The sequence below is a fragment of the Tursiops truncatus genome, chromosome 20, assembly GCF_011762595.2.
Source record: "Tursiops truncatus isolate mTurTru1 chromosome 20, mTurTru1.mat.Y, whole genome shotgun sequence".
NCBI classification, from domain to species: domain Eukaryota; kingdom Metazoa; phylum Chordata; class Mammalia; order Artiodactyla; family Delphinidae; genus Tursiops; species Tursiops truncatus.
This window is the reverse complement of record NC_047053.1, coordinates 1,883,607-2,027,785: the sequence shown is the minus strand read 5'-3', so window position 1 is coordinate 2,027,785 and position 144,179 is coordinate 1,883,607. Positions and strand designations below refer to the sequence as shown.

The window sequence follows — 144,179 nt, the reverse complement described above, 5'->3', positions numbered from 1 at the left end:
TTACCAACAAGTGCTTCCTTTTTACGCGTTCTTTTTTTTTTCTTTCATGGTGCTGTCACTGGAATGGATAAAATTAAACTGACATCTCACACACAGTGTTGGTAGAAAAGCAATCTAGCAACATATACAAAGCACTGTTAAAAATTCATGCGCTTTGGGCTTCCCTGGTGGCGCAGTGGTTAAGAATCCGCCTGCCAATGCAGGGGACATGGGTTCAAGCCCTGGTCTGGGAAGATCCCACATGCCGCAGAGCAACTAAGCCTGTGGGCCACAACTACTGAGCCTGTGCTCTAGAGTCCACGAGACACAACTACTGAGCCCGCACGCTACAACTACTGAAGCCCAGGCGCCTAGAGCCCGTGCTCCACAACCAGAGAAGCCACCGCGTGAAAAGACCGCACACCACAACGAAGACTAGCCCCCAATCGCCGCAACTAGAGAAAGCCCACACGCAGCAACGAAGACCCAACGCAGCCAAAAGTTAATTAATTAATTTTTAAAAATTCACGCGCTTTTGACCCAGTAATCCCACCTCTGAGAATCCATTTTACAGATAATCCAAAAACTTGGGAAAGATTATACGGACAAGACAGTCACTGAAGTGCCCTTTATCACAGCGAACAAACAAACAAAAATCAATCCCCTTTTCAAGAACAGGGAATAGTAAATTAATTTATAGAACAAACCCTTACTAGAACATTATACGCCATTAAAAATAATTGTGAACTAATAATATAAAGAAGTATGCTATAATATTTTATTGTACAGGTCCAGAGAAATATAGAAATTTGAAGTCGTTTTAGTGCATGGGATTGAGTCACTCTTTTCCTCTGATTTCTAAACTTACTCCGGGTTTCGAAAGACCTACGTTCCAATCCCAGACCACCCCCACCCACCAGTCAGTCTGCCCTTGGCCAAGTTACAAGACCTTTCTGTGCCTCAGTTTCCCCACCTCAAAAGTGAAGACCGCACATGTGGGCGCCTCAGGGGACGACAGTGAGACTCAGAGAAGATGATCCTCGGGGAGAGCTCAACTGCTGTGTCTGCCACGCAGTAAGCAGACAAAAGTGGTATGTTTATCATTTTTAAAAATATTAACATGCTTGAAAAATAAAATTGAAGCGCGAGAAAAAGATGCTTCCCACGCAGTGGCTTTTCCCAAATGAAGGTGTGGTCTTGTCTGTTTTGCACTCCCTCGACTTTCGCGGGTGTCTTCTGCTGAGACGACACTGCAACTTCCACGTAAACTCACTTGGCAAAGGAGAGATGAAGGGAAGTGAAACGGCCACTCTAGCCAGAGCCACATAAAAATGTATAGTCTGTGGGGCGCAGCTGCAGAGAATGGACCCAAGGTCCAAGGAGCACATGTGTGTCTCCACCTTTGCATCCTAATGGGAGGGGGCAAAGCACATTTCTCGAGTCAACTTAAAAAATGGACTTTCTACATAACTGAGCTAAAGGTTTGATTCTACCAAGAGATTAGACCCAATGGAAAAAAAAGGGGAAAATAAAACCCAAACTTAATTTCCAGCAGCGTGGTGGAGACCTTTCAAAGTAGCTGGAGCCCTTTGCCACGGCGGGTGGGGCAAAAGACCGTCTAAACAGAAACCATATAATGAGTAACTTCCTAGAAAAGCCTCTATCTTTGTCATATCTTTGAAACTCTGCCATCTAGGCCTTGCAAGCACAATGTTTGGCCCAGATACTGAGCACGGGCACGTTATCGGGCCCTCTGCAAGGAGGGGTGGGCGTGCTCCCCAGAGCTGGTCTTCCAGGGGAGAAGGCCCTAGAACCTCCTGGGGGTGAAGAACCAGGCAAGTGGGCGGCTCCCCCCGTGGGAGTTCAGACTTCCACCCTTGGCGAGAAGAACGCACAGAAGCAGTCCTCTTCACCGCGGTTGTGAAACACAGATCTCCACGCTGCTAGGAATTAGTACCCACCGGGAGGATTTCTCTTCCAAAGACCTTTAGACGTTTAACCTAAAGTTAGCATTAATTACCCTTACTTGGCAAGACGAGAAAAGTGACAGGCAGTGAGAAAAGACAGTGTTTTCAAGCCGTCAGAAAATGTCTGAAATCCATTTTTAGGCCCCCAAACATGCACGTAGCATGAACTTGCCCAGTCCACAAACCACAGGACGATATATTAATAACGCTGTAGTCACAGCAGGAGTCACCGGGACTTGAGACGTTACAGCCACAAAAGAAGAACCTCTTCCCACAGATACAGCTGTTCTAAGAGTTTCCACCTCCATCTTAAAGAATAACCAACTGGGTACTTACTGCAAAACCTTTGGCTTCTCGTGCTTCTCAGAGCGGCTGGCCTCAATCAGCAAGCCAGCCGCACTATTTTGGGGTTTGGTGCCGGCCGGGAGGAAAACCACACTCGAGGGGCCAGGCACTGAGCACTGGAACGACGCTTCGCTCAGGAAACAGGCGGGCTCTGCTCTCCAGGGCTTCCGACGGCCTCTCCCTCTGCCTCTCCCTCCCCTCCACCCCCCACCCACTCCCCCCAAAAACCTGCAAAATCACTTCTATCCTACTGGTTCCTGAATACTTCCTTTGAACCTCTCTGAACCATAAGGATTTAAAGATGTAGGCTGACTAGTTTCTCGCTGATTGCTCCCTGAGATATCAAACAGAAAAAAAAAAAAAGTCAGTCTGCTCTTCAGAGGTGAGTCTGCCCTGAAGCCTCAGGGTCCCTTCCTTTCGAGCCTGTGACTCGTAGAATGTTCTAGGTAGGATGGGAAATTCAGATTACAGCCAGGAACATTTCAAAGCAGGGGGTTCTGATCAGCAGACTCTAGGGACCTCGGAGGTAAGGCGTCTGGATCTCCAAGGCTCCGTGATCGGTTGAGATTTCACTTTTCACTCAAGATAAATACTTTCATACTTAATTTTGAATTCAGAGAGCTCCAAGATCATAAGAGCACCCTCACGACAGGTGGCCTACAAGCCCCATGACGGTAAGATCTCCTGTCACAGGGGGCGAACACGCTGCATGGAAAATACACATGGAAGAAACTTTGTGAAGGTAAACAAGCTACTGTGCTGTATCCACACTCACCAAGAACCGAAGGGATCAGGGCCAGGCAGAGCTTAGTCACAGCCATAAACTGGATTTTAATTGCTATTTTACTGAAAAATAGGTGTGAAAAGCAGCCGAGTAGCCCTTACATGGCGGCGTGGGTCGGCAGAGCCTCGGTGATGCTGAGTTCCCTGTGTTCACCGCGGTTCCATCCCCATCCCAGACCACAGAAAGGTGCTCTGCTCACGCAGCTTAGAACCGCTCCCCACTACCTCCACCGCCAGGGGTGTTGCTATAACTGTGGCCCCATGCCCCCCTGGCAAACGCTGCTGCCTCGGGGGGCCCCCCCTCTTTCCCTTAAAGAAAGCGAGAGGCACAATGCACGGGACACGCCCTCGCGGAGGAAGGTCCATCCTCCGGGGTGCCGGGGACGCACGGGGACCTAACTCACCCCGGGGTTCCTCCAGCGCATGGCCCCGTGGCACAGTCACAGGAGGTGGCCATGGTCCGGACTCTGCAAGTGACAGAACTCCGTTTAAGCAAAATAGCAAACTTACTGGCTAACTGGCTAGTCTGGGGATGACTTCAAGCTGGCTTTAAGCCAGTTATACCTGGAGGTTCAAACGCCACTGGGAAGCTGCTTCTCATCACCTCTCAGCTCTGCTTCCCTGAGTTCGCGTCACTCCAACACAGGAGCTCTTGGGATGGGAAAGCCTTTCCCAGCAGCATTCCAGGACTAGGGGGCTTTAAGCATTCAAGATCTCAGGAGAAGAGACCTCAGAAAAGAACCCCAGAGTGATACACTGTCCAACCCAGTGGAGGGGAGAGGGACCTGGGTGATTGGTGACCCCACTAGTTGTAAGAGCAGTTCCCAAAAGCAAAAAAAAAAAAAAAGCTGGACAGACAAAAAAGTACAAGCTAGTCACCCACTAGCGCCTTGGAGTTAAGCCTTTTCATGTGATCATGTCTTACTTCCCCAATCGGACTGTACATCTATTAATAGGAAGATATACACAAAATGTTAACAGTGGTTATCTCTGGAATTGCAGGTCATTTATTTTTTTTAATTCACCTTGTATCTTCTAAATTTTCTAAAACAAGTAGGTATTAAAATTGTGTAATAAAATAATTAATTAAATACGTTACTGCATGCTGAAGAAATCCTACTTACAAAGTAAAAAATATATATATAAAGTATCTATGAATAAACCTGGTAAGAAAATTGCTGTTGCCCCCCCAAAATCTACAATATTTTACAGAATGACAAAAAGAGGGCTGGAGGGAAAAATATACCATGATTTTCCAATTAGATATTCATCATTCACAAAATAATTTTATAAATGTATTGTAATTCCAATAAAAATTCTAATAGGATTAGAAGTGTGAAGAAAATTCTTTATAAAGTTATCCTAAAATTCATCTGGTGAAATAATTCATTCTTCTCTATAAAAGAAAATTCTAAAAAAAAAAGAAAGTGTATTTATACTCCCAGATATTAAAGCAGACCAGAAAAGTAAAATAATTATAATAGTACGGCTCAGGAATAGAAGGATCATCAGTGAACCATAACAAAGCGCAAGCATGAGAATTTGGATTACAATAAATAAATAAAGATGGCGTCACTAATCTGAGGACAAGATGGCGTCACTAATCTGAGGACAAGGAATGGATTGTTTTTTAAAATGGCATTGGGAAAACTGGCTGGTCATAGGCAGAAAAAGAGAGTGACAGGGAAAGAAGGAAAGAGATTCCTACCTCACACCAAATGAATTTTGAAGGAATAAAGATTTAAGTGGGTAGAAAAAGAAGCATTAGGGCTTCCCTGGTGGCGCAGTGGTTGAGAGTCCGCCTGCCGATGCAGGGGACACGGGTTCGTGCCCCGGTCCGGGAGGATCCCACATGCCTCGGAGCGGCTGGGCCCGTGAGCCATGGCCGCTGAGCCTGCGCGTCTGGAGCCTGTGCTCCGCAACGGGAGAGGCCGCAACAGTGAGAGGCTCGCGTACCGCAAAAAAATAAATAAATAAAAATGAAGCATTACAAGAACTAGAAGAAAATAGAGGATATTCTATATCTAAACAAGATGAAAAAGGCCCCTCGGAGCCCACCTGCAAAAGCAGAATACATAAAGAAAAACAGATTTGACTACTTTAAAAAACAAAAACTCTGCGAAACAAAAACTATGAACAAAATGTAAATGCCAATGACAAGATGAGCTGAGCATCTATGCATAACCTTTGGTTCAGTTATTCCATTTGTAGAAATGAATCCTATGAAAATAATTATGAAGGAATTTACAGCTGTGTGTACAAGAGTTATAAGCTTATCCTTGATTATAACAACGATGACAACAAAGGAAATGATTAAAATCGAATTGGTTAGATGATGGTATATTCACATGATTAAACATTATGCAGCTGTTAAAAGTGACATATATCAACCAATATTCCCTATGATACTAACGCAAAAATCCTCAACAAAATACTAGCAAACCAAATTTAACAATATATATAAAAGATTATACACCATGACCAAGTGGGATTTACCCAGGAATTCAAGGTTTTCCAACATATGACAATCAATCAAATACACCATATTAATAGAATAAAGGGCACGACCACATAATCATCTCAATAGATGCAGAAAAGCATTTGACAAAATCCAATGCACGTTCACGATTAAAAAAAAAAAAAAAACACTCAACAGGCTAGAAATAAAAGAGAAACTCCTTGGCCTGATAAAAGAGCAACTACAAAACACCCAACAACTAACATCGTACTTAACGGTGAAAATCTGAAACTTTTCCTGTAAGAGTAGTAACAAGGTAAGGATGTCTGCTCTCACCGCTTCTCGTCAACAATATAATGGAGTCTTTAGCCAGGGAAATTAGGAGGAAGGAAGGAAGGAAGGGCGGGAGGGAGGGAAGGAGGAAGAAAGACAAGGTATCCAGACTGGTAAGAAAGTAAAGCTATATTTACTAGCAGATGACATGATCTCATATGTAGAAAATCCTAAGGAATCTACAACAACAAAACAGAGCTAATAAACTTGTTCAGCAAGGTTGTAGGCTACAAGATCAATGTACAAAAATCAATTTTATTTTTATACACTTGTAATAAACAATCCAAATATATTTTTTAAATTCCATTTACAATAGCCTCAAAAATATTTAGAAATATATTTAACAAAATACATGCAAGACTTGCAGTACACTAAAAACTATAAAACATTTAAAAAATTGAAGAAGTCTTAAGTAAATGGACAGACATCCCAGGTTCAAGTACTGAAAAACTTGAGACGGCAACGCTCCTCAAATTGATCTACAGAATCAACACAACCCATATCAAAATTCTAGCTGCTCTTTTCACAGAAGTTGACAAGTTAATTCTACAACTCATATGGAAATGCAAGGGACCCAGAATAGTCAAAACAATTTTGAAAAAGAGGAACAAAGCAGGACTCACACTTCCCAATTTCAAAACTTACTACAAAGCTACAGCAGCCTAGACCATGTGGTACTGGCATAAGGATAGACATATGTAGATAAACAGAAAAGAACTCAGAGTCCAAAAACGAACCCATACATTTATAGGCAGTTGATTTTGGACAAGGGTGCCAAAACGATTCAATGGGGAAAGAACAGTCTTTTCAACAAGTGGTGTTGGGACAACTGGACATCCACATGCAAAAGAATGAAGTTAGACTCCTACCACATACCACATGCAAGAATCACCTCAGAATGTAAGAGCTAAAAACAGAAAACTCTTAGAAGAAAATATAAGTATAAAACTTCATGACCTTGGATTAGGCAATGTTTTCTTAGATATTACACCTAAGACACAAGCAACCAAAGAAACACTAGATAAGCTAGACTTCATAAAAATTAAAAACTTTTGTGCTTCAAAGGACACTATCAAGAAAGTAAAAAGATAGCCCACATAATGGGAGAAAATATTTGCAAATCATATATCTGATAAGGGTCTATTATCCAGAGTATAAAGGACAAGTAACCCAACCAAAAAATGGGCAAAGGAGCCAAACACACATTTCTCCAAGGAGAATATAAAATATACAAATGGCCAAAAAGCACATGAAAAGATATTCACCATCATTAGGCATTAGTGGTATGCAAATCAAAGCTACAATTGGATACCACCTCACATCTACTAGGATGACTATAGGCAAAAAGACAGACAGTAATAAGTGTTGGCAAGGATATGAAGAAATTGAACCTTCATACATTGTGTGACCCAGTAATTCCACTCCTTGGTATATACCCCAAAGAACCAAAAACAGGAGTTTAAACAAAAATTTGTACACAAATGTTCACAACCACACTATTCACAATAGCCAAAAAGTAGAAAAAAAATGTTCATTAAGGGATGAATGGATACACATAATGTGTAGGTCCATATGATGGAATAGTATTCATCAGTAAAAAGGAAAGAAGTAAAAAAAAAAAAAAAAAGAGTGAAGTAGTGGCACATGCTACAACATAGATGAACCTTGAAAACATTATGCTGAGTGAAAGAAGCCATGTCAAAAAGGCCACATATTGTATGATTACATTCATATGCAATTTCCAGAATAGGCAAATCCGTAAATACAGAAAGTAGATTAGTGGTTGCCCAGGGATGAAGGGATAGGTTAGAATGGGGAGTGACTGCTAATGGCTCCGGGATTCCTTTTTGGGGTGATGTAAATATTCTGGAATATGACAGAGGTGAGTGTTGCACAACTTTGTCAATACACAAGAAAAACTACTGTATTGTACACTTTAAAATTGTGAATTTATGGCATGTGATTTATAGCAACTTCACAAAGGATACTGTAACATATTTGATCATGTAGAACAATGGTGACAATAAATTAGTGGAAAATATGATTGTAAAAGGTGTATACAGTAGGAAACCATATTTATAATAGGCATAGAAAAAAGACTTAGAGAAAAGTCTATATATTAAAAATGTTATTATTGACTCCCTTGCTGAAGAATGAGTTGACCATATAGGTGTAGATTTATTTCTAGAATCTTTATTCTGTTCCATTGGTCTATATGTGTGTTTTTTTATGCCATACTGTTTTGATTACTATAGATTTGTAGTGTATTTTTTAATTAGAAAGTGTGGTGCCTCCAGCTTTGTTCCTCTTTCTCAAAATGATTTGTGGGTTTTTTTGCAGTTCCACATGAATTTTAGAATTGTTTTCAGTATTTCTGTTAAAAAATGCCATTGGGCTGTTTTTTTTTTTTTTTTTTTTTTTGTGGTACGCGGGCCTCTCACTGTTGTGGCCTCTCCCGCCACGGAGCTCAGGCTCCGGATGCACAGGCTCAGCGGCCGTGGCTCACGGGCCTACCGCTCCGCGGCATGTGGGATCTTCCCCAACCAGGGCACGAACCCGTGTCCCCTGCATCGGCAGGCAGACTCTCAACCACTGCACCAGGGAAACCCGCCATTGGGCTTTTGACAAGGACTGCACTGAATCTCTAATGGGGAAAAGATAGTTTCTTCAACAAATGGTGCAGGGGAAATTAGATATCCACATGCAAAAGAATGAAACTGTACCCTTATACCATACACAAAACCAACTCAAAATTGATTAAAGACTTAAACATAAGATCTGAAACCATAAGACTCTTAGAAAAAAAAAAAGGTGAAAAACTTCATGACATTGGTCTTGGTAATGATATCATGGATATGACACCAAAAGCACAAGCAGCAAAAACAAAAATAAACTGTCAGGACTACATCAAACCCCAAAAGCTTCTGCACAGCAAAGGAAACAACCAACAAAGTGGAAAGGCAACATACAGAATGGGAGTAAATATTTGCAAACTATATATCTGATAAGGGGTTAATCTCCAAAATATATAAGGAACTCCTACAACTCAATAGTATAAAACTAATATCCAATTAAAAGATAGGCCAATGACTTAAGTAGATGTTTCTCCAAAGAAGACATACAAATGGCCTACAGGTATATGAAAAATGGTTAACATCAGTAATCATCAGGGAAATGCAAATAAAAACCACAATGAGATATCATCTCACACCAGTCAGGATGGTTATTATAAAAAAAAAAAGAAGACAAGTGTTGGTGAGGATGTGGAGATGCTGGAACCCTGTGCATTGCTGGTGAGCACGCAAAACAGTGCAGCCACTATGGAAAACAGTATGGAGGTTCCTCAAAAAATTAAAAACACAGTTGTCCCTCTGCATTTTCAGGGGTTGGTTCCAGGACCCACCACGGACACCGAAATCAACAGATGCTCAAGTCCTGCAGTCCACCCTCCGTATCCATGGGTACCACATCCAAAGAGTCAACCACCCATGGCTCATGTATTAAGTTTGCATCAGCACTGAATTGAAGATGCAGAACCTGTGGCTACAGAGGGCCAACCATATATTTATTTTTACAAATCTGTGTGTAAGTGGACCCATGCAGTTCAAACCCATGTTGTTCAAGGGTCAACTGTGGAACTATCATATGATCAGGTCATCACACTTCTGGGCATTCACCTAAAAGAACTGAAATCAGGATCTCTAAGAGATATTAACACTCCTGCGTTCATGGCAGCGTTATTCACAATATCCAAGACGTGGAATCAACCTAAGTGTCCACTGACAGATGAAGGGATAAAGAAGATGTGGTGTATACATACAATGGAATATGATTCGGCCTCAAAAAAGAAGGAAATTCTGCAACATGTGACAACATGGATGAACCTGAGGACATTATGCTAAGTGAAACAAACCAGTCACAAAAGAACAAATACCGCATGATTCCACTTAACGTGAGGAAATCTAAAAGAGTCAAATTCACAGAATCACAGAGGAGAATGGTGGTTGCCAGGGGCTGGGGGAGGGGAATGGGTCATAAAGTTTAATTATTTAATTGACGGGCATAAAGTCTCAGTCAAGCAAGATGAGCAAAAGCTCCAGAGACCTGCTGTATAACGTTGTACCTACAATCACCCATCAGGTATTGTACGTATAAACATTCAAGAGAGTAGATCTCACGTCAAGTGTTCTTACCACGTTAAAACAAAACTTTCAAAAATAAATTACAAAAAAGAGGATGTTATCTCTGGGTGCTGGGACGATGGGAGGTTCTCATTTTCTTTACGTTTTTAAGATTGTTCTACACTCGTTACAATGAACGTGTAACGTTGTACAATTTTAATAACAGTATTTAAGCATAACAACAATTATGCATCTGAGAGCATCAGACTCTATTTGTGACTTGATAGCTTATACTGCAGAGAGTAAGTTCAATGTGACCCAAGGAAGGCTTTCTTAATTGTAGAAATAAGTAAACCCTGGACAAGACTCCCTCTGCAGGGACTGAGAATCTCAGAACAGAGGGAGGTGACAGACCACAATGGCATGTCCAGGTGTCCACTGGCACGGAGGCTGCACAGTACAAGGGTGGACCAGCTCCTGGGCTGGGTCCATGACTCCAGACCAGCGCTAAAGGAAACCTCTGTGCCAGCCAAGTTCATAAGCGCCTCAATGGGAAACCTGCCAGCTCTCCATGGAACAGAATTTACTAAACCTTAGCCAAATATCAAAGCCTTAAAATGTTCTGTTTTGCTCTTGGAAAAATAAATGTATCAACCCTAAAAATAACTAGGACAAAGCCAAAAGATGAAAGTGGCTCTGAATGGGCTTCAAACAGACGTTTGATGAATTTTTGCAAAGACTGTGAGAGTCCCCAGGACCCCTCTGCATTCTAGCAGAGAGGTGCCCACGAGGATCTGTGATGATGCACCTTGAAAGGGCGCCCTCCCAGGGGCAAAAACAGCTGGTAAATCTTCACGGGTTTCTACATGTCACCTGCCAGCAACAGATCCAGCGTTTCTTACTGGAAAATGAGTATAAATAGAGATTGCTGGCACTTCCCTGGTGGCGCAGTGGTTAAGAATCCGCCTGCCAATGCAGGGGACACAGGTTCAAGCCCTGGTCCAGGAAGATCCCACATGCTGCAGAGCAACTAAGCCCATGCACCACAACCACTGAGCCTGTGCTCTAGAGCCCACAAGCCACAGCTACGGAGCCCAGGCGCCACGGGCCACAACTACTGAAGCCCGCATGCTCTGGAGCCTGTGTGCCACAACTACTGGGCCCGACTGCTGCAACTGCTGAAGCCCACATGCCTAGAGCCCGTGCTCCACAACAAGAGAAGCCACCGCAATGAGAAGCCCGCACATCGCAACGAAGAGTAGCCCCCACGCGCCGCAACTAGAGAAAGCCCATGCGCAGCAACGAAGACCCAACGCAGCCAAAAATTAAAAACAAAAAAAGAAAGAAAGAATAATTGTTTACCTGATGGGTTAGCAGGTCATAATGAATATGCTGATCTACTATAGAAACTCTGCAACCTGACGTCAGCGTGTAGGATATACATTGCTCTTCCTCGTAAATATCTACAAGGCCTGACTGTAAACACTCATTCCTCCTAAGAGCAACTTGACTTTTATGTTAACCCAACCGTCTCTTTAGACGACTTTTTAATTTAGTTCTAAAGCATAAAATTTCACTGTAGGAAATTACATAGAGAGGAGTAATTACAGAGGGAGACACACTGAACCAGGAAAGGGGTGGTTAGTGAAGTTGGCCTTCATAAGAGCTCTGGGCAGGGGTCACCGCACCCTCCCTAAGAAAACACAAAGGCCAGGCTCTTTCTGTAAATGCACCGCTAGGAACAAGAGTTCTGTCAGCCTATGAGTTACAATGCGTTGATATAGTGTCCTAAAAAGCGCTCCTGGAGGGCCAGATGAATTCATGTGCCCAAAGGAGCCTGGACAGGTCACGTCGCCATGAGGCATATGTGGCTCCAGGGCTGGACCCGCTCTGCTGACTTCCCACCGCAGCCCAGACCACCCTCGGCTGCTGGTGCCACGCACCTGCCACCCACACTGCGCTCCCCTCCTAGCCGTGTGAGGGTGCTGAGTGACGCAACGCGTATGTTTGAATTTGTTTAATTAGCCAGGAATAGGAAAGCAGTGACTCTTTTGGCTTCAAAGCAGATGTTAAGCTAAATTTGGGAAAGAACAAGAGCCCCAGAGCGTCTGAAGAATGACTCAGCCTTGGTCCCCCACAAGTCCCATCATTTCTGGAGACGTGCCCGTCTACCTGACTCTCCTGCCATCAGCATTCCGAACCTGAAAGACCCGTCTCTGACATCCAGCGGCCCCTCTTCCAGCTGTCCCACCACCTCCTCCCTCCCAGCCTGGTTTGCCCCTGCACCCTTCCCAGACTCGTGTTCCTTCCCTCCCCTGCGGGTCCCACAGGCCTCCCGGCCCAGTCTGAACCCCAAGACCACCTGCTTCCGCCAGGCTCCCCACCAGCTCCCTGGATGCCCTTACTCTGGCCCTGCTCAGTCAGCCACCAACTGGGGACCCACCAAATCACCCATTTTTCTTTGTTTCCAATCTGGGTCTCCGGATGGAACTCTGGAGACTGAACTCCCCTGCGGGCATGTAGCTCTCATAGCCCCTGAGCAGTTGATTTGTTCAGCTCTAACTGGCTTCATGTCGAACCTTCCAAAAAGCATTTGCTCTAAGAATGTCTTGGTTAAGTTAACCCAGAGGGAAAGGGTCGTTAGCCTGACTAATCGCAGGTCAGGCATTATTCTTCAAGCCAGCCTTATTATTAACAAAGCTGACACGATCTCCACCTGATGCCTGACTTGTTTCTTCCTGATTCTGAACCGTCTGTATTGGTGATGGGGGGGGAGGGGGGCACGCGGGGCGAGGATGACGCCAACAGTTACTCTCCCAACCCCCAACAACCATTGAGCCTTTGCTCCCACCTTCCTATGTGCGCACAGAAAGCAGAAGGAAGAAATGAAAGTAGTGCATCCACCGGAGGTAGAAGGAAGTAATGAATAAAGAAAAAGCAGCAATTAACGAAACAGAAAACATTTTTTAATGCTCCAGAAGATTAATCAAATTAAAAGCTGGTGTTTTAAAAGGACTAACAAGAGAAAAAAACCGCTGGCAAATTTAATCAAGGAAGAAGAAAAGGCATCCAAATTAGAAACAAGAAAGAGGACATAATTATATATACGGATTTGTAAACTAGGCAAAATGGATAATTTTGTGGGAAAACACAGATTACCAAAGTTAAGTCAAGGAGAAACCAACAGTCCCAGAGGGAAAAGAAGGGAAAGGTAGGAAAAGGCAATTCACAAAAATACTAAAGACTAATAAACATATGAAAAGATGCTTAATCTACCTTTTTTTTTTCTTCTTCGGTACGCGGGCCTCTCACTGTTGTGGCCTCTCCCGTTGCAGAGCACAGGCTTCGGACGCGGAGGCTCAGCGGCCATGGCTCACAGGTCCAGCTGCTCCGTGACATGTGGAATCCTCCCGGACCAGGGCACGAACCCGCGTCCCCTGCATCGGCAGGCGGACTCTCAACCACTGCGCCACCAGGGAAGCCCCAACAATGAGATACTTTTAAACCCATCATATGGACTAATATTTTTTAAAAGGGATAACAATGTGAGCAAGAATGTAGGAAACAGGCAATTTCACACACTTGTATGTATGGCTTTGGGAAGCAGCTGGACTGGAGACTGTAAAAGGGGACTTTTCATATTTTACTCTCTGTACTGCTATATTTGAATTTTTACAAGAATGTGTTTTATGTATTACACCTGAATTTTAAAAATGGCATTTCTGAGCTTGTATACACAAGGATTAATGCCACAATTGTTATCGTATGTTTAGATTGGAGAAAAAAGTAACCTGAAATGAGGACACAGACTTAAAATAGTTTATGGATCTGAAACATAATAGGTAAGAAAAAGGGGAAATAGAAAAATAAGCCGCAAAGTACAGACTGGATATGATACAGAAGGAAACCGCACACGCAAAAGCCATTAGCTCCGTGAGGGCAGAAGCTCTGTCTTATTCTCCCTGCCCCCTGCCGAGTGCGGAACACAGGGCACTTAGTAAATGTTTGCTGAATACTGAAAGAAAAACTGGAGGAACACATCAAAAGGTACTCTGGGAATTTCAATTTCAAAAGAAACAAATGCAACAATTTTGCTCACATGTATTTTACAAACTTGAAATGTTAAGATTATTCTTTTCACTGAACTCCTGTTGCACTCTTCATATAACCGTTAAGTTTGAAATTTATACTTGCACTCGTCATTTTTCTGCATCTAACCTTTAGTTAAAAGGATGTGGTTCATCTTGGTTGGTCTGTTACTCTATTTTCACTGTATATTTCCAAAATATTGGTGCACTGGTGTTCGTATTTGTTAAAACTCAGTTTTTATATCTTTTTATATTTTGTAGCATTATATCAGTTCAGAAAAACTGATATAGCAGAGAGGTTCAAGGAAACATAAAGGTCAGGTTGAGAGTATAAATATGACTCAGCAATCAGAAGGGTCACTGTTTTTTTTCTATTTTGAATCAACGTTTTTTTCATTGAAGTACAGTTGTTTGGAAGGGTCACTATTGAACAGGACTAAAATGTAAGCTGGAGAGATGCATGTCCCATACGTTGTGACGTGCCACCCAGCCAGTTAAAATAGGGATGTTGAGGCAGAAAGCAGAGCAGCGAACACTGAAGAATTGGAATTTATTGGCCCATTGATGCATTTGTTCCTAAAGGCTAGAGCACTTTACTGCTTTTATGAAGCTTCTGAAATAGTGGCAGAAAACCACGCATGCCCTCCACGTGACTTCCAAACAAAGCACCGTGGCCTCTTTGGTAAACCAACCAAGCTCTTCCTCAAGGGCAGAATAATGTTTCTCAGGGCAAAACCGATGCATTTCAAAGGAAAACTAGAGAGGCCTCATTTAATGTTGTACCCCTCAGAGATAAAACTGGTACAGAACACACACTAACGGAACGTTTTTTAGAACTGCCCCAAAGTTAATGATACATGTTTTGGTCAGAGAGAAAACAGAACAAGATGTTAGCAAAATTCCTCTATCAAATAATGCTCTGAATGTCAAGGAATACCTATGGCACGCCACGTGGAAGAGGAATCGCAGATAACTTCAACCCACCGTTGATTGAAACCTCAGGGAGCTAGACAGGTGGAGGGCCTGTCACTGGTGCAGCCAGGGAGAAAAGGAGCCGCAAAGTAGACTCAAAGACATGGCACTCAAGGCCCATCCACACCACTGCTGTTTTTCTCGGACAAGAGCAGATGATCTGAATAAACCATCTGATCTTCACTCAGGGCTGAGAAAGGGATAAACACTCGGACTCAAACTACGGTCATGGACGATCTCTCTCTTCAGTGTGCAGTACGGAATGTGACACCAGGGTTTGCTTTTCACACCGGACAGGCACTCACACGGGTACTTAAAATGAGGAATCACAGAAAACTATTTCTTCAAGACATTGATGATGCCGATTAAGACCGTTTCTATGATCTCAAGTGACTCGCTGACACGGTATATCTCAGTAATCAATATTTGGAGCGGCCTGAATCTTAACCAAAACATCCAGGCTTTTAATGCTAAGATGTTAGGATACCTTTTTAAAAAATTTTATTGAAATACAGTTGATTTACAATGTTGTGTTAATGTCTGCTGTACAGCAAGTGACTCAGTTATACATGTATATGTTCTTTTTCATATTCTTTTCCATTATGATTTATACAAGATATTGAATACAGTTCCCTGTGCTATACGGTAGGACCTTGTTGTTTATCCATTCTATATATAATAGTTTGCATCTGCTTATCCCACACTCCCACTCCATCCCTCCTCACCCCCACTTGGCAACCACAAGTCTGTTCTCTATGTCTATGAGTCTGTTTGTTTTTTTGTTTTTTCTTTTGTTTTGTTTTATAGATAAGTTCATTTGTGTCATATTTTAGATTCCACATATAAGTGATATCATATATTTGTCTTTGTCTGACTTACTTCACCTAGTATGATAATTTCTAGGTCCATCCATGTTGCTGCAAATGGCATTATGTCATTCTTTTTTTGTGGCTAATGTTCCATTGTATATATGTACCACATCTTCTTTATAAGATGTTAGGATGCCTTGATGTGACCAAACTACAATGGGCAACTAAGTCTCCATGAGCCTGACTTCCCCAGTAGTTGACAGTTTTCTTTACAAATTAAATACATTTTTCACATATTATTGGCATATTTAAAAACTATACTGAAATGCTGCAAAGCAAGATAAACAAGTATTCTTGTGATGGCTGAGCTCTCTCCTGCATGAGATTCAGGAGATGAAGCTGCAATGCAAGAAGGGCTCAAACTTCAACTATCTTTACCTGTGTTGCTAAGGTGTTTGGACTTGATAAGCCCTAGTCAGTGAGGAGGATTTAAGCAAAGAAGCAAGGCGATCAAATTCACATTTTAGGACAACTGCTCTGATGGCGGCGTGGAGGATAGACTATAAGGGAGTAAAGCTGGAAGCAAGAAACCAGTTAGGAGGCAATTTAAACAGTCTAGATGAGATATAATATACTAAGAGAGGGACGGAGAAATTCACAAGAGGTTGAACCTACAGATACCAAAATGGAAATAACAGGACTTGATCACCAGTCGGATCTGGGGGAGGAAGGAGGTGTTTCCGGTTTGGAAACAATTTGCTGAGATGGACAAAAGAGAAGGTTTGCCATGCATATTTGTTATCTACTGCTGTGTTAACAAATTAGCCACAAAATTTCCCAGCTTGAAACAACCAGCATTTATCATCTCACAGTTTCTGTGGGTCAGGAATCTAGGAGAGGCTTTGCTGGACTGTCCCTGAGCTGGGGCTGCAGCATCCAAAGGCTTGACCACAGCTGGAGTTCCAAGGGCTTCGCTCACGTGCCTGGCAACTAAGCGCCGGGTGTTAGCAGACCTCAGTTTCTTGCCAAGTGAACCTCTACAGGGTTGCTTGAATAGCCTTCAATGACGGCACATGGCTTCCCCCGGACCAGGTGACCCAAGAAAGAGCAAGGAGGAGGCCACAATCTTTTTAATGACCCTCAAGTCTCACACATCCTTTCTGCCTTATTCCATTCATTAGGAGGGAGTCATTAAGTCCAGCCCACATTCAAGAACAGGGAATTAACTCCACCTCTTGAAAGGAAAAGTATCAAAGAATTTGTGGATATGTTTTCAAATCACCACACCACTCAAGCGGAGGACGAGTTCAGTTCATGCGGAATGTGAAATGCTGGAGACATTCAGCTGGAAGAGTCCAGAGGGCAGACGGACATACCCCTAGGTGGTCGCTGCTGAACTCAGCGAGGACAAAGTCTACAGAAGACCGAGTTAGAAGCAAGGTTACAGAGTTAAGGAGGAAATGAGAGACAAGGGGAGTCAGGTTATTCCTGAAAACTTAGGCATAAAAGGAAGTCAACAGTTAGAGGTCAGAGTAGGGGATCTGGGTGGACTTCTTTTTAATAAGTTTTTTTTTTAATTAATTTTTTAATTTATTTTTTTAGTTTTGTCTGTGTTGGGTCTTTGTTGCTGCGCGCAGGCTTTCTCTAGTTGCTGCGAGCAGGGGCTACTCTTTGTTGAGGTGCGCGGGCTTCTCATTGCGGTGGCTTCTCTTGATGCGGAGCACAGGCTCTAAGCGCGCGGGCTTCAGTAGTTGTGGCAGGCGGGCTCAGTAGTTGTGGCTCACGGGCTTAGTTGCTCCAAGGCATGTGGGATCTTCCCAGGCCAGGGCTCAAACCCGTGTCCCCTGCATTGGCAGGCAGATTCTTAACCGCTGCGCCACCAGGGAAGTCCAGGACTTTTTTTTTTTTTAAGACAGGAAAGCTTTGAGCATGTTTACAGGTAGAGGGAGAAGAAATCAGTGGAGAGGGAGAAGTCAGAGTACAAATGAGTAGGGGGTAGTTGACAAAGGTCCCACTGACTCAGCACAGAGGAGAGACCCCTTTACTTGAGAGAGAAGGAAAAGAAGAAAGAAGTGGTGCTATATAGGGTGGTCCTGTCTCCAGGACAAGTAGGTACACGACCAAGTGTGTCGTTCGGAACGTGGATGCAGCCCCATGCTGGGAAACACACTGGAGTCAGCTTAGCTGTTCCCTGAGCCTTCCCACCTTCTCTTGTTGCTGTATGCAGACCCTTGCGACAAGCCCCTGGCCTGCTGTAGGTTTCACCGTTCTGACTTACCTGCTTTCCTGTTCCCTAAGCTCTTATAAGGCCTTTGATTGGCTGCCTATCTAAGAAGATGACCAGCTTGGCCTCAGAATCTCCTCTGTGGAAAGTTCCCATCAGCAGCCCTGACAGACTTGGTATCTTGGGGGCTCTGCCTGCTCCCGCTCTGTAGCCTAATAGGATCCCAGCCTGGACCCCTAGTTGTACGGATGAGGTAGTAAAATTCCTCTGAACCGCAGCATGTCGCATTCCTCGCGGCGGAACAGAAGAAACTGGTGGTGCTGACGTTTCTGCACTAGAACCCTGTTCTGGTGTCTAGATTTATTACCTTTCAGTTCTACTAAAATTTTGCAGTGTTACATACAAATGTAGCTCCCTTTCTGTTATTTTGGACCTCAGCAAAATCTGACCAAGAGTAGATGAACATTAAACTATGATGATTCATGGAAATGAATAAGCCGATACCAGCAAGTCCCCGTGTTAGCAGTTACCATGGTGACCATGGGCATGAATGGCTATTTAAAGGTGCTTTCTTTGAAACATCTCATTAGGCACAAGATAGTAAACCTAATGAAATCATGGGGAAGCTTCTTGTTTTTTAAATTTTAATGAAGAAGGCAATTAAGCAAGAAATATTTTAGCTACTATTTATAAAGCAACTATTACAGATCCAACACTTTCCTAGGGTTTTTTGCTTAAATTGGCACATTTAATCCTTAAAAAGCCCCTATGAGCTACGTATTACTTTTTACCCTCAGCACAGTTGAGGAAACTGGGGATCAGAGAGGTTATGCAATTTGCTGAAGTTCACACAACATGTGTTAAAAAAAACCTGAGATTTGCATAGAAAAAGCCCATGCTTTTTCCATTTTCCCACATTGTCTCTCTAATGAACGGTAACTAACTTAAAGTATAACTATAGTGACCTTCCACCAGATAGTCACTCTCACACCACCCTGCTTAACTTTCTCCGTAGAACTGATCATGACCTGAAGTTTCCTTATTGCTTGCCTATCTTCCCACTGAGATGATAAACTCAACGAGAGCAGGGTCCTTGTCTGCTTCACCCCCCACCCAACCTCAGTACCTAGAACATCATCTAGCATGGAGCAGGGAATCAAGAAGTATTTGTTGAATTAATAAATGAATGAAAAACTTCCAAAGGAAAGCGAAATTGAGCAGGACCCTGCAGGGCCTTCCTGGGGACAGACAACTCGCCACCTTCCGTGTCCCCTGCCTGTTGTTTGTAGAACAGCTTTGATCTCCTAGGCCTTCCTCAAGTTCCAAAGGGCAAAGTTCATCAGAAAAGTCAGAAAATGCAGAAACAAAGGAAAAAAGTCTAGCAAGACGAAATAATAATAGTTTAGCCATCAAACAAGTCAAGGACCTTTCGTTCCTCCTCAAGGGCTGTAGATAACATCCTGAGCCGTATCCTTAGCTGTTTTGCAGATACTGAAACCCCCCCACCAGGTGGAAGAAGTTAGCTGCATGCTGACCACCAGCACGCAGACCCCAGACCCACTGGAACCAGAAGGTCGATGATGTTGACTCCTGATTACCTCACCACCAACCAATCAGAGAATTGTGCACTAGCTGATCACACACCCTACAGCCCTCACCCCTAACAGTGTCTTTAAAAACCCTTCCCTGAGAGCCCTTGGGGGGTTCGGGTCTTTTGAGCATGAGCTGTCGGTTCTCCTTGCTTGGCCCTGCAATAAACGCTGTACTTTCCTTCACCACAGCCTGAAGTCAGTAGATTGGCTTGGTGGGCCCAAGTTTGGGCCCCAAGAGTGGGCCCAAGTTTGGTTTGGTAACAAAAGCACTGAAACAAATGCTTATATAAATAGGCGTTTTTAAAAGAAAGCATTTGACAAGTCCAAGACAGAATTTAAATTATAAATTTTAAAAAGAAATACCCAAGGGCTTATTTGGGACATACTGTGCTGTATTTTTCCATGTACTATTTTCAGTAAAGCATTTAGCAAACTTGCAAGATCATGATAACAAAGATGTGCTTCTATAACTCTGAAACTGTGCCTAAAGGAAGTTCTTCTTTACCAGCTCACGCACACATTTGCCCAAAAAAATTGTAGCATTTTTTTTTTTCCTGGAGAATATCCATGGCCAGTTTAATCAAAGGAGGATGCTTACTGAGGTGAAGCTATCAAGTATGAGCCTAAGTTAGTGCCGATATATTCCGGAACAACAAGAAAAAATCCTAATTTCCTCTACCAACCCTGAAAATGCATTTCCTATATCACTGGGGAGCCAGGGTAAGAGACTGTAGAAAAGTCCTGATTTCTATCAGCAGAATCAATTCAAAGCAAGTAAGTAAACGGATGCCCTAACAATGAAGAGCGGGTTATGTCCAGAAGAACCATCTAAAATATCTTACTGTGAGGATGCTACTAAAATCTTTCAACGTGATTTCTCTCCGAAATAATATTATTGAATTAGTATTTTTATAAAAAATATTATAAGACTAAATTTTTAAATGTTTGACACTGGTATACATCAATAAATAAACAGAGCAACAGAATCGATAAATCGAGAACTCGGTCCATACTGCATAGCACATGGATATATACTCAATATTTTGTAATAACCTATAAGGGAAAAGAATCTAAATATATATATATGTACATATATATATATAAATACATATATGTATAACTGAATCACTTTGCTGTACACCTGAAACTAACACAACATTGTACATCAACTATACCTCAATAAAAATTAATTAATTAATTTTTAAAAAAGAATTAGGTCCAAACAGACACAGGAATTTAATACATGATAAAGCTGATATTTCAAAGGAAAAGATTGGGTTCAATAAATGGTCAGCTGGACAGGCACCTGAGGGGAAAAGTGCAGTTAGATACCCTACTTTCTCCTTACCCCCAAATGACTCCAGCAATACCAAATATTTCAAAGAAAAATAAAGCTAAAATAAGTAGCAGAAGAAAGTGCAGGAGAATATTTACAGTCAGAATGGGGAAGGTCTTTCTATTTATAATATGAAAACTCAGAACCTAGGAAAGAAAAAAATCAACTACATACAAACAAATCTTTCTGTATATTTAATTAAACACAGCACAAACACAGTTAAATAAACATCACTGAATGAACAGAGAAAAAACACTATTTACTCATATCCAGGCAAAGAGTTAATTTTCTATACATGAAAGGTGCCTACAAACCCAAGGAAAAACCACCATTAATCCAAAATAAAAATGTGCAAATGTAACTGTTCACAGAAAATACAAATGGCTCTTCAACATATAAGATGCTCAACCTCAGTTTTAAAAAAGGAAATGTTAATTAAAACTATAGATCTATTTTACCTATCAGCATGGCAAAAATTTGACAACTCTGGTACATCACAGTGTTGGTAAGAGTGTGAGGAAATCAGCACTCTTATTTTTTGCTAGAAGGATACATATTGATATCTTCTATGGAGGGCAATTTGGAACATCTATTCAATTTACAAATGCATATCTTCTTTGACAAAAGCAATTTCACTCTACGAATGTATTCCATAGATTTATTCTTTCCAGACTCGGGAACTGGGGACTAGGGAACAGTGGTGAAAGAGGAACTTCTTTTTCCCCATATCTCCTTTTGAACATGTTGAATTTTGTATACTGTCATTTGTTACTTTCTCACAAAACACAATTTTTAAGCTATATGTCTGTGAACTCTTATAAAAGAAGACATATTTATTTACTCTTCCCTTCAGTTAAAGTCAAAACAGAGAGGGAAATTTGGCAAGTAACAGATTTCTCTATATTAAGAGGTAGAAGCAAGGAACATCCCACCGAGGGCTCTGGTCCCCACTGAAGGAAGATACAGGAGAAACAGGTCATCACAGCAGAGCTAATAAGACGACAGTAGGAGATGAAAACGACACAAATGGAAGAAAAAGGCAGCACCATCCCATGGTAAACGTTACACAAGGAAGAGCAAGAAGTGAAACTGAAATGCTGAAAAAGCCAGGGAAATAGAAGATTCATTTGAGAAGATGGAACAGAGGAAAACAGGGGTGAAAGTGACTAGAAAGATGTTTGTTGTGGAAGATAAAAATGTGATGCACACGTAATTGCTATATTGAAGAAGAGAGCAATGGGACAGGAAAGGGAACAAAAGATGTACTATAAGAAAACTCTTCCTGAAATTGAAAAAGTTCACCGTATATCAAGGAAATTGGGAGATGGCAATCAAGACAGGCTCTATCCTGGCAAAGCTGACTGGTGCTCAAAGACACAGAGATAACCTAAGAAAATGAAGCAGAAGCATCAGATCACCTATAACAGGGAAACAGTCTTCTCCAGCCACCTCCATGACATCAGCAGTCAGAGATGAAAGAGCCATGTCTGTGGAGTGTTGAGGAGGAGAAGAGACCCAGGAATCCTTCACCATGTTAGAATGTGACTCATTGAAAGGGAAAAAAGGCAATTTAAGATATGAAAGAACTCAAGAATCTTTTAGAGGGAGAGATAAATTAGGAGTTTGCAGTTAACATAGGCACATTACTGTATATAAAATAGATAAACAACAAGGACCTACTGTATAGAGACAGGGAACTATATTCAATATATTGTAATAACCTATAATAGAAAGGAATATGAAAAAGAATATAATATATATGTGTATAACTGAATCACTTTGCTGTGCACTTGAAAGTAACAACATTTTAAATTAACTACACTTCAATTTTAAAAAAAAAAAGAACTTTTAGAAAAATGTAGTCATAATGCAGCCAGTTATAAGTTAGATGTAAATAATGTGCTCGTTTGCGGAAATTTAATGCCTCTGGCGTGAAGTACAGAGGCATAAAAAAGAGATTTATAATGTTACTATGTAAAAATTCAAAACTTTTATAGGGCGCCAAACCCCATAAACAAAATCAAAAGACAAGAAACAAACCAGATTAAAAATATGTGCAACACTGCTAATATCACATAAAAATAGAAAGAGTTCTTCAAATCAATTATAAGGTAAACAGTCCAGTTGAAAAAAAGAGAAAAGAACACAGATGAAATACAAATGGTTTAAAAATACATGGGAAAGGTTGCTCACACCGATTAATCATTTTAAAATACACAGTAAAACAATGATCTGTGATACTTGCTAGACTGGCAAACATTGACAATACCAAGGCGAGAGGGCGGGGGAATATTTATTATTTGCTGAGGACACATTATGTGTAAGGAATTATTCTGGGTGCTGGAGATACAAATATGAATAAAATAGAAACAATGTTCCTGTCCACACTGAACTTATATTTTTAGGGGGTAAATAGGGGAGGGGGAATTTACATAATTATTTAAATGCAATTCTGACACGTGGTACAGAAGAGAAATACAGGGTGCTTTGAGAGTGTAGGAGAGGGAAGATCTGCTTTAGTTTGGGGGGGGGTGCCTTCTTCGCCACTGTAAATTGATCAGCTCTTTAGGAGAACAATTGGCAAAATCCTAAATAGTCACAACTTTTTATTTTTTAAGTCTAGTTGATTTACAATATTGTGTTAATTTCTGCTGTACAGCGAAATGACTCAGTTATACACATATATACATTCTTTTTTATATTCTCTTCTATTATGGTTTATCCCAGGATATTGAATATAGTTCCCTGTGGTCTACAATAGGACCTTGTTGTTTATCTATTTTATGTATAGTAGTGTGTATTTGTTAATCCCAACCTCCTAATTTAGCCCTCCCACCCCCACCTTTGGTAACTATAAGTTTGTTTTCTATGTCTGTGAGTCTATTTCTGTTTTGTAAGTAAGTTCATCTGTATCATTTTTCTAGATCCCACATATGAGTGATAGCATATGATATTTGTCTTTCTCTTTCTGATTTAATTCACTTCGTATAATCACCTCTACTCCTAGATATCATTTCTACCAAAATACATAACTGGGCAAAGACACACACACAATAATGTTACTGAAGCATTGTTTATAAGAGGAAAAAGATGAGAAATAATCCAAATGTCCATCATCAGGATATTGCCTATACGAGAGCACAAAAGAAGCATAAAGATGTCCACATATTGACATACGGAGACGTGTGTTATGTGAAAACAAAACCAACGAGCAGTACAGTGTGATTATGATAATATGAGCAGATTCCTGAAAACAAATATAGACTATGTGTTCCAATGCACGCACAGGAAATGTCTGGAAGAATAGAAACAAAACAGCTGGGGGAACATAAGGAATTTTCACTAAGTCGTATATCTGTGTTGTTCGCAATTTTTACACCAAGCAAGAATTACTTTTTGAAAAAAAAGAGATTAAATTCAGGAAACAAAACATTTCTTTAAACCCACTGGTCTTAAGCATCGACAACTTTTCTCGTATTTTGATATCTAAGACACACAGAGACACACATGGAATGCCTCTAACTCTGTCAGTGATGATGGAAGTAAAAGGATTCTTCCTGATCATAAAAAAGTAACACACACACCCTTTGCTTGATAAATACTGTGTTTAATATTTTAGTCTTTCCTTTTAGGTTCTGTCCCTTCAGTCAACATGCAGGTTATAAATAATGTCACTTTACATGTGCCTCTGCCAAAGCCCACTTAAAGTCAACCAAAAAAACTACAAGCTTGCAGTCCCTTATCATTACAATCTCAAAGCTAGACTCGGTCTGCAACCACCCTGTCATTTGGAACACTTTTTAAAATGCCACACTACAGCTCCTTTAAAGAAAAAAAACCAGGGGCTTCCCTGATGGCGCAGTGGTTGGGAGTCCGCCTGCCGATGCAGGGGACACGGGTTCATGCCCCGGTCCGCCGGTCCGGGAAGATCCCACGTGCCGCGGAGCGGCTGGGCCCGAGAGCCATGGCCGCTGAGCCTGCGCGTCAGGAGCCTGTGCTCCGCAGCGGGAGAGGCCACAACAGTGAGAGGCCCGCATACCGCAAAAAAAAAAAAGAAAAAAACAAACCCTACCATATGGTGTTAGGCATCCTTTGTTGCTACTTATAAGGACTAAGTCCTGCACTTTTAATACAGCTTTCACTTAATTACTACACATCAAAGGGTTTTATAGGTTTTTCTCATTACACCTTAATTAAATTTGTTTAGGATACCGTCACACTCTTTTCCAGACGAAAATGAGGAAAAGAAATTGAGCAACTTACAAAATAATATTGAGGGAGATTAGGTGGAAGTATAGATAAAACAAGTTTGGTCACGATTTAATCATTGTTGAAGCCAGGTCATGGGTACATGAATATTTATCATATGAGGCTGTATATTTTTGTGAATGCTTGAAATTTTCTACAATAAAAGTTAAAAGAAAAAAAAAAAGGAAATTGAGCAACTGACTTAAAAGTCACAAAGCAATACAGAAGGAGCACCTGGCAGCAAGAGAAAAACCCTAGTTCACTTACCCAGAAGCTGGACACCAGCGGTGCCCTGTTACCTGTAGGGTGAGCTATGAAGCTCTGAAAGTCACCTTCAGCAATGAATGATGCATTCCAAGTGAGGCATGTCCCACTGCCTTACCTGTAAGACCAGCCTCAGATCTTATTATAGCCATGGTAGCATGCGGAAACCAATAAAATGTCTGCCAGCCTGCAGAGAACGTGTTGCCTGCTTTAGAAGAAATACTAGAGGAAGTTCTTCAAGGTAAAAGCAAGTAGCCCCAGGAGGAAATTCAAATTCACCCGCAAAAAAATCACAGAGCACCAGTGAAGGTAATTAGGTAATTATAAGTGATAGTAAAAACACAGGTTTTACTCTCCTCTGAATTGATTTTTTTAATTATGTAAAATATTATGTATATAATATATTGTTGGACCTGTAACATATAGAAATATATGTGTAATATATTTGCCAACAGCTACACAAAGGAGATGGGTTGGAACAAATCTATATTGGGCTAAAGAAATCACTGTAGATGGTTCAGATGATAATTATAACAATGTACGGTCAGGTTTGCAATATTCATTGACATAACATGTAATACCACAAAAGGGGAGCAAAGGGAGTAGAGCCATACAGCAATAACGTTGCTATAACTCATTAGAACTAAACTAATATAAGTCTGTAGTCGATTCTGATAAGATATACACGGTATGCCCTGCGGCAACAACAGAGAACATAACTCAGGTGTGGTGGGGGGAAAAAATCACTGAAGAAAATAAAAGGTTTGCATTCGTTTCCTAGGTCTACAGGAATGAATGACCACAAATTGAGTGGCTTAAAACAACAGAAATGTCTTCTCTCCCAGTGCTGGAGTCTAAAAGTCTGAAATCAGGGTGTCTCCTCCCTCTGAAGACTCTAGGAAAGAAACTTTCCTTGTCTCTTCCAGGTGCTGGTGGGTCAAGGCGATCCTAGGTGTTCCCTGGCGTGTAGCTGCACCTCTGCTGACTTTGGGTGGACTGCTTTCTGGGTGCCTCTGTGTGTCCTCTTCTCTTCTCATAAGGACACCAGTCATTGGATTTAGGGCCCACCCTAAATACAGGATGATATCTCAGGATCCCCAGCTAGTTACATCTACAAAGACCCTCTTTCCAAATAAGGTCATATTCTGAGGTTCTAAGTGAACGTGAAGTCGGGGGGAGACTATTCAGCCCACTGAAATGTTATATTAGAGAGCACTCAATGCAAAAGAAAGCAATGAAGGGATAACAGAAACAACTATACTGGTGATAGTGAAGAGGCTGAATTAGTCATTTAAAAAACTACCCTCTCGGCTCCGTGCTTTGTGATGACCTAGAGAGGTGGGACAGGGAGGGTGGGAGGGAGGCTCAAGAGGGAGGGGATATGGGGACGTATGTATGCATATGGCTGATTCACACCGTTTGTACAACAGAAACTAGCACAGTATTGCGAAGCAATTATCAATAAAGATCTACTAAAAAAAAAAAAAAAAACTACCCACAAAGAAAAGCCCAGGCCCAAAAGACTTCAATGCTGAACACTACTAAACATTTAAATAATAATTAACATCAATTCTTCACAAACTGTTCCAAAAACAGAGAGGAAGGAACACTTTCCAACTTATTTCATGACAACAATATTTTCCTGATACCAAAACCAGATAAAGACATCACAAGAAAACTACAGACCAGTATCTCCTCTGAATATGGATATAAAAATCCTCAACAAAATACTAGTAAACCAAATCCGGCAGCATATTAAAAAAATTACACACCATGACCAAACGGAATTTATCTGAGAAATGCAAGGTTGGTTTAACATCCAAAAATCAATTAATAGAACAAGTAAAAATCACACAATCATCTCAATAGACATAGAAAAAGCATGTGACAAAATCCAAGACCCTTTCCTGATAAAAAACACTGAACAAGCTAGGAACAGAAGGGAACTTCCTCCACCTGAAGAAAGGCATCTACTAAAAACCCACAGGCAACATCATTCTTAACAGTGAAACACTGGATGCTTTCCTCCTAAGATCAGGAATACAAGGATGTCTTCTCTGCCACTTCTAGTGAAATTGTACTGGAGCTCCTGGTCAGGGCATTTAGACAAGAAAAAGAATAGGCAGCTAACAAAGTGTGCTTCATCAAGCAAATTACCACTGTGAGTACCTGAAGCTTAATCCCACCGGGGAACTCTGGGCGCCAGCATATACAGTACACTCCTTAGCGTTGTCCCATGGTAGGGGGAGGTGCAGGGAGCTGGGGTGGTTATACACCAACTCCATCACCTTTGGCGGAGGGTTTCTGGGGAGTTGGGAGGGTGTTCATTCCCTGGCACTTCCACTCTGCTGTTCTGGGCAGCAAAGTGGGCACCTGTGGGCCCCAGGAAGCCCGGGGCAAAGACATGCAAGTGCTAATCACTGCGAGTCGGGCCAACGTCCACCGAAGCGGTGAAAAGAAGGGGATACGGACAGGGTGCCCATGCTTCTGCTACCCATCCTAACCTGGGCATCCAAGTTCCTCTTGGATTCCCCATGATGGCTGGTATCCAAGCCAAAACAAAGGCGTCAAAACGAGCTCTTCCAGCCCCACACCCAGGACCCTGAGGGTTCCAGGCCCTCTCGTCATCCCCACTGCAAAAGCCTTGGCTCACACACCATCGAGGTTCCCAACTGGCTCCCCTACACTCAGCAGACTCTTTCTCTTCTTGACAATCCTCTAAAAAGTGGCCCGTGTGAATGTTCTAAAATGCACATCTATTTACCCACCGTGTTACCACCAAACTTCAGTGGTTCTTATAAGGTACCTAGAGTAGTCAAATTCACAGGGACAGAAAGTAGAAGAGTGGTTACCAGGGCCTGAGGAAAGGAAAATGAAGAGTTGGTGTTTCATGGGGACAGAATTTTGCTTTAGGAAGATGAAAAAGTTTGGAGATGGAGGGTGGTGACGGTTGCACAGCAATGTGCACGTACTTCACGCCGCGGAGCTGTACGCTGAAAATGGTTAAGAAGGTAAATTCTATGTCATGTATATGTTACCACAATAAAAATTTTTAATGCTTCAATGGTTCCCACTGCCTAAGGAATAAGGTCCAAGCATCTTACTTTACACATCAGCCCCATCCCCCAGCCCTTGCCCGTCCCTCAGCCTCACCTCCAACCATCTCAGCTCTGAGCCTCCCCTCCCAGAGCTTCCCTACATGCAGTTTCCAGAGCACGTCTTGCTCCTCCAGGCCCATTTGCCTTTGCACTTTCTCGTTTCTCTTCCCGGAGCGCCTTTCCCACCCCTGTCTACAAGCAATTTCTCTTCCTTCCTCAAAACGCATTCATTCATTTGTTCGACAAGTATCTACCGGGTCCTTGATTCCTGACTTAGGAAACAGCAGTGAGAAAGACAGTGGGGGCCAGTAGTTTGAAGCACGAGTGTACACGGGGTCCTTGGGAAGCACCCCAGAGGAGGGTCTGGCCTCACCTGGGAAACTCAACAGTCAAAGCTTGACCACCTCCTCCTTAGGGAACCCTCAGACACCGCGAGTCTCTCTCTTCTTGATGCTGCTTCTGAGCCTTGATATTCTTTGAACTCCTGCACACGCCACATTGCTTATACTCATTTTATAAGCTACTGGATTAGTCATGATTCTCTAGGTTGCAAGTGACATGAAACTAATCTGAACTAGCTTCACAAAGAAAGAGGGAGGGATGACCTGCTTCCGTACATAAACCATGGAAAGCGCAGGGGTGGATGCGGCCCAAGGAACAACTGGGTCCGGGGACACCCACTCCCCACGTCTTTCTGCGAGTTGTCTTCACTCTCTCAGTAAGGGATGGGTTCAGGCAGCACCAGGTTCCTTCACTTAACTAACTGTGCAAATACCACAGTCTGTCGATTCTAAGACACACACTTTAACATCCCTGAAGTCAGCATGCCGCCTACGGTAGCCACTGGCCGGGCGTGCTGCTCGGCCGGTTACAAGATAAGCTCCCTGGGCTTCCCCGGTGGCGCAGTGGTTGGGAATCTGCCTGCTAATGCAGGGGACACGGGTTCGAGCCCTGGTCTGGGAAAGATCCCACAGGCCGCGGAGCAACTGGGCCCATGAGCCACAACTACTGAGCCTGCGCGTCTGGAGCCTGTGCTCCTCAACAAGAGAGGCCGCGACAGTGAGTGGCCCGTGCACTGCGATGAAGAGTGGCCCCCGCTCACCGCAACTGGAGAAAGCCCTCGCACAGAAACGAAGACCCAACACAGCCAAAAATAAATAAATAAATAATAATTTTTTTTTTAATAAAAAAAGATAAGCTTCCTGAAAAAGCGCAGTGACTCGGCTTCCGTTCCAGGTGGCCTCACAGACGACCGCAATCCTACAGTATTTCAGCCTACACACCAAGACGGGCAATCGAAGGAGCGGTGTGAGTCCTGGTTGCTTTATCAACACCTTCTGCTGGTCCCTTCGGTGAGATAAGGAAGGGCCAGGATCAAATTTGAAGGATGGGTGTCAAAGCTCAAAAGAAAATCCTGGAGACAAGTGAGGAACAGTTTTACTACCACACGTTACCAGGGTTCCTGATGGCAGAGGGGACATCATCTGCAAAAAGTCACAGACAGATGACCTGGAGTCAAAGTGACTCAGAAGAGGAGGTTTTAGAAATGCCCTAAGCAGTTCCCTTCATTTACACTTTCCATTCTGTATACGAACCAGAACGCCGTATGACATGAATTGATGTCTTAAATACGTGTAAATGACCTTTTAATAAGTCTAAAATAAAAAGTGCACATAATCAAAAACATTACATCACAGTTTAATTGACAGTATTTTTTTTTCTTTTTTAGTGGAACACAAAATAATTGTTTGAAAATGGATGGCATCTTAGATTTTATGAAATGATGTTGACTGGGCACTCACTACGCACTGGAGACACACTGAACCAAACAAAGACCAAGTTCATAAATTTAAAATAATCAAAAAACCCCCAAAGACCAACCTCCCGCAGAGCTCACGCATCCTATGACCCCCGAGAGCAAAGGGGGCTCTGGCCCCACCAGCTCCATCTCCAGCAGCTCAAAAGAAAGGGATTAACCTGGTTTGGAGACATGATTATCCTTGGAAAAGTCTCTGTGAACAAGGAGTGTGAAGTCCTACAATGGTCTCAGTCTGGGTCACGGCCAGTGCTTGTGCCTGAGGTGAGGTCTACTTGGACAAAAATCAGAGTCGTTTTAATGTCTGTTTGTCCTATAAGATTGTGGGCACCCAGAAGCAGGGCTCTTGTCTACACTGGGCAGGGTCCAATCAAGAAAACAGAATTCAAGAGCAGTAGTTCAGTAGAGGGAACCTAATACGGGAACTGGCCACAAGGTCTGGGAAGAGCTAAAACGCCAAGTCGGGGGGCGAGCCGACCCAGAGATTCCCAACAGCGGGACCCCTCCAGCATGTTTAATAAGGCTGGAGGGACAAGGGAAGGAGGTGGGACAAAGGCCAGAGGCCACTGTCACTCAGTTGGAGCTGGAACCACCCCTGAGACAGGGTCCAAGGCAGCAAACGGGGGAGAAATCCCCTGGCTTCCACCCTCCTCTCACCTCCCCGCCTCCTACTCACACCCATAGCCGGCGGCAGAGGCCAGGGGAGCACCGGGGACCAGCCTGAGGGCGAAAAGGCAAGTGACCGGCATCATGTAACTTAGCTCCTTATCTGCAGTGCCCACCACAGGACCAGGCTCCAACAGAAGGAAATCAACTAAGTATTGAGAGAGGCTAAGAATTACAACTGAAATGCACCATGAGAGGTCTGAATAGTGTTCCCTGGACCAGGGAGAAGAGAATAACCTAATTCCACACCGAGGACACAGGAAAGGGTCACAAAGGACATGAAGAAGGAAAACGTAAAGAAATGAAGAGCAGAGGTGTGCCAGGGAAAGAAAAAGGTGAGGAAGTTAGGCAGGGAGACTGCACACCTGAAGGCAGGGCAGTGGAAGCTTCTCAGGAAAGCACACTGTTCAGCGTCAAATTCCATGAAGTGCGTTTTCAGTTTCTCTCAAGGTGATTACACAGCTTTCCCCTTTTATTACTTGCATAATAAATTAAACTAACTTATGTCCTAATATCAAAGCATTCTTCAATTCCCAGAATAAAACTTACTTGGGAAAATGTATTCCTCTTTAACTTCTGCTGAATTCATTTTGCTATTTTATCTAGGATATTTGCATACATCCATATGTTAGCTTGGTCTACACTTTACTTTTGTGGGCTTGCACTGTACTCCATCAGGGTTATTTTAACTTTGTGAAATTAACGTTCTGTGTTTTCTTATTTTCTGACACACCATCAACCTTTTTTTTTTTTTTTTTTTTTTTTTTTTGCGGTACGCGGGCCTCTCACTGTTGTGGCCTCTCCCGCTGTGGAGCACAGGCTCCGGACGCGCAGGCTCAGCGGCCATGGCTCACAGGCCCACCCGCTCCGTGGCATGTGGGATCCTCCCGGACCGGGCCACGAACCCGCGTCCCCTGCATTGGCAGGCGCACTCCGAACCACTGCACCACCAGGGAAGCCCCCACCATCCTTTGATAATTCAAGCACACGTAACTGTGTGTGTGGAATTTTTACCCAGTCTCTGTCTTGTCATTCCTGCTTCCCACTTTTTGGCTGGTTACCACCCCTACTACATCCACCCTGAGCCCCATTCCTTGCCACTACAAAACCCAGATCTATGCTTTCCAGCTATATTGAGCAAAACTCTCGCCTTTTGGATTTGTAGAGGAAGTACATAAAGGCCCTGCCCCTGTCTTGCCTAATTCCTCTACCCGCTCATTTCTGACACCTCCTTCTTACAGAAAGTCTTCCCTGATATGCCCTACCCTAAACCCTGATGCCCGATCTGGGCCCACCCAGTCCTGGCCTGTTATCCTCCCTTGTCTGTCTCCCCACCCAGACCTCGAGCCTAAAGTCTGAACTTGTGTCTCATCCATCGCTATAATCTCAGCACTGGCACACAGTAGGTACCTGCTACGCAGTGATTAGATGAATGTTATAACCATGCACCTTAGAAACAACAGAAGGAAGAAAACATTAAGTGAGCAAACGATAGTCTGTGGGTCAAGTCTGGACCAAATGAACGAACCACATTTATTCACATACTGTCTACGGCTGCGTCTGAGCTATCAGGGCAGGAGCAGAGTGGTTGTGAGCGCGTGTATGACCCCGAAAAGCCTAAAATATTTTCTATCAGGCTCTTTACAGTACAAGGTTTTAGACCCCTGGTTTGGAGCCTCCACTTGTATGCGGACTCCACTAAGCCATGGCCTTTTTTTTTTTATGCATCAAAACAAGAAACAGCCCAGGAAAGGTTGAAAAGAATGAGTTACTACTGCTGAAAGATGGTGGGCAGTGCAATAGGTTCTTTTCCTACATTGACACTCGTTGGACGTCGTGAGAACGGCAACCACACTGTGCTCCCAGCTCCACGCCCACTTCACCCCATAATCGAGTTCACTTAACACCCTCATGCACACTTACTACCACCATGCTTGTTTATTTCAAGGTGTTGCTCCACACACAGCAGGGGCTGGTCATAAGCTCAAAAGACCACACAACCAAGAGGTCACAAGAACGAGTGAGGCGAGACAGCCCACCACTCGGTTACCCTAGCCAACATCAAAGCACGACTGATTCAACAGAGGCTAGAAATCTGGATTTTTATGTGGAATGTCTTGATTATTAAAATGTTGTCAATCAACAAACATAGGCATTTATCTTGGGATCTGGGGGCAAATTTTTTCTTTTGAACTACAGTTGAATGTTGTGTTAATTCTGTACTGCAAAGTGACTCAGTTATACATATATATATATTCTTTTTCATATTCTTTTCCATTATGGTTTATCACAGGATATTGAACATAGTTCCCTGTGCTCTACAGTAGGACCTCGCAGTTTATCCATCCTATATATAACAATTTGCCTGTGCTAATCCCAAACTCCCACTCCTTCCCTCCTCTACTCTCCAAATTGGTTATTTTGATTACAGAATTAAGGATTTCTACTCAACAAAGATACCAACAACAAAGTGAATGGACACATTACATATCAGGAGAAACCATTTGCATCATCTAAAAATCAACAAGCGGCTAATGTCTAAAATATTCTAGTCAGAAATTCCAGTTGAAAACTGGGGGGCATGGGACTTCCCTGGTGGCGCAGTGGTTGAGAGTCTGCCTGTCAATGCAGGGGACACGGGTTCGAGCCCTGGCCGGGGAAGATCCCACATGCCTCGGAGAAACTTAGCCCATGCACCACAACTACTGAGCTTACGCTCTAGAGCCCACAAACCACAACTACTGAGCCCACGGGCCACAACTACTGAAGCCCGGGCACCTAGAGCCCATGCTCCACAACAAGAAGAAGCCACCACAAGGAGAAGCCCGTGTACCACAACGAAGAGTAGGCCCCGCTCGCCGCAACTAGAGAAAGCCCACACGCAGCAACGAAGACCCAATGCAGCCAACATAAATAAATAAATTTAAAAGAAAAAAAAGAAAAATGGGGGGCGGGAGGGAATTCCCTGGTGATCCAGTGGTTCAGACTTGGACTTTCACTGCTGTGGGCACAGGATTGATCCCTGGTCAGGGAACTAAGATCCCACAAGCCGAGTGGTGCAGCCCAAAAAAAAAAAAAGAACGAAGGAAAAATGGGGAAAGAGCGGGAACAGGCAATTCATGTTACAGGAAATTCAACAAGGCAGCAAACATATATAAAGATATTCTCAAACTCAGTAGTAACCAGAGAAATGTAAATAAAAAGAGTAAGGCTGCTAAAAATTAGAAAGCTGGACAATGCCAAGTGTTTGCAGAGATAAAGATCTTTGGAATCCTGTGCACTGCTGGGGGGAGGGAGGAATGTAGGATGGTGCAGCCTCTTTCAAGAGCAATCGGTGGTACTCGGTTCTATTAAGTATAGGCACACGCTATGAACAGGCAGTCCTCTCCTGGCCTGAATCCCAGAGAGATGCTCCCAGAAGTCCATATGGGACAAATACAAGAGGTTCATGTCTGGGCGTAGGAATCAATGTGGGCGTCCATCACCAGGAGAGAGATAGGCAGAATGCGGTGGATACACAAACCAGATGGTCACCATAGCAACAGGGATGAGTCAAAGAAACATGGCGGTGAGTGATAACACTAGGAAGAGCCATAACGTGACACCATTTATGTAAATTAAAAATACTTGCACACAAGGGCTTCCCTGGTGGTGCAGTGGTTGAGAGTCCGCCTGCCGATGCAGGGGACACGGGTTCGTGCCCCGGTCCGGGAGGATCCCACATGCCGCAGAGTGGCTGGTCCCGTGAGCCATGGCCACTGAGCCCGTGCGTCCGGAGCCTGTGCTCCGCAACAGGAGAGGCCACAACAGTGAGAGGCCCGCGTACCGCAAAAAAAAAAAAAAAAAAAACTTGCACACGTAGCCTGGATGGGAGGGGAGTTTGGGGGAGAATGGATACATGCACATGTGTGGCTGAGTCCCTTTGCTGTGCACCTGGAACTATCACAACGTCGTTAATCAACTACACCCCAATATAAAATAAAAAGTTAAAAATAAAGAAAGAAAAAAAGAAAAAAATACATGCACACAAATTTTAAAAAATATGAAAAAACATGCACACAAAACAGTACACATTCTTAGGAATACATACAACAAGACATGGAAATATTTGGTAGGGAAGAGACTTTCATTCAAATGCAAATATTTTGGGAAGATGTAAGCACATTATCTAATGAAGTCAAGGTAGAGAATAAATTGAGTTACATTTGGGCCATACAACTACAAATAAAACCACAACTGACGCTAAAAAAAAAAGAATACACACAACAAAAGCATATGTATTAAACACATTAGAATAGTCAGCTGTGGGGGGAAGAGAATGAGAGAGTGGGGTACACAGAAGAAGAAGGAAGGAATTATAAATGAACCAACAAAAGCATGAACAAGCACACAAAACAAGAGAGGATCTTGGACGGACGAACGATGATAAAGTGCTAAGAAGGAGCATGTGATTAATTCAATTCCCCATACCTGAGGTCTAAAACCATGGGGAGACGGAGGAATGAGGTCTACAACTGGACACTGCCCGTAGAGTCAGAAAAGATTTGACAATCTAAGTCCACACGCAGGTTCAATGACCTCAAAAAGCCTTTCCAACGGAGACGTTTCGTTATACCATCTGCTGCTTGGGAAGACAGAACTCAGACAACCCAGGCTGTTAATGTCAGCTTGGAGCTTTCCCTCACCATCCTCAGCACAGAACAAGTCAGCAACGTGGGGAGCAGGGAATAGGATGAAAAAGAGACAGCTTCCTGTGTCCTTAGGATAGCTGAGACAGGCTGGGACCTGGGACTCTCTGCTGCAGTGCTGCAATGCTTGCCCCTGGACACACCTCTCCGGGAGCAACAAAATACAAAGAAACAATATGGGACTAAAAATAACCGCACGAATGCTCAGCTGGGGCAAATTCTGGACCCCAAAGATACAAAGACACCAAAAAACCCAACTGCCACTTCCAAAGAGCCTGGAGCAAAAACAGGGAGCCGGGAGCAAAAGTAGGGTACTGCGCATGCCCCCTGCGCAGAACACCACCTAAGGGGTGGGCAAAACAGCTAAGTCACCCCTCTGACCCGTCACCTGGACACACCCCTACCCTCACCGCATATAAGGAACAAGGCCCCCCCCCCCCGGTCAATTTCTATTAATTAAGGAGGCCAAGAACCTGGTCTGCAACACAGCTGTTCCTCAAGCAGGGCTAACAGGGACCAGTGTCAGCAGTCACCCTGGCAGGGAGGCTCTGGGTCCATAGCTACGTGTGATTTGCTGTTTGATCCTCAGGGAATCCTCAATCTTGTGGGAGATTAAACTTAGACACAAAGTGAAGCAACAAAAGCCACTGAACACAGCCACGGAAGAGGAGTAAGAGATGAAAGGCCCCATGAGCAGAGCCAGGGCCAGAGTTTGGGCAGCAGAGCCTGCCACGGACGGGGTGACCAGAATGGACCATGGAAAAGGTATGCATGACACCGGGGACTGCCATGTTCACGATGAGCCACCAGTTGCCCTGAAGTGACCAAAGACCAACAAGAAAACCAATGATTTAACAGCCACCCCATGCTCTGCCCCCTCAGGGCTGCTTGGCACGCGCCATACTTTGGCTTCTTTCAAAGTCAGGAAACAGTTCTTTACCCATCACTGCATCTTAATACTCAAAAAAAGCTGCTCTCTCCAGAGAGAGGGCAAAAAGCACTTGGTGAGCTGGATGGGAGAAGTCAATTCCAGGTATGGTATCCATCTTTTTCTGTGGAAAACAGGAGGCACACTTTACAAAAAAGGGTTAACAGAGCAGGCCTGAGATGGCTCTTCTGAAAAAAGACCTGCTTGCCAGGTTGGCCCTTGGCTGGGAACTCGGGTTTTACTTCCTGACATGTGTAGGACTGTGAAGAGAGGCTCTTATTGCTCCTAAATTGTTTGCGCAAACACGGTGGTTTATGCTGAACACCTGCTTTCCTTCCGGGAGTCAGGAGTTCGGATAGGTGCCAGGCAGAGGACGCCCGTGTGGCCAGCCCCCGGAAAAAAACCCTGGTGCCGAGTCTCCAGAGAGCTTCCTGGTGTTCTCACGGCGCGTCACCGTGTGACTCAGCCAGGAGAGGACTTTTGGAAGCCTGTGCCTGGTCCCCTGGACCTGACCCCATGGGGCTTCTCCCTTTGCTGACCTTGCGTTGTATTCTTCCACTGTGACAAATCGCAGGCATATAGATGGCGATGTGTTGAGTCCCCTGACACCTCCTGGGGAATCACTAAATCTGGGGGTGGTCCCGTGGACCCCTGACACAGAAATAAATTCAAGATAAAAGAAATATTGGAGATCAGACCAAGAAAATGAACTAAACACATACTTCTGCCTTCCAGGTACCCTAAAATGCTTTGGAATGACAGAAGTAGTTTGAAACCACTAAATCAGTAAGAGACCTGGGAAACAAGAAACAGGGCCACTGGCCGACTAAAGCATCTGAGACACTTCTGAAAGGTGGAGAGTTCTCAGGATCAGACGCCCTGAGTGAACCCCAGCCCAGTACAAGCTTGGGAGGAGGCCGTCATGCAGGGGCAAATGGTAACGGGTTTCAGGCTCCAAATCTGCAGACAGAAAGAGGGGCAGGGATGGGCTCTGACAAAATGAACTGGGGCGCGGCGGCTGGGATGGCCAGGGCCCTGGGATGCTTTCCCCGCACGCTGAGCGGCCACAACATGAGCCCCTCCCCTGGGCTACACGCTCCGCCAGGCAGCACGTCACAGCTCCCCAGCAATCACCAGAGGCAGCAAAGAGATAGGCAGGGAAACAGGAATCCTCACACTCAAAATGAGCACACACATGGGCTTCCCTGCTGGCGCAGTGGTTGAGAAACTGCCTGCCAATGCAGGGGACGCGGGTTCAAGCCCTGGTCTGGGAGGATCCCACATGCCGCGGAGCAACGAAGCCCGTGCCCCACAACTACTGAGCCTGCACATCTGGAGCTTGTGCTCCGCAACAAGAGAGGCCGCGACAGTGAGGCCCGCTCACCGCGATGAAGAGTGGCTCCCGCTCGCCGCAACTAGGGAAAGCCCTCGCACAGAAATGAAGACCCAACACAGCCAAAAATTAATTAATTACAGATGAGCACACAAAGAAAGGCAGCCCAGGTTTTACTCGGCGTCATGAACATGGGGACACGAAGCCAACAGGAATACATATACCAGAAAAAGGAGTTCATAAAGCCCATAGAAGAAATTATTAAATGTCCTTGGAAAGACTGAGGGGAGACTCTATCGGCAAAAGCAAGAGCCAGCTGATGGGTGAAGAGCTCTACTGCACGTTGTGAGATTAAAAAGGAGGGTCAAGAGAATCCCCCGGCGGTCCAGTGGTTAGGGCTCGGTGCTTTCACTGCTGGGGCCCAGGTTTGATACCCGGTCGGGGAACTAAGATCCCGCAAGCCATGGGGCGCGGCCGAAAAACAAAAAAGCAGGTTCAAGGGTAGTACTGTTTGTGCAAAAGGAAAAGGAGGGATCAAGAATCTAATTCATATTTGCTTATATTTACATAAAGAGACTCTGGAGGGATACGTAAGAAACTAGTAACAATGGTTACCCACTTGTGGGGTGAGGGAGAACTGGGTAGCGGGGGATAGGGTGGTGGGGAGACCTTTGAATACAGTATAATTTTTGAACACTGAATATCTTACCTATTCCAAAAATTAAATTTCAAAAAGTAGAAACCTTGAAAATTAAATATATGATAAACAATACTTAAAACACTCAACAGATCGGCTAAAGAGTTGACTGGACAAAGCTAAACAATAGATTAGGGAAATCTCCCAGAATACCGTCCACAGAGATAAAGAGACAGAACATTTGAGAGAAAAGTCAAGAAACTTGAAAGATAAATTAAGATATTCTAATACCCCATTTAACAGTAATTCCAGAAGCAGAAAATAAAGAGAATGGAGGAGATGAGGAAATCCTCAAACTTCCCCAGGGCCAAATAAATGTATTAATCTATAGAATGAAAGGGACCACAGAGAACCCAGCAGGAAGAACAAAAGAAATCCAGCCCTAGACAAACAGTGCTGAAATTTTAGAACACTGGAGAAAAAGAAAAAACTGTAGAGCTTCAGAGAAATAAACAGTTTAACTACAAAGAAATAGGAATCAGGCAGCATAGACTTATCAACCACATTAGATGCCATGCCAGCAGGTAATGGAGAATTATCTTCAAAATTCAGAATTTTTTTAACCTAGAATCCTATACCTAGTCAAGAGTATTCATGTGGAACAGCAAAATTTAAAAATATTTTTAAACATGTGAAGGCTCAGAAAGTTTACCACCCACAGAATCTCTGGGGGAAAAAATTTACTTAAAGACTCATTCAATCAAAATAAATAATGAATCCAAAAAGGAGGAAAACAAGAGATAAAACAATCAATGATGAGCAAATAATCAGTAAAACTTATGACTGTTGATGCATAAAGTACAAAACCCCCAAATCTCATATATGCAGATTATCTTTAAACATCAAGAGAAAAAAATGTTTAGATATGTGTGAAAACTTAAGGATACCAAAAGAGCTCAATTTCACCTGTCATCAGAGAAATCCAAGCTAAAACCACAATGTGATACCCACCAGAATGACTAAAATAAAAAAGAAATTAACCAGGAGTTGGCAAGGATGTGTGGCGACCACGTATGCTTCTTGGGTACATAAGTTGATGCAACCACTGTTGAAAACTGTTTGGCAGTATCTACAAAAACTGAGCCTATGCATACCCTATGACCAAGCAATTCCACTTCTAGACATACGCTCAACGGAAGTGCACACAGCCCGTTTGCTTAGGGCTGGCCTGTAAATGTATATAATATTGCAAAAACTAATAGAACTAGGAATCATAGTGGAAGTCTTTAACACAACTCTCGGAATCAATAGGTCAAACAGAAAAAATAAGTGTACAGACAATATAAGTTATAATTAATAAATTTGAGATGAACATATAACTTTGTACAGGGAAAAGTCACTAAAACTGACAGTTTGTTAGACTACAAATTAATTTGTTTTTCATCTTTCAGCAATATAGCAGAATTGAAGTCCCCAGACCTTCCAGCTACAAAGTATCTTTTAAAAATACTAGAAAAAATAATATATATATATAACTTTGGAAACAATAGGTTAGAGAAACCTGGTGAAGTCAAAATTCAAAAATGTGGACAAAATTAAAGGAATTTTCAGATATTATAAAAACAGAAAAATATGTTATCACTGATGGAACTTCTACAGAATGTACTTCAGGGAGAAGGAAAGTGATCCAAAGAAGAGTATCTGTGATCAAGAAGGAATGAAGAGTGAAGACAATGGTAAACAGGTAGATAAGTTTAATATTAACCTAGAAAATAATAATAACAGCAATAATGTCTGATTTGAAGGGTTAAATTAAAAATAGAGCAAAGGCCAGATGGGAGGCCACAGGAATTAGAGGCTCTTGCCTCCATCAGAAGGAGATTGATTACATAAATGACCTAATCTTTCGATTCAAAGGCTAGAATTTGAGTAAAATAAACTCAAATTGAGTAGAAAGAAAAAGAACAGAAATTAATGACATAGAAAAAGAAAAATGAATAGGATTAGTCAATAAACCCAAAATCTGGTTCTTTGGAAAGACTAATAAAGTAAGCAAGCATTAAGCAAGTCTGACCAATTAAAAAAGAGAAAAGGCAGACATGCACACACACATGCACACACACGCACACACACGTATGAACAAGAAAAAGTGCACCACAGATATGAAAGACTTTTTTGCTTGCAACAGACAACTATACACATTATGCTAACGTATATTAAATATCAACAATGTTAATGATTTTCCAGGAAGATATAAAGTATTAGGTTGACTTTGGAGATAGAAAACCTAAGAAAAGTCAATGATCATGGAAAAATGAAAAGGTAGTTAAATACTGATACCAACTTCCTTAAAAACAAAAACAAAAAAAACACCAGCAGCCCAGGCGGTCTGCAGTCAGATTGTGCCACACTTCAAGGTGCAGACCGTTCTTCTGCTTCAAAGCATAGAAAATAATGGAAAGTTTCCCCACTTAATCAGTGAGGACAGCATAACCTTGATTATGAACTCAGACAAAAATGGGAGGAGGGTGAAAAAATATATACCAATCTCTTACAAATATAGATACCAGAACCCTAAATAAAATGTTAGCTAATTGAATCTATCAAACAACCCAGACGTGTATTTTAAATTATCCCAGGATTTTATTGACAGAAAAGCTAGCAGAATAATCACCTATGTTTAATAATGTTAAGAAGAAAACTACATGGTCATCTCAATACATGCTATACAAAAGCATCTGGGGGGAAAAATCAACAAAACAGAAACTTACTTAATCTGATAAAGAAGATACTTAGTGAAGATACACTGGGAACATCCCCCGAAAACCAAGCCCAAGACAAAAATGTCCTATTTTACCCTTAATAGTCCACACTGTGGAGAAGGTGGTCCATAGAAAACAAGGAATGAGCACAAACGCTAGAAAGAGACATCTGTTGCTTCTTAACAGAAGAAAAGATTACGCACCACAAGCAGACACATCAACTTGAAAAACTATTAAAACAGAGTTCAACGTGGAGGCTTCAGATCTAGTTTGGGGCACCAAATTAAACCCGCTTGCTTTGCGAGTTCATCGTACAAAGCCATTTGCTGTAGAGTTAAGGCATCAGGGTTGACAGGTTTTGCTGCCCTCACCCCGTCTTAAATGAAACAACATCTTGTTTGAAACTAGATGACAAAAGTCTTCTGAAACCAAAATTTGCTTTGAAGGGTTGACTTGTGCCGACTCCACGGGACTTTATCTGCTGCCTGCAGCGCCCGCAGCTGCTAATGGATAAGCGTGTCGACCAGTCCGCGAAATTCTCCCGATAGAGGGCAAGGGAGAGCAGCTTCCCCGGAACGCGTTATTTCTAACCGTACACCGCTTATTATATAAACTTACCTGCTGGTAAATACAGCGCCCACAAAAGAAAAATGAGGTATTCAGGGTCCCACTTCCTTTAAAAAAAAAAAAAGAAAAGAAAGCATCTAAAACTAACTGTGCTTCCAGGATGCGCAGGGAGGAGGCGTCCCCGCTGCGCTCCTGACAGGCTGCGCGCATCCCGGGCCACCGGGCATCCAAACGGCGCCCGGGTTCCAGGTGCGCCGCGCGGGCCCCGCCAGCGCAACGGTGCCCACGGCTCCGCGGAGCCGGGATTCCACGGGCCGGCCGGCCCCCGCCACGCAGCACTCAGGACAGCTCCCGCGGGGCCGCCGCGCGCCGGGCCGCTGGCGCCTCTGTGGCCCAGTGTCCGCGGCACCGGCCTCCGTCCTGCGCTCCTGGACACCCCCGGCCCGGAGGGGAGGCCGGCCACCTGCCGCGCCACCCGCTACACGGGTCCCGGCACCCGACTGGGCGGACAGGACGCCGCCTCAGTGACGGGCAGCCCCGCGCCGGACCCCGCATCCCGGACCCCGCACGCCGGACCCGGACACGCAGCCCGCGTAAACGACGCCGCTCAGGCGTGAGGAATGGGCGGTCGGCGTGGCCCCTACTCACCGGCCAGCGCTGCTCTGCAGCCCGCAACCGCCGCGGCTTGCGCGCTCGCTCCCGGACTCCCCGAGGGGGCCCCCGCCACCAAGCGGTGCCCCGGAGGCGCCGGCAGGAGTCGCGAGCGAGCAGCGCGGGGCAGCCTGGGAGATGTGGTCCCGCGGCCCTGCGCCGTCTCTCGCCCGCGCAGTGCCCGGGCCGCCCGGCGTGGTACCTGTATCCCCAAGCTCTGTGCCCGGGCCGCCCAGCGCGGTACTTGGACCGCCAAGCTCGGTACCCGGACCGCTCAGCGTGGTACCCGGGCCGCCCAGCTCGGTGCCCGGACCGCCAAGCATGGTACCCGACCAGCAGCTTCAGCATCGCCTGGGGACCTGGCGGAAACGCAAACTCTCCCTCCCCCTGAGGCTACGCAGGGTTTGCTGCATTGAAAACTCTATGGGGGCGGGGGGGGGGGGGAGCCAGCAATCTGCCTTTTGCAAGCCCTTCAAGTGATTCTGAAGTTTCCTCAGGTTTGAGAACAACTGCTCTACATCCCCCCGACCCCCCGACCCCCACCCCCGCCAAGGGACCTCATCTCACCTATGGCATCAGTTACACACATAGCACACGCACACCCATACGTCCCCAGGTGCACCGCCGGCCCAGACCGCCCCTCTCCCTCCCTCCGGCAAGTCTCAGTGTCCACCCAACATGTCCTCGAGGATGCCTCTGAGACACTCAGACTCATCAGGGTCAACACCAGACTCGGGATCCCCGCTACCCCCTTCTGGTTCTGCTCCAGTGCGCCTCGTGTCCACTGCATTCATCGACGCGGAAGTCACCTAAGACCTTAGCGGAAGCCGAAGGGGCAGAATGGCAGGACACTTAGTCATACTTGAGGGAGGATCAGAAGAGGAGAAAGGAAGGGAGCAAGGAAAATACCAACCCGTCAAGACGTGAGGGGAGGGGAAGGACAGGTGCCGGTGTAAGGTGTAAGAGTTCCCTGGAAGTGTTACTGAGGGAGGGTTGTTTAAAGATGTTGAAGTATTTATGACAAGAATTCAGTTAAGAGGGGCTGTGTGCTACACAGGAAAGAACAAGATAGCTCACACTGTATGATTCCTAAGAAGTTGTACATATGTGAGCGGGCAGGCAGAGTCTGAGGGCAAGTAGAGGAATGAGCCAGGGCTAGAGGTTCTCAGGGGCCATATGTCCCCACACCTTCCCCCCACTCGCACCCAGGAAAACTTGCTGCGTCTGGATACACTGTGGTTGTCACACTGGGGATGCCACCGCCATCTAGTGGGTAGAGGCCGGGGACGCTGCAGCGTATAATGTTGGCACAGGACGGCCCCGCAACAAAGAAAGATCTGGCCCAAATGCCGAAAAGTGCTGAAGCTGAGAAGCCCTGAGAAAAGAAGAGAGGAAGTTGTCTGTGAGGACAGACAGGTGTGCGTGTGTGTGTGTGTGTGTGTGTGTGTGTGTGCGCGTGTGTGTGTGATGCTGAATCTAAGCTGAGCAAGAAAAGAAGTAGGAGGGAGAAAGCTGAATGGCTGAAGGAAGTAGTGGGTCAGACAGACTGGGAGTTCTGATGGAAGTCAGTGATTTATTTATCTTACTGGAGTCATTGAAAAACCAAGCTAGAGAGGAGCTTCTGGTAAGGGAATAGGATGGTCACGGAGGCCCAGGTCAAGATGTGAGGATGGATGTCTAAGGTGGGGGAGAGGCAGGGTCCCTGAGTACCATTATGTCAATTGCACAGCCTGGGGTTGGGGCGGAGGAGTGGAGTAAATGAGAGACCAAGGTCACGTACGTGGATGCGGAAACCACTGACACACACGGCAAGAAAGTAGAGAGATATCAGGAAGGGGAGGGGAGAGGGTGGTAAAGGCAAACGGTTGAAGGCTTGGACAAGAGTGCCGGGGGAGGTGTGGGCTGGCCCTGTAGAGAAGAGCAGGCTCAGGTGTCCTTAGGTGTTCTCAGGACGGTCAGTGTTTCCATCAAGGCAGAGGTGGAAAAGTGGAGCCACCCGGAGTGCTTGAGGTTAAAGAGGGATTTGCAGGTTGTGGGGCAGATATTCCAGGGGATTCTGGGTTGGGATGGGAAGGGTTCGGGAGGTGGGTTTAGGGGAGCAGGGGAGAGCTAGATCAGGAGCAAGAAATACAGAGCATGGGGGGACGTAGGGGTGGGGTCATGTCTTATGTCTTGGAAGTTGATTGAGCCTTAAGACCAGAGAATTTGCAGGTGGCAGGGGGGAGGGGGGAGGGGGAGACATTCATCCTGGCAGTGTCTGTAATCTCAGCAAGTCCTGTGACAGCAGAGTTCCTCACCCTGAAATGGTGAGTCTTAGTTACAATAAATTCCTAATAAAAAACCTATTTCATTCCTGGAATAATCTTACTATCATATATTTTTTTTAATTGGGGCTTGATTCGGTTTGCTAATACTTTAGGATTTTTACACTGATATTCAAAAGTGAGAGTGGGCTATAATTTTCTTTTTGAATGTCCAGTACTGTCTGGTTTTCAGAATCAAGGTTACGATCAACATTTGGAAGCTTTTGTTCTTTGCTTTTACTCTGGAACATTGAAGTAGCATGAAATTTTTCTGTTCTCTGCGGTCTGATCACTATCTGGGTGAAACTGTGTGGGCCTGATGCTTTCCTCGGGATGAATAACTCTTTAACAAGCTTCTTTATTTCTTCTGTGGTAATTTCACAATTTAGATTTTTCAAACTCTTATAGAGTTAGTTTTGATAAATTATAGTTTCCTCAAAACAAATTGTCCAGTTCATTCCAGATTTCCAAGTGTATTTCCATAAAGCGGAGCAAAGCATTCTCTTGGGAACTTTTTTTTTAAATAAATTTATTTATTTATTTATTTTTTGGCTGCGTTGTGTCTCTGTTGCTGCACGCAGGCTTTCTCTAGTTGCGGCGCGCAGGGGCTACTGTTCGTTGTGGTGCATGGGCTTCTCATTGCGGTGGCTTCTCTTGTTGCGGAGCACGGGCTCTAGGGCACGGGGGCTTCAGCAGTTGTTACACACAGGCTCAGTAGTTGTGGCTCGCAGGCTCTAGAGTGCAAGCTCGGTAGTTGTTTCCCAGACCACAGCTCGAACCTGTGTCCCCTCCATTGGCAGGCCGATTCTTAACCATTGTGCCACCAGGGAAGTCCCTCTCTTGGGAACTTTTTAACTTCCCCCTAATTTCTTATTTTGTATATTTTCGCTTTCTTATTTTACAGTTTAAAATTGTATTTTTCTTTTCAAAGAATCAGCTCTTAGATTTATTTTTTAGTTCTATCATTTTTTGTTACTATTGTTTCCTAATTCATTAATTTCTGCTTTTATCTTTACTAGTTTTTTTTTTTTAATTTCTTCAGGGGTATTTTTGTTGCTCTTTTTCTAACCTCTTGAATTGGACGCTTAATTTTTCAATTCTTTTTGTAAATGTGTTTAAGGTTAAGACCCAGCCTTTAGATACAGATATGTACTATCTTAGATATAGCCCATAATTTCTGATGTAACTCCATGATTGCTATTTTGTAAATATTTTAAAATTTTGATTTTGACTTATGGTTGATGTGGAATGTTTTTTTAATTGAAGTAAAGCTGACTTACAATATTATATTAGTTTCATGTGTAAAACATAGTGATTCAGTATTTTTATATATTACAAAATGACCACCACTGATGTCAAGTTTTTTAACCTGAAGCAAGAGTATGAGAGTTTTTAAAATTCCAGGCGTTAGGGTCTTTTGTTTCTGATTTTGTGATTAATGTTTAGTTTTATTTCATGGTGATCAGAGATCAGAAATCAATGTTGCCTGTACTACTTTATTTTTTTTTAATATTTCAGTTTTCATTTGCAGCCTAAATAGTGTCAATTTTTGTGAAGGTTTTAAGGGCACTCAAGGAAAATTCATAGTCTCTGGTTTTGGCCTAAGAATTTTGATATGTATCAATGAGATATAACTTATTAACCGTATTATGTAGGTCTTCCATATCCTTAGATGTATTTTGACCTGATGTAATCTGAGAGAAGTAAATTCAAATCTTTGACTGCTACTGTGTTCCTTATTTCTCTGGAGTCCTACTTTATAAATGACGATGCTATGGTATTTCTGCACAAAGAGCCCTCTTATATTATATATCCCTCTTTTCGTTATAAAGTGACCTTCCTTGTCTCATTTAACCTTTTGACCTTTGCCCTGAGTTTAACCTTGTCTGCTATGATGACAAGCCTGAGGAATTTTGCTTGCTTTAGCCCAATATCCCTTGGCCCTTTTATTTTCATCATTTCTGAAGCCTTTATCTTAAGTAAATCCCTTGAATAGGGCACCAAGTTTTGCTTTGTGATTCAATCTGAAAGTCTCTTTTCTTGGAATAGATGAGTTTAGCCCTAACATGAATGTGAATTATTTTATGCCACGTTTTCAGCCTTTTTAGTCCTTCTTTATTTTTATATTGCGTGCTTTGTGTTTGCTTTGCCTTTGTTCTAGGTGTGTTTCTCCTGATCATTTGGAAGGTTTGCATGTTTATTCAAGCAGCTGCCTTTACAACGATAACTTGACAGGATACTCTGTTTCTCCAGACTGTTTCCGTTGACCCCATTCTGAACAATGTAACACAGCACTTTTCCTCTTTTTTCTTTACCCCTTCTCCTTCTCTGCACTCAATGTCAAATGATTTCATTTTTCTTTAGTGTTTGTTTTTTTTTCATTAAATATGTTTATACATACCTCTGTTACTTGATTTTTTAATCAGTCTTAAATGAGATATTTCAATCCCTGTGTATAACAGATGAGGAAACCAGTGAGTTTAAATGCCCCCTCTTTTCTTTCCCTTTGCATCCCTATTTTTGTTAATTCTACCATTCCCACATTACTGGGTTTGTAAAATCATCCGTTCTGCTGTGACCATAATTCCCACATTCGTTTCGTCCCAGTCCTACAGTTAAACAGGTTCAGAATCCCTTTCACCAAAGCGTTTCCCCTGGATCATTTCATTTTAGATTTCACCTTGTGATCTCATCTTGTGAAGATCCTGCTTCAGTAGTTTCTTCAAGAAGAATTTATGGAAATGATAGTCTCTGATGAGCTTTTCATGTTCAAAACTGTTTGTTGCCTTTATCCTGAAAAACAGTTTGACAGACTATAAAATTCTTGGGTGACATATTTTTTCTTGAGGATGTAGATATTGCTTCCTTATCTCCTAGCACTGAATGTTGCCATAAACATCTGAAACCAGCCTGACTTCTTTTTCCTTATACGTGATTTAATTGCCTTGCTGTCCCTATGAAATCTATAAACCTCATTGTTGTACATTTTGGAGTTATCATTCTGTGCCTGTGTTTCCTGGGACAGAGTGGATTGACTGTACGGATTCAGCTCTTCTTTTTATCTGATCATTTTTCTTAAATCTTTAAATATTTGTCTTAATACTTTATTTCAGTCTAATTCCTGGGTGCACAAGCACCCTTTTCCCGTTGTTCCTGGAAAGTGCCAAGGTCTGCCCTCACCTTGGTAGTAAACTTGGCTGGCTCTTCCCAAGAGATCCAGGTTCCTCCTGTTTCACTTCTGTCAGCCCTCACCTGTTCTGGAATTAACACCTGTCTCCTAGCTTTATTAAAAATGGTGTTTCTGCTTCTGTCTCATATTCCTCCTTACTCTTGCATAATTTCTGAAAGAGGACTGGGAAATTCCAACTTTATTTCACCATGTCTAAGCCAGATCCAGTTTCGACCCTTTCTCAGCCCCTTCTATTACTTTAATTTCACCTGTGTCAGGGGACCATATCGTTGACTGTCCAAACCTGGATACTATGAGCGTGAAAGAGGGTGATATTAATGTGATGCTGGGACTCGCATTGTAACCTGGGATTATCTCTGGGAAAGCGAGAGGTGTGGCCACGCGTCCTATGGGGTGCTTGTCTTTGGATTGTCGAGTTTGGAGTTTCCATGTGCAGACCTATTTCAGCTGAACAGCCTTGCTCCCTCCCTGCCTGGCACAGTTACAGGTCCCGGCACTGGCCCTGTGGGACCTGCAGTCCAGACCCCCAGTCCAGTTGTTAGCTGGGGTATTAAAGGTACTGCAGATCCCCTCACCAAACCAGAGGCTGGCTTAGCTCAGTCCCCTGTCCTCCCCGGTCCCTGAATGGCTGCTTCACAAACTGTAACCCTGGACAGGTATCGGCTGCAGCTTTTCTTAACACCATTTCAGGAGCCAGGAATCCCCCCTCAGGTCCTACAGCCCCATCTCTCATGAGGCCGTTTCAGTTCTTGTTGCCCATGAGTCGAGCCCCCAGCCTCCACTGCCTGATTTCAGACGGGGGCCCAGCAGTCCAGCGGCTTCAAGCCCGCAGCCCACTTTGCATCTCTGCCCCCCTCTAGTCCATGGAGATGCGGCAATGTCTTTGAGCCTGGATACATACTTAAATTTTGTTATTTTTATATTTCTTTGCTATATTTGAGGAATGAGTTTACAGTGCTATATTAAATAGAAATATCTATGTGATTTCTACTTTGGGAAATATTCCATTCATAAATATTAGGCCACAAAGAAAAAAATCTCAAAAAGTTCCAAAATCAACAATCACACTGACCCTAAGGCAATAAAATTAGAAATTAACCACAACATGATGTTACAAAAATGATTCAGGTCAGGGAGGAAAAAGGAAATGAACATTAAAATTATCCACTCTCTACAGAAATAACCGGCAACATGAGAGTTACCTGTCAAAGCCTGGGGGAGGTTGACAAAGGAGGACTCAGGAAAATTGATCACCGTATGTGAATTTATTTGAAAACAAGAAAAACAAGCCCTAAAAATAAAGGAATCAAGTTTTCAACTCTAGAAGCTAGAAGACTGTAAGTGGAAGAAAAGGATTAATAAGAGTAAAGGCAGAAAATGTTTGACCTGGTAATAAAACAAAATACTGGTCCTGTACCCTCTACACTCCTACACCCAATGCCCAATTTTCAGTTCTTTCCTTTTTTTTTTTTAGGTCCTAGTCATTAAAAGAAAATTTTATTGAAGTACAGTTGATTTACAATGTTGTGTTAATTTCCGCTGTACAGCAAAGTGATTGTTATACATATATATATACATTCTTTTTCATATTCTTTTCCATAAAAACACCAAACATTGGCGAGCTCAAATTTACACCCATTCAGCCGGGTGCAGAGAAAGATGTCCAGCCCTGCTGACCGGTTTTGCTTCAAAATTCAAGGTCCCTCAGCCCTCAGCATTCCCCAGAAACCCAACTGTGTTTCTCTCCCTCTTCCTCTCCATCCTCAGACCTCCAGCACTTCCTTCCCCTTCCTCAGCCTCAGCTGCTGACCTTGCTGAGAACCGGACGCATCCAGGGGGGAACTTCCACGTCCCGCACATCTCTGTACACCTGCGTCCAGACGGGCATCCCCACCGGTGGGGATGAATGAACAGTCCTGGGGTCCCACCTCGGTCTTCCCCTCCCCAATCCCCGCTCCGGCGCACCTCCCACCTGGCACTTCCTCCTCATTCTGCTGCTTCATCAGCTCCCTGCTGTCCCAACAGCACATCTTTCTCCTGTCTGATAAATATTCTTTTTCTTTCTTTCTTTTTTTTTTGGTTAAATATTCTTTTAACCTCACCTCTCCCTCCAGCTACTATCCCACAAGTTTCTTTCCATTCCCAGAAAACTTTTTCCGATGATCTGTCTGATGTGCTGACTGTGTCTCTGATGTGCTGACTGTGTCTCTCTTCCCCTTCTCCTGCGAGCCCCCTCCCACCAGACTTTTGTCCCAGGCCCTCCAAGAAATACTCTGGTGGAGGTCATCAAAGACCTCTACAGTCCTACACCCAATGCCCAATTTTCAGTTCTTTTTTTTTTTTTTTTAGGTCCTAGTCATTCAAAAAAAATTTATTGAAGTACAGTTGATTTACAATGTTGTATTAATTTCTGCTGTACAGCAAAGTGATTCAGTTATACATATATATATGCATTATTTTTCGTATTCTTTTCCATTATGGTTTATCACAGGATATTGAATATAGTTCCCTGTGCTATACAGTAGGACCTTGTTGTTTATCCATCCTGTATATAATAGTTTGCATCTACTAATCCCGAACTCCCAATCCATTCCTCCCCCACCCCCTTCCCCCTTGGCAACCACAAGTCTGTTCTTTACGTCTGTGAGTCTGTTTCTGTTTTGCAGATAACTTCACTGTGTCATATTTTAGATTCCACATATAAGTGGTATCATACGGTATTTGTCTTTCTCCTTCTGACTTACTTCACTTAGTGTGATAATCTCTAGTTGCATCTGTGTTGCTCCAAATGGCATTATTTCATTCTTTTTTATGGCTGAGTAGTATACCATTGTATATATGTACCACATCTTCTTTATCCATTCATCCGTTGATGGACATTTAGATTGTTTCCATGTCTTGGCTATTGTGAATAGTGCTGCTATGAACATACGGGTGCATGTGTCTTTCTGAATTAGCGTTTTCTCCAGATATATCCCCAGGAGTGGAATTGCTGGATCATATGGCATCTCTATTTTTAGTTTTTTGAGGAACCTCCATACTGTTCTCCATAGTGGCTGCAGCAATTTACATTCCCACCAACAGTGTGGGAGGGTTCCCTTTTCTCCACACCCTCTCCAGCATTCGTTATTTGTAGACTTTTTAATGGTAGCCATTCTGACCAGTGTGAGGTGGTACCTCACTGTACATTTGATTTTCATTTCCCTAATAATTAGTGATACTGAGCATCTTTCCATGTGCCTCTTGGCCATCTCTTGTTAAGTCTGCTTTGGAGAAATGTCTATTTAGGTCTTCTGACCATTCTCCACTTGGGTTGTTTGGTTTTTTCTTGTCCAGTTTTCAGTTCTTAATTCTACCTGATCTTTCAGCAGCATCTGACCCAGCCCATCGCTTCCTCCTCTCAGTAATACTTTTCTCAGCCACACTCTTCGGGTTGTCCTTCTCCTTCTGGATGGACCTTCTCAGTCTCCTTTGCTGGTGCGTGCTCATCTTCCCACTCTCTTGACCTTGGAGTGCCCCTGAGTGCAGTCCTTAGACCACCACTACACTCACTCCCTTTGTGAGCTCACCCTGTCTCAGGGCTTTAAATGCCATCTATATACCAGGGACTCCCACATTTTTATCTCCTGCTGGGAGTTCTCTGAGCTCCATCCTCACATATCCAACTGCAATCCTCAGCATCTCAAATGCAATTTGCTCAAACGTTAACACCTACTTTTCTCTTCAAACTTGCTTTTCCTGAAGCCTTTCATATCTTAGTTAATGTCAAATCTAGCCTTCAGACGAAAAATGTTGAAGTCATTCTTACTCTTCTCTCTTACACACCATATCCAATCTTTCTGTCAATCCGGTTGGCCCAATTTTTAAATCTATTCCTAAATCAATGAATTCTCATCATCTGCCCTGTGACCACCTGGTCCAAGCCACCGTCCCCTCTCACCAGGTGGTCACAGGGCACTGTAATATATTTAGCTCATGGTGAGATGGACCACTGAAAGAGCTGAAAGAAGCTCCAGGTTTGGGTTCCGTACTTGGCATAAAAAAAACAATGTGCTAAGAAAATTCAGAAACCAGAAGTGCATTTGAGGGTTTTGCTGCCACCTAGAGGACTGATGTAGTACTGAACTAGGCACCCTGAAATGCAGAGCCCCAAAGAGTAGGCTGCTTTTAACAGAATACCCCAGAATTATTTGGAACTTTGAATAAGAACTTTTAGATGTTTTATGCAGGGATTCATAACACTTTGGATCATGGGCTCATGTTAAGATGTGATGAAACAATGAACACTCCAGATAAATGCACAAACCAATCCCACCCATTTCCAGGGATCCTGGGACCCCCCCAAGACCATAGCCAGGTTCAGTTTCCAGTTAAGAACCTCTATGTTACATGGGAATTAACTACAACTTCAGAATTCAAATTCAATTTCAAATATAAATACACTTTTTTCATATGGAGGCATGTTCCTGCATGTGACATTGGCTGCATACACACAGGGAGCCATTGCAGGAATGAAGACATTTCTGCGTTCACAGATGGGATTAAATGAATGGCCAAGGCTGAGAGCACTGGTTTTGGGGTCAGACAGCTGCATTCTGAATCTGGGCTCTGCCACTGAGGCAGAATCTGTTAGTTGCCCCTAATACCCATCCTTACCCTCTGACATGGAACGAGAACCCCCAACTATATGAAACGTGTTGTTTCAGAAGAAACAAGGCTCTAGGTCCAGACCCAGTGTTGACCCTCAACACAACAGGATGTTGACCCTGCTTTGTTCTGAGCACATCAAAACACGGCTCTGTCTAGATGTCACCAACACGCCACCCTTCCCGCAAATCCCAGAATAACTATGCTGTCCCTTGTTTGCTGAGTCCTCCCCGTGGGTGCTCAAGTGTGCAGTTCCTCCTTGCAGGAGGTAATGGCCTGATTTTGTCGGATGGCAGGTTCGTCCCTGGGGGCTTGGGCTGCCTGGGCCATAACCGTGTGCCTGACACATCTCTGCTTCTGGGCTTTGTCCCCAGTAGACTCTGCAATATTTATATTGTGTGATGCTGGGAGCATGTGGGTTTGTGCTCCCTTCTCACGACCGTCTTCTGAAACCTGCCCAGGGATTTCCTCCTCGGCTTCCTCAAGTCCCGCTGCTCTGCAGGTGTTTCTCCCCTCACACCCCTCAGCCACAGGCTCCACTCTCAGAACACTTAGAACAGAGACTCCCTCTGCAACCCCAAGAGCAGCCGTATCCTTCTCTCCCACCCCCTCCAGACTGGGTGATCATAGCACCTGGCAGCCTATGTCAATGAGCCACTGGAGCAGGTGGACTCCTCCCTCTGGCGCTGTGCCATGGCAGCACTGCTGGCACCTGCACAGGAGGGGTGACATTCCAGGAGCCGGAGCGCGAATCTCAGGGGGACGGGACGGGATGGTAATCAAGCAGGCAGCCAAAGGTTGGTAGAGTGAAGCCACCAGACCTTCCTGACCTTCCTCCAAAACAGGGCACCTGTACTGATGGTCCCTTCCTGGGGGCCACGGTCTCTGCCCCAAGTTGTCCTGAATTCCTGTGAGTGTCCTGATGAGGTCCTTTTCATACCCCAGGGCCTAGAACAGCGCCTAGACCTTCAACATAAATAAATAACAAAAGCTGGCTTCCCTGGTGGCGCAGTGGTTGAGAATCCGCCTGCCAATGCAGGGGACGTGGGTTTGAGCCCTGGCCCTGGAAGATCCCACATGCCGCAGAGCAACTAAGCCCGTGCGCCACAACTACTGAGCCCGCGAGCCACAACTACTGAAGCCCATGCGCCTAGAGCCCGTGCTCCAAAGCAAGACAAGCCACTGCAATGAGAAGCCCACGCACCACAACGAAGAGTAGCCCCCACTCGGCGCAACTAGAGACAGCCCACACGCAGCAACGAAGACCCAACCCAGCCAAGAATAAATAAAATAAATAGATTTATAAAAATAAATAAATAACGAAAGCAATAGAACCATTGCAACAGTAACAGCTGTAGCAGCGACTACCTGTTGAGTGACTTCTATAGGCTCAACTCTGTTCTAGGCACTTCCAATACATTATCTTTATTTTTTAAATTCATTTTTATTGGAGTATGGTTACTTTACAATGTTTTGTTAGTTTCTACTGTACAGCAAAGTGAATCAGCTATACAGATACATATATTCCCTCTTTTTTGGATTTTCCCATTTAGGTCACCACAGAGCATTGAGTTCCCTGAGCTATACAGTAGGTTCTCATTAGTTATCTATTCCAATATATTATCCTTAAATGCACAACCACCCCCAAGAGGTAGGTGATATTTCCATTTTACAGATGCCACTCATCAGCGGTAAGTACTTTACTCAAGAACAAATATAGCGTTGGGGTAGATATCCAAATCACTGTTCCCAGACCTACATTCTTTCTGGTAAGACATAACACTCATAAATGGAACATTTAGGAACCGGTGGAGTCGGTCTTCCTGGATAACCCGGTGGAGACAACGGTTAAGAGATGGACTCACCTAGTCCTGCAGCTGCAGTGAGTTAACACCAGACAGGAAATCCCCATTGGCCCCGTATACACAGACCATCCCCAGAACAGGGCCTCCCTCTTTCTGGGATATGGCCTCACCATCCCTCTTCTCCTCTCACATGGGGAGGGGGACAACTCCGGTCTTGCCAGCTCCCTGGCGGCACAATTAGCCAGACGGGTTCCAGAAGCCTGTGCAAAGAGGGTTTGTACAAGACCCAGCTGCTAGCTGTTTTCTCTGCTTGGCTACAGGGTCGACTTGTCTGACAACACTGAGGGCAAAGCTCAGTTTCTCTACACGTTCATCTGTTATAAAAAATTCTTACGAACATCTGTGCCCGGAAGCACGTGCAGGCTTGAGTAGTCTTTGGATGGAAAGTTCATCCTTCAGCACCTCGGTCTGAGGAATCCCAGTTCGGGCAGGTTCTGGCCTCTGCTTGTGGCTCTGCTCGGCTTACAGACAAAAGCTGTCTGGGGACGTCTGCGTTTCTGCTGCAGACCCGGGTATCACACTTGCTTTCTGAGTCCCCTAAGTCAGGGCAAAGAGAATCAGGAACTGAAAATCATTCAGCCACTTCACAGTCTCAAAAAGACACCTGTGCAAAACCTGGTTATTATTTTCAAATGAAATGAGTCATCAGATTTGACAAACCAACCCTTTACGCAGCATGGCACAAAGAAAGAGGGCTTTAGAGGCAGAGGAAACCGTGTTGCAATCCTGGGCTCTGCCTTTTTAGCTGAAACGTTTTAGGCAATTCATTTGCCCTCTCTGAAGACTCATTCGCTCATTTGCAAAATGAGGCAAATAATAACACCTAAGATCTCAAGCTGCTGTGAGAATTAAATGCACCATTACTTTAATCAAATAAAAAGTCCCTTGGACAATATCTGGCATTCAGTACGCACTCAGCAAATGTTAGTCTCTCATCTCTAGCTTTTCGTCTAGATACTAAGCATCTCAGGATGGATCCCCATAGTAACAGAATATGGGAGATATGCCACCCAAATTCATTTTAAATGAATGAGTTTGATGGTATTGTACACAGGCAATTAAAGGAGGGGACAAGAGCACCGACGATAAAGTTTCGGGCTCGCTAGTCTCCTTTTGGGGGAAGGGAGACAAAACAATTTGCGGTTAAATGTCTAGCCTACACCCTAGTCACTAGAATCAGGCAGACTGGTTAAAACAGAGCCCACCTGAGACCCTTTTTCATCTGCAAAATGAGACCTCTTATGGGAATTAAGTTTTCTAAAAGTATGTCTGGTAGGTGCTCAAAAATGATAGCTGAAAGATGGATAGACCTAGAGATTATCATATGAAGCAAAGTATGTCAGAGAAAGACAAATATCATATGATATCATTTATATGTGGAATCTAAAGAAAATGATACAAATGAGCTTATTTCCAAAACAGAAATAGACTCACAGACAAAGAAAACAAACTTATGGTTACCAAAGGTGATAGCAGGGGAGGGGGGGAGATCAATTAGGAATTTGGAATTAATATATACACACTACTATATATAAAATAGGTAAGCAACAAGGACCTACTCTGTAGCACAGGGAACTATACTCAATATCTTGTAAAAACCTATAAGGGAAAAAAGACCCTGAAAAAGAATATATATAACTGAATCACTTTGCTGTATGTTTGACACCAACACAACATTGCCAATTAACTGTACTGCAATTAAAAAATGATAGCTGAAATTCTCACCTTAAATTAGCACGTTAAAGAAACGGGCAGTCAAACCTCCAGGCTCCACAGATGCCCTGGAATCCGTGCACCTTTGCGACCCTACAAACCCATTCCCTCGGCTGCACTCCTGGCCGCTCTGAACTTGCCGGTCTGGGGTGGGGTGGTGGGCCGGGGTGTGAAGCGCGTGGTGTTTGCCCACTGCTTCCTCTGATCCCTGACTTGGGCCATTCCGGACCCTCTCGGTCTCAGCTGGCTCTACTGCCAGCTCTGCACGGGCTCCGGACGGCTTCGCCCAGGGGTAACCGGACAGCACCTCACCTCCCGCCCCTCGCTGTGCCTCCCGCCCCGGCTCCGGGGCTCCCATACTGACCGCGCCCTGAGGTCTGTACCCCAGCGCTGAAGCGCAGGAGACTCGACGCCCTGTGGGGTGACTCCCCGAAGAGTGCGGGCTGGGAGCCGGTGGGCGCAGTTTGTACACTTCCCCGGACGCAGTCCCACGGACCCGGCGGTCCTGCCCACTCACGGGCAGCCCACTCGGTAACACCGGCTCCCACTGGCTCCGCCCCCTTCCCCGCTTCCCTCCCCCCGTGAAGGCACCCTTAATGCAGCCCTGCTGGGAGCCCTCTGCTGCAGGCTTTGCTTTCTGTGGTTGAAATTTGGGAGTTAGGATATTCACCAGTATAACAGCAATAAGAGGACTGTTACAAACAACAAGGTCCTACTGTATAGCACAGGGAACTATATTCAATATCCTGAGATAAAACCATCATGGAAAAGAATATTTTTAAAATGTATATATATGTACAACTGAATCACTTTGCTGTACAGCAGAAATTAACACAACATTGTAAATCAACTAGACTTCAATTAAAAAAAAAAAAAGGCACTGTTGCTGGTGGGGAGTGGAGGAGCCAGTCGCCGCCAGTGAGTAGGGAGCCCCATGCAGCAAGATTACTCAGGCTCTCACCTGTGGCCACAGGTGTAGCTGAGGCACTTAGCGTCCCTGTAATGACCATGCGGTGGCCTGGCTGCCAGTTGAAAAACGGAAGGGGTGGGGGGCTCAGGGTGGCTAATTGCCAACTCGGGTCACACCGTGAAAGCCACCGACCCCTTGTAAGGAACAATTGCAGGACGGACTCTGCTGCAGAGCAGGCCCACGGTCTAACTGCAGGAGTGGCAGAGCTGAAAAAGAGTGCGTGGTCCCAATGGGACCCCACCTGATGGGCAGGCGTGGAATCCGACCTGTGAAATGGGGGCATTTGAGAGGATACCCCTGAGCAGCTGAACCTGCAGACCCCTCGAGCCCCCTCTCCCCTCCAGAGGAGGTGGGACCACGACCTCAGGGGAGGCAGGTGCTCTGCAAGGTGCCTCTGGTTCTGCTGGAGATCTGCCCTCCACTCCTGATGGCCTCAAAGCAAACAGCCAAGGCCAGGTCTCCGCACAGCCATCCCCGCTTTGATGAGAGGAAACAGCACACGTGCCAAAGGACTCGTGGGGGCCACTGCACCTGGGCAGAGACCGGGGTCACACGGGAGGGTTTTGAAGCTCTCGGACTGGGGAACAGGTGGAATATAAGCCTGGATAAGGGGAGTGTTTTCCCACTTGGGGGCCTTTGTCTGAAAGTCAAGATCCAGTGGTACAGCAAGAACGCCCAGGGCTGTTCCAAATAGACTGTTGGGATGGAACTTGGCCTAGAGAAATGGGGACTGACATAGTCTTGAGGAAAGGTGAGAAGGGCTAAGGAGGTGGAAATGTTGGAATTGATTTACTGTGTAAGAAGGACACAGCCTCTATTAAGGCCACTGGCCTGAGATGCTTAACGGTGGCAGTGCTCTGTCGGCTAGTGTGGCCAGTGAGAGGTGGCCACAAACGGGAAGAGGAGGCCAGGTGACTGCACTGAAATATCAAAGGAAGGCGAGTGTAATTATTGTGCCAGAAAACTAGGCTGGACCAGCTCTCAGGGCTCCTTAACCCACAGGGATCTGGGGCAGTGGCTATTGGGTCACTAGTGGGTCACTGTGTTCCTAGTGGGGAGAAAGATGGACAACCAACTAGGACACGCTGACTTATATAATTTAAAAATAATCAAGAGCTCATGAGCAGAAGGCTGATGTCAGCTGTCCTAATGGAAAATCACGTTCCCTCCCAAGTTTCCAGGTATAAGTCAGTTCACAGGCCCAGCACTCATTGTTTGATAGGGAAGTCAGCTCTCCTTAAGGAAGGTCCTGCAACACCACCACACCTATATATAGCAAATATTTCCCCAATCATCCCCCCAGAGAGACTTGAGGTCATTTTCCAGGGTATCTATGCACCAGGGAAGGGAGAACACCAGAATTTCCAAGGACTTTGTGATATGGGATCTGTAATAAGACTGACTGAAACCCAAAAACTCAAAACATCACATGCTCCTGTGTTTAGAATGAAGGCCTATGGAGGTCAGATGATAACTAGTCCTAGCTCCAGTTTAGCTGACAGTGGGCCTAGGGAGTCTTCAGACCCACCCTGTGGTTATTTCCTCAGCCCCCAAGTGGGAACTAGAGTAACATAGCAGACACTCTCTGTCCCCGGCCCACATACCCTGGGCACTGAAACCTGACAGCTTTACTGCAAACACCTGTGACTCTTTGTGTGTGGTCTTCCTTTAGCAGCTGGCCTGTGCCTGGAGCAGGTTGGACATGCCAGAGGACTGACAATCCTAGGTGAGAGAGGTGGGGAGTCCGAATGTCCTGTGTCCTGCCAGAGGCTCCATCAGCTGACTGTGTTTCCTGGGAAGTCCCAGAGGTCACTCCCTTCTCTGAAACAAGAAGGAATGAATTAGTGAGAAGGCCACTGGGTCATGAGAACCTGAGTGGTGGCCCAGGACTTAGGGGAGGAGATGCTGCTATGGAACTGTGCTCCCTACTGTCAAGGGTCATAACAGGACTCCAGGATAGCAGAGCCCACATGACAGCCCTAAACTGTCAGAGACGTGGTGAATATAATTGCCACACCCAAGGTGGGAAAGGTGCCAGAGGGTGACTTGACCCTCAGGATATGTGGAATGGCTGATCTAATGATGATTATGTCCCTGGAGGGAGATTGATGGGCAGTGTCATGGACTGAATGTTTGTGTCCACCCAAGTTCACATGTTGAAATCCTAACCCCCAGTGTGATGCTATCAGGAGATAGGGACTTTGGGGGTGACTGGGATCAGTGCCTCTGTAAAGAAGACCCCAGAGAGATCTCTTGTGCCATCTGCCTTGTAAGGGCACAGAGAGAAGACAGCCATTTATGAATCAGGAATTGGGCTCTCACAAGACACCAAATCTGCAAGGAAAAAATGAAAGTTCACTGGAGGAAACCAAAAGTCCCAATGATGACAGCTTCTCATTGGCTGAGCTGTGGTGTTTTCCATTGGCTGGGCTTGTTGCTGGGTGAGAAGAAAGCCTTCCTTCCACCCTCTGCAGTAGTAGAGCAGTGGCACTTCCTGTTCAGGGGTGTAAGGTACCTCTCTCCATCTCCCCGTCAGTAACTGATGTCTTTCTGTTGGGGTAATTAATGGTGAGGGGTAGGGTGGGAGACCTCCCTCTACAGGCCTTCTCAACTCCAATTTTAGTTGAGGTTTCCTTTTATTAATTATTAATTTTCACAGTAACCACACTAAAAAAAGTTCAAAAAGCAACAAGTGAAATTAATAATACCTGTATTTACTTAGCCCAACATATCTAAAATATTATCTTTTCAATATGAAATCAATATAAAATATTAGTGAGCTGTGTTAAATTATTTTTTCATACCAAGTCTTTGGTATCTGGTGTATATTTTACACATACAGCACATCTTAATTCAATTACCCACATTTCAAGTGCTGAATAGCTACATGTATCTAGTGGCTACCATGTTGGACAGTGCAGGTCTGAAGAATCCTTCATCATCTGGACGTTCTGCAGAACATGACACTAGGGCACTATATTGATGACATCATGCTACCTAGACCCAGTGAGCAAAAACCAGCAGGTATTCTAGATGCCCTGGTAAGACACATACATGCCAGAAGGTGGGATATAAGCCCTACAGAGATTCAGGGGCCTGCCACATTGGTGAAAATTTTAAACCTGTTAGATGTTTGTGTAGAAAACAATTTAACTTGCCCAAAGGGGAGTCTGGCCTTAGCCATGGGCTGCAGGAAAGTTATCTCTTGCCCTTGGAATGTCATGTCTGATAGGAGTGTTTTGTTTTGTTTGGCCTTGGGCCAGCCATATAATAACAATGTGATTTGGGATGGGGGCTTTGGGTCATGCGATCTATCGGGTGTGACCTCTTGAGGGCCAGGAGACTGAGATCAGCCACGAGGGCAGTTAACCACGCTTATTTGATGGTGCCCTGCCCCGCCCCAAAATATCTTTACACACGGAGGCTTGGGTAAGCTCCCCTGGTTGGCAATCCTCCATGAATACCGTTACAGATCAATGCCTGGAAGTAATGCTGTCCAGACTCCACGGGGAGAGGACAACTGGGAAGTCTGGGTTTGGCAGCTCCCTGGATTCTGCCCTTGGTATTTCTTCCCTAGGCTGATTCTAATCTGTATTCTTTAGCGGTAACAAGCTATAACTGTGAGTATATAACAGCTCTCAGTGAGTTCTGCAAGTCCTTCTGGCAAATTATCAAACCTAAGGGTGGTCTTGGGGCCCCCCAAACTTGTATTTGGTGTCATAAATTAGGGTGATCTTATGTGGACTGTGCCCCCTCACTTCACAGTTGGTTACTTTCACAATGTTATTAAATGTTTATTTACAATTATCTATATATTTACCACTTTCTTTGCTCTTTATAATGTCTTGCATATCAGACTTTCCATCTGATATCACTTCCTTTTGGCCTGTAGCAAATTCTTTAGAGTATCCTTTAGTAAGTTCTGCTGGTGACAATTTTTTCCTGTTTGTGTCTGAAAATGTCTTATTTTGTGTCATCTTTGAAATATATTTTTGATGAGGTTTGTAGTTACTTTTACCAGCACATTGAAGATTTAATTCCACAGTCTTCTGGCTTCCACTGTAGCTGTTGAAAAAACTCAGCAGCCAAAGTGTCATTCCTTTGAAGGTAATCTATTTCCCCCACCTCAGCAATGTTCGATAAGTTTTCCTTGTTTCCTCAAGTTTCATTATTAATAATCTAGGTGTGTATTTCTTTTTCTTTATTTTTGTGTGGAGTTCATAGTCCTTCCTGAACTGGTAGGTTGGTTTTTGTCATCACTTCAGGACAATTATCATCAGCCTTTAATTTTTCAAATATTTCCTCTGCTACATTCTCTCTCTTCTCCTCTTCTGGGACTTTGATCAAACATATGGTAAACTTTCTCACTGTATTCTCTATTTCTCTAAACTTCACTACATGCTTCGTTCTGGATATTTTCTTCTGACTCATCTTTTCACAAATTCTCTCTTTAGCTGTAACTCAGTTTATAGATCTATCTAGTTATTTTGTGTTTCAGTTCTAGAATTTCTAGTTGCTTCCTTTTCGTATATACTCTGTCAGTTCTTATAGTTTCCAGTTCTCTACCCAAATTTCCAGTTCTCTGCCCAAATTTCCAGTTGTTTTTTATATCCTTGACCATAGTAAGCAGCATTATGTTAAAATCTATCTCCAATAATTCCACTACCTGGCGCTCTGGTGTGACTATTCTATTACCTGCCACTTCTCTTGGCTCTTGTTCCTGACATATTATCTCTTCATGTGTCTGATATCTGTGATTGTGTGTTAGGCATTGTTTTTGAAAAATTGTTTGTGGAAATAATTTGAGAATTTGAATGTTAGTATCTTATTCCAAGAGGATTTGCATTTGCTTCTATCAGGCACCTGGATCACTAGCAATCAGGATTTTCTTAATTTACTGTTAGGGATTAAGGTTTCCTGAGTCACACAGATGACTTGAAGCTGGGTTGCATCCTGGCAAGGGCTGGTGTAGATTTTTCAGAATCCCAACCCAAAGCAGGCCCTGGGCTCCAACTTCTGTCCTTTCAGTCTGTGCTACTGTCAAAAGCATCACTCAGCTTCTCAGTCTCTTTTCCATGAACAGTGGATGCTCCCAGAACAGGAGGCCCCAAACGCAGGACGTGATTCACTGGATTTTGTTTTTCTTCTCTATCTTCAACTGATAATTCTTTATTACCTTCTTATTTCGTCAATGTCTTTTAATATTTTGTTCACCCTTTTCAGCTTTCCTCAGCAGGTGGCTGGCTGGTCCCAATTACCTGTTTCACTGTTATTAGAAGTGAAAGTCTCTGTTATGCAAATGTAAGAGATTATTATTGTTATAATTTCCTGACTACTGGTTTTGGGTTCCTTTGATGGGAAAAGTGTGCGCTAAACTCCCATTTACTTGGCATGATATAGAGATTACAGAAGAAATAAATTTTGTTAAGCCCAAATTGCTTTGATTCACCTTTGATTAAAACTGAAATCAGAGGCCACAATTTTTTTAGAGATAAATTTTACAGAGCTATTGATACAAATGCTTTTGATAATGTAAAACACTGGGTTATGAATTAGCCTTTGTTAGACAGTTGAGGAGAATTTTAAGTTATATGAATATATATTCTGAATTTTGTTAAAAATCTGAGTTTTTATCTGCTTATTAAAAAGGTACAAGGAGGGCTTCCCTGGTGGTGCAGCGGTTAAGAAACCGCCTGCCAATGCACGGGGCATGGGTTCGAGACCTGGCCCAGCAAGATCCCATATGCTGCGGAGCAACTAAGTCCATGCACCACAACTACTGAAGCCAGGGCACCTAGAGCCCATGCTCTGCAACAAAAGAAGCCACAACAATGAGAAGCCCGCACACTGCAATGAAGAGTAGCCCCCGCTCACTGCAACTAGAGAAAGCCCGCGCACAGCAACAGACACAATACTGTCAAAAATAAAAACAAATAAATAAATTTTTTAAAAAAGTACAAGGAGCTTTCTTTTCCTATAATACCAAACAATTTGTTTGAATAGTTTCCTTGATGTTATGAATGTTTGATATAGAAAACTAACGTGTTCGAATATTTGTTGTGGAACACCATTCATTTGATTTGTAAATCGTATTTGTCGTAGGAGATTAATTTTATTCACTGGCTTTGTGATAATTAACTTGCTGATTTTACCTCACTGATTTGTTGTAATCAATACAACTGGTAGAAAAAGCCTGTGAGGATTTTCTTAAAATTAGGAACATAATGAAAGAAATTCCTTCTGGTAAAAACTAATTTTGTTTCACAAAAATTATATTTGTTTTACGTGTAAATTAAAGTGGCTCTAACAAATTAACTTAGAAATGCAATGCAAAGTGTCAATTTGTCACAACTGGGTATTCAGGCTAATGGAATCTTCTTGCTTATTTTGATATTGTTGTTTTATTTTACCTCTATTCATATGTGGATCATCACATTCCAAAAGATTAAATGATAATTCTCTTAAAGCTTCCCTAAGCATATAAACACTTTAACAGGTGGTGATTCAGAAGGCGTCTGCACTGCTAAATTATCTCTCATCCCCTCATTCTTGCCCAATAAATAGACATCTCATGGTGGAACATGGGATAAATGGGAATTAGCAGCAGGTGGAGGGAAAGACAGGAGCAAGTGGTACAAGCAAATGGCCTTGAAGTCAGACTGATGGTGATTGAAACCCCTTACTAAGCTTTGTGATCCTGGGTAAGTTACCCTGAGCCTCGGAGTCATCAACTGTAAATTGGGGGTAATGATGGTAGCCACCTCACAAGGGCTTTTGTGGGGGAGAAGGTGAAGGATTACCTAAGATTGTGATTATAAATCACTCAGTCCCTTGAGAGCATGTGATAAGTACTGTATAAATAATGACGGCTATTATTAGCTGACTGGGATGCATTTAGCTGTCTCGGGAATAAAGGCAGCTGCAGAATTTCTGCTAGGAGGGTCTCCGGAACAGAGCTCACACTGGAAGGCGCGATAGGACCCTGCTTTTAAGTTGATTCTTTGCGTAGTTGAAGAAAAGAGGAAGGAGATTTAGAGGGACTGGAGTGCTTCCCCCACCCCGCACCCCTTGTGCGCTGCTCCCGTCCCGGAGATGTTCGGGGCTTGTCTTGCACTCCTCCGTCCCGTCCCATTCGTTCCAACCAATCAACCAGTCAACAAACACGAAACAGCCCTGCCAAGGGGTTGTGGACTCTGGAGAGAGGGCGCCGCACTTCTAGCTTGAAGGGTAGCCGCCCTGCGCTCAGGTCCCCGCCAGATGCCCCTTACCCCTTACACCGACCCAGTGGGAACCCACCGAGACCCACCCCAGCCCCGCTCGCCCTGGACGTCAGCCTCATCTCCCTTTCCAAGGAGCAGGGGCAGCATCCGGGGTTTCACCGGCCACAGACCGCAGAGAGTGGTCCCCCTGAGCCAGGCTGGTGTCAGCGCACTGCTGACCCGGGGAAGCCGCTCGGACCCGCTGCAGCCTCCACCGTCAGACAGGGATCCATTCCCAGCACCTGCTCAGGTCGGGGTCACACTCGGGCATCCACAGCCGCGGCCAGTCTCCTGTTCCCGCACGGCCACTCTCCCCACCCAGGGCGAGGCTTGATCTTGGCACTGGAGCCGACTTTGAGGTCCAGGCTTCGCCTCCAGTTAGGACGTGACCTTGGGCAGGTTATGTTTGTGTGTCCGGTTTCCACCATACCATGATCACCCCCAAGGACCATCATCAATCTGGAGGGTTTGGCACCTGCGCTCAGAGAACTTTCAATACGCGTCAGCTGTGATTACCTTACTTGCCCCGAACCCAGACAAATCTATCAACCTGCTCTGATTGTATGGTGAAAAGACCCCGGGTTCTGGTTACAGTCCCAACTGCAGTCTCAACACAGACACGCTGAATAATCTGGGACCAGTTGCCCCTTCTCTCTGGACCTCTGCTGCTCCGTCCGTCACCTGATCGACGTCAGATTTGAAAAACCCATTTATTGATCTTACAGGCTCCTCCCCCGCAGGAGCGCCCAGCTACAGGGATTACGCAGTCCTGTGGGAGGGGCCCCACGGGTGGGAGGCTAGTCACTCTGCTTTAGGGGCGAGGGAGGTCAGAGGTTCATAGGAAAATGGCATTTGAACGAGGCTAGAAGGATGACCCACTGGACTCCGTCCGGTAAATAATGGCGAGGCTTTTATGTCGCTGCCCTTTCAGAGCTGAGCGTTCGCAGGGATCGCGTCCTGTAGTAGGCCCACTTTCCTCCTCCACGGCTGAGGTCGCGGGGACCGCGGAGGAGCACAGAGCAGGTGGTGCCCGGAGTCCGCATCCCAGGACCTGGCCCGCATCTCGAGGCCCGCTCCAGGGTCCGCTCGCTGGGACCGCGGGGGTGCGGCCGTTCTGGCCGCCAGTGCCCTGGCCACACTTGGCCGTGGCAGAGGCCCCGCTTCAGGGAGGATTGGCTCGGCTCGGGCAGCGCCCGCGCAGTTCCAGCCCGCGAGAGCCACGGGGTCCCGGACCGAGCGCCGGCTGCGCGCGCGCGTCACGTGGGCGGCGCGGGCGCGCCCCGCCGCGGGCGGGGCGCGGGGGCGGCGCGCGGCCTCCCGTGAAGCCCCGCGCGGGGAAGGACCGGAACTCCGGGCGGGCGGCTTGTTGTTAACATGGCGGCGGGAGCTACCGGCACGTCTCCAAGAGACGGCGGGGCCCACACCCGGAAGACGGGTCTCTTTTCGGCCTAGCGCGGCGGCCGCTGTGGACCCGGAAGTCCGGGCCGGTTGCTGAATGAGGGGAGCCGGGCCCTCTCCGCGCCAGTCCCCCCGCGCCCTCCGCCCCGACCCGGGCCCCGCCATGTCCTTCTTCCGGCGGAAAGGTAACGAGGGGCGCGGACGGGCGCGGGGCCGGGCCTGGGGCGGCGGGTGGTGGCGAGGCCGAGGCCTCGGCGCGGAAGGACGCTCTGTGCGCCGCGCCCGCGGTCTTGCGAGAGGGAGCGGGGCCTCCGCGCGGGCGGGCGGGCGCCCAGCCGGTTCCGAAGTGTGTGCCGGGACCCGCGCGGGGTGGTGCCTTTTGCGGACACACAGCTTTTCGGGGGCGGGGTGGTGCGTGTGTGTGCGTTTGTACCAGAAGAAGGGAATTCCTTCCGTACTTTCTTTACGGAAGTCTCGGACTTGTCAGAATATTGAGGGGTTTATGTCAAGCAACACGTGAAAAAATTGTTTTCTTCAACTAGTGCTCTTTTCCAGTTTCCCCTTTTTTCGGGGGGTGGGGTGGGGGAGCGGGATTCTGCTGTTCCTGAAGTGACAGTGCTTAACTTATGGCTAAAAGTCTCCTGACGAAAACGACTCCTTCATTTGATGGGTTAGCAAGTTTACTGAGTCCTGGCACCCAAACTCCAGAAGCAAACTGCTTATATTTCTGATTTTCAGGAGTAGCTCCCCAATTTTTGAGTAGAGGCAGCTTGATTTTGAGCCTGGGTAAGGTTGTTGGCGTTTCGTTACCTGTACGTATCCAGAGTGGACAAGTGTGGGCCTTCTGGGTTGATTAGTGGTTCTTGTATCGATTTTCGTTGCTTCCGGGAAAATTTACCAGACAAAAACGGGTTTTGGGGAAAGCACTAAACTAAATCAGGGACTTAGGTTCACGTGACAGCTCTGCTACTAACTCTGTCACCTGGGACAGAAAAATGTTAACCCTCTTTCCTCTCTCACCTGAGAATTCAATGATTCCTAAAGGCCCCATTCAACTCTATAAATTAAAGATTTCCTTTTAAGTACGCACAGAGTTTTAATAACTGATGCCGTGTGATGAGTGAATGAAACCATGATGAGTGAATGAAAAGCACTCTGAATGAATGAAAGTGGTAAAATGGTACAAGGAAGCTTTATTGGTAAGGTACCTTGGTATAGTTAATAGCTCTCTAATTTGTTTGAGTGTTGGAATGGTTAGTTGTAGTGTTTTTTTCGGGGGGGAGCATTCTGTGTATAATGAGGCAGATTGCATGTTGCACAATAGACTGTTGTCTCTATTCAACAAATACTTTTGAACGTCCACTGTTTGCCAGGCACTGTGCTAGGCGCTCAGTATTAAGCACTGAACAAGACAAAATCCTTATATCCATGGAGCTTGTTGTCTGCTGGGGTAGACGGACGATAAATCAATCTCTCTCTCTGTCTCTCTCTGTCTCCCTCTCTCTGTCTCCCTCTCTCTGTCTCCCTCTCTCTGTTTACAAATTGAATACAGTGTTATGAAAGAACTTGAGAGAAGAAACATATTTCGGTTTGATGTTAGTCAAAGGCCTCAGCAGGTGACCTTGAAACTTAGAGCTGAAGGAACAGCAGGAGGTAACATACAGAGGCCAGGGAAGAGCATTCTAGGCACAGGGAATAACGTGTTCAGAGGCTGGGAGGTAAGAGTTTGGTGCCCTTCAAGAAAGAAAAGCCCACTGTGACTTGGGCTTAGAGAGGTAGACAAGGATCAAATGATTCAGAGCTTTGTAGGTCACGGTTAGGTGTTATTCCAAGTGCAGAAACAATATTACTTTTAAAATTTTAAAGAGGGGTGATTTGATCTCTTTTTATGTTTTAAAAAGATCATTCTAGATGCCTTTTGGAAACTGGATGTGGCAAGAATAGAAACTGGAGATGGTCTTATTTAGGGATCCCATCCAGTCTCTGAATACCATTTTTAAATACCACCTATCTGCTGATGACTCCCAAATTTACATCTCCAGCTTGGATTCTCTGCCCTGAATTCAGACTGTGTATCCAGCCCTTGGTCCACTTTATACCTCTACCTAATAGATGTCTAATAGATAAATCTTTAGCCTACTGTATCTAAAATTTCCCCTTAGATTTAGTCCTCCTAAACTTGTACATCACTTTTTCTCATCTTAACAAATTACATTTCTGGCCTTTTAATTGCTCAGGCTAAAACTTTAATACCTTCCTGAACCTCTTTCTCTCCTACTGTATATCTGATCTGTTAGGTCTACCCCAGAATATACCCAAATCCAACTATTTCTCACCATCCCTGACCATTAGCACCCTGGTCTAGGGAGTCATCTCTATTTAGGTTGGGTGGTTAAGGAAGTCCTCTGAGGGATGTCATTCGGATCTCAGCTTAAATGTCAAGAGGAAGCCGGTTTTGTGAAGATCAAGGAAGCAGGATTATTTTACTATAGGCTTCAATTTGGTTTGCCTTCTTCCATTCTTGACGCCTCTGGTGTATTTTCGAAATGCATTCTGCCACACCTCTGTTCAGATTCCCTCAGTGGCTTTCTGTACATGGCCCTCCATAATCTAGGTCCCATTTCTTCTCTGTGTTCATCTCCTGCTTTCTTTCTCCATCATTCTTCCATTTATATTAGCCTCTTTGTTGTTAAGTACATTCCCACCTCAGGGCCTTTGCACTTATTCTCTCTGCCTGGAAACCTCTTCCCACAGATATGTGCCTATTTTGTCCCCCATCTTCTTCAGGTTTTTGATTAATTGACATCTTAGTGAAGCTTTCTCTGACTAACTTGCTTAAGATTGTAGTCCCCAGGCCCTGCACTCCCATCCCGTCACCCTACTTTATTTTTTCTGTAGCATTTGTCACCATCTGCTGTACTATGTGTTTTATTAGGATGGAAGATGATTTCTGTTCATGGCTGTATCCCCATGTCTAGATTAGTGCCTGGGATATAGTTAGGAAGTTAGTAAATATTTGTTGAATAATTAAAGTAGGAAGTAATAAGCGCTGTGCAGGGAATTTAAACAGTGATGTGGGAGCAGATCGCCAGATGACAATTTGTGTGTGGATAGTGAGGGAAGGCTTGTCTGAGCAGATGGTATTTAAATTGAGGTCTCAATGAGGAAGGAGAGCCAGCCTTGCAAAGGTAAAAGGAACTGCATTCTGGCTGGAAAGAACTGGTAATACCAACATCCTGAGGCAGGAAAGAGCAGGGTTTGTTCAAGGACAGAAAGAAAGCTGAAATGTGCTGGGAGTGGAGGGCAATGGGGCATGTTTTAGAGATAGAGATAGCATGACTTGAGTAGATGATTGGAGTGAAGGAAAACTGGGAAAGCTTTGGAAAGCTTAGAGCTTGAGGTAGGAGGAGTCCAGAGCTCTCTTCTGGCAGTTGTGCGTTTGCAGAAACTCTTGGACGTCCGTGTGGATATGTCAAGGAGGCAGTTGGATGTACAGGTCTGTAGTTCTGGGAGGGGATCAGAATTTGAGTGCTGAATCTGGACTTAGAAGTATTTTGCATAAATGATGGTTAAAGACACAGGCCTAAATGAGCTCATCTGTGGAGTACATATGGGATATGAATTAGTTGTGTTGAAAGGCTAAGGTACCGTGACAAAGAGACACTAAGTACAATGGCTCAAACAAGGTAGGCCTTTATCTCTATCTTGTGTAACTATCCAAGTCCCTGGTCATCAGGTGGCTTTGCTTCACGATCATTCAGGCATCGTTTTCCTCCCATTGTGTTATTCCTCTTTCTCTTAGGGTATAGTCTGTGTGATCAAAGCCAGATCTTAGTCCCTTCTGTCAGCTTTCTGACTCCTGATAAGGGGAAAGAGAAGCATTGGCCAGAAATGGCACACACCTCTTCTGTTCACACTTCATTGCTGAGGACCGAGTCATATGGTCACAGTTAATTAACTCAGGGGCTTCTGGGAAATGGAGAGAAGCTAGCCAGTTGTGTGCCAGGATACAACCCTCTTACTAGGAAGGCCAGGTAGAACCCTCTACAACCCTCTACAGCGGCCAGGTGGAATCTCCTGCCATGCTGTAGACAAGGAGAGCGCTCCGGGGTTAATCCAGCTTTTAGAAGTTGAGGAACATGAGTCATTGGCAAAGGAGAATCACAAGAAAACGCCAGTGATATAGGAGTACGATATCATGGAAGCTAAGAGAAGATAATATTTCAAAAAGGAGGGGTAAACGGGGAAGGGGCTGGAAGGGGCCATTGGGGTAAGGGTGGGGGGGTTGTTTTTTTAAGATAAAAGTTGCTAAGCGCGTTTGTTCTAGGAAAGATCCGGTAGAGAGGGAGAAAATGATACCAAAGAGGTTACTTGCAAGAGTGAAGTTCTTGAGAAGACCTTAGGAGTTGGGATTAAAGCCTGGCTGTATCAAGATTTGATTAGGATACACTGCAGCTGGAGATGGCAATCGGCACAACCACTTGTTTAAAAACCTTCAAACAATGCTATAACCTGTTTATGAATACATAAATATATTAAAGGGTAAAAATGATGGAAACCATAAACATTCCATTTCTGAAATTTTTTTCTCTAGGAAGAGGGGGAATGAGTTGAGGGAGGGACTTTAGTTGTAACTGCAGTGTTTTATGTCTTTTAAAAATTCTTCTGAAGCAAATATGGCATAATGTTAAGATTTGCTAAACCTGAGTGTTCCTCATATTAAGGTCTAGTCTTGCCTTTGTTTTAAATGTTTCATAATAATAAGAAATTATTATTTCTTATAGAAGAAGTAGTGCAAAATAAGATGACAGAAATAAACCACTTTAAATATAAATAGAATAAAATCTCTATGGCTAAAAAATCTAACAAAAGTCTGTATAAAGATGGACTAAAAGATGAAGGCTCAAGTTGGGTAATAAGCCAAAATGCACCTATTTACCAGAGACACAACCAAAACATAAGGACGTAGAGAAATTGAAAATAAATGGATGCAAAGATATATCAGGCAAATGTTAACTAGAAGAAAGTTTGTGTGGTAGATGAAATACTTTAAAGCATAAAATACCATTAGGGCTAAGAAGGCCTGTAAATCATGATGAAGCGAAAAGGGTACTAGGAAGATAAAACTGTGAACTTGTTTGTACCTAAATCAGTTTCAAAAGGTATAAAACAAAATGTACAGAATTACCAGGAGAAGTCAACAAATTCGTCGTCATAGTTAGAGTTTTAAGAATGTTCTTTTTAGAAATAAAGAGCAGTAATCACAATAAAAAGAAATGCGTTAACCCAGACGATAAAAAGATGGTGATCTTCAGATTGGTTTCCTGTACTGTTTAAATGTTAAAAAGGTCATGGGAAAGTTAAAAGTAAAAGGATGGAGAAACATATCAGGGATATACAAACAGAAGGAAAGCTAGCATAGTCTTCACAACAGCACACACATGAAAAAAAGATGGAAAAGTTAAGTTTTGTGAGGGAAAGGGAACAAGAGTCATTATTCACAGATAATATGATTGCATACATAGAATATTCAAGAAATTCTAGGCTTCCTTGGTGGCACAGTGGTCATGAACCCACCTGCCAGTGCAGGGGACACGGGTTCGAGCCCTGGTTCAGGAAGATCCCACATGCCGTGGAGCAACTAAGCCCATGCACCACAACTACTGAGCCTGCGCTCTAGAGCCTGTGAGCCACAACTACTGAGCCCACGTGCCACAACTACTGAAGCCTGCGCGCCTAGAGCCCGTTCTCTGCAACAAGAGAAGCCGCTGTAATGAGAAGCCCAGGCGCCACAACAAAGAGTAGCCCCCACTTGCCGCAACTAGAGAAAGCCTGTGCACGGCAACAAAGACCCAACGCAGCCAAAAATTAATTAATTAATTAATTATTTTATAAAAAAGAAAAAACATAAGAAAAGTAAAGTGGGCTGTGTCAGATCTCGTAAGTTTCTCACTTGGCTTGAGCTACCATGCCCTTTCCTTCCTGCATGTGATCTTGCTAGTGTGTCTGCATTAGAATTTCCAGTGTTTTGTGTAATAGAGGAGAAATGGTATAATTTTTTTTAAATTTATTTTATTTATTTTTGGCTGCGTTGGGTCTTCCTTGCTGCATGCGTGCTTTCTCTAGTTGCTGAGAGTGGGGGCTACTCTTCGTTGTGGTGTGTGGACTTCTCATCGTGTTGGCTTCTCTTGTTGCGGAGCACGGGCTCTAGGCATGCGGGCATCCGTAGTTGTGGCTCGCGGGCTCTAGAGCACAGGCTCAGTAGTTGTGGCGCACGGGCTTCGTTGCTCTGTGGCCTGTGGGAACTTCCCAGACCAGGGCTTGAACCCTTGTCCCCTGCATTGACAAGCAGATTCTTAACCACTGCGCCACCAGGGAAGCCCGAAATGGTATAATTTTTTAAGAGACAGTTGTTAAGGCTTGAGTAGTAGAAGTTTTAGAATGTTTGTAAGTTTAGAATATTTGTATTTGATGCTGTGGCAGGGATACACAGGAAGTCAGAGATGTTACACAACCAGAGAACTCTGTCTTTTTCTTCAGGTTGCATCTAGTAGTGAGTGGCACATGGTAATAATGTTAACTAGCGTCTTAAGTTTACTGTGTCCTAGCTCCTCTTGTAAGCCCTTTACAAGTACTTATGTTTTCATCCACAACCCTATTAGGTAGTCTCCACTGTGGCTGATGGAGAACCACACTGGGCAAGTACATGTTCGGTTTTGGTATGCTGGCTGGGAGGTGCTTTTGAGATGTCCATTTACACACGTTATCTTAACCACGCAGTAATTCTACAGTCCGAGTTTTTAACCAGAGGTAAAAGAGTGATTTTTTTAGGGTCTAGCAGACCAGGGTTGAAATCCTGCCTGTTGAAATGACTCTTTACTAACTCATAACAGTGACCTAGTTTTGTAAATGAAGGAAGTTGAGACCCAGAGAATTAAAGTAACTTGTCCAGCATCACATGGCTATTGAATGGCAGAGCCCAGATTTGAACCCAGGTGTTCTGACCTTGTCTGTCCTTAAGCTCTGAGCGTACTTGACCAAATGCTGTTCAAAGATCACTTCCTGAGAGAAGCTTCCCCTGACAACTGCCCTGCCCCGCTCCAGGGCAGCTCGCCCGATGTTGCGGAACTTTGAACACACTCACCTGTGTCAGAATAGAGCTGGTGTGATTTTTACAAGGTCTGGAAGGGGGTTTCTGGCTGTAGAAGTTGGTCATGGTGATCTCTTCTCTTCCAGTGAAAGGCAAAGAACAAGAGAAGACCTCAGATGTCAAGTCAGGTAAAGGTGAGTCAGCATGTTGCAGGGATGAACTCTTTCATCCTGTTACATTCTCCCTTATTTTGCCATTAATCGTCTCTGCCTTCTTTTATAATTACTTATGACTGTGACACATTTCCCTGTTAACTTATATACTCTTCAACACCCACCATATAATAGACTTTTACTAAGCATTTATTGGTTGTCCTAGTGATTTCAGTGAACCAGTGTCGTCCTTACTAATCACACATTTGATTATTCCCCAAAAGCAATTAGTTGACTGTATTTAAAAAAAAAAAGCAAAAAATACTCTTTACTGAGTAGTCTGACCACTGACTTATGAAGCCTGGTTTTCTGTGGTTTATCTGGGAGTATGGATGCTGACAGTTTTCACTTCCTTATTACTTTGGATGAATGGCCTTAACCTAAAGTTTATTTGGAGTCCTTTATTGGAGTCAATATATTGTCCTTATTTATAGGCAAGAGCATGTTTCTTTAAGATTGTAATCTCTGCGTAGTTTTGACTGATTTCATTATGTCAGTGTACAAAAATTGAAAAGGGAAAATTATAGTGAAAATTACTTTCATGACCATTACGTACAAATTTCATAGGTGTAATTTATTTACGTGAATTCTAAAGATTGCCACTTATTTAGATTTTTCTTTTAAATGTTTGTATGTTGTGTGGCTAGCATTGAGTAGTAACTCCATATGCTCCAGAGGGACACTAATCAATAACTTAGAGGTTTGTAAGATTAGGGAAGAAGCAGGGTAGCTTACAGCCTTATTTTCTGCTTATTTCTGATAATTTAAACCCAGTTGGTTCATATTGCCTTTTTTAAGGAGAATTTGATTGATATTGGTAAAGACTTCAAGCCCTCAGCAAGCAGAGGCTTGTGAAGTCTAACCTTGATTGCAGTAGCAGGAGGGACTTTGATGTCCGAGGCACACCAGCCTCCGACAGTGTGACCTGGGGGAACTTTCCTCATTTGTACAACAAGGGGATTGGCCTACCTAACTCCTCAATCTGTCCCAGGCTAAAACACTCCATGCTTGTACTCTATTTATGACAGTACATTGTCTGTGCTCACATTCACTGCCTTAACTTTATTATTATTTTTATTTATTTATTATTTTTTTTGCGGTACGCGGGCCTCTCACTGCTGTGGCCTCTCCTGTTGCGGAGCACAGGCTCCGGACGCGCAGACTCAGTGGCCGTGGCTCACGGGCCCAGCCACTCCGCGGCATGTGGGATCTTCCCGGACCGGGGCACGAACCCGCGTCCCCTGCATCGGAAGGCGGACTCTCGACCACTGCGCCACCAGGGAAGGCCCACTGCCTTAACTTTAGAATAACACAGACGCAGCAGGGAAACAGGCCCTCAAGAAGTTTGCAGTCTGATTAGAAGGACAGACTCAGACCCAGAACAGTAGCAAATAAACCAAAATCATAATAACTATGGTTTATTGAGCACCTGTTCTGTTCTAGGTGTTAGACAAAAATTGTGGCTGTAACAGTGAACAAAAAAGACTTGGATCCAGATCCTGCCCTCGGTGAACTTACAAATTGGTGGTAGGAAGAGGAGCATGAATCAGATGATGCACAGATGGCTGGGCTCAGTCAGCAGTGGTGGAGATAAAGAGACCTGGACAGAGCCGTGTGGGAGGTGGAATAGGTAGAGCTTTGTTCTCGATTAGGTATGAGGGCGAGGAAGCTAAGCCTGGCACCCAGCTTTCTGGCAGGCCTAACACTGTGGCTGGTGGAGAACCACACTGGGCCAGTACCTGTTCCTTTTTGCTATGGTGGCTGGGAGGTGCCCTTGAGACGTCCATTTACACACGTTATCTTAAGCACAATAATTCTACAGTCCAAGTAACCAGATAAAAGAGTGATTTTCTATAGTCTAGCAGACCGAGGTTGAAATCTTGCCTGTTGAAATGCCTCTTTACTACCTTATTGACTTAGGGCAAAGCACTTAACTTTGTTCTGTTTGTGTATTCGTCTCCAAAATGAAGAAAATACTGGTCTTGTAGCATTATTGTGAGAGATAAATGAAATAATGTACCCCCAAAAAAGTACATCAAGAAACCAGTACAGGGCTTCCCTGGTGGCGCAGTGGTTAAGAACCCACCTGCCAATGCAGAGGACATGGGTTCGAGCCCTGGTCCGGGAAGATCCCACGTGCCGCGGAGCATCTAAGCCCGTGCGCCACAACTACTGAGCCTGCACTCTAGAGCCCGCGAGCTACAACTGCCGAGCCCATGTGCTGCAACTACTGAAGCCCGCACGCCTAGAGCCTGTGCTCCGCAACAAGGGAAGCCACCACAATGAGAAGCCTGCCTACTGCAACAAGAGTAGCCCCCTCTCTCCGCAACTAGAGGAAGCCCACGTGCAGCAACAAAGACCCAACGCAGCCAAAAATAAATAAATTTATTAAAAAAAGAAAGAAAGAAAAGAAACCAGTACAGTGCCTTGTACATAGTAGGTTTTATATTGGTAGCTATTACCATCTAGTTTTAACAGAGTAGGCCCTTGATATGTTGGATTAGTTGTTAGTTATTAGTATTACAGGGAGTTCAAAGGAATTTGAGATCAGCAGATGGTTTCTGGAGCATAGGAAAGCCTTTATAGAAATGAGACTTAATGTGTATGAAATTTGAATGATAAGAAGGATTTGAATGAAAGAGTCAATTCTTCCTCTTTCCCTTACCAGCCCAGCTTCTTATTTCTTTGAGTATATACTGGGCAGAAGGACCTTCAGACTACTAAAAGGAAATTTTTAAGATAGATTGAGGTCAGATTGTAGAGGGTCTTAAAGACCAGAAAAGAGTTGAGACAGAGAAAACAGGGAACCACTATGGGCTTTTGAGCAGGATGTTGATGCTTTACATATGGCATTTATAGAGGTTAGTCTGAAAGAGTCATGTAGGATGGAGACCCTAGAAGTGCTTTGCTGTGATACAAGAAGGCCTGTACTAAGGGTGTGGTGTTGAAAATAAACAGGTCAGTATCTTGAAGGAAAAGTCAACAGATCTTGACAAGCAAACAGGTATAGTGAGAAGAGTGGGTCCAAGCTCTTGAGCTTTAGGGACTGGTGGATTGACAGAGAGAGGGAAATGAGAGGAGAATTAGTCTGGAAGAAGATGTTTTAAGTTTGACGTTTGGAAAAATTGGTCTTGAGGTGGTAAAGATGACAAATGAGAGGTTGGTTAGAAGCAAATAATTAGAGCCACAGGCAGGAAGCTGAGCTCAGAGGTCAGCCTGAGATCGGGTCAGGGTCCCCTCTGCCTCCAGCTCTGCAGGGGTGAGCCCTTGGAGCTGGCGCTGGGAGGGCCCGAATCAAGCGCACGTGTGAGACTTTCCCCTTGAATCAGCCAGAGTTACAGTTAACTCTGTTTTGTCTATTTTAGATAATACTTTAGATTTTAGATATCTGTTTTAGCTAAAGTTTTATCTATTTTACAGACATATCAAGGTCCCACTTAAGTTTATTTGGGTGGGGGGAGCTTACAGCTAAAAAAAAGCTTGGAAAAGATTGCTCTAGTAATAACTGAAGGTTTGAGAATAAATGTGCCTTCCAGCAGAAGGAGTAAAAGAAGAACAGAGAACCTTGGGAAGCAGAGGAGTGGTGGATGCCTTGTCTGGCCCCTTGGGCGCTGATATGCGCATTAAAGAGAAGGAGAGGGAGGAGCTCTTGGGAGAGGAGAAGGGGGAAGAGTAAGGGACCACGAGGCCTGGGGGTGGGATGCTAAGAGGGTGAGTGTGAGAGAGGTGGTTCTAACAGAGAATTAAGAAAGAGAGAAGAAGGCTTGCACAGATGAGTTAGTATTATTTCACATCATCATACACGTCTAATTAGGAAACAATCAGAAAGTCTCACTGTTCTTGATGCAGGGTATTTGTAGCTTGTCTGTACAAAAAAACTAGATATTATTGTTTATAAACCTACCAAAATGATTCTGCTCCCTTCAATTTATCATCAAAATAAAAACAAAAAACAACTTCCTTCTAAAATTGAAAAAATCATTTGAAGACAACTCCATTGCATAATTCTCCCAGCTCTTATTGAATGACTGATAAATACATATGCCTAAGATAAACATTCTCATCTGCTTTATCCTGTAAACACATCTCACAGTAATAGATTGAATTACAGTACTATGTATTCTTCATAGGAGGTATTACGTGGTATCACTCAGATTCTGTGTCCGGGAACCGTTTGCTAAGATTGAGAGCACTTATCTGTTGACCAATTTATCATAAATTGACCGCTCAATAAAATAAGTGGTGCTAGTAGACAGAAGTTTAGTCATCTGAGAGTATTTATATTGAGGGTGTGGAATGCTCAGTGACCTGTATGTTTCTAGCCTTCTTGCTATATAGCAATGCACAAAACCAAAACTTCTTAAAAACCTTTCATGAGAGTCTTTGATATTTGTGTAGAATAAATGGGATAGGTGGAATGTTAATTCAGCTGTAGCAACAAGTTCATAGGGTTACTTTGACCATATTATAATATGGAGTTGATGATTTCCTACTAACACATTGGTGACTAACCTCTTTATTCTGAAGTCAAAAGGATGATACTAATATTTCTTCAGGCTACTAAAGAAAATATATTATGTGAATTTTTAAGTATGCTTCATCTTTAGGCAGCTTGAACTTTGATCAGTTTTTATTAGACGGTGGAATTTTGTTACTCATTTAAAAAGTAAAATAAGTTTCCTGAAGAGTATTTTTCTAATTTTTTTCCCATAAGCTTTTATTTTGGAATTTTAATTTTGTTCCTTCAGCAAGCAAGTATTAAGGAATTGAAAAGGGTCCATGTTTCAGAATGTTTGCTGCCTTTGGTACTTTCTGTCTTCAGTAGAGTTCTCAAAGAGAACTCAAAGAAAGATCTCTTTTTTTTTTTTTTTTTTTGCGGTACTCAGACCTCTCACTTTTGCGGCCTCTCCCGTTGCGGAGCAGGCTCAGCGGCCATGGCTCACAGGCCCAGCCGCTCCGCGGCATGTGGGATCTTCCCGGACCGGGGCACCGGGGCACAAACCCGCGTCCCCTGCATCGGCAGGCGGACTCTCAACCACTGCGCCACCAGGGAAGCCCGATCTCTCTTTTAAGTTACATTTTTGGCACAGTATTTTGAGAATTACAAATAATAGTAGGACATTTCTTTCCAATTTTCTGCTGCTTGGTTAATTTACCATTTCCCCAAGTATTTTTGTTGAGTGTATGTACTTAAGAGAGGTGTTACAAAATCTAATTTTTCAAGTTCCCTTAAAGCCCTCTTAGGAGACAGTTTTAGACTATCAAATTGTGTTTAATTTTTAACAATTTTTTGAAAAATTATAGCTTCAATATCCGTACATTCCCCACAAAAAAGCACTAAAAATCATGCCTTGCTGGAGGCTGCAGGACCAAGTCACGTTGCAATCAATGCCATTTCTGCCAACATGGACTCCTTTTCAAGTAGTAGGACGGCAACACTTAAGAAGCAGCCCAGCCACATGGAGGCCGCTCATTTTGGTGACCTGGGTAAGTGACTTTGAGTTTTTGTTAACTTCCTAGGAGGAGGAACTGAGTATAATATGTGAAATTCCTGCCAAAGGATACCGAACTGTGTAATTGGATGGGACTTTGAAAAAAATGTTTTAACTGAAGTAACAGCTATAAGTGTAATTAATGGATGACTCCATGTTGTGTTTCTATAAATATAAAAAGCAGGCCCAGTAGAAAAATGGGCCATTTCCAGAAAAAGAAATACATTTGGCCACTAAATATATGAAAAGGTTGCGTCACTGCAGTAATACTAGTGAAATGCAAATTAAAATAATGAGTTAATGTTCCCCCTAACACACTGGCAAATATTTAAAGTTTGATAATTGGGATGTTAATGTAGATGCAGAGAAATAGCCACTTCTGTATAGAGGAAGTATAAATTGGTAAAGATTTTTTGGAAGGCAGTTTGCAAGTATTTATCGAAAGGTAAAGTATAAGATGTAGCCCTCAGATATGCTCCCATATGTGCACAAAAATATATGTACAAGTATGTATGAGGCTATTCATTGCAGTAATGTTTACGATAGCAAAAAATTAGGAACAACATACAAATATCCATTAATAGAGAAGTAATCCAACTGTGATATGCCCATGCTCTGGAATACTGTGTAGCTATATGAAAGCCTTCAGAAGACATTGAGAAATGTCTAAGATATGTTAAAGTGAAAAAAGGTGGTCACATAGTGGTATGTATAGTAGGATCTCTGTTATGTTAAAATAATTCCTCCCTCTCCCCGCAAAAAAAGAAAAGACATGCAGGAGATCCTTGTTTTCTGAATATTTGTTGCCCAAATTTCTGTACTTACAAAAATTGTATGTCAGTTTATCATAAATTGAAAAAAATCTATGAATGGATCGCCTTTACTAAAATTAGTCCCTCTTCTGATACCTCTCTCTGCTTAACATTTGTGTGTATTCAGAGCTGAGGTGTCAGAGTCTTTGTGGGTCACCCTCAGCAGTGCACTGCAAATGACATTTGTGTTGGTCACAAAGTAAAATTGTAAGTCACTGGATTACTCGTATGTCTGGTGGGAATGTAACATGGTAGAGCTGCTCTGGAAAACAGTTTGGCGGCTTCTTACAAAGCTAATCATGCAGTTACCATACGACCCAGCCATTGCAGTTTTAGGCATTTATCCCAGAGAAATGGAAACTTATGTCCACAAAAAACCTGTACACCAGTGTTCATAGCAGCTTAAAAGCCAAAAACTGGATGTCCTTCAACAGGTGAATGGTAAACAAACCGGTACATTCATACCACAGAACACTACTCAGCAGTAAAAAAAAGAACAAGCTCTTGATACGCATAACAGCTTGGGCGAATCTCAAGGGGATTATGCTGAGAGAGAAATGTTTCTCCGTTCTGGGGATGGCGGAGAGGTAGAATGGGAGACAGAAGAGCGCTTGCCGTTGCCTGGGGTGGAGGAGGCAGCTGTGAGAGGCCGCATGAGGCACCTTTGTGTCACGGGGCTGTTCCGTGTCTTGGTGGTGTTTACACGAATCTACACATGGGACAAAATTGCATAGGACTAAATACACAAGTGAGTGCTGGTAAAATGGGGGAAATCTGAGTACGGTTGATGGATTGTGTCAGCGTCAGTATCTTGGTGTGATATTGAACTGCAGTTTGAAAGGTGCTACCATAGGGGAAACTGGGTAGAGGGTGCACAGGTTCTCTCTGTGTTACTTCTTCTACCTGCACATGAATCTGCCAGTATCTCAAAATTAGAAGTTTGATTTAAAAAAGTGCTTAAAGTCTTACAATGGATCGGGATTTCCTGAAGTGCATGAAAAGAGATGTTGGCAGAGATGGACTCGTTAACATTGGCAGTAGGATAGTTAGCAAGGATGATGATACACGAAGTGCTTCAGAAGAAACATCAAAGGATTAAGAAGAGCCCTTTTGAAAAACTGATGAAGCCCTCAGTGAATTTTATGAAAATGAGCCTCTTTATGTCATGCTGTGAAAGTTAAAATCTTTTTATTTTTTTCTTTATTCTGATAATTAGCTTGTGGTTATAATCATAACCTAAATTTAGTTAACTATAAAATAAACTTCTATTAAGTTTTATTAAGTTTGGTTTTACTTTTCAAGATAAAATCGCAGAGCTAGCTCTTTATTTTGTTATAAATAATGCTAAGAGTTCATAACATCTTTCTAGCTATATCCACACATCCACAATTTTTCCTCAGGATAAGTTCCTAGAAATGGAGTTACTGGATTGAAAATCCAAAGAGGTCTTGCCATTTTACATTCTCATCATCCGTTTTGCTATGCCCTGGTTAGTGCTTGTTATTTTTTTAAAAAAACATTTTTCAGTTTGACAGGCAAAAATGTTATCTTCTATTAATTTGCTTTTCTGAGATTTTTAATGAGGTTGAGTTGTTTAAATATTTTTATTGTACGTTTTGGCGGTTGTTGTCTGTTACTGAACTGCTAACTCTTCTGCTTCTTTTAGGCAGATCTTGTCTGGACTACCAGACTCAAGAGACCAAATCAAGTCTTTCAAAGACCCTTGAACAAGTCTTGCATGACACTGTTGTCCTCCCTTATTTCATTCAATTCATGGAACTTCGGAGAATGGAGCATTTGGTTAAGTTTTGGTTAGAGGCTGAAAGTTTTCACTCTACAACTTGGTCCCGAATAAGAGCACACAGTCTGAACACGGTGAAGCAGAGCTCACTGGCTGAACCTGTCTCTCCTTCTAAAAAGCACGAAACTACAGCAGCTTTTGTAACCGACTCTCTTGACAAGAGAGTGGAGGATTCTAGCTTAGCCCAGTTGGAAGGAATTGACCTGAATAATAGAACTAGCAACACTCAGAATCACTTGCTGCTTTCCCAGGAATGTGACAGTGCCCATTCTCTCCACCTGGAAATGGCCAGAACAGGAGCTCATCGAGGTTCCGTGGAAACCCAGGAATCCTCCAGACTTATAGTAGCCAGTAGAAATAGTCCCTCTTCTCCACTAAAGGAATTATCAGGAAAATTAATGAAAAGTAAGTGTGTGATTTTTGTCTCTCTTTATCCTGTTTTGTTGTGTATTTTTAAAAAAATTTTTGAATCTGTTTACAAAGTGAAACTTGAGATGGGAAATAAAAGGGTTGGAATAGTTTTCTCCCACACTCACTTGCAGATTTGGGAGTATTTGGGTAGTGCCCTGGAGTAGGGTCGGTGTATGAAAAAGGAACAGAAGGGCTGTCTACAGTGATTGGATCCTCTAAGAAAGACGTTGGCAGAATTAACAAATGAAGAAGGGTCAGGGGTCATGCTGCTTTTTCCCTTCCACAGATTTTGAAATCAGATCCTTACCCAGATAGGCTGATTTCAGCCCTGCCACAGTCTTAGTTTTGTTACTATTTTACTGTAGTTTGCAGATAAAATTATTTTTTAATTGCCAGCAGGTGACATTAATTGAGTTCTGTGCTAGGGGGGTACTTGGATTTCATGGAATAATCACAGCATCCCTGTGAGGTAGGCAGTTACCCCGTTTTACATGTGAGAAAGCCATGGTTTAGGCAGGTGGAGGAGACTTCCGGGGTTACACAGCAGGTGGGAGCTGGGATTAAAGCCCTGGCATCTCAACAACAGCACCTCTTTCTCTTTTCTGTTCGTTTGGAAATTACAGGCTCTTCACTTTTCAATTATCACCTCCTGGAATTCTGATTAGACAGCTTCCAATCCATGCTTGTCGTCTTCTCTTTTATCTTTTCTCAGGGGTCTAGATGATTTCTTTTCTGGATTTTCCTTGTGTGTTTTTTTCTTTTCTCTTTTCTACGAAGACTTTATGAGGGCAGTTTTAAGGTCCACAGCGTAATTGAGGGGAAGGTACAGAAATTTCCTGTATGCCCTTCTGCCCCCGCACTTGCGTCGCCTCCCCCGCTGTGAATATCCCCCACCAGAGTGGAGCACTTGTTGGCATCAGTGAACCTGCCTGGGCACGTCGTAATTATCCAAAGTCCGTAGTTTACTTTAGCGTTCACTCCTGGTATTGTATGTTCTCTGGGTTTGGGCAAATGTATAACGACATGTAACTGTCATTATGGTGTCATACAGAACATTTTCACTGCCCTAAAAATCCTCTGTGCTCTACCTGTTCATCTCTGTATACCTGCTGATTTGACCCTGGCAACCACTGATCTTTCTCCTGTCTCCACAGTTTTGGCGTTTTCCAGAATGTCATGTAGTTAGAATCATACATAGTATAGCCTTTTCAGATTGGTGGTGACTTCTTCAGATCTTTTAGTTCATTGATTCTCTCTTAAAATGGGTCTAACCTGCTATTGAGTCAGTCTTTAACATGTTATTTTAATCTAAAAGTTAGTGAATTTTTCATTTCTAGAAGTTGTTTCTTCAGGTTTGCCTGGTCGTTTTTTAGTTTCTTAGTCCTTTAGCCCTCCATCCCACTTTTGAGCCTATTTTTTATTTATTTAAATTTATTAAACATATATTCATTATCTGAGAAGCCCAATATCCCAGTTTTTGTGTATTTGAATCAGCATTTATTTGTTTCTTCAGATTCACACTCTTGGTAGCCTGTGATTTTAACGGGTTTTGGCTGTGAATATATGTCTTTGGATTTTTATCTTTGGTAATTCTTTGAGGACTCTGATTAAATTGCGTTATTGCAGAGTGTATTTACATTTGCTTTTTTAAAAAAATTTAATTCATTTATTTTTGGCTGCATTGGGTCTTCGTTGCTGCACGCAGGCTTTCTCTAGTTGCGGTGAGCGGGGGCTCCTCTTGCTTGAGGTGCACGGGCTTCTCATTTGCGGTGGCTTCTCTTGTTGCAGAGCATGGGCTCTAAGCATGCGGGCGTCAGTAGTTGTGGCTCGCAGGCTCTAGAGCACAGGCTCAGTAGTTGTGGCATGTGGTCTTAGTTGCTCCACGGCATGTGGGATCTTCCTGGACCAGGGCTCGAACCCGTGTCCCTGCACTGGCAGGTGGATTCTTAACCACTGCGCCACCAGGGAAGCCCCTGCATCTGCTTTTGCCATACTTCTGGGGCCAGCTTCATTACTATCCCATTATCGCTTAAAACTGAATTTTTGTCTTGGGTTTTCCAGGCCCTAAACTCTTAAGGCCTTCTGCCTGGTTTTGGTCTAATCTACCCTGTTTGGGCCCTGGGCAGCTGCCCTTGAAAGTGCAAGCCTCAAGTCTCTTGGACTTGGTGGTTTTTCTCAGGTGAATGCCCTCTCTCTTGTACTTTTGCCCATCTTGATTTGTACTGACTCCTACAGGTCCACAATTCCTTGTCTGCAGTCCAGAAATCCAGAAAGCTTTGCCTATCACAAGTTGTTTTTTAAATGAACAAAACTTGACCTGAAGGGACATGAGCTTATTGCAGAGTCATGAATGCGATCGTCTCACATGCTGCTGGGGTATTAAAATGGTATATATAGGGACTTCCCTGGGAGTCCAGTGGTTACAACTTCGGAAGCAGTATTGTAACAAATTCAATAAAGACTTAAAAAATTTTTTTAATGGTATATATAAACACAGTGCGTTACCTCTGTAAAAACCTCAAATTCCGAATGCTAAAATATTAGTGGTCCCAAAGCTTTCATATAAGGAGCCTGCTTGTACTTGTTTCTGTTTCTCACTATTTCCCACAACCTCTGATGTAGTTTTCAAAAGCATTTTGGGAGAATTCAGTATTAGGAAGTGTTTCTTTGAACATCTAGTGAGGCCTGTTTCTGGAAATGAAAGTCCAAAGTCTGTTTCTTTGATTGTAATACACTTTATTGTTTTTGGAAAATGTCTTTGTTTTGGTGTTAATTTATTTCAATAGCAGTGGAGTAATTAAAAGAGTACTAGTTTTTCATTTTTTGTTATTTAAAAATTTTGCATGCAGTGAATTTGACACCTTTTGATGTGTACGTGAGGTTTAACACATGCATAGATTCCTGTAACTGTCATCTGTTAACTTTAATAATATAATAGCCAGTCATTTTACCAGCAGAAGCAAGTTTACTTGGAAATAGCCAGAAGAATTGCAGTTTGAGATATGCGAATTGTGGTGGACCATAGGCAAATCTAGAGAAGGGGAGCTTGCTTTTTTTATATGGAAAAGCTGGGGCGCCGGTAGTAACCGGAGGCCATCAGAGGAAGCTGGGGGGTCCAAAGTGTGGAGCCTTCTCATTGGTTGGGCTGCTACAGTGTCTGATTGGCTAGGCTGCCCTGGGGCAGAGAAAAGTTTTCTTCTTCCTGCTGGATGATAGAATAGACAACACCTTCGTGTTGAGACATAGGTGCTGGTCTCTTCCTGTTTGGGGTAATGAGGATGCCTCGCGGGGTGTGAGAGCTCACCCTATAGGCCTGTCCCCGCTCCAACTTTAGCTGAGGTTTCTTTAACTCCACACATCACAATCAAGATGAAGAACAGTTCTGTCGCCTTTGTAGTTAAACCCTCTATCTCAGCAATTAACAACCACTGATCTATTTGTCTCTTTTTTTTTTGCCTTTTCTGGAGTGCCATATAAGTGAATTTATATAGTATGTAGCCTTTGAGACTGGCTTCTTTCACTTAGCATAATGGCTTTGAAGTTTACCCATGTTGTTTCTGTCATTGCTTTCTATAGCTAAGTTCCGCTGTATGGATGTTCTATCCATCCACCTGTTGAACCACGTTTGGATTGTTTCCAGCTTTTGATTATGAATAAAGCTGCTTTAAACATTTGTGTACAGGTTTTTGTGTGGACAAAAGTTTTTATTTCTCTGGAGAAATACCTAGTAGTGGATTTATGTGTTAAATGTGTGTCTAATTATATGAGAAACTGCCAGACTGTTTTGTAGAGTGGCTGCACCATTTTGCATTCCCAGCAGCAATATATGAGAGTTCTAGTTGCTTTATTTCCTTGCCAGCGCTTGGTGTAATCAGCTTTTTGTTTATTTGCGGGGTTTCTTAGCCATTCTGATAGATGTGTGGTGGTATCTCATTGTGGTTTTACTTTGCATTTCCCTAATGTCTGAGGATGTTGAATGTTTTTTCATGTGCATATTTGCCATCTGTATCTTCGGTAACTTGTTCCAGTCTTTCCCAATATTTTATTGTTGAATTTTGAGGTTCTTTATATGTTCTGGTTATAAGACCTTTATTGGCTATGTGACTTGCAAATGTTTTCTCCCAGTTTATAGCTTGACTTTTCATTCTCTTAAGAGTATCTTTCAAAGACCAAAAGGACTTTTTTGATTAAGTCCAATTTATCAACTTTTTTCCTTTATGGATTGTGCTTTTGGAGTCATGCATAAGAGCTCTTTGCCTAATCAAAGGTCATGAAGATTTTCTCCTGTGAGATATAAGCTGTGGTGGTTAGGTCAAGTTTTTTTTTTTTTTTTTTTTTGCGGCACACAGGCTTCTCACTGTTGCGGCCTCTCCCGTTGCGGAGTACAGGCTCCGGACGCGCAGGCTTAGCGGCCATGGCTCACGGGCCCAGCCACTCCGCGGCATGTGGGATCTTCCCAGGCCGAGGCACGAACCTGTGTCCTCTGCATCGGCAGGCGGACTCTCAACCACTGTGCCACCAGGGAAGCCCTTAGGTCAATTTTTTTTTTTTTTTTTCTTTTCACATATGGATCATTCCATACTTTATTAGTTAAAGACTACTCTTATGCCATTGAATTGCCTTTGTACCGTGGCCATATTTGTGTAGGTCTATTTCTGGACTCTCTGTTCTGTTCCATTGGTGTATATGTCTGTTCCTTTACCTGTACCACGCTGTCTTGATTACTATAGCTTTGTAGTGAGTCTTAAGATTGGATAGTTTGAGTCCTCCAAGTTTGTTCTTTTTCAAAATTGTTTTTTCTATTCTAAGTCCCCCCCCCCCCGCCCCTGATATAAATTTTAGAATAATCTTGTCAATATCTACAAGAAACCGTGCTGGGATTTTTATTGGAGTTGTGTTCAGCCTATAAGTCAGTTTGGGGAGAATTTATGTCTTAACTGTATTGAGCCTTAAAATCCACAGATATGATGTGTGTCTTCATTTACTTGGGTCTTTGATTTCTTTCCTCCACATTGTATAGTTTTCAGCATACAGATCCTTAATGTGTTTTGTTATTTGGTGCTATTGTGAATAGTATGATTAAAAATTTTTTGTTTCTAGTGTTTTTCATTGCTAGTACATAGAAATATCAATATGATTGACTTTTATATGTTGACCTTCTATTCTGTGGCCTTATTACTCACTTGTTATTTCTAGGAGCTTTTGTGTAGATTGCTTGAGTTTCTTGTCTTGTTCGTGATCTTAGAAAGTATTCAGTCTTTCACCATAAAGTGTGAGGTTAGCTGTGGGTTTTTGTAAATACCCTTTATCAGGTTGATGAAGTTCCCTTCTCTTAATAGTTTACTGAGAGTTGTTGCTGTTTGAATCATGAATGGTGTTGAATTTTGTCAAATGTTTTTTCTGCGTCATTTGATATGACCATGTGGTTTTCCTTCTCTGGTCTGTTAATATGATGGATTACATTGATTTTTTTTTTTTAATATTGAATAAGCTTGCATTCCCAGGGTAAGCCTCATTTGGTTGTGGTGTATTAGTCTTTTTATATGTTGCTGGACTTGATTTTCTAATATTTTGTTGAGCATTTTTGCATCTGTTTAGATGGATATTGGTCTGTAGTCTTCTTATACTGCTTTTGACTAGTTTTGGCATCAGTGTAATTCTGGCCCCATAAAATGCGGTGTCATTTCGTGGAAAACAGCTGACAGTATTTGTTGCCCAGTGGTAAAATTTAAGTTTACAAGTGAAACTTAGAATTTGGAAAACTTCTATTCACCACCGTGTGCTCTAACAGCTTTATAGAGTGTTCTGATAAGATCATTGTGATATTAATGATGTGATTTTTTTTATACCGTATGATGCAATGCATCAACATTTGTAAGATCTTCATAAGTCAGCAAACCAGTATTTTCTACAATATTTGAAAATATATGATGCTATAAAATCAATCATGAGTAAAAGACTCTTTAAACATGGGAGATAGACCAATAGATATTAATGTAACAGAATACAACAAGTTCATTATATGGTTTCAGATTCCACCTTCTAATTAACCTTTAAGAAACTACCACTTTTCAAGTTTTGGTATAGTATCAAAGAAGAATATATCCACAGTTATCTCAGAAAGCTATTAAAATACTCCTTTTCCCAATTACACATCTCTGAGGCCAGCTATTCTTGATATAAATAAAAGAAAACCATTTCTCTATTCATAACACTTCTGACACCAAATATGTGGGTTTCCCACATTAAGCAATTCTCTAATTCTCTGTGGACAGTAACTGGGTACCCTATAGTTTAATTCATTCTGACACTACCCGGAGTTATTGCAGACCCCCCCAGGTTAAGGGCTCAGTCCAGAAGACTGTCCCCCCACTTCAGATGCCAGTCACAGGTCCCAAGTTGTCACCTGTACTTCTGGCCAACCAGCTATAAATCAGGGGTTCCCACTACCCCTTCCTCTTTCAATAATTTGCGACAACAGCTCAGAGAACTCAGGGAAACACTTTATGTTTATTTGTCTATTATAAAGGATATCGTAAAGGATAGAAATGAACCGCCACGTGAAGGGGTACATAAGTCAAGGTCCAGAAGGGTCCCAAGTGCAGGAGCTTCTGTCCGTGGGGTTGGGGTGCATCACCCTTCCGGGACATGGATACATTTGCCAACCCAGAAGCTCTCTGAACCACTTCATTTAGGGGTTTTATGGTTCTGTCACGTGGGCCCAGTTGAGTAAATCATAGGCTATTGGTGATTAGCTTGATGGTCCCTAACCCCTCCACCTTCCCCAGAGGTTGGGGAGTGGGGCTGAAGTTCCGTGGTTGCTTCTTTGGCAACCAGCCCCACTCTGCAAGAGTCACCTCATTACCATAAACTTTTCCCCTGGTTGAAATCAGAGGCTTATTATAAATAACAAAAGATGCTGCTCTGGCCCCTGCCACTCAGGAAATTGCAAGGGTTTTAGGAGCTCTGTGCCAGGAACCAGGACAAAGACTATACATACATATACACACATGTACACACACACACATACTATATATATATATATATATATATATATATACACACACACATACATACTATATACACACATACATACTATATATATACACATACATACTATATACACACATACACTATATATACACACACATACTATATATACACACATATACTATACATATACACACATACACACATACATACTATATATATACACACATACATACTATATATACACACACACATACACATACTATATATATGCACATACATACTATATATACACACATACTGTATATATATATACACACACGTACATACTATATATATACGCACACACATACATACTATATATACACACACACACACTATGTATATACACACATATACTATATGTACACACATACTATATATATACACACACATACTATATATACACACACACATGCTATGTATATACACACATATACTATATGTACACACACATACTATATATATACACACACATACTATATATACACACACATACAATATATATACACACATACATACTATATATATATACACACATACATACTATATATATACACACATACTATATATATATACACATACATACTATATATATACACACACTATATATATATATATATATACACACACACACACACACACATACATACATTTCTTCTCATATCATGAGAGCACAGTATATTTCAACCAAAACAAAAAAGCAGAACAGATTGAATGCCAAAGCAGATTTGAGATTCTAACAGTTTGTTATCAAGACGAATAGAGATGCAAAAATGTAAATTGATGCCCTCTTCTCATTAATTTTTTTCAGTTTGGGAAACAGTTATTTTCTGTAAAAAATAGTATTTATGTTAACTTCTAACAGATTTAATATTGTTAATTTAAACAATAATTTTTTCTCATTTTAATTTTTAATACCTTACTATCTATAGATAAAACTCACATAAACAAAAGCTCTTTAGGGTCCTCAGTAATTTTTAAGATTTCAAAGTCCCAAGACTAGGAAGTTTGAGATTCACTGTTTTAACGTTCCAGGGTTGTTGAAGGTCAAATGAATGTATTCATGAATATGAAATTTGGTAGAATATGTAAAATGTAGATTTAAAAATGATTTTTGAGCTCCCGCTATGTAAGTCCTTCAGGTTAGGACTTTGGAGAGGAGAGATGGAAAGAGGATGGGTACAGCGATTGCTGTTACTCATCAGCTTGTGAGCTGAGGCGAGGAGGGCCACGGGGTCACATGTATCTCCTCTGCTCCAAGAACCAAGCAGTGCAGAAGCAACGTTACCATGGAGGCTGTTTTGTCCTAAGTATATTTACAGAGATATTTATTTGTAATAAAAGATATGTTTGTGTGTGTGTGCCTGGGCACACGGCAAACAAACCTTGCTGTTCATGAATATGGTCCGTTACTGGTCCAAGTTGCTTTTTGATTTTTGAAGTTGTACCCTTCTTACCTTGCAGGTATAGAACAAGATGCAGTAAATACTTTTACCAAATATATATCTCCAGATGCTGCTAAACCAATACCAATTACAGAAGCAATGAGAAATGACATCGTAGGTAAGCGGTGCTTGAAGCTATGGCATCAAAAAAAAAAATTTGGTTATTATTAAGAGAATTTTTCATGAACATGTAATTCAACATATACCTTCCTTGTCTGTTTTCAGGGTACTTTATTATATCTGATTGTAGCTCACTTCAAAAGTTTCCCTCTTACTTGTTGGACCCAAATTATGAGATTTTTGACTTGAATAATAGTAGCACATGTTTACTGAGTACTTGCTGTGTTCCAGACAATATTCTAAGCATTTCCCATTGACAAACTCATTCAATCTTCTAAAGAACTGTGCAGCATAAATACAATTGTTATTTTATAAGTGAGGAAGCACAGAGAAGGTAAGTAATTTGCCCAAGGTGACAGCTCGGACACGGCAGTTAGGACTTGAAACCAGACCCCTACGTGGTAACTAGTATGCTATTCGGCAGTGTTTTTCAAACTCTGGATTAGGACCAGTCTCCTCATAGGTCCTCACCCCCTGCCAAAAAAGACCAGACTGGAAAAATCAAAGTGCTTCACAGTAGTAAGGGCAAATACACACCACTTCAGAACATTGTTTCCATCATATGTACATATATATACTGAGTCACATAAATATATTTTTCTGTAGGTCATAATAAAAATGTTTGAAAGCTTTGACTATGTTGTATCAGAAAGACTTCAGGTACACCTGTAATCACAGATACAAGTGGTTGATTTATTCATTGAACAGATATTTATTATACTCTCATCAAGTCCTAGCACTAAGTTTTGAGTTTTTAATACAAAAATTAAGTGTTTTTGATTTCTGAATGAAAGCCTATTATTCTGCTCCTAGCAGAGTCGACCCAGCCTGGGGCTCTTTCGGTCTCTCCTCGTCATTGGGGACAGCAGAGCCCCTCCCGGTCTCAGCTGAGCCTCTTGAACTGGCCACGTACTTCCAGGGCACACCTGCTGTCTGCCTCAGGCTGCCGGGTGCTGCCCCCATTGTTTCCTTTTTCTTCTCCCTGGCAGAGCCTGTGACACATGGGTCTTGTGGCTGTTGGTGGCTGTCCCCGTCTGCTTGTATTTTGGAGTTTTCACCCAGTTTTGTTGCAGATGTTGTCATGGGATTTTGGATTTTCTATGTAGTTCCTCTATTTCTATCTGAAAATTTGTTGCTGCCATCTTTTAGACTTTCCTAGACCAACTGTGCCTAATAATAACTGTTAGGTGTACGAACAGATTAGCATTTGGCTATTTGAGGAATTGGTTGGCTAGTAATTCCACTGGGTGTTTGTACCAATTGATAACTAAACTGTTTGGGGTAGGTGAGAAAAGGAGAGAGTTTTGAGTCAGACATTTTAAAATGAAGTGTCACTGCAGTTCTAATTTTCCTTTCCTTAAACTTTATCAAATTAACGATGTAATCCCATGAGGGGAAAAATCTGAAGGATCAAGTTGATAACATTTAATGATCAAGAAGTTTCCATTCCAGTGTGTATTACTATGCGTTTTAAAATGTTAATTACCTCTGTGTCTTTAGACCACTCACTTTTCCTCTTTGGGCCTCATTCTTTTGAATCCTGCCCTAATTACTTGTCTCCTCTTCAAGCTGGAATATTTTAATATAGCTGTACGTCAAGTAAGTTATAGTTTGAAGAAGCCTCCACTTAAGCTTTTATTGTGTATCCCACCTGCCTGGTTTTGTTGTAGATGTTATCTCTGGGTTTTGGGTGTTGCTATTTAATTTGTTTGTTTTTATGTGGGGAATTAGATTGACCTCAAAACTGTGCTTCCACTGCTTGTTCCATCTTCCACAAATCCTTGAAGTGGTGGAATTTTTAAAATATTGTGGAGGTACAGTTGACAGAAGGTGCTGATGGTTTGGAAGTGAGTGGTGTGAGAGGAAAAAAGGAATCAAGCATGACTTCATTTTTTTTTTTAACAATATATTTTTTAGAAGTTTTATAGTTTTATTTTTATTGATTGGTTGATTGCTGCGTTGGGTCTTCGTTGCTGCGCGCCAGCTCTCTAGTTGCGTCTAGCAGGGGCTACTCTTGGTTGTGGTGCGTGGACTTCTCACTGTGGTGGCTTCTCTTGTTGTAGAGCATGGGCTCTAGAGCGCAGGCTCAGTAGTTGTGGCACACGGGCTTAGTTGCTCCGTGGCATTTGGGATCTTCCCGGACCAGGGCTCTAACCTGTGTCCCCGGCATTGGCAGGCGGATTCTCAACCACTGCCGCACCAGGGAAGCCCCGACTTCATTTTTTTAAAACCTGCATACCTGGGGGAGTATTTGTAAGGTGAAGAAGATGCAGGAGTAATGGCTGAAGGGGAACATTAGGAGTTTGGGTTTCAGACATCCAAATGCTGAGCACCAAGTAGGCAGTTGGATGTTAACGTTAGGAGCTCGTGAGAGAGGTCCGGGTTGGAGATGTATGTTTGGAAGTGATCAGCCTATGGTTGGGTTTGGAGCCATGAAACTGAGTAACATCCCTTGGAGGAGTGTGGTGAGTGAGGACGCGAGGTATGAGGACTAGGTGCTGTGGCAGGTCTAACATTTGGAAGAAACAGCCAGTAGTGGAGGCCTTCCTGCATCAGCTGTGTATCAAGAGAGCAGTTTTTTCTGGAAGCCAAGTGAAAAACTCATTCTGGGAGGAAGGGAGTGATCAAAGATGGCAATTCGCGCTGATAGGTTAAGTAAGGTGAATACCAGGAGTGGGATGGACTTGGCAGTATGAGGACTAGGTGCTGTGGCAGGTCTAACATTTGGAAGAAACAGCCAGTAGTGGAGGCCTTCCTGCATCAGCTGTGTATCAAGAGAGCAGTTTTTTCTGGAAGCCAAGTGAAAAACTCATTCTGGGAGGAAGGGAGTGATCAAAGATGGCAATTCGCGCTGATAGGTTAAGTAAGGTGAATACCAGGAGTGGGATGGACTTGGCAGTGGTGGGCATCTTAATTACAGTGGACCATTAGGGACAAAACTTAACTGGAGGCGTCTTAAAAGCAAATAGGAGGAGCGGAGACAGCAAGTATGGCAACTGTTAGAGGCATTTTACTCAAAGGTGAGCTGGCAGGGGGTGTTAGTCAAGGGACAGTGGTTTGGGGTTTTGTTTTTAAGGTGACGTGTCACAGCATGTAAGGTGTATGACAGTATACAAACACATATATATGTATAACATACAAACAGTTCATAGCTGGTGACAATGAGGCAGTAGGAGGAAGTTGATACAGTAGGGAGAGGGGGCAGTTGCTGTAGAAGAGGTGCCTTGAGGAGGTAAGAGAGGATGGGACCCGGTACTCCTAGAGTTTTCCAGATAGGAGCGAGGACAGTTCATCTGTAGTAGCAGGAGAGATTGCAGAGTCAGTGATGCGGGCAAGTTGGTAGAGGTGGTGGGAGTGGATGGAATTTGTTTTCTGATTGCTTGTTTTCCAAGTCATCAGCAAAGAGGGTAGAGAAAGAGGTGCTAAGACGTCTACAGAGAGAGGAGGTGTGCTGTAATGGACCAGGTAACTGTAGCACGATCCTTGGGTTTCATGAAGGTCCCACTAAGGTCCTGAACTTGAAGTGAAACCAGCCATCATGGTGGGGTTTTTCCAGCCATGTTTAAGAGCTAGCTAGTAAACAGCTTATTGATTTGTTGCAGTTTATTTAGACAGTTCCTAATTTTAGCCCATTTCATGTTTTAAAATTTCTACCAAATAACATTTTGATAAACAGATAATTCTTTCACAAATCTGTAGTTCCTTAGGTTACAACCCTAGAGATAGAATTGCTGATTGCAAGGGTATGTTCATTTCTAAAGCTTATGCTAGAAACTGCCAGATTGCCCCCCATAAAAAGATATACCTGTTTATATGCGCACTAACACACATGTCAGTTTTCCCATGCCCTTGCCCAAGCATATGTATCGTTAAACAATTAAGCTTATGGATTGTTAAAACAATTTTGTGCCACGCTACTAGACAGAAGGTGGTGTGCCTCCTCCTTCTAATCTAGAATTATATTTACTTGGTTACTAGTGAGCACGCATATCTTTTTATATTGGCCATTTTGTATTTGTTCTTTAGTGAATTTTTCTTCGTGTCCATTTTTCTTTCTAGACTTTCTTGTTAGTTTGTAAGAGCTCTTGATACATGAATGAAAATAATCTGTCATTCATAAACTGTCATATATGCTGCCAATTTTTTCCCCCAGTTTACCCTTTTATTTTGTTTTGGGGGTGTTTTAAGGTATAGAAGTTAATTTTATATTGTTGACTCTTGATTTGTGCTTTTGCATTTATGCTTAGAAAGACCTTCCCTACCTCAAAATCAGCTGTACACCTGTATTTTCTCTTAATTCCATTTAAAACCTGCTCATCTTTATGCCTTTGCAGGTACTTCCTACTTTGATTTACAAATGTGTATAGTTTGGATTTAGAGAAAAATTATTTACCATTTCTTTTACAGCAAAGATTTGTGGAGAAGATGGGCAGGTGGATCCCAACTGTTTTGTCTCAGCACAGTCCATAGTCTTCAGTGCAATGGAGCACGAGTATGTCGATTTCATATTTCCACGTTGTGCATTCTGGGTAGTTCGGGTTCAGCCTCAGGAATAAGTAAAACCAAACTATCTTTGAGGATTTAAATATTTTGAATGTTTACAGGATCTTATAGACATTCCTAAGACTATCTTGGGTAATGGTTTCTTTTAAATATAAATTATGTGAGTTCTGTTAAAAATAAAACAGATTTTTATTTTTAATGTTAGTATTTCCTAAGTTAAAAGAATTTATTTTTAATTCCAAAGTCCTTAGGGGTGATTGTGACTGTAGTGTGATATAGTAATTGGTTTATCTGTTTAAACAATGCATGTCTTCAGGTGGATATCCTGATTTGTTAGTGCATGCTTTAAGCTTAATGGATGCCATATTACTAAATCCACATAGATTTGTTGAAACTGCCTCCAAAGTTTTCTTAGATTAATTATTGCTGCATGCCCTCAAAAAAATCTCCATATTCATTCTTTCATGTAACATTTATGAAAAGCGTGCTATGCACAGTTTGGATGTAGTGCCTGCTTTGAAGGAAATTACAGCCTAATAAGAGAAATAGGGCATGTTCTTTGCTTACTGTAATACGAGGTAGCGTGAGTTAGCTATCAGAGGAGAGCTGCACGTCATTAAGGGGTGGGAGAGATTACTTACAGGGAGAGGAATCAGGAAGGCGCCATGGGAAGGGAGGTCACGTTGACCTGGGCCGTTAAGATGCAGTAGCACAGTGGGGAAAGAGTGTGTTCTTCCCAGATGAGCCCTTTCCTTGGTCGGTCCCTCAAACTTTACCTTTTCGTCCACGTGCAGGCACTTTAGTGAGTTTCTGCGAAGTCACCATTTCTGTAAATACCAGATTGAAGTGCTGACCAGTGGAACTGTTTACCTGGCTGACATTCTCTTCTGTGAGTCAGCCCTCTTTTATTTCTCTGAGGTAAAGTCTGCATTTCCTTTCACACTCTGTTAGAGCATTCCAGCCTCTGAGCTGTACGTGCTGGGCCCTGTCTATAGCGAATAACATAGAAGACACAAATCATTTCCAAACTGATCAGGTGGATTTAAGTACTGTGATTACTGTTTTAAGTTGTATCTAATGGCAAGAGTACTTGAATGGCATTAGTCAGACTAAAGAGAACATGAAAATTCAAAGTAAAGTAACTCTAATTTTGAAAAACCTAATTAAACTGCTTATAAGAGAATGCAGATTTTTAGTTATTTAGAGCTGTTTTAAAACCACGAAATTTGATACTTGATTCCAATGCATAAGTGTTTGCAGAGCAGACTTTAGAAGAGAGAAGGAAAAGTAAGTATTTTCCCACTGTCTTCATTTTACTTTAGCCACTTGATAGGATTGCCCTTGATCGGACTGAAGCATTTCCAACAAGCAATGAGTATATATTCATCTCTTTGAGGCATACAGTGTAGAGTGATGGGATTTGTTAGGCTTCAGCAAATGAAATTCTTTTGTTGCAAAGCAAATGACTATTAAGTCGAGATAAGAGGATTCCCGGTCTCACAAAGCAGTAACTTAGACTCACACTTGCATCCTGCCTCTTGACAAGGATACAGTTATTCAGCTGATTTGTGTTTTCACTCCCTCTCTTTGCCTTAAGTTTAAGTCAGCATTTGTTCAGGTTAGTATGGCCGCGTGGAGTGGTGGAAATGATCAGGTATAAAAGATTTGGTCTGGTTGGTTTACCTTTTGTATGTTTGCCAGCGAGGAACCACTAATCCATCTTTAATTTTTACTCCAGTTCACTAAAGTTTGCATTCAGCTGTGTAGTGGTTGCTTTTTGTTGTTGTTGTTAGGTTTTTTTTTGTTTTTCTCCCCCTAAAAGAATATTTAAAAATTATTCAATCTCAGATGACTGTAAGTTGCAGACTGGCATTAACTGAACAAGTGGACCTGTTTTGGGGTGGGGGGGTTTCTTTTGTGGTTTTTTTTTTTCCTTTATGTCGTGTATTTTAATAGTTGGGGCTTAGATATAGACGAGAGATAGTGAGAGAAATCTGTGTATAGCCTGATTTTCCTCTTTGTGTTTTTCCTTCCCAGTACATGGAGAAAGAGGACGCAGTGAATATCCTACAGTTCTGGTTGGCAGCAGACAACTTCCAGTCTCAGCTTGCTGCCAAAAAGGGCCAGTATGATGGGCAGGAGGCACAGAACGACGCCATGATTTTATATGACAAGTGAGTCTTGGTGATAGACACATCCAGCTTTCTGCGAATATTGAGTACTTGAAGCATATTTCAGAAGTCACCTTGGTCTCTGCCGCCAGGGAGCTCACAGGGAGCCGCATAAGAGCTGCTTTTCATTCGTGTGTTCAGAGTAGGGGGTTCTTAGAATAAGTTGCCGGCGGGGCAGGGGGAGGCTTGTGTGTGGCAAGCAAGACGATGTTGGTGGAGGTCACCGAGGGCTTCACAGAAGGGAGATTTGATTGGCGACTGAAGAATGGATTGAATTCTGCTAGCGGGGAAGGACACTCTTGGCAGAGTCATCGGTACGAGCAGCGCCATAGAAACTTTGCGTAATTGACACTTGGTCAAGGGAACAGAAGAAGATGAAACTAGCTGGAATCTATTGCAAAGGGTCTTAAATGTCTGTGTGGGGTATACCATGTTTTCTGGTGCAAGTCTGCTCAGCCAGATTAACTACTTGGTGAAGAGTAGTTATTCATTTAGTTTTCACTGAAAATGAGAGGACAGCACAATCTTAGTGAACAGAATTGAAAACTGTGTCTGTCCCCCCTTTCATCTAACTTTTCTTGTTCTATAAAGAAATGTGTTATTTGTATCTGTGAGCACTTGCTAAGAAGATAACTTGAGAGGCAGAGAAAAATCTATGGGATATTAGGGTTGGGAGAGAGCTGAGAGCATCTAGGTCAGTGGTTCCCGAACATCACCGGGCTGGTCCGTGCTCCTGTCGGCATGAGAGTCACCTGGGAGCTTGTCAAAAATAGGTTTCCAGTCCTCTTCTCTAAGAAATTCTGATTCAGCAGGTTTGAGGTGTGACCCAGGAATCTGATTCTGATGAATAGCCAGATTAGGGAGCTGGTTTGATTTTCGCATTTTGCAGATGAGGAAACTAAGGCTTGCAGGGGTAGTGACTTTCTCCAAGTCACAGGGCAAATTAGTGGCAGAACTTGAATGCAATTCTAATGTTTGTCCAGTGTTTATTTTTGTGCAATATATTTGTGGGAAAATATTACATAAGAAACATTGTTATATGGATGTTAATGTAGCAAGCATTTACCTTTAGAAATTTGAGGGAATTCCCTGGTGGTCCAGTGGTTAGGACTGCGCACTTTCACTGCCGGGGCCTGGGTTCAATCCCTGGTTGGGGAACTAAGATCCCACAAGCTGTGCAACACAGCCCCAAAAAAAAGGTCTGGGCAGTCCCAAAATTCAAATTGTGGAGGAAAATTTGCCAACTTAGTTGTTGCATGATGGGAGACTCACTTTTTGTTAAGAAAGTACTGATAACAAGATAAAAGAAGAGTTTTCTCCTGCTGGAATAGAAGAGTGGCAGTGGTAAGGTCCTGGCTGGAGCTCAGTGCCAGGCAGAGCTGAGACCCTGTTTTCCCACTGGATCCCATTTTCAAATTGGGAGCCATTTTTAAATGAAGATTACTGTGTGACATCCTCCCGGCACTGTCATTTTAACAGCTCCTGCTTATTTGTTTTTCTGTCTTTACTTTTTAATATCATGCCTCATCAGCCTGTCTGTATTTGTATCATGGACAGGAGTTAGAAGCCGCAGAATGCTCAAAAGACAACATATATGTTTTTCTGCTTTTAATGCTTTTTTTGTATTCAGTTTATAACCAGTTTACCAAAACACCAGTTGCATTATATCCTATGAAGTTAGAAATCTTTGAGTTATCATTGATTACTCCTTTTCCTTTCATTAGCAAATCCTGTTATTCTACTTAAATACATCAAATTCATCCACTTCACCCTCAATGCTATTTTGTTTTGAATTCCTACATGTATGTTTTGTATGCCACATAGTTATGCTGGTATGTTCTGCTTTGTACCCTGTACAGGGATCTTTTCTGTTCTCTTTCCAGGGGACATGCCTATGTCTTACCCTGTTTTAAATTTGTTTCTTTCTCCCAAGCACTGAACAGAGACTAGGTGCCCATTAAACGTGTGCAATTGGTTTCTTTGCCTCAGTTGTAACCTGACCTGGAAAATCTTAAACAAGAACTGAAGATGATGGCAGGCAGATAGGGAGGGGGGCACGTTGGCTCAGGTATCTCTTCGGCGGTGGGAATACAGGTTGCAGCAGGGCTGTCATCAACCCAGCTCTATAGTCCTAGGTCTGCAGGAGCCTCATAGAAGGTTCTCTGGTGTAGGTGCCAGAAATTGCTTATGATTGCTGTGAAGTTGGGGTTTACTTTGGCTGTCTTTCTGCCATAGGTACTTCTCCCTCCAGGCCACACATCCTCTTGGATTTGATGATGTTGTACGACTGGAAATTGAATCCAACATCTGCAGGGAAGGTGGGCCACTCCCTAACTGTTTCACCACTCCGTTACGTCAGGCCTGGACAACCATGGAGAAGGTAACCAAAACTTGAAAAGCATTAAACTACAAGAAGTTCTTAACTGGTGGAACCCAGAAAATAGAACATGGGAAAAAGCAAACAGAACAGTGGAAAGTTGAAGCAGTGCAGCAGTGATGAGAGCGGGGGCTTTGAGTCTGACTTGGTATGTATTAATCTTAACCTTCACAGGCTGAGTGACTTCAGGCAGCTACTGAAGTCCTTTAATGCCATGTTCCTCCTCTGTGAAATGGGGCTAATACAGATACTTAGAGTTATTTTGAGGATAAAAATGAGGTACGACGTGGAGAGTGCTTATTAGTAATGTAAGCAGTAAGCATTAAAAAATGTTAACTGCTATTATTACTGTGATTATAACATCTTTTAGATAATTAGTATTGAGCAAAGTTAGCTTAGGGATGATCCAAATATTTCACCAAAACTCTCCAACAGGGTTGGAGCACTAGTTTTCTGTATCATGATCACTTACAGAGTATCACTAATAGCTGCTTAATAAAGTGTTGGAATTTGTGAATCATTTATTCTTCTGATGAACTAAAGCAGATTTTACTAGGAATTGCAGGAGCCCAGGATAAGCCCATGAGGTTATTTTGCTCATATGTGTCATGTGCATCTAGGTGGAAAGGGATTAAGTAAGCACTGCCACATGATACCACACATAAAAACTGAATTTCAGGAATATGGAGGAGTTACATATAAAAATCAAATCGGGACTTCCCTGGTGGCACAGTGGTTGAGAGTCTGCCTGCCAATGCAGGGGACACGGGTTTGTGCCCCGGTCTGGGAAGATCCCACATGCCGCAGAGCGGCATGAGCCATGGCCGCTGAGCCTGCGCATCCGGAGCCCATGCCCCGCAACGGGAGAGGCCACAACAGTGAGAGGCCCGTGTACCGCAAAAAAATAAAATAAAATCGTTGAAAGGCTGGTAGTAAACTGGATAGACTATCGGCTGTTGTCCAAGGTCGATAATTTTTTCATGATTAAAATTAAAATTTTCTGATCTTAAAGGAAAAGTTCAAGATATGTATCATATAAAGAATGTAAACTTTCTGGGTAATAAAGTTAAAATACAGAGAAAAACAAAATGTAAAAATATTTACTAACTGTGTATCTAGGGAACTTATACTAATTTTAATTTTTAAGAGTACTATCAAGTAGGTACATGGTAAAAAGATACGTATGCTTCGTTCCCTAATACTTTGAGTATTTCTCTGCTAGGTATTGTTGTTATGGGGTAAACTAAAAAAGAAACATGGCTTCTGCCCTCCTGGAGCTCTGTCTATAAGGAGAGCACATATTAAACACAGACGTAAATATTTACAGTTGTGCTAAATGCTGTGAAGGAAAAGTTGGTAATAGGAAATGCCAATAATAAAGATGGGAACTTAACATCATTAATAGTTTTTAAATGGAAATAAAAGTATCCATGTACCATTAGACATTTATTTAACAACTATTTGAAAAGACAGAACCCAGTGTTGGGAAGCCCATGTCAAAACAGATGCCTTGATGATGCTAGTGATGCATCCTCCACATTTATCAAAGCTAAAATGTTCATATCATTTAACTTAGTAATCACACTCCTGGTAATTTATCTTAAGGAAATCAGATCAAAAGTGAAAATCAGTATATACACAAAGACTTCAATATTTATAACAAACAAGAAAAATGTAGCTTCAAATTAGATCCCTCCCTGGTATCTAAGAAGTCTAGATAATCAAGTCCATTCAGTAGTTTCATGGCAAGTTTTCTGAGGGAAAAAATCTATAAATTGTACACATTGTAGTTTTAGTTACAATGTAAACTGTGTACAAAGGGATAATACTTGGAGTGTAAGAGGAGTAAAATCATGTGTGCTAACTGGTAGCATTGAAAGTAAAATTTTGTTGTAAAATAAAGTTTTAGTGTATTTGATTTCAACTTTAAAATAAATTGTATCCTCTCTTCAGGTATTTTTGCCTGGCTTTTTGTCCAGCAACCTTTATTATAAATATTTGAATGATCTCATCCATTCGGTTCGTGGAGACGAGTTCCTGGGAGGAGGTGTCTTGCTGACGGCTCTGGGCTCTGCCGGCCCCACTGAGGACTCCCACCCCGGGTCGGCCGACAGCTCTGCTGTGCAGGTAGTGACCCCTGTGACTCTGCGCCAGGATTGTTTCGCTCAGATCTTAGCATCAGATCCCGTTTGTAGCTTTTAGGTGGTAGAAGAAACAAAGGAGTGATAAAATGAGCTTACTTACTATATATGCTAACCAAAGTCTTTGTGATGATTAACAGTGTGTCATATTGTAAAGATGTCAGACCATTATTCTGCTTGACACTGCGGCTCTTGCTTTATTTTTTTAAACATTTATTTACTTATTATGTATGTATGGCTGTGTTGGGTCTTTGTTGCTGTGCGCGGGCTTTCTCTAGTTGCAGTGAGCGGGGGCTACTCGTTGTGGTGACTTCTCTTGTTGCAGAGCAGGGGCTCTAGGTTCCCGGGCTTCAGTAGTTGTGGCTCTTGGGCTCTAGAGCGCAGGCTCAGTAGTTGTGGCGCACGGACCTAGTTGCTCTCTGGCATGTGGGATCTTCCCAGATCAGGGCTTGAACCCGTGTCCCCTGCATTGGCAGGCAGATTCTTAACCACTGCTCCACAAGGGAAACCCAGCTCTTGCTTTAAATAATCAAATCACATGACATATTTATAGCCTCTGAAAAGTTGTTTGTATAATTATTTGGGAAATTTTAGTAACTAAATTTGGAATGCTCTTTTAGAGAATAATTGAGTGAACTCCTAGATTTATTAATATTTCACTGAAGAGCTTTTGGTTTCATTTTGAACTATAATGCCATTGTACATTTCCTTAACCTTTTTTGTTTTTTTGGAGTGCTTTCATATATCAGGCCTTCTCTGACTATCTGCAAAATCACACAAAGTGGGTTATGCCCAAGAACAGAGTAAGGAGGTAGTAAAAAGCCAATTGATTTTATTGAAGTCACACAGTAAGTGGCAGAGCCATGAATATATTCTCTGTCTAGTTTTTTCCACCATAAGTTTAATAATATAGCATAATTATTTTCTCATCACTATTGGCAAATAATTTTTGACCCTGGGCCTTGGATAAATTTTCTTAAGTTTTAAGACAGTGCAGTTTTCTTGCCGTCAACAAGGCTGTCTGTCCTCAGTACCTTTTCCTCTTATTGAAGTTGCATAGGAGGTGACCTGCTGAGTGTGGTTGCCATTTCGTTTTTTGATATAAGCTGGAATGCTTTGTTTTTATTTGGGTACTTAAAAGGTCTAGCTGCTAACCATAAAATGTATTTTTACATTTTTGGTTGAAGTATAATAACATATACAGAGAACTCTACATTTCATAACTGCATACAGCTCAAAGAATTTCGGTAAGCAGACCTAACCCATGTAACCAGCATCCAGATCAAGGCACAGGCCTCGTTACCAGCAGGTCAGAAACTCGCGCCCCCGCTCCGGTCACTATCCTCCTCTTTTCTTTTCTCTCTCTCTCTTTTTTTTTTTTGGTAGAGCCTTATTGAGATATAATTCACATACCATACAATTTATCCATTTACACTGTATAATTCAGTGGTTTTTTAGTATGTTTATAGAGTTGCTAAACTCTCACCACAATCAATTTTAGAACATTTTTTCACCCAAGAAAGAAACCCTGTATCCTTTAACTATCACCTTCCTAATCCTCTGTCCTCCAGCCCTAGGCTACTGCTAATCTACTTTAACTTTATGTCTCTATAGCCTAGTCCAGACATTTCATATAAGTGGAACCATACGATATGTGATCCTTATGACTAGCTTCTTTCACTTAGCATGTTTTCAAGGTTCATCTGTGTTTCTAGCATGTATTAGAATTTTGTTCATTCTTATGGCCAAATGATATTCCACTGTGTAGACACACCACACTTTGTTCATCCATCAGCTCATCGACATTTGGGTTGTTTCCACCTTTTGGCCGTTATGAACAATGCTACTGTATAATTTTTGTGTGGATATGGGTTTTCATTCCTCTTGGGTATATACCTAGGAGTAGGATTGCTGGGTCGAATGATATCTGTTTAACTCAGTCTTGGTAACTGTTGCTTTGTAATAAGTTTTGAAATCAGGAAGTGAGAGTCCTCCAACTTAGTTCTTTTTCAAGATTGTTTTGACTGTGTGAGGTCCCTTGCAATTCCATGTGAATTTTAGGGTCAGCTTGTCAATTTCTACGACAAAGCTAGTCAGGATTCCGATAGGGAGGGAGTACTTTGACTCCACAGATCAATTTGGTGAGGATTGCCATCTTAACAATACTTTGTAGTTTTCAAGTATAATTCAGTATTTCTTTTCTTAAATTTATTTCTAAATGTTTTATTCTTTTTGATGCTATTATAGATGTAATTGTTTTCCCAATCTCATTCAACTTGTTCATCGTGTTTAGAAATACAATTTTTTTTAATTGAGGTAAAATTCATTTAACATAAATTTAAGCATTATAAAGTACACAATTCTGTGACATTAGTATATTCACAGTATTGTGTAGTCATCACCACAATGTTTCATCATCCCAAATGGAAGCCTCGTGTCCATTAAGTAGTTACTCCCATACCCACCTGTTTTTGTTTGTTTGTTTGTTTTGGGGTTTTTTTTGCCATACGCCGGCCTCTCACTGTTGTGGCCTCTCCCATTGCGGAGCACAGGCTCTGGACTCGCAGGCTCAGTGGCTATGGCTCACAGGCCTAGCCACTCTACGGCATGTGGGATCTTCCCGGACCGGGGCACGAACCCACATCCCCTGCACCGGCAGGCGGACTCTCAACCACTACACCACCAGGGAAGCCCCCCACCTGTTTTCTTCTAAGAGTTTTGGGCCTTTGGTCCATTTTGAGTTAGTTTTATGTATTATGTGAAGTGGGATTCAACTTTATTCTTTTGCATGTGGATATCTGGTTGTCTCAGCACTATTTATTGAAGAAACTACTCTTTCACCGTTGAATGATCTTGGCACCCTTGTTGAAAATCATTTGACCTTAGATAGATGGGTTAAATTCTGGACTCTCAGCTCGACTCCATCATCTGTGTGTCTGTACTTAGACCAGTGCTACATTGGTTTTTTTGGGGGGTTTTTTGTGTGTTTTTTTTTTTGCGGTACACGGGCCTCTTGCTGTTGTGGCCTCTCCCGCTGCGGAGCACAGGCTCCTGACGCGCAGACTCAGTGGCCATGGCTCACGGGCCCAGCCGCTCCACGGCATGTGGAATCCGGACCGGGCCATGTGGAATCCGGACCGGGGCACGAACCCGTGTCCCCTGTATCGGCAGGCGGACTCTCAACCACTGCGCCACCAGGGAAGCCCTGGTACATTGTTTTGATTACTGTGGTTTGCAGGCTCTGTTTTGAAATCGGGAGCTGTGTGTCCTCTGACTTTGTTTTTTTTTTTTCATTTGCAAGATTGTTTTGGCTATTTGGGTCCCTTGTAGTTCCGTGTGAATTTTAGGATCAGCTTTAACAGTTTGGTCAGGATTACACTGAATCTGTAGATTCCTTTAGGGAGTATTGCCATCTTAACAATATTAAGTCTTACAGTCCATGAACGTGGAATATCATTCCATTTATTTAGGCCATCTTTAATTTTTTTCAGCAGTGTTTTGTAGTTTGAAATGTACAATTCTTACACCTCCTGGAGTCAGTTTATCCCCGAGTATTTTATTATTTTCAATGCTATTATAAATAGAAATTGTTTTCTTAATTTCATTTTCTGATTGTTCACTAAGTGTATAGAAATGTAACTGCTTTTCGTGTGTTTATCTTGTACCTTCAACTTTACTAAATTCATTTGTTAGCTCTAATAGTTTTCTTGTGGATTCTTTAGGATTTTCTATATGTAAGGTCATGTCATCTGCGAATAATAATAGTTTTCTTTCTTATCAACTTTAGATGCCTTTTATTTCCTTTTCTTGGCTAAACTGCTCTGGCTAGAACTTGCAGTATAGAAGTGGTGAAAGTGAGCATCTTTGTCTTTTTCCTGATTTCTTGGAGAAAGCTTTCAGTTTTTCATCATTTATTGTGATGTGTGGGATTTTTATAAATGCTCTTTATCAAGCTGAGGAAGTTCCCTACTATTCCTAATTTGCTGAAAGGCTGTTGGATTTTATCATGAAAGGCTGTTGGATTTTATCAAATGCTCTTTCTGTATCAATTGAGGGGATTATGTGGGTTTTGGGGATTTACTCTGTTGTTATGGTATATTACATTAATTAATTATTAGATGTTAAACCAACCTTGCATTCTTGGGATAAATTCCACTTAGTTGTGGTATATAATTATTTTTATATGTTGCTAGTGTTTTGTTGAGGATTTTGCATCTGTACTCCTAAGAGGTAGTGGTCTGTAGTTTTCTTTACTAGTGATATCTCATTTTGGTATCTTACCTCAGCGGCCTCATGGAAGTATTTCTCTGTTCTTTTATTCTGGTGCCTCTTTCTTTTTAATTATGTGCCCTTCTCAGCATGTAAAGAGAGCCCTTTTTACCCCTACTATAGAGTGTTCTATAAGTGTCTGTTCAATTATTTTTTTAATTTAACCTATGCTTTAGTCATGGATGTTAAATGTATTCCTGTCTTTTGTTACTGGAAATAATGCTGCAATAAGTATTCCTGTGTATAAGTCATTTTGCATAAGTGTGAGTCTGTCTATAATTGAATTTTTAGAAGTGGAATTTCTGGGTCAACCCATGCCTCCGCATTTCACAGAAGTACCAATTATGAGTTGCTTTTTTTTTTTTTTGTGGGCATGAGGAGTAGGAGATAGAATGCTGGTCATTTTAGAAAGTTTCCTTTATCTTCTCTTTTGTCACACGGCCACACTGAGAATCAAAAGCATTCATGTTTATCCTGTAAAAGTTGGGCTTTACATTTATTAGGCAAGATACATATGCTTGGAAGAATGGGAGTTTTGGGAACATAAGCACGTTTGTTGGAACTTCAGTCATTAAGGAAAATACATTTGCCACATAGACGCATGTGTCATACGCTTTAGTATTGTGCTTCCCTCCTGTAGTTATGTTCAAGATGACATTTCAGAATCATTGCTGTTAAACATCTCATTAGTGACAGGGTTGAGTGAAAAGTGCATGTGTTTCAAACACTGAAGATTTTGTACGAATCTGTTATTCCAAACCCAGGACTGATTTGACTCCTGAATAACATACTACTAATTTCACAATTTCTCTTGTAGTCTAGTGTGAAAAAAGCCAGTGTTAAAATTCTGAAAAATTTTGATGAAGCGATAATTGTGGATGCTGCAAGTCTGGATCCAGAATCTTTGTATCAACGGACATATGCAGGGTGAGCATCTTTTTTATTTTTTAATTTAAAAATTGTTTTCTACTCTCTTGAATATACCTGCAATGCACTAGAGCATGGTTAAGGGTGAAGGCTCAGGAGTGACTTCCTGGGTTTCAGTCTTGGCTCAGCCGCTTATGGCAAGCTACCTAACCTCTTTGTGTCTCAGGTTTTTCATCTGTAAAATGAGGATAATATTCCTGCTTCCTTGGGCTGGTGAGGGGATTAAATGATATAATACGTGAAAAGCATTTAAAACATTGCCGGATGTCAGTGAACACTCGGTAAATATCATTGACATCATTATTCTACCACCATATACGACTCTGATGAGTGTCATGTTTACATAGTGTGTTTTAGGCTATCTCTTCCACATTTCATTGGATTCATATGTTAGCTATTTCAAAGTCTCTCTCTTAAAACCAAAACTAAACTACAAAGATGCCGATATGGTTCATCATGGACTGTATAACTATTACTGTTATCCCTCAGTAACTGCAGGGGATTGATTCCAGGACCCCCTCGGATACCAAAATCTGAGGATACTCAAGTTCCTTATAGGAAGTGGCCTAGTATTTTAAGCCTGTATAAATCATCTCTGGATTACTTATAATACCTAATAAAATGTCAGTGCTATGTAGATAGTTGTAAATACAATGTAAATGCTATGTAAATGGTTGGAATGCACAGCAAATTCAAGTTTTGCTTTTTGGAACTTTCTGGCTTTTTTTCCCCTAAAGTTTTCAGTCGGCAGTTGGTTGAGTCTGTGGATGTGGAACCTGCAGATACGGAGAACCAACTATACTTGGAAAAATGGAATAAAATGATTCCTTTGTATTTAAGAATTAACTTGGTTCTTTATTTTTTCCTGTAACAGAAAGACAGTGATTCCTGTGTTACAGCACTTCTTGCTCCTTACCACAGATCAAATCATAAAATCACTTCCTCTTCCCTAAAGATGGCTTGAAAACACAGAAACCTGTGTAAAGGCATGATTACCGCACCCCAGTCCTGGCAGTACCATAAAAAAGGGATTTCAACATGTTTAATTGCTTTTACCAGAAAGTAAATTGATATTTGGGAGACCAAGAAGTCTGAAAAATACTTTGAAGTAAATAGAAGGTTATTTTGACCACATTGTCTTCAGCTGTATCAGTGTTGTAGTAATCTTTATTTCTTATTTTAGGAAATGGCGGACAGTAAGCCTAAATGAGTTAATTCCCAAAGATGATATTTATTCTTAAGGAATGGTTGGTTCATTTATTTCAAACCTGACTTAAGAAAGTCTATCAATTGCAAGACGTTTTACTTCTATAGTTTTTTTTGTGTGTAAAATAAATATATTTTAATTTATAAAATTTAAATTTGTAAAATATAGTGTATAATATACATATTTTTTAAATTATAAAATGGGTCATAAATAGAGAAATAATTATCTTTCTCCATCTTTAGAGATAGTTTTCAGTGTTTGTTTTAGTTTTATGGTTTTAGCATCTTCCTGAAATTTTTCTAAAGGCAAACAAATTTGTATCAGTTGCTATATTGGCACCCATATATTCATTGATGACTTATTAGGAAGGCTGTCTCTAAAATAAGATTCACTTTGCCAGAAATGAAGTAATATATAGGCATCATAGGATTCTTTTTTCTTCTTTTAACTTTTAATTACAAATATATTAATCTCTTCTTACAAAAATTAAATTTACAGATAAGGCTAATGTGCCCTTTGATTACACACCAATGCTTATTTCCCCCCCTTCCTTCTCAGGATAGTCACTGTTATGTTATTGTGTATATTTTTGTTTGCTTATTTTTATGTAATTGGTGTTATACTCTATGCTGTATCTTGTGCTTTCACTCATAGTGAGTTTGGAGATTTTTCTGTGTTAGTCTGTACATATTTACCTCATTTTTAACTATGTTGTAGTATTCCATAAATAATATTAATTATAGCTCATAACTGTGTCAAAATCTTCCATAATGTGGTATGTTACTATTTGGCTATTTTGGTATTAATGGGTTATTTAAATGGCTTGCAATTTTACTGTGATACACAGTATAGCAAAGACTTCCTTTTATATTTCCTTGTACCAAGAAGCAGATTTAAAATTTTCATAGCCCTTAACCAGTTTACAGTTTACCTGTAAAAGGATCTGTACATTTTACATTCTTACCAATCATTAATAAAGTTACTAATTTTCCCCACATCCTTGTCAACAATAAATAATATCAGACTTTAAATGTTTTACCAATCTGGGTTTGTTGCTTATGAGATTGAGCTTCTCTTGTCATGTTTGTTGGTTGTTCAGGTTTTTCTTCTGTGAATTGACTATCATCTCTTTTTCACATTTTTCTGTTGGGTAATTTCTTAGTGGTTTGTTGGAGTTCTGTATGTTTATGGTTATTAATTATCAGTTACTGCATCTATTAAAAATAAGACCTCTCACTGTATTTTTTGCCTTTTAACTTTGCTTTCTATTACTATAGCTTTATAATGTATATAATTATATTTTTATCTTGTTAGGGCAAGTCTTACCTTTTTGTTTCTTTTACAGAATTATCTTGGCTATGCGCGTGCCTTTTCTGTATGAATTTTAGAGCTGTGAATTATCTGTTAACTCATGTTTCATAAACTTTTTGAGGATTTTGAATGGAATTGCATTGAATTAAAGATTGCTTTCTGTGGGGACAGTTCTTTTTGAAATTAGCCCCACTTAGAGTAACATGGGGTAGATATAAATTGTATTTCTAGCTTTCTAGATCTAGAAAAGATGCTTAAAAATTATTTTTTTAAAATTTTAAATTGATTTTTAGAAAGTATGTTCTTTTCATACTTATTTAGGAAGATGACATTTGGAAGAGTTAGTGACTTGGGGCAGTTCATCCGAGAATCTGAGCCTGAACCTGATGTAAAGAAATCGAAAGGTTTGTGGTGTTTTTGTACGTTGTATCAAGCCTTTACTCACATTAGTTACTGACAGTAAGTAAAGCATCGCTGAAGATTTAAACTGTCTATTTTGCCAGATAACTGCCATCTCTTGACCTTGGGTTTATAGTCACGAGCGCGTGCAAGGGCTTCGTGTAATCAGGTCTCAGTGCAGTCTCTCTCTGAATCAGAAGTTACTGAACTTGCTTTACCATTACAGAAGGCGCATGTGCGTGAAAAGATACTCTTCACCTTTTGATTTAAAGGCAAAATACCCAATCCAGGTTGAACTTGAGGCTTATCTTGATACCCTTTATTTTACTAAATTTCCTCTAAATTGCTGAAAGTTATTATGAAATACATGTGGAAAATATTAATAGGTTGAAATTGAAATCCTTTGTTTAATCAGCAAAAGAGTGCTTGGTTAATTCCAAGAGTTAAACACAGACATACTCTTTGTGACTGAGCTCAGCTTCCAAACAGTTGGTTTACACAGGAAGATTTAGGAAACCACTGTGGGTCCATTCGATAATATGTAGAAAATTTTCAGTGTGATTGGATTGACAGTATTATCTTGAGTAAAAGATACTAACTTTTGTTAGAAGAAAATGTTCCATTTTGATAAGTGTGTTTAAAATTAAGAGCTATTGGCAGTCTTCCTATTGAATTGAACTGCATTTCTATTCTGTTTATCTTATTTTTTAATACACGAATTGTTTAGGTAATGATTTGTACCACATTTTTTTTTTAATAGTTACTAACTTTAGATTTTGTTTGTTTGTTTATTTTTGGCTGTGTTGGGTCTTCGTTGCCACGTGGGCTTTCTCTAGTTGCAGCTAGCGGGGGCTACTCTTCGTTGTGGTGCGCGGACTTCTCATTGTGGTGGCTTCTCCTGTTGTGGAGCACGGGCTCTAGGCGCGCAGGCTTCAGTAGTTATGGCACGTGGGCTTCAGTAGTTGTGGCTCATGGGCTCTAGAGCGCAGGTTCAGTAGTTGTGGCTCATGGGCTTAGTTGCTCCGTGGCATGTGGGATCTTCCCGGGCCAGGGCTCGAACCCGTGTCTCCCACATTGGCGGATTCTTAACCACTGCATCACCAGGGAAGCCCTGCACCACTTTTATGTTGATGAATAATCTACTTTGGGGTCAGATATAAATTAACAGAGTAAACAAAAAGTGCAACAATTGTTGAAATAATTTAAACGAAGAAAGGGCCTGTTAACCTATTTGTCTTTATTAGTTTATCCAAAAAATTGATTTTATTTCCTATTTAGCCAGAGAAGTCTGAGGTACACAGTTGGGAAAGTGTAAAGACCGAAGGAAGTCTGCACAGCTCATTCTGTAAATAATTATTGAGTGCCTCCGTGCACTCAGACTCACGGGGCAGTTAGAAGATACAGAGCCTGTTGTTAAGAAACTTACAGTCCAGTAGTGTCTTTTATTGGGTAGAAGTTGAATACTAGGAAGAGATCAGTGGTAGCCTAGGTGTAGAGAAAGTGCTGGACAACCTCTGGAGGTATCGGTCAGGAATGCCTCCACTGTCATCAGGTAGCTTCTGTCAGAGAGGGTAATGGGGTCTCCAGTAATAATAGAGTCTCTGAGCTGTTTGGGTTTTTTTTCTGAAGCTGGTCTTATTCCTTTGACAGCTCATAAGGTGCTGCTGCTCCAGAGAATAAGTGTTGGGTGTTTGCAGTTTGTTTTTGTATTATATGAATTAACATATATTAAAGATATATGAGTAAAGATGAAGGTAAGATGTACAAAAAACTTTTCCCCAAATCACTGTCTCTGCTTATTCTATTCATTCAGTCTCTTCATATTATTCGTTTGTTCATTCATTCTAACATTTGAGTGCCTACTATATGCATCTACTGCTCTAAATACTGGGAAGAAAATGAGATTCCTGCCCTCATGGAACTAACGTTATAGTGGAGGGACAGTAAACAGATAAATACAGTGTGTGTGTCTGTCTGTCTGTGTTTATACACAGACAAATAAGCAGAGTGAGGGACTGGAAGAGTGGTGGGTAGTGCAGTCTTAGAAGTGGTTGTCAGGAAAGGTCTCACTGAGGAAGTAGCATTTTGAGTAGACACCTGAGCGGAACGGGGGACTAAGCCCTGGCTCATTCGAATCGTAGATGATACATCTGTGGGTACCGCCTCCTTCTTCTACAGGTGAAGAAGTTGAGGATCAGGGAAATGGTAACTCGTTACGGATCACAGAGCAGATAGAGCGCAGCCTCGAGCTTTGGTTCAGAACACCACGTTTGTTTGCAGTTCAGCTCTGCTTCGTCCCCCTTCATCTCCTTGCTGAGGGCAGCTGCGAAGAATGTTTGTCATTTACCAACCTGTAGTTTCATTTTGGATTTTAAAGCTCTGATAGTAGAGCACAGAAGAAAGGACTATGTTTTGGGGTGGGTGTATCTCAGAAGCTTCTGAGAATGTGAGAACTTTGCTTTCAGGGCAAGCAAGGTAATTTTAAAAGTTACCTTCGCATCATCTAGGAGAAAGTGTAACAAGAAGGAATTGTAGAGGATGTTGTGAGAAGGTAGTCCCTGCAGTGGCAGTCTCCTCGTGCACCGGTGCAGTGGTGGGAGATAGAGCCGTGTGTACGCTGTGAAAGCCCGCGCATGTCATACTAAGAAGCCTGCGGTACTGTCTGTTGAGCACCAGAGATTTCTAATCAGAGTGCAGTGAGATGCATTTTTCTGGCTGTAGTCTGCGAATGAATTGGAGTTGGGGAGAGACTGGTATCAGAGATTCAGGTAGTAGTCAGGTAGTGTAATTTGCTAGTAATGTAGATAGAAGAAAAAGAGGATCCGAGGATAGGTAGTGGTAGCAGGAACTAGAAGGTCAGATTTATAAGACTTCCAAGGGGGAATTCAGGAGACTACATCCAAGGTGGAATTTGGTGACAGATTTCCTACGGAGAGCAGATGAGGAAAGCAGATGAGTTTTCTAATATCAGTTCTCTAGATGAAGCATTATGATGTTAATTTTTAACAGAGGGTTAAATTAATTTCTGAGATAGAGGCTACAAGAAAAAGAGTACATGGGAGATAGAAGAGCTCAACTCGGAACATGTTATGTTTGAGGTGCCTTAGGACAATTTGTAAGTATTGGTTTGACACCCAATGACAAGTTTTTGAGTTATTTGCATTTTGAAGGAAGTTAAAGCCACAGGAGGGGATGAGATGCCCCAGAGAGAAAGTGCTGAACGGAATGGAATCCTGATGAAGCTCCTTGTTAAAGGGGGCAGGGATGCACAGGAGTCAAAGACATTAGAGGGCATTAGAAGAGGAGGAGGAAGTGTTCACAAGTACGCTGCCAACAGGGTGACTGCAGGGGAGCCCGAGGACAGAGCATTGCGGCAGGGGTGAGACTATAGGCAGAGTATGTAATGTTGTGGCCCTGCTGGCTCTGCTTGGCTATAAAATTTAACTAGATCAGTGTTCAAACTTTTAGCTAATAATACAAAACATTGGGCTTCCCTGGTGGCTCAGTGATTAAGAATCCGCCTGCCAAGGCAGGGGACACGGGTTCGAGCCCTGGTCCGGGAAGATCCCACATGCTGCGGAGCACCTGAGCCCGTGTGCCACAGCTGCTGAGCCCACGTGCTGAACTACTGAAGCCCGCACGCCTACAGCCCGTGCTCCGCAGCAAGAGAAGCTACCACAATGAGAAGCCCACATGCCGCAATTAAGAGTAGCCCCAGCTCGATGCAACTAGAGAAAGCCCGTGCACAGCAACGAAGACCCAACACAGCCAAAAATAAATAGATAAATAAATAATAAATTTGTAATAATAATTTAAAAAAAAAGAAAGCCATTGTTTTAAAAAATAAATAAAATAAAAATATATTAAGGGGAAAGGATCCAGGTTTTGTTTTTTTTCATGAATGCTGCAGTTTACTATAGCATATCCCAGTCATTGAACTAATCAGGATCTTGCCTAAGAAATAATCTACCAACCACTTGGTTGAAGGCAAAGTTAGGATGTGAGCCTATATGTATTAATGAAAGGATAAGCTGTGTATTTTATACCTGGAAATAGAGGCTAGCCTACGTCCTTGGTGACTCCTCAGCATCTAGAGTACAGATGTAGATAGACTTGTGTGTCTCCTGGGAAGTTGAGGTGTATTATGGCCTGGACAGAGCATGGCTGTTTAAAACTCTGATCTTACCCAGCAAATTTACACAGACCAGAGATCCAGCATGTAGCGGCATAATCTGCACTGGAAGCCCTTTTGTATAGGAGCTGATCCAAAAGATTTATATACATGACATCTCCTGATGTATTGCTAGATTCTTATCTCAAGACCAGATCCTGGTCATGGTTTTATTTGATCTTTGAATGTTTACTGCAGATTTAACACTAGATGATAGTTTCTTTCATCAAGTGAGGAGAATAGAAGAAACATCTAGAGCTCTAAAACAGCTTTTCAAAGTTTTTCAAACCATAATATTTGCAAGTTAAATACTCTGCTATGGAGCCAATATAATCAGTTTTTATTAATGGTAATATTCCTTAATTTTGGGGTGAGGTTGTACCCCAAAAATAGTATCTTTTAAAAAAGATACATCTTTAAAAAAAGAATATCTTTTAAAAGCTGGGAAATAGATGTTTATATAAGAGCATTTTTTAATGTAAAATTACGCATGAGGTCTACATTCAACTTTGGCTTTGTTTACTAGGATCCATGTTCTCTCAAGCTATGAAGAAATGGGTGCAAGGAAATACTGATGAGGTAAATTCTGCTTTTAGTGTAAACAGATTCCTGTTTATAAGGGACACTTGCTCTAAGCAAGGTTTCGAGTTTTCTCTTTCCTTAGTTCCCTCGCTTAAGCAGCATGGTACATCGCTGCTTCCTTATCTAGGAGATAACAAGAAGGGGTTGGCCCTCCGTAGCATCTCACAGTTGCCTGGTAGAGGCAGTGGAGGTATCCTCAGTCCAGAGTCTGGCCAGTGAAAAATATCCAAGCAGTCAAGGTTCCATTAATCAGCAGAGGCACCAGTAACAGTGTAGAAACAAAAGCTCAGTGTTTCCTTCCTCACTGTCTGTTATACTTTCAGAAGTAGAGGCTTGCTTTTTGAATAGTTAAGTACATTGAAAGATGAGAGTGGAAAAAGAAAGATGTTTTGTTTTGACCACCTAACATGAAAATAGTCATGATGTCGGATAGACAGTGAAGAGCATGTTAATATATCACGACCAGAGGGTGGCCCGGGTCCTTTCATACATGGGGACGTGCTTCTTCCCAAATAAGTAGAAATGATATGCATATACAGGTGTGTTTAGAACATTAATAATGTTTGCTTATTCTTCTAGTGAATAACCATTATCAACAGTTGAATTACTTTTATAGGCCCAGGAAGAGCTAGCTTGGAAGATTGCTAAAATGATAGTCAGTGATGTTATGCAGCAGGCACAGTGTGATCAGCCGTTAGAGAAGTCCACAAAGGTAAGGATGATTTGTGTTCTGATCTAGCGTGTGTAAAACTGAAGAGAATTAGATCCCAGAGACACAAAAATTTAAAAGGACATAAGGGAGCTTCTGCTTCTGCTGTTGAAGTGTTAACTGCTATAGGAATTGCCCTCTCATTATAAACAACTAGAAAACTGACAAACTAAATGAAACAGCTATTTCCAGATATTAGACAACACGCAGTAGAGGACTTTAATCCTTGAAAGGAAGGTAACATTGAGATGATCCCTAGTTCACTTCCTGGAAGCAGTTTCCAAAGTGTAGGGAGGACAAACTGTAAGCTTGCAATGAATTTTAAAGGATTGAAAGCATACAGTTTCTTCTCTGACCATAAAGGAATTAAACAAGAAATCAGTAACAGAAAGATATATGGAGGGAATTCCCTGGCTGTCCTGTGGTTAGGATTCTGGGCTTTCACTGCTGAGGGCCTGGGTTCAGTCCCTGGTCGGAGAGCTAGGATCTCACAAGCTGTGTGGCACAGCCAAAAAAAAAATAAAAGAGAAAGAAAGATATGTGGAAAATCCCCAAATATTTTGAAATTAACATACTTCTGAGTAACCCATTAGTCAAAGAAGAAATCAAAAGGAATATTAGAAAATATTTTGGACTGAAAACACAACATAGTAGAATCTGCCCTCCCTATTCGTGGGCTCCACATCTGAAGGTTTCACATCCATGGATTCAACCAGCCACGAATCAAAAATATATTAAAAAAAAAAAAATTTCCATGAAGTTCCAAAAAGCAGAACTTGAATTTGCCATGGCCTGGCAACTATTTACATAGCATTTGCATTGAATTAGGTATTACAAGTAAGCTAGAGGTGATTTCAGATACACAGGATGAGGTGTGTAGGTTATATGCAAATACTGTGCCATTTTATGGAAGGCACTTGAGCATTCTCGGATTTCGGTATCTGCAGGGGTCCTGGAACCAATCCCCCACCATTACTAAGGGACAACTATATTTGTGGGATACTGCTAAAGCAGTTCTTATAGGTAAATTTATAGCATTAAATATTTATAATAGAAAAGAGGAAAAGTCACAGTCTTCTAAAGAAACTAGAAAATGAGTAAATGAAACCCAAAGAAAGCAGAAAGAAGGAAGTAATAAAGATAAAGGTGAATATCGATTACTTTTTTTTTTGGATCTACTAAGTCATTTACACTCTTCCATTTTGTTGTTGCCTCTTCTCTCACTTTTCCCTTTCATGTGACTTTGGTTTTTTTGTTTGGTTTTTTGTTTGTTTGTTTGTTTGTTTGTTTTTGCGGTACGCGAGCCTCTCACTGCTGTGGCCTCTCCCGTTGCGGAGCACAGGCTCCGGATGCGCAGGTCCAGCGGCCATGGCTCACGGGTCCAGCCGCTCCGCGGTATGTGGGATCCTCCCGGACCAGGGCACAAACCCCTGTCCCCTGCATCAGCAGGCGGACTCTCTGGGTTATTTTTTTTTTAAGTACTACTTTAGGAAGGAGTGAATTGAATGGATGTGATCAATCTGCCATCTTTACCTGGAGGTCAACAACAGTAATTATTAGGAAATTCTGACTTGCCCCCAACTGAATACTCTGTTTTTCTATGGCTTCACCAGCTGTGCCCACAAGAGCCACACAAATAACCCAGCAAATTGGAGGCAGCCCCTTAGCACCCCCGGTTATCTCTTCAGGCAAAGACTCCCAGTTCCTCCACCACCTTTGCTTTCTGTAACTTGAGTTGACTCACAAAGACTTCATGTGATAGGAGAACCTCTGCTCAGACTCTTTGTGAAGGTGTTAAACTCTTCTGTCTACTTTATCAGGAGTTAGGAACACTATGTTAGTTACCTGTGTTAGTTACCTATGCTCAGATGGAGGCGTGAACTTAGATTTGGGTCCAGCATCACCTTTCCTTGCTCTTTGTAGCCAACTTTTTACTCTTATTATTACCAGAGCTTGGTTTAATTTTGAACTTTTCACTGAGCTGATTCATACCAAAACTCTGTTTACTTTTGCAGACTCCATCCTCTTTTCTATGTAAGGGTGATAATTTTTGCCTATATTCACTGGCTCAGTCAAACCCAGAATAGCAAATAACATGGTAAAGGTGTATAAAGAAGTGCAAGGTAGTTATTTTTGTGCTTCCCCATTGTCATGTTGATGATCAAATGTTTGACAATATGAAAATGTTCTTTAGAAACCATTTTGGAAAGCAGATGTTTAAACTTAAGGCTTTTCATTGGAGTTGTGTGTTCAGATTTTATTACCATATGCTTTTCATTTCTAAGATACACAGATATATTTTGCGTTTAACCTTGCTAGACCTTCTCTTTGGCTGGCCAAGATGATTGTCCTGCCTGTCCTTTAGGAATCAGCAGTGTATTGGTATGGAAAAAGCAGTAGGCCGGCAGACCTCGTTCAGTCCATTTTTAGTAGGTGTGACCTTTTGCAAGTTAATTTTCTCTGGTCCCTTCATTTCCTTATCAGTAGATCAGAGAAGTTGGACAAGAAAATCTCATAAGATCCCCTGTAATTCTCATTCCATGAATGTGTGAATGTGAGAAGTCCTGCACCCACAAAGGAGTACCCAACCCCTCTTTAACCCCTGTGGATACCTCTCTGCTTTGAATCACCTACTCTACATTTGTCTATAGAAAGCACTTGGGCATTTAATGTAAATGACCTCACAGCATTACTGAATTGTTTCATGTGTTTATGTCCCATCTCACAAATAGCAGGGACCATGTCTTCTGTGATGTTTGTTTCCTCCCCAGTGCAGTGAAAAAGAGGACTCAGCCTCAGAAGCTTGGTCTTAGGAGGCCAGAAGATCAAAGCTCTCTGTTTTCTTTCTAAAGGCTTTGGCGCATTCCATATTATGGCTCTGTCTTCATCTAATGAATCCCCTGTGGATGGTCACTTAGGTCGTTTGGGATCGTTCCCTGTTACAAACAATACTTTGATGAATGTGTATGTGAGTCTTTGCCCTCTCTTATGAGTATGCTTTAGAGTTAATTCCTAGAAGCAGAATTATCTGTCAAAAAGTAGATGTTTCGTTCTAATATCTGTTGCCAAAACGGAAAGATAAAAGCAAGTCTGGGTGCCAGTCCTCGTTATATAACCTTCAGGTGGGTTGCTTGGCCTCCTTAGGCTTCCATTCACTCAGCTGTAAATGAAGATAATTAGGGCATTTTACCTCCCGTGATTGTAGTCGGGTCCTGGCTGTCATGAGCGCTGGTATGTAGTAGGCGCTCACCAAGTGTAAGTGTTGGTGCCCTTCTTCCTTAATCTGTGATGGTAATGTGTCACTGGTTGTAGAAATGTACCTTACCTTTTTCTTTTCCTTTCTTTCATCAGCTATGACTCAAGACCTGAGATAAAGGAAATCTGCTTTTGGAAAATAGGAGAACTTTTTTCCTTTGGTTGGATTCTTCCCCACAGCCAGTGAAAACAGAGCACTGTATTTCTTCTCACTGTTGTTCCCAAGAAAGAATGGCAGACAATCCTAGACTTCCACCGTCGGCAGAGTGTCGCATAGACACATCTGCACATGTTGATCACACAGTGAAAGTTGTAGAGACAGAGTGGTGTTGTTTACATTACTAGAGAATTACTAGTTTTCCAATGGCAATAACCCATGTGTGGAAGAGTGTTACTCCACTGGGATAGGCAGGGGCCACACGCCATGGGAGACGCAGAGGCGTAGAGCCGGTATTTGATGCACCTCCCTTGGCGGTGACCCACCCCAACAGCATCAGACAGCAGGTACCAGAGGGGCCTCGCTTGGTCTCCTGAACAGGCAGGTGAGTCGGCCCCTCAGGAGCCAGGCAGTGCGGCGCCAGCAGGTGGCTTTTCTTCCGGGGAGCGGGGTCTGCACAGAGGCGTCAGTTTGGGAGGAAGCTCACGGGCCGTGAGTCAAGTCTTGGTGACGTTGTCCTCCCCTTTGGTGACAGTGTATGGTTTTCACGTTTTAATTGCTCCTGAGACGCAGTACTCTTAAAACCAGCTCCCCTGCTGCCGGAAGGGCGAGCCTCTGCACTGCAAGTGGTAGGACTTGCTCCTCCGAGATTCTGGGCTCCGGTGACGTCACCTCCCCTCAGAGTACTTGTGGAAAGGGATGTGCAACAGCCATCACTCCAGTTTTCCCCTGTGGTTCCTTGAACAAAATGTTTATTCCCAGATTGTAGAGTTTTTAAAGAAGGTGGGCGGGCAGGTGTGGAGACAGAGAGGCACTCAGTTCTGACTCTCTCCTCTTCTTTGCTCTGCGCTGGGAAATGTGCAGGTTGTGGCCTTTTTCTTCTGTCTGTGGGGTAACGAGAGGCCCCTCCCTGCACTTCCACTTGGTCAGCTTCAGGGTCTGGACCTCGCTGCCATGGGCGGGGCCGCCCTGTCGGCCAGCACACTCCATGCAGGCGGTGCCCGTGCTGCCTCACCACACGGACTGTTGGAGGGAAAGAACGTTCTCTTAGGTGTTACTGCTTTTGCTCAGACTTTGCAAAAAATACATATATACACATATGAATATATAATTATCACCTCTGTCCTTGAGAAAGTCTTGAATGAACAGAGAATTTATTCCACTGCAATATTTGGTTGTATAGACATGCACTGTTTCATCAACAGAAGAAGCAGAAAGGCTGTGTATGAGTTTTTGGTACTATGTACCACCTCTGTTATTCTTCTAAAGTGAAGTATTCATGTACTTAAACCATATTCTATTTAATTGTGTTTGATTTTAAAATATATATATATGAATTATATTTAAAATTGTGTCAACTTTCTGCTTTCAGGGCATTTATGGCTCCTCTGTTGGGATGTGTTGATTCTTCCCAATATTTCCATTTGCTTTACAAGAACCCAGAACATGAGCCACTCCTGGACTCAGCCTTGTGTTTGGAGCGTATGGCATAGACCTGAGGTGTTATTAGATGCATATGCTGTGATTGACTCACTTTGTTCTTTTAACAGAATATTTCCATCCACTTCACTTTGCTTCAACCTTTAAATAACAGAAAAGCAATATAAAGGTCATAGAATAAACTGTGGTTTTGGGTGACTCTTGCTGCCTCTGCATGGTTTGAAATAACATTTTCCGTAAGACTCTAGGCTATTTAAACTAGTGCTTTCAGTTAAGATACTGTCCAGTCATGTCTTTGTGTGCATTGTGTGCTTCGGAGCTAGAGATGTCGGTAGTTGTAAGGTTCTTAAAAGGAAAAGAATAGCAAGTTTGAGACTGGGTTACTTTTTCTGCCCCACCCACTGTAGGACACAGAAGCAAAGTGTGGCCTGAAACTGGTAGCCAGACGAGACATATGCTCTCACGGAGCTCCTTGCGCTTATTTTCAGGTTAGGATTGGAATCATCTGACCTCGAGTGCCAGGCTCTGTGTGGTGTGCCCACAAAATAGGATTCCCTGGCAGGGTTTTTATAGGTGCAGTGAATCAGCTGAACATCCGGCTTTATCACGATGTTGACATCAATGCATATTGTTAAAAAAAAAAAATGTCAGTGAAAAGGGGGGTACCTTTTGTAACTGGGCGTGTCTTCATCACTCATGTAAGATGTGATGAAAATTAAAAAAACAAGTACCAACCTAGCCCAGTGAAGGGCAGTAAAACAGGGAGCAACTTTTTGTAACCTTTTCTGCTTGGGTTTCAGCTTCAGTACAAGTTTGTAAAATGCCGGTCATTTACGTTTCTGAAGCTTTGGCTAGTTCAGTAAGCATTTGGAGGGGAAGGTCGCTCTGAATAGAAAAGTACAGACGTCTTTGTTTTAAGTACTGGGGCCTTTTGTACACAAGGACCTCGTCCCTCCCCTCCCCCGCACACCAGTTGATCAGACCAGGGTTGATCTTCTCCCGATCCAAACAGGCCCAGGAACATTCTTTATCCAAAGAATTTTGCAAAGGGCAGGAGACATCCCAGTCCCTGTCTGGGGTGATAGCACGTATGGGGCACTTGCAAGTCAGGACCCCTGAGCTGGTGCCACGTGGACGAGCAGAGATCTGTACAAGCAGAAATGACAGACACGAGAGCAAGTGGGTGAGAGCAGCTGCCTTGTAGCCTGGAGGTGGTGAAGGTTTCTGGCTCTAGTCCTGCATCCTTGCCGTGGACTCCATCAATTCCTCGGGTATCCTTAGGATGCACTTTGGCTTTTTAAAAGTCAGTCTCAAGGGAGTTTTTCCTTTGCACAACCAAAAGGACCTTGACTACAGTACTACCAGATTGATGTAATCACTAATGATCGCATGTGCTCAGCATGTTCGCAAAATACTGGTGAATTCTGGAGAATTTTTCTTCAGTAAACCTTCCTTGGTCATTTTGTATATTCTCTCAAAATGGAATCCTAAACTCACGGAACTAAAAGGCACTCCCTCATTTTTCCAGGGGGGAGTTACTCAGGCCTGGGAAAAGGGCAGGTCTTTGGCCTTTTGTCGGATGGTCACCTTCTGGACCAGGGCCTTTGCACGCTTCCCAACTTCCTTCTGAAGGATAAACACCATTCCCACTTTCAGCACCTACAATAAAACCCAGAAATAGAAGGGCATTTCTGTTAATGAATGATAAAAACTTCAAATGAGGGAGGGCAATGATTATCACAAACTTTGTAAGTGCTGACCATTTCTACGTACTAGGCAAGGTGTCTGGCCTTTGGCTGGGGCCGGAAGTAGGAGTAAGTTCCAGCAGGACGTTCAAGGTTACAGCTTCAAAGACCCACCAGGACAGCTGCTGTGTGGGGCCCTCTGCAGATGAGCCCTGGGACGCCACGGAGGCCTCTGCTTGGGCTCAAGAGTAGGAAGTGGGGTCCTACGTGGACTCGGGGGGTGGGTGGAAAGGGCCAGCAAAAGCCTGGAGGGCGTTCGTGACCACGGAGGAAAGCCCGTCTGCTGCCTGTCGGTCGGAGTTGGAGCTCTTCCCGCTTCGTGGTTCATGCCAACGGGTGTTTCCTCGTCTGGTCCCTCCACGCTGCCTGCTCTGGCTGGCGCACTGCCCGGGCACGATGGGGCACCCACGGGGCTGCTCCTCAGCTGCCCCCGAGGGAGCACTCGTGAGCCCAGGCAGGGGTGGCTGGACCCTGTCGGCGGTGGGCGGGCAGGTGCCCGGATAGAGTGGCTTCCATTCAGCCAAAGACAGCTGCCATTTGCCAAGGAGCAAGTGAGGGTTGTGACAGTGGCGTTTCCTCGGACGCCTGACTCCCCGATCTTGAGTAGCCGCCAGGCTTAGCCCGAAATGATCCCAAGCCGGCCTCCACCTCCATCCCGGTAAGAACCCCACCTGCGGGCACCTCATGGAACGGCTCGAGCTGGGCCTCCAGACCAAGCAGAGCTCCCTGTCTTGGCAAAGGGCCCTTTGTTCTTTCTAATGAGAGAGCTGCCGGGTTAGCAGATGTTCACCTACAAAGTGTTGATGGTGCAGGGACGCAGGAAGGGGTAAAAACCTCTGGGCCCCCTGGAGCTTCCATTCTACCGAGGAGGTAGAGGTTGGAGCTTCATCTGAAGTGGGTGCTGGTATTTTTCACTCAAGACAGCCCTTTGTTTTTTGTTTTTATTTTTTTAATTTTTTTTTTGCGGTACGCGGGCCTCTCACTGCTGTGGCCTCTCCCGTTGCGGAGCACAGGCTCCGGACTCGCAGGCTCAGCACCCATGGCTCACGGGCCCAGCCGCTCCGCGGCATGTGGGATCTTCCCGGACCGGGGCACGAACCCGCGTCCCCTGTATCGGCAGGCGGACCCTCAACCACTGCGCCACCAGGGAAGCCCCAAGACAGCCATTTGAGCCAGTGATTTAACACCCTCCCAAAGCCCTTCCTGGCAGAGGTCACCAGGTTTAGTGACCTCTTGCCCGCGCCCTTCCACGTGCCCCCAGAGGGCCGGTGGCTGTGCGGCTCCATTTCCTCGCCGTCACCTGGCTGACAGCGAGGGGTGGGCACCTTGACCCCGGGCCCTTCAGGCTGCTCTCTGATTCGGGTGGGCCTAGGAGCAGCCACAGCCCCGTGGGGCTCTCTGTAGAGCACCGGGAAATGTGGAGCCTTAGAAGCTAGAAACAAGGGGACCAATGTAGAGTTATTACACGCAGGTGGTATAAAAACCCTAAGCTTGGAAAACCCAGCTCCCTACTGAGCTGATGCCAAGAGGTGATCAGCCCCTCCCGAGTTCTTTCACGAGAATAACCAGCACTTGTGTACTTGCCGTGTGCCGGCCTCTCTCAGGTAACCCGTGTGACAGTCTTCTAAGTGTGTACTTTTCCCTCGTTGTAAATGAGGAGACTGAGGCTCTGGAGGCAAAGGAATTCTCCAGGGGAATCAAGTCCAGGCAGCCATTAAAAACATTCCATTAGCTCAAAGCAGCGGTTCTTAACACTTGCGTGTGCATCAGGATCCCCTGCAGAACATGTTAAGATGGATTGCTGGGCCTCCACCCCTCCCCCCTGCCCACAGTTTCTGAGTCGGTAGGTCTAGGGTGGAGCCTGAGAATGTGGATTTTAGCAAATTCCCAGCTGCTGCTGCTCACGAGACCACACTTTTGAGAATCACGGCCTTAGAACCTCTCCTGTAAATTGGGAAACACATGTTTTCATTCCCTTTTATTGGACCACAGAAGTGTAATTTGAGATCTATTACTCATTCACTCAGGCACATAAATCCTTTATCAGTATTCAGGTATTTGTCAAAGCCGAGGGGACCCAGACGCCAACCCGCTGTCTCATTGCCTGGGCAGGTCTGAGGCCGTCCAGGCAGGTGTCTCCCCCGGGGGTGCGGCTTGGAAGAGGCCCAGACCAGCCTCAGCCCCCAGTGCATTTGCTGGGGACAGTGCACGTATCCTCCCTTCAGGGCTGAGTCCGGGCTGGTGGGTCACACCAGGGTCCCGGTGGAAGCTTTTGCACAAATCCTGCCTGGTCCACTTCCTTCCAGCTTGTCCCCCAGGTCCTCGATGCCACCTGCCCCTGAGGCCCTGACCAGGCCTCTCCCGCCCCCTCTCCATTGCTGCCTCTTTTCAGGTCCCTCCCGCAGGGCTCGGGTGCCTTGTTCCCCTTCCTCTGTCTTCTCCCTTCAGCACACGCTTCCTGGGGGCCAGCTGTGGGCGTGTCCCCAGAGCAGACACTGCCCACCCTCCTTGCTGCCTAGGAAACAAACCCTGACGCATTGCTGGGGTGAGTGACCTGCTGGGGGCAGCCTAGGTGGACCTGAGGTTCGTGGACTCCTGATTGCAGTCTTGCCCTGGAACATGCCCACTGTTTGTTCCCTCAAGACTGTACCCTCCCCTCCCCTCCCCTCCCCTCCCCTCCCCTCCCCCAAATGGACCAGGACTCCACATCAGCATCGCCCATGACTGCCCACTGCTGGCCCAGCCCTGCCATGTCTGCACTCCACATCCTCCGTTACTGCCTGAGGAGGCTGTCCTCTTATCTTCTTACCCAGCTCGGGTCCACTCACCTGCGCACAGCATGGCCAAGCCACTGACACAGGGTGAAGGAAAGTGCAGCATTTATGGTAGAACCCCAAGCAAAGAACTGGCAGCTCTTGCTCTAAAGACACAGGGCTTTCAGGGAAGGGTTTTAAAGACAGGGTGAGGGAAAAGGTCAAGGGGTGTGTGATAAGCTTGTGCACAATTCTCTGATTGGCTGGAGGTGTGGTAACAGGGTGGTGGCTCAAGAATCCCAGTCATCAGCCTTCTGGTTCCAACCTGTCTGGGGTCTGCGTGCTGGTGGTCAGCAGGCAGCTAACTTCTTCCACCTGGTGGGGGTTTCAGTATCTGCAAAACGGCTCAAGGATACGGCTCAGGATGTTATCTATAGCCCTTGAGGAACTAAAGGTCTTTTGGCTTTGTTCTATGGCTAAACTATTCTTATTTTGTTCTGTTTGACTGTTTCCCTTTGGTTTTGCATTTTCTCACTTCTCTGATTAAATCTGCTCTTTGGACCTCGGGGAAGGCCTAGGAGGCTAAAGCCTCCTAGGGTCGTCCCGGGTCGTCCCGGGGCCACTCTGGCTCTTTCTTCGGAGCTTTCATCCCTTTCTCACCCCTACCCCAGCAAACTGCACTGTCCATGATGGCGACCCCGCCTGGGGCTCTCCAGTCACACCCATGGCCAGACTGTCATCTCCTGCAACTGCTCTACCTCTGGTTTCCCCTCACATTTCAGCCCCTGGCAACCTCCAGCCATGCAAGTTTTGCAGGGTTACAGATGCCTCCTATTGGAATGGGTTGAAAGAGGAGTGAGAAGAAGCTTGCGAGTGATCCCAGGGGTTTTCCCCTCACTGTTACTAGAGTTGGGCTTTGTAAACCAGTGTCAGAGAGCAAGTTCAAAAGCAATAAGTGAGTAGTTTTGTTGTAAGGATGACAAGCGGGGGCTGGGGAGGACCGTGCTGATGTGGAACTTGGGTTAGTCTTCCCAGTACCAGTGTGGGATACGTGTCTCATGCATCGTAAACAACTTAGATACAAGGAGAAACACTTCGAGAAACCGTAGCTCTATCGTGATGAAGACTTTGGTGTCCCAGATGCACATATAGTGTGAATAACATTGTTACTTGAAATGTGAGATGGGGAAAAAAAGCAATATTTTGTACTGATGTATTCTTGTATATAATGTTATTTTAAATATGCATGTGTAAATAAATTAGATATTATAACTAGACATCTGACTATTTTGTCAACATTCCAAAAACTTTAAACTCAGATTGATGCCTTACTTTTTTTTTTTTTTTGCGGTACGCAGGCCTCTCACTGTTGTGGCCTCTCCCGTTGCGGAGCACAGGCTCCGGATGCGCAGGCTCAGCGGCCATGGCTCACGGGCCCAGCCACTCCGCGGCATGTGGGATCTTCCCGGACCGGGGCACCACGAACCCGTGTCCCCTGCATTGGCAGGCGGACTCCCAACCACTGCGCCACCAGGGAAGCACGATACCCTATTTTTTTTTTTAATTTTTTCTTTAGGAAAATTGGGGCTTGCCTTAAATATAGAATCACTTATATCATTCATTACCTCCCTGTGGTCTGCTGAATAAAATCCAAATTCCTTATTTAGCACTGAACGCCCTGGCTGACCCAGCCTCCAAGACCTTGGAACCCTAGACCCTTAGCTCCGCCTCCCCACACTCTTCCCCTGTGGGGTTCTGCAGACTTCCCCCCTACACTCTGCCTCAGGAAGCCCTTCCCCTTCGAAGACTCACTCCTCCCCCTCCTCCAAGACCCTCCCTGATGTCCGGTCCCCCTGAGTCCCCCAAGCACATCCTCACACAGCATCCAACTCGGCCTTATCGCGGCTGGGTCCTGGCCCTGTCTGCCCCACCCGATGTGCGCGAGCTTTTCCCAGGGAAGGGTCCCAACCATGGAGCGTTGCCCAGGAGATGCTGGAGAAGAAAAGAGAAAGTTTGCTTTAAATGGACCAGGCCCAGCTCGTGGTCTTTCTGGGCTCATCTGCCCAGAATCGCAACCAAGGCCCCCCATGCCTTAGGGGCTGAAGGGGTCCCTACCTGCTGGCGGCAAGAGGCTGACGTTGAGGTAGATATCTCAACCCAGGTCCAGCAGCTCACAGGTTGCCCAAGTGTCCTGAGACCCTTTCAGAAGGTCTGCAAGGTCAAAACTATTTTCTTAGCAACACTAAGATGTGAATTGTCTTTTTCACTATGTGAATATTTGCATTGATGATGCAAAAGCGATGGTGACCCCCTAGCAGGAATCTGGACACACTGTGCCAGTGGTCACTGTACTCTTCCCCACCAGGCACTTGGCACTTAAATAAAGGGAGCCAGTTTCCCATAAGAGTGTCTTGATGAAGCAGTAACATTATTAATTTTATTAAATCTCAACCCTCAAGTGCCTGTTTTTAATGTTATGTGGGACAACATGGGAAGGACACAGGAAGCCCTTCTGCACAGCGAGGGGTGATGGGTGTCTCCCGGGAAGCTCTGGCCACCCACCGTGGACCCCCATGAGAGCACACTCGACAAGCCGGTTATTCAGGCTTGGGTTTTGCGAAGACATTTTCGTGAAAATGAAGGAAGCGAGCCTATCACTTTGAGAAGAAAACACTGCTGGTATTTATTATATTATTGCCCGGGATGAAATTTGAGTTTTCAAGCAAAAACTAGAATTTTGGAAAACTGATATTCACCATGGAGGCCTTGATAGCTTCCCTTCCTGAAAGACGTTTCTGATGAGGTCTAATATATGTGTGATTTATTAAAATATTGTATGATGAAATGTGTCATATTTGGAAAAGCAGCGTAACCCAATGAACCAGTATTTTCCAAATGACCGACACATGATGCACAAAACAAGAAGTAGGTGAAAGATTGGTTCAATGTGTGAGACCCACCCATAGGGTATGAAGGATTCCGAGATGAGAAAACTTGAGAACTGCCCCGCTGGTCCGACCTCAGGCCGGTGGAAGAAGCCACACCCAGGAGGCCAGACCTTATTTGCACTGTGCTTGTTTGAATGAAGGTAGGTTTGATTCCACATGGTGCTCTATTCTTGCTGGGTGTCTTCGGCCTTTCCCTCACCTCTTTGGGCCTCTGTGCCTTCTGTAGAAACGGAGATCGTGATTCTTCAGAAACAGGTGGTGGCAGAGAGGGTTCGCTGGCACGGGAAACATTTGGTAGTGCAGTCGGAAGGTCTGGATGATGTACGATGAAGAGGCTGGAGAGCTAGTTTTCTTTGGTTTAATTACAAAGACAGACCCGCCCTAATCATCTCCCAACTAAGGCTGCCCTCAGGGTACAAATGAGCGGCTTTGCGTGCAGGCCCTGGGCTTGTGTGCAGGGGCTCCTCCTTAGAGGCGAGAGGCTTTGTTTAGAGTCGTGCTGTAATCACCAGGTGTGGGGAGAACTGCAGATCCGAGGTCTTCAGCCAGCACAGGAGGAAGTGAGCGTTCTGTCCCGAGCGCAGGGCGCCAGGCCACCTCCTCTGCCTCTGGGAGCCCCCGTCTGAGGTCAGCGGCACAGCTGGCGGGCCAGCCTCTCGGGAAGGAAGCTCGAGGAGGCTGGGAGCCTCTCTCAAAGGAAGCAAGAAGCAGAACCACAGGCAACAAGGACCAGGACTGTGCACGGGGTCTCGGAGCAGAAAAGCAGAGGTCAGCGGAACTAGATGCAAAGCCCAAGACACAGGCGAGGTCAGCCCAGCATGGGGGGTGTTGGCAGGAAGTGGATGGGGGAGCAAGCGGCCCTGCTGTCATCCCCCAGGGGACTCACCACACCTGATCTCATGAGCCCCGAGGGCCAGGGTGTCAGATTCAGGGACAGTTCACGTTAATCAAGCTCCCACAGGCTGTAACACACAAATACAGGTCAGAAGCCCTCTTACTGATTTCTGAGGAAAAGTTCAACTGTCAAAAAGTAAACCAAGGACTTCCCTGGTGGCGTAGTGGTTAAGAATCCGCCTGCCAATGCAGGGGACACAGGTTCAAGCCCTGGTCCGGGAAGATCCCACATGCCGTGGAGCAACTAAGCCAGTGTCCCACAACTCCTGAGCCCGCGAGCCACAACTACTGAGCCCGCGTGCCACAACTACTGAAGCCCGCACACCTAGAGCCTGTGCTCTGCAACAAGAGAGGCAACCGCAATGAGAAGCCCTTGCACCACAATGAGGAATAGCCCCTGCTCGCCGCAACTAGAGAAAGACCGCGCACAGCAACGAAGACTCAACGCAGCCAAAATTTAATTAATTAATTAATTAATTTTAAATAAAAGTAAACCAAAAAGAGCATTTGACACAATCCAACATGCCTTCACAATAAAAACTCTCAGCAAAATAAGCTACGAGGACATATTGTACAGCACACAGAATATAGCCAATATTTTATAATAACTATAAATGGAGGATAACATTTAAAAATTGTGAATCACCGTATCGTACACCTGTAACTTATATAATATTGTACATCAACTAGACTTCAATTAAAAAAAAAAAACGCTCAGCAAAGTAGGAAGAGAGGGAAACTTCTCTCAACTCTGATGTTTTTCCAACCCCACGGAATGCACCACAGCAGGGGTGAGCCTCATGTCAACTCTGGGCTCTGGGTGGTGATGATGTGTCCACACAGCTTCATCAGTGGTAACAGATGTACCCTGTGGTGGGGTGTTGATGCTAGGGGAAGCTGTGCGTGCGTAGGGGCAGGGGTATGTGGGGAATCTCTGCTTTCTGCCTAATTCTTTAACTGAGATAGAGTTGACGTTTAGCATTGTGTAAGTTCAAGGGGCATGACACGGTGATTTGATGCACTTATATTGCAACATGATTGCCACCGTAGCGCTGGCTAGTTGGCTAACACCGCGGTTGCATCATACAATCATCGTTTCTTCTAGGGGTGGGAACAACTTTCTGCTCAGTTTTGCTGCTATGATGTTGTTCTTTCCTTAAAAACCTTACAAAGGCTTCTCATCTGCCCCAGGAACCTGTGGGACCCTACAGCCTCCGGCCAGTTTTCCCTGTGACATCATCTCCAATCACTGTCCCGGGTCCACTCAGCCGCAGCCATGCTGGGATACAGGCACACCCCTCCCTCAGGGCTTTTGTACCTGGAATTCCTCCACTCTACATGGATCACAGCCTCACTTCCTTCAGGTCTTGGCTTCGATGTCACCTCAGTGAAGTCATTCCGGGTCACCTTTTCTTAAGTTGGGCCCCTCCCCCCATACTTCCTCCCTCCCTCCCAGATTTAGTTCCCTCCTTGGTCCCTGTCACTAGCTAACCTCCTAGCTATTTTATTTATCCTATTTATGGTCTGTTTCCCCCGCTAGAGAATAAGCTCCTCAAGGGTAGGCACTTTTTCCATGTCGTCTTCTCATAAACACTTGTTGGATGAATGAAGAAGTGAAGTGTACAGTGGATGAGAATGCTTGTATCAGGAGATCCTGCAAAGCCACCAGAGAGCCAAAGCCCCAGTGGTACTGAGTGAGCTGGACCAAAGCCAGGGTTACTCTCTGACCTTGGGTAACAGTGTTGGAGGCCCTCACCCATCGAGGCAACTGAAAATCCTAACCCTCTGTCTCCTTGACTCCACTTTTTTACTCTTCCTAGGTTCCCAGCCCCTCTTTGGTTGGCATAGGCTTTCTTTTCTTCCTTCCTTCCTTCCTTCCTTCCATTCTTTTTCTTTCTTTCTTTCTTTCTTTCTTTCTTTCTTTCTTTCTTTCTTTCTTTCTTTCTTTCTCTCTCTTTCTCCCCCCACCTCTCTCTCCCTCCCTCCCTCCCTCCCTCCCTCCCTTCCTTCCTTCCTTCCTTCCTCCCTCTCTCTCTCTTTCTCTTTCTTTCTTTTTCAGGAACTGCCAAAGTTTTCGTGTTTAACAGCACAACTGACCAAGGTCCAAGATGTGAAGTTACCGTGTTCAGGAAACATGGGGGGGGCAGGGGAGGGAAATCACTCTATAAACTATATCACATGTGCAGAGAAAAATGCACCCTTTAGAATATAAAACATGTCCACGCATAGTAGTTAGCTGCAAAAAGCCATCTGGCTTCTCTTGGCTTGTGGAAAGGGCGCTCCAGATTCCAGCGTAAATGAGCACCACTCAGCTCTTCTGTGCAGCAGGGTCTTGTCTTCACCATCCAGCTCTTCCCCCCCAGCTCGTATCACGAGGGCTGCGATGTTTTTCTCCGGGTCATCCATGCGACCGCTCATGTCCTCAATTCTTGCAATGATCTGGTTGGACTTGGTCTGCCATTTACCTTGCATCTGTTGCAGGAGTGTCTGCACCACTGAGGTGAGATCCTGCACGGTCTTGGGGTCAGTCTCGGCCACCTCCCTGGTTCCTGGCTTGGTGGTACTGTCTCCGACCGTCACCTCCACTTCTGTGTGTCCCCACAGACTGGCACAGGCCTTCTTAAGAGATGCTCGACTTTACCGCGTCACTGACCCGGAGTCACATTTTTTTCTCTACATCTTGCATGAACTCTGCCGTGAGCCACTGTGCCGACTTTGAACTCCAACTCTCAGGGCCAGTCCTCCAGTAAAACGTCTACTACGCCTGCTTCCATCACAGAAGTCCCTGGGCCCAACGTAGCAGACGGAAATAAAAGGAATGCCAGAGATGTCGCAAAACAGAGGTGCTTCACTTAATCCATTATCCCGGGAAAATGAAAGAGCAAATTTTTTTTTTTTTTTTTTCGGTACGCGGGCCTCTCACTGTTGTGGCCTCTCCCGTTGTGGAGCACAGGCTCCGGATGCGCAGGCTCAGCGGCCGTGGCTCACGGGCCCCTCCGTGGCAATGTGGGATCTTCCCGGACCGGGGCACGAACCTGCGTCCCCTGCATCGGCAGACGGACTCTCAACCTCTGCGCCACCAGGGAAGCCCAAAAGAGCAATTTTTAAAAGTAGAGTTTTATTTTTATACCTTAGGAAAAGCTAACTTTCAGATGGATTTAAAAAATTAAATGAAAAAAAAAAAAAAGAACTTCCCAACTAGCACAGGAAACCCAAAGATGGGGGAGGGGGGAAAAGAAATACATGTTTGCAAATTAAAAATGTGAAATGAGGGATACTGTAAACAAAGCAAAGGGTAAATTATGGATTTGGAAAAACAATAGTCTCAAGGCAAATGACAAAAGTGTGTGTATTATATAATTCCATAAAGAACTCTGACACATTCCATTAAAAGAGACAAATCACCAAAGAGCAAATCCAATGGCCTACAGATATGTCCCCCTTAGTTTCCAGGGGAAAACATATTAAAGAAGAATAAAACATCATTTTATTGCCCATAGACTGGGAAAATTAAAGAGGTAGAAATGGAACTGTGGCAGCACTTTAGGAAAGCAATCTGGAAAAATCCATTACATTTAAAAATCCATATACTTAGACCAAGCAATGCCACTCCTGGGAATCTATTCCAAGAAATAAAAGCACCAATACATAAAGGATTAATGTAATATAGCAGTGTTCATAGTGGCCAACACACACACACACACACACACACACACACACACACACACACACACACACACACACACACACACACACACACACACACCAGGGAGCAGTGAATGTCCAACAACAGAGAATGAGTGAATATATTCTGGTACATCCATACCATGGAATGTTATGTAACCATTAAAAAGGGTTAACCAGCTTTGCTCCAGTTAACTTAAAGGAATTCCATCAGTCAATACCTGAGAAAAGCAAAATTCAGGAAAATGGATCATATGATCCCACGTTTGTCAAACTGACATACAGGAAGGATGTTTTCCACATACATGTTTATAAGCAACGGTCTGTATATATTTGTATATGACAGTCATTGCATGGGGAAAATCTGTAATAGGTTGCTGACATGGGTCTCATGGGAGGAGAGGAAGGGAGAGGTGAACGCAGATAAAAGGGAAACAAACAAGAAAGAGGGGAGGAAAGCGGGGGCCCCAATAGTATAGCACCATTTATACTTTCCTGAGATCTACATATGTGAACACACAACTAAACTTCAACATAGTTTAAAAATAGATACACTACAAATATCCCTCTCACTCTCTAAAATTGTAAACAGATCGAGCAAGAGACTATGAGTATCTCTGCCAAGACTGGATGTCCCTTGTATTTTCAAGTTTGTCTACACTAATATGCCGTAGCTTTTGTTACAAGTAAAGGTAATATTAGAGGGGGCTTCCCTGGTGGCACAGTGGAAGAATCTACCTTCCAATGCAGGGGACACAGGTTCGAGCCCTGGTCTAGGAAGATCCCACATGCCATGGAGCCACGAAGCCTGTGCACCACAACTACTGAGCCCTCATGCCACAACTATTGAAGCCCACACGCCTAGAGCCCGTGCTCCACAACAAAGAGAAGCCCCTGCTTGCCGCAACTAGAGAAAGCCCACACGCAGCAACAAAGACCCAACGCAGCCAAAAATAAATAAATAAATGTATTTTTTAAAAAAAAGGAAGTTTGAAGATAATATTAGAAACAAGAAAATCAGGGGAGGTTCCCTAATACCCACCAACACCCTGTCGTGGCCTGTGTAGCTGTACCAGATCCACCCTCCTCTCCCGTCTGGCCTCAGCCCCTCTCCCTGCTTTACCTCCTGCGTGTTCCCCAACAGCTCCCAAACCTCTCTCCCGTCCAGGTGCTAAACAAAGGCTTGTTGAATGAAGACCTGCTGTGTGCCCCCTCCACTCTCCCGCTCCGCCTCCGTCATCCCCTGCCCACTCCCTGCACCAGCCGCCCCGGCTTAGTCACCGTAGCTGGACCTGCACGCGGGGAACCCTTCCTCACGTGCGCCCGACTCACTTTCCTGATTCACCTGAAACACCGCAGCCTCACCTGACTCCAGATTCGAGGAGCTGCTTCTCGTGCTATCTAGTTCTGCTCTCAACAGATCGCCCGGCTTGTGGGAAGCCCCAGCCGGCGCAGGACAGGTAAATCGAGAGACCAGATGTATTCATTCAACAAATTGAGGCTTTACTGTGTATCAGGCCCTTTTCTAGGCCTGGAGGCTAGAACAATAAATCTCTACGTCCCAGTGGGGAGCACAAATGGGGAACACGGGCGAGAAGGAGGTGAGGGGCCACACAGACGGAAGAGGGCTCCCGGCCGAGGGAACAGCAGAGGCAAAGGCCTTGATGGGAGACATGGGAGACATGCAGGAGGGACTGGAGAACCCCGGAGAGCCTTCCTGGAGGGGGCGTCTGAGCTGGGCCTTTGAGAGAGAACAGAGTCATGCCAGGCAGGATTAGGACAGCAGTGTGAGGGGCGGGTGGGCTTGGGAAATGACTGGTCCATGGCACATCTGGAGCTGGTTTGTGGTGGGTAACGATGAGAAACAGGGACCTCCCTGGGGGTCCGGTGGTTAAGATTCCGCAATCCCAATGCAAAGGGCTTGGGTTTGATCCCTGGTCGGGGAACTAAGACCCCACATGCCCCACGGCGCAGTCAATAAAATAAAACAGAATAGAATAAAATAAAATATAAAATAAACAAAGCAGGAATGCATCAGGATCCAGGTCTCCTGACTCAGGGTCTGGGGCTGCCGCAGCCTCTGAGGGAACCCAGAGAACAAAACCACTACCCACGTCCCCAAATTAACTTCCACCGATTTTCAAATCACCATCTGTCCAACCAATTGCCAGGAAGCTGTGGTCCCTGAGGGCTGCTCCTCGTGGCTTCAGAGGTGAGGCAACTGGTCCTCCTCCAGTGACACCAGCCCCAGAGGATGTCCCTGGGCTGTAGAATGCAGCTTATGACCTGCCAGGAGGAGGTTAAGACCGTCCTATTACACTCACCAAATGGATAAAAAGACTGACACCACCAAGTACAGGTGAGAATGCAAAGCAACAAACTCATACTCAGCTGGTGAGTGCGATTGGTCCAACCACCCTGGAGTCCACTTTATTACTGTCAGTGCTGAGATGTGCCCTGCGGCCCAGCGACTCCACTGCTGGGTGTGAACCAAACAGAAACGTAGGCACATGGTCACCAAAGTCCACATACACCGGACACGCCCTGGGTGCTTATCAAGAGCAGAACGGAGAGGTAACTCGAGGTTTCTTCACATCGTAGAACCTTGAGTAGCAGCCAGAAGGAGCGGATGACCGCAGACAAGAAACTGAATGATTCTCTCATGCCCGTAATGCCCAGGAAGGAAGCCAGACAGAAACCAGACAGAACTCAATCCACAACCGAGATAGTATTACTCTCTTGGGGTCAGTGACTAGATGGGGCACGAGAGGGTCACTAAGTGAATCCAGCTCACCCCAGCTGGTCAAGCCATGACCCGGGAGAGGCACCAGGCATTCACTCCAGTCGGACTGTGCCGGATCCTCCAGCCCCACCTGAGCCTTTCCTGATGCGCCCCGCCGGAACTCCTGACCCACAGAAGCCTCAACAATTGACAAAAACAAGCAAACAAAAAAGGGGTCTTGTTTGAAGTCACTACGTTTTTCAAGAGAGCAATTGATTATCGAAACAATTTTCATCCTTGAGGGGCTGCTGAAGACAGGGACCAAATCTTTCTTGTATTCAAAGTGATGTTAAGAACATTTAATAATATTTAATACAAACAATACTGTATGTTAATATACAAATAAATAATTTTAATCATTCTTTTTTATTCTCTAAGTAAACTAAACAACATATAACATTAAAGCCTCTTACCAACGCATGTAAGGTGCAGCATGCATTACTTATTTAATTACTTTGATAATTCCTGAATAATTTAATATTTTGAAATTGTTGGGTGATTATTTCTCTGATGTGGCTGTCACTAGTTAGATGAGGGCTCGGTCTGAAACATGATTTAACAGTAGGGAACTACGGCAAACTCTTCTTGAGACTTCTCCATGAAATTTGAAGTCGTAAGGTGTTTCAGCATTCTTAATTTCAGAATAATTTCAGTATTCTTAATAAGTAGTGAATGTCTCTTGATATTAACTATGCTGTTCTTGGCTCTGAATCTTTCTTAATCCTTGTAATAATCTCAGAGATTTTAAAATATAGTCAACATCTTTATCATCAAGTATATATAAAATAAGTCATTAGTGTGTCTAATTAGTTGGCATAATTTTGTTAGTTTTTGTTCATCTTCAATCCACGAGGCTAAAACATCATGTGGATGAGTTTCCATTTAATAAATGAAAAGATTTAAAAGTTTACTCTAATTTTCACTTTTGTCATTAGATAATAAGTTCATTATCATAGAATTAAACAATCTAAAATTCTCTCTTGGAATTGATACTTTGTTTTATTTCTGATAGTATGCCATATCTCTTTATTTCTCTTTCTTCCACTCACTTTTCAGAGTTTCCCTTACTTAGTTTTCTTTTTAAATAAATTTATTTATTTAATTTATTTATTTTTGGCTGTGTTGGGTCTCTGTTGCTGCACGCGGGCTTTCTCTAGCTGCGGCAAGTGGGGGCTACTCTTTGTTGTGGTGCACGGGCTTCTCATTGCGGTGGCTTCTCTTGTTGTGAAGCACAGGCTCTAGGCACGAGGGCTTCAGTAGTTGTGTCTTGCGGGCTCTAGAGTGCAGGCTCAGTAGCTGTGGTGCATGGGCTTAGTTGCTCCACGGCATGTGGGATCTTCCTGGACCAGGGCTCGAACCCGTGCCCCCTGCATTGGCATTCAGATTCTTAACCACTGACTGCACCACCAGGGAAGCCCCCCTTACTTAGTTTTATGTGTTCAGTCACTTTTTATCATTGGCTCAATTAATCCAGCAGTTCTCAAACTTTTGTCTCAAGAGATGAACCCCCTGACATGTTTACTGTATTAAAAATTAAAACTAAAATGTTAAAAATATGTTTATTCTTAGTTTATTTAGAAACACAACAATAAGCCCATTATAAATGAACATAAATAACATATTATTATGAAAAATAGCTATATTTTCAAAAACAGATTTAGTGAGAAAATGATTCTGCATCATCAGTGCCAATATTGACTCAATAAGAAAGGCAATTCATATCTCTGTGTTTTTATGAAAAGAGTTGTGAACTCACCAGAACCTCTGAAAGTGTCTCAGAAGATTTCAGGATACCACACTTTGAGGACCAGTGAAATGATCTACAAGCTTCAACAATATCTCGTAAAGATATTGCCTTTTCTATTATAACACATAATAGATAATGTATAATATCATTTATTAAATCCAAACTCCTAAAATTTTTCATTTATTTATTATTTATCTAGCCACTCCCATTTTACAATTTTTATTAAACTCTATAGAGCAGGATTGATAGAATTTTTAAACTGCTTTGTCATCCTAGGGTAACAGGCTGCCTATCAAGTTTTAAGTCTTCATCCAAGTTCCATTATTTCAGTCCCAGCTTTCAGATATTTTATTTCATTCTTCTTACTGTTTATTTGACATGTGCTAGTAAATATAAAATCTATGAAGGAAAGACTTAAAGCAAGTTAACAGATTTGCAAATTTGTTTCTGTATTTGGCTATTTGGCTGAAATGCTAGACTTTCTCCATAGCATAACACCGAGCACTGTCTGTACAAAATCCATTAAAATTTTCACATGAATATTTATGATTGAAACCATTTTTCTTGCGCACTGACCATCAAATTTAATGTATGATTTTAGATGTTGTTCTACTAGCCCCACATAACCCGCAAGGCCCACTAAACGATCTTCCAAGTGTTCAGTTTTGCAGTTTAAGTACAGTACAGTCAACCCTCTATATCCGCGAATGCACAGTTGGTTGAATCCGAGAACGCGAAATCCGTGGATACGGAGTGCCCGCTGAACTACCCATTTTATGTAATGAGCATCTGCGGATGGGTCCTGGAACCAATCCGCCATGGATACGGAGGGACAACTGTATTACTTGTTTGTGGGGCCTACAGCCAGATGGGGAAAATTGGTGAGCACTCTGGGAACTAGTGACTGCACAGCGCTAGAAGCCTGGCGGGCCTTGCAGATCCGGGTGGAGAATGCCTTGGGGGCCCGCAGAGCCAGGGGAAGGCCACGTGGTGGGGGTGTGCAGTGGAGGAGTGCTTCTTCCACAGTGAGCACCTCCGCGAATAAAAGGCTCACTGTTTGGACCTTCACCCACCAACGTCGTGGACCCAGCAACTGACTTGGAGCTAGATGAGACAGAAAACTCCCTCGGGAGCTCACGACCAAGGAGTGTGGTGTGGTTGGGGAGGATGGCGAGCCAGCCTCTGCAGACCAGTCCCACCACCTCCAGAGGGTGATGGGGCTGCTCGGAGGGAAGTGGGCTCCCCATCTCCCAAAGGAAGTGCAGGGTCAGAGCCTCAGAGCGTAGGCCCGCCAGAGAGACTGACCAGGGTGAGGATGATGTGGACCCCCAGCGGAGATGGAGTCACAGCTACAGGTGGGGTCTGCCCCTGGCCTGAACCCTCGGGTCCCCACTCCCAGACTATTAAGGAAGAGGAGATGATGGAGGATGGCCGGCTCATTGTGCAGAGAGAAAAATGATGGGGCTGGAAATGGTTGGGGCCCTTGTTTGCTGGTTGTCTGAGACTCCTTTGTAGGAGTTTTCTGGAGGATTGTGGCCCTCTGGACTGGTTACCGCCCCCCGCAACCCTTTCCCCATCCCCTATCCAGCCTCCTCCAGGGGAGGAAGGGCCTGGTCTTGGGGTGGTGGGACCCCACTCACATCACCCCCTTGGGCCCTAAGTTACTGAGTGATGAGGCCTGGTTTCCCAGCGCAGCCCTCTTGGGTGCAGTCAGTGTGATGGGCGAGGCATGGGGTGTGGGTGGGGCCGGAGGGGAGCTAACCCTGACTGGAGACAGTGGGCAGGTGGATTGTGAGGGGAGGGGACCAGCAGAGGACCAGTTCTCAGCGCCAGGGAACCAAACTCGGGCTGGGTTGGGAACGGTGAGATGAGCATGCAGACAGAAGGGAGACGCAGTAGGTCCCCTACATTCGAAAGGGGTTCTGTTCCAAGAGCACGTTTGTTAAGTCCAATTTGTTCGTAAGTCCAACAAAGTTAGCCTAGGTACCTGACTAACACAATCGGCTATATGGTACTGTACTGTAATAGGTTTATAATACTTTGTGCACCAGTATATTGTGTCTGCTGAAATAAATATAGGTTCTAGGGATCCAAAGAAATCATAAAGACCACACATAATATTGATCTCAGTTTTAACAAATGTGGTCACAGTGAAGTAATTGGATTAAAAAGATGATGTCTGATTTTTATCTGTCAATCAATATCTATAATATCTAAAGTACATTCCTATTCAAAATTCTTCAGAGTGAAAATGGGTCTGATGAACCCAGAGGTAGGACAGGAATAAAGACGCAGACGTAGGGAATGGACTTGAGGACAAGGGGAGGGGGAAGGGTAAGCTGGGACGAAGTGAGACAGTAACATGGACATATATACACTACCAAATGTAAAATAGGTAGCTAGTGGGAAGCAGCCGCATAGCACAGGGAGATCAGCTCCGTGCTTTGTGACCTCCTAGAGGGGTGGGATAGGGAGAGTGGGAGGGAGACACAAGAGGGAGGGGATATGGGGATATATGTATGCACGTAGCTGATTCCCGTTGTTATACAGCAGAAACTGACACAGCATCGTAAAGCAATTATACCCCAGTAAAGATGTTAAAAAAAAAATTCTTCAGAGTGAAATTATTTTATGGCTTTAAATATAATTTTTAAAGAAATAGTTTATTCTAAGTTCTGCACTAGTACCAAAGAAATGAACACTTCTATCTTTTACTAGTACTGTACTCTATACAGTACTGCACAGTAAAGTACACAAAAGCACAACCACTTGTAGAGGATGCCTGCACGTGAAAATGTACACCAGACGTGAACTAACGTAATGTGATTGGACACACGAACACACGTTCGCATCTTTGAAAGTTGCAACTTTGAAAGTTCGTATGTAGGGGACTTACTGTAGTTGAAGACGTGAACCAAAGTAACAGTGGAGCCCGCCCACCTTCCAGCCCTGCTCCCATAAACACACACACACAGGGCAGCTCTCACCCTGCCCAGAACTCAGAACCTCCCAGGAACACGCGCTTCCCGCAGCTTGGCCTCCAGCCCTGGGTTCCCTCAGGAAGCCTAAAACCTTGGCTACGTGGTGAGCTTGCAGGATCTGGGTTTGTTTTCTGCCTCCTCCAACCTGTCTCCAAATCTTCATCCCATCCAAGTTCAGGGATGAGGCTTAAAGCCTTAATAAATAGTATCTTGTTGTTTAATCTGTGTCTGGACCTGTGAGCAGCCCTGGAATCAGCCTTCTGGGAGTTCAGCCGGAGGCCCGTTCCTGGGCCCATGCCAACAGCCTGGGACGTGTGGGCAGACAGACAGACAGACGAACAGAGCACAGCGGTGCTCTGAACATTTCCAAGATAAACTGTATTTCTCTTTAAAAACAAAGCAAAGCAAAACTACTTGTCTGTGAAACTTGTCGTTGATAACGATAGAAACTTTACAGCCTGACTCATACGTTTTCCAAAGTTGTAGTCTGTGGTCGCCTAGGAGATGCGCCACCCAGACTCCCCTGGGAGGAAGGACGTGCTGTCCAGCTGGGGAAAGACTGTCAGTCCCCAGTTGTCTGCTCCTCCAGGACCTCAGCCTGAGAGCAGCCTGGCCACCTGGGGTCATGCCCTCCAGGGCAGCCCTGGCAGGTGATGGGTGAGCTGGGCTTTTTGGGCTCAACTCCAGAGCTTTCTGCTGGGGTGGCCCAGGCGTGGTCAAGCCTGCATCAGGGTTCTCCCTGTGCCAGTCACTGATGTCCTTCCTGTCCCTGTCCTTCCTGTCACTGGTGTCAATCCCTAATGAGCATCTCCATTCCAACTGCAGGTCAGCATCTGTTTCTGCAGAACCCAGCTGGGACAGCTGTTTTCTCCTTTCAGCAGGTATGTGATTTACAAGAGGGAGCAAAAACCTAGGCTGCAATTACACATTGATGTTGATCTTATTCTTGTCTAAAGTTGTAGTAGATCCATCATGGTTGAAGACGTGTTATTCTTTTTAAACCACGAAGTAGATTCTGTTTAAGAAGTTGTTTTTTTTTTGTTTTTTTTGCGGTACGCGGCCCTCTCACTGTTGTGGCCTCTCCCGTTGCGGAGCACAGGCTCCGGACGCGCAGGCTCAGCGGCCATGGCTCACGGGCCCAGCCGCTCCACGGCACGTGGGATCTTCCCGGACCGGGGCACGAACCCGTGTCCCCTGCATCGTCAGGCGGACTCTCAACCACTGCGTCACCAGGGAAGCCCTGTTTAAGAAGGTTTTGAGGGAATTCCTTGGTGGTCCAGTGGTTAGGACTCCGTACTTTCACTGCCAAGGGCCTGGGTTCGATTCTTGGTTTGGGGAACTAAGATCCTGCAAGCTGCAGGGCATGGCCAAAAATAAAAGTTTCTGAATAAAATTGTTTCAAAGTTAAAACTTTTTCATTTCCTTTATTGTCACATCAATCAAGTATTTCCTTTAGGAGTTTTAATATTTCAGATGCTTTATTTGGACAATGGACTCATGATGTTTTCTGAAATTTATCCTTGTGATGTTTGAAAATATTCTTTATTCCAACCATTAGCGTTAACAGAACAGTATAGCCATTCCTGTGAAATATATGCTTAGCGTTTTAACTTAATAATTCAAGTTTTGAGCACTGTTTGGGTCTAACAGTTATAGCAATAGCAAATATAAGCTGCTCAAATTTTTGGTTGAAATAATCAAATTGTTTTTCATTTTAGAAATGAAAATTTTATATTGATTCTTGCACAATATAGAAAGATGCTCCTGGGAATTCCCTGGCAGTCCAGTACAGACTGTACTGTACTTTCACTGCCTGGGGCCCGGGTTCGATCCCTGGTTGGGGAACCAAGATCCCACAGGCTGTGTGGTGTGGCCAAAAAAAAAAAAAAAAGAAAAGAAAAGAAACATGCTCCTTGCTGTTGCCATGTTATCATAGTACCAGAAAATTCAGGCTGGGACTTCCCTGGTGGTGCAGTGGTTATGAATCCGCCTGCCAGTGCAGAGAACAGGTTCGAGCCCTGGTCTGGGAATATCCCATATGCCGCGGAGCAACTGAGCCCGCGCGCCACAACTACTGAGCCTGTGCTCTAGAGCCTGCGAGCCACAACTACTGAAGCCCACGCACCTAGAGCCCATGCTTCGCAACAAGAGAAGCCACCGCAACGAGGAGCCCGCGCACCGCAACGAAGAGTAGCCCCCGCTCACCGCAACTAGAGAAAGCCCACGCTCAGCAATGAGGACCCAATGCAGCCAAAAATAAATAAATTTATTAAAAAAAAAAAGAAAATTCCTGGCTGAAGTCTATTTTTCATATCATTCCAGAAGATTTGTGTTTATGATTCAGAAGATTTGTGGTTATATTTTCTAAAAGCTTTAAGAAATGTGTCCAAACTTTGTTGTCTCTTCACTTTATGTGCTTATTGCCATATTTTACTCTAAAATCGTACACGTATAAACAACAAAGCTCTGCACACTAACGGTCCCAAGAATTTCAAAGCATCAGCAGTATGATCAAAGTAGAGACAATAGAACGAAAATAGAAGCAAACAGCAATGATGCGATTTGAAGAGCATAATTAACTGGTGATTCTCCTGATCTCAGGACGCCTGCCTGCCTGGGAGATGGGGCCGTGAACACTGGTCACATTTACTTGTCACAGGAGGTCCTTTTACCGTCATAGCATCCCGTGGCATTTGGCTGATCAACTAAGTTTATGTTAGAATTTTTATTAGTAAGTGATTTCACTTCTCACTGCGGTTACTGTTACACAATTTACTAACTGAAACATTTCAATAGTTTGTCAAAGGCATGTTTACACACACACACACACACACACATATACACACACACAGTTACTAGAACAAAGAACAATGAAAGTGAATCAGATTGGCAACTTTGCATGCTTTCAGAAGTAAAGTAAAAATCTCCCTTGCTTGCATTCCTGATTAAAACCTAAATTTGCCCCCCGGTCACCCTTCCTGAGTTACCCACCCAGCCCCTGCTTCTCCACCCTCCCTGCAGTACCCACAGCCTTGGACAACTCGACCTGCCCCCCTCAACTCCAGTCCCTGGCTTGAGATGATTGCTCAGTGCACCTCTCCTAAGCGGGGCTGATCAGAATCCCTTTCTGAAGAATTTGGGGTTGAGACTGCTGGCTACTGGCTCTCTGCTCTTCTGCCCTGTCCACGGAGCCCTGAGGGGAAGGAACAAAGAAGCAGACTCCTCCTCCAGTCCCAGGCTCTGCTGGGAACCCGAGAGCTACACTGGTATCTTTATCTACATTCCTCTTTTATTTTTTTGCTTTATCACATTTGATGTTGGTTATGTGCTTATCGACATAATCCTAACTAAACATCTCCTTAGCAAAGCTCTCCCACCCCACATGCCCCCCCCACTTCTCCTCGGTAGTGAGCCCTGAGGTCAGAAATCCTTCTGTGCATGCTGCATACTTTATTTTTTAAAGCAATGGTGTGTTCCTGGGGCCCCTGTTTAGCCTGTGTGTACGGGATGGGATGCAGGTCTGAATTAAGGGCTTCTAGTGGCTTCTTTAAAACATCTCCATAAGGTCCTACTGTGGGGATATAATTTTAATGATATTAAATATAAACAGCTCAAAATTGTATATTGATTATTAGCTTCAATTAACTTCAATTCCTAGTGGATGCAACCATCTGAACAGGGCTGAGTTATGAATGATGTCTCATGCACTGGCTCAGCTGACAGAGGATACACCTGTCCTCACCTGGATGGTGAGGTGACCAGCAGGAAGGTCGAAGCACTGCTCCCGGAGGGTGCTGAGGCCCACGAGGCACCTCAGCGACAGATCCTGAAACTAGGAGCTTGGGCACCTCAGGACAGCCTGGGCAGCTCGCCCTCTGCTCCATGGAATGTTGGCTGTTGTCAGGTACTGCACGGGAAAGGCTGCCAGCCTTGGTCCAGGTGTGTTAGCCCTCCCCATTGCTTCCCTACTGTCCAAAAATTTTATACCCATTGATTCTTCACAGAAAGTTTATAGGAAGTGAATTCTCCAGGCGACAGTTAGATAAACAGCTCTTACAAAGGTGTAACGGTCCATCCCTAGAACTGCAAAGCTTGCATTCTGTTCACCTAAGCACCACCTGCGGACTGGACAGAGGAGGGAAGGGGGAGACCCCAGCACTGGGCCGGGGTCGGGGAAGGGTTGCCTATGGCCAGCTTTGATCTCACTTTACTTACCTAACACACACTGAAATAGTGCTTTGTAGAACCAGGCAATCTTCCAAGCTCTTTCCACATTTCAGTCCTTCAATCCTCTTAACAACCCAGTGAAGGTATATGTTGATGTTATATCTTCACTTTACAGATGAGGAAACCTAGGCAGGGGACATGAAGTGGCTGGTCCAGGGTCCTACAGCCTGTAAGATATTTATCCCAGAGAACTACTTTTCAGTGAATTTTGGCACATTGAATCTTATATCCTATTTAAATACTCATGTTTAAAGAGAAAGGAAGATAGAGAATCTTTCAAAGAGGTAAGGAATCATCTCCACATGAATTTTTGTGTGTATGTGCAAACTTGCTTCATTTGCTCTTAATTTTTGAAGGCTGCAGACTTTCACAGG

At 43.5% G+C, this 144,179-nt stretch overlaps 2 protein-coding genes and 1 pseudogene across 16 annotated transcripts in view; 2 read left to right on the top strand and 1 right to left on the bottom strand.

The window, feature by feature from the left end:
• The window catches only part of SPECC1 (sperm antigen with calponin homology and coiled-coil domains 1), a 267,975-nt gene extending 225,216 nt beyond the window's left edge, over nucleotides 1-42,759 (bottom strand). For 5 of the 7 annotated variants that reach the window (XM_073797313.1, XM_073797315.1, XM_073797314.1 and 2 more), the window contains exons 1-2: nucleotides 42,663-42,759; nucleotides 42,066-42,121 (exon numbers count right to left, since the gene is read on the bottom strand). The gene's annotated coding sequence lies outside the window, so the exon portion shown is untranslated. The remainder of the gene's footprint in view (nucleotides 1-42,065; nucleotides 42,122-42,662) is intronic. The other 2 variants (XM_033847764.2, XM_033847765.2) reach the window with 1 other exon arrangement.
• Nucleotides 42,760-65,944: 23,185 nt separating this feature from the next.
• On the top strand, nucleotides 65,945-125,819 carry AKAP10 (A-kinase anchoring protein 10). 9 transcript variants are annotated; one of them, XM_019944176.3, is made up of 15 exons: nucleotides 65,945-66,195; nucleotides 73,247-73,288; nucleotides 78,617-78,799; nucleotides 81,283-81,822; nucleotides 90,325-90,423; nucleotides 94,833-94,917; nucleotides 95,723-95,846; nucleotides 96,966-97,102; nucleotides 99,335-99,479; nucleotides 101,430-101,603; nucleotides 106,704-106,813; nucleotides 109,653-109,735; nucleotides 114,428-114,480; nucleotides 115,100-115,195; nucleotides 119,977-125,819. In XM_019944176.3, exons 1-15 carry the CDS (start codon nucleotides 66,108-66,110, stop codon nucleotides 120,007-120,009), a joined length of 1,992 nt encoding a protein of 663 aa, XP_019799735.1. In that variant the 5' UTR covers nucleotides 65,945-66,107; the 3' UTR covers nucleotides 120,010-125,819. The 9 variants fall into 9 exon arrangements, with proteins under 9 accessions (XP_019799735.1, XP_019799737.1, XP_073653737.1 ...); XM_019944177.2 differs by having other exon boundaries at nucleotides 65,946-66,195; nucleotides 73,247-73,294; XM_004320600.3 differs by having other exon boundaries at nucleotides 65,947-66,195; nucleotides 73,247-73,294; nucleotides 118,544-125,819.
• Nucleotides 125,820-137,415: 11,596 nt separating this feature from the next.
• Nucleotides 137,416-138,056, top strand: LOC109551374 (pre-rRNA-processing protein TSR2 homolog; annotated as a pseudogene).
• The last annotated feature ends 6,123 nt before the right edge of the window (nucleotides 138,057-144,179 follow it).

Bases quoted from the DNA above. Each gene is read 5' to 3' on its own strand.
- AKAP10 (XM_019944177.2), top strand. From the start codon at position 66,108: ATGAGGGGAGCCGGGCCCTCTCCGCGCCAGTCCCCCCGCGCCCTCCGC. The intron at 73,295-78,616 runs GTGAGTCAGCAT...GAAAAATTATAG, and splicing joins AGATGTCAAGTCAGGTAAAG to CTTCAATATCCGTACATTCC. The intron at 97,103-99,334 runs GTGAGTCTTGGT...TTTCTGCCATAG, and splicing joins GCCATGATTTTATATGACAA to GTACTTCTCCCTCCAGGCCA.